The sequence below is a fragment of the Leptonychotes weddellii genome, chromosome 1 (assembly GCF_054177405.1).
Source record: "Leptonychotes weddellii isolate Sample4059 chromosome 1, ASM5417740v2, whole genome shotgun sequence".
Classification (NCBI taxonomy): Eukaryota; Metazoa; Chordata; class Mammalia; order Carnivora; family Phocidae; genus Leptonychotes; species Leptonychotes weddellii.
The window spans coordinates 33959789-34084247 of NC_138369.1; the positions used below are offsets into that span (position 1 = coordinate 33959789).

The 124459-nt window shown below is 41.6% G+C and overlaps 1 protein-coding gene across 4 annotated transcripts; it reads right to left on the reverse strand.

The window, feature by feature from the left end:
• Nucleotides 1-24886: 24886 nt before the first annotated feature.
• Nucleotides 24887-121421, reverse strand: SHQ1 (SHQ1, H/ACA ribonucleoprotein assembly factor). 4 transcript variants are annotated; one of them, XM_081820828.1, is made up of 10 exons: nucleotides 121335-121421; nucleotides 118231-118353; nucleotides 117334-117494; nucleotides 109129-109241; nucleotides 103286-103413; nucleotides 94077-94231; nucleotides 92230-92283; nucleotides 89625-89748; nucleotides 71621-71741; nucleotides 24887-25484 (listed from the first exon to the last, which is right to left on the reverse strand). In XM_081820828.1, exons 2-10 carry the CDS (start codon nucleotides 118292-118294, stop codon nucleotides 25433-25435), a joined length of 972 nt encoding a protein of 323 aa, XP_081676954.1. In that variant the 5' UTR covers nucleotides 118295-118353; nucleotides 121335-121421; the 3' UTR covers nucleotides 24887-25432. The 4 variants fall into 4 exon arrangements, with proteins under 4 accessions (XP_081676954.1, XP_081676936.1, XP_081676943.1 ...); XM_081820810.1 differs by lacking the exon at nucleotides 24887-25484 and adding an exon at nucleotides 29673-31073; XM_081820817.1 differs by lacking the exon at nucleotides 24887-25484 and adding an exon at nucleotides 53647-55909.
• Nucleotides 121422-124459: the final 3038 nt, after the last annotated feature.

Sequence of the window (124459 nt, forward strand, 5' to 3'; positions counted from 1 at the left end):
TCTTCCTCACGGGGAGCTACAAAGTTCCCATCCGCTGGACATTTCTATTTCTTGTTGTCACTGAATCACTTGGCATTGGCCCAGGGTTAAAAATCCCATCTCTGCCACTGGCGAGCTGTGGGAGCTTGAGCAGGTCACATCACCTCTTGTGCCTCGGTTTCTCATCTTGAAAGTGCCTGTCACCAGGGTAGATGAGCAGGGAGGGTCAGAGGCATGGTCCGCAAATGGCGGGTGTGCAGCAGGTGTCCAGGAAGTGAAAGCTCTTTAGGCCACACTCATCGGTCCGCCTGGTTGGCTGTTGTCGGCCTCCCAGGAATGCTGCCAACAGGCAGGACGGAGTTTCTGAGCCCATGGGGCCGGTGATAACTGAATTTCAAGGTAAACTTCTCCTGGTCATGACCTTGTCAGGCTGCATGCTGTCCTCTCCCGGGGACGACCTGACCTTGAGACACTCTCCTTTCTGGTGTCTGCACGCTGAAATACATCGCTGCTGGCTTGGTCTTAAAGGGTCCATAATGCTGAAGGCTAAAGGCGGGCCCTTGGTCCCTGATAAAATATCACTCTTTAGAACATTGACTTTGATCGCTCACTTCCCAGGCATTGGAGCACAATGTCGAGGGGCTCCAGAAGGCGTCCGGGTTCTGCTGCTGGACTCACGGCATCGCACACATTCATTTACATATCATTCCCACCCAGATATGTAAAGAGGGGAAGATACCGCCAAACATCAATCTTGGGAAATGAGACACAAATGAAGCTAATTCTGTCCACCCAGACCCACTCCCGCAGGGGGGCTAGAACAGCTGACAGAGCCTGTGTCTACCTTTTTTTGTATTTTTCATAAAGTAAACCCAACACTCGGCCCATGGGTCAATCTGAGAACACAGATAAGAGCGCAGCTTCAACCAGCAAGTTTTTACATGAATCCACAGAATATTCTTGTTGAGCATTCTGTCTGCAAGAAGGAAGACGGCATAGCCAGGCTTTGGAACTCAGTGGCACCCCTAGCTTGATTATATCCTAGCCAGGTGAGGACTTTCAGCAAGCTACTGAACTCCGAACCTTGGTTTTCTTACCTGTGAAATGGGCCAGCACTAATGCCTATCTCATCGATAAGGTAAGGGGAATAAGCAAGGGAATGTGAAATGCTGAACGCAGGGCTGCGCTTAGTTGCTAAAATGCACCCTGCCGGAGCTAAGCACTTTACATGGATTAAGTCACTTAATCCTCCCGATACCCTGTGTGTATGTACTACCATGGGCTTCATTTTGCCACTGAGAGAATGAAGGCAGCACAGAGAGGTGAGGCAAGTCACACAGCACGTCGATGGGCGAGCCAGGATTTGCGCCCCCGGGTCGGGTCTCAGTGTGTATCCGCCCAACCATAAAGGGAAGGTATTGTTTTCATAAATTGCCACAGATTTATTTATTTGTTCAGCAAATAGTAAAATAAGAAATAACTAAAAGTGTGCTGAATATTTTTGTAAAATTCAAGTCCTAGATGTGCTGTGGGCAGAACAAAGAGACCTGACGATGGCCCGAGGGGCAGGAAACACCTTTGTGGTTACAGAACTGGCGAAGCCGAGATGAGAATACAGAGAGTGAGCTAGGACGATGCTGCCACATTGATATCATTGGCATCCCCTGGAGGGCCTGCTGAACCCCATGCCATTGTGTGCGACTCAGTAGAGCTGGTCTGGGGTCCGTGCCTTTGCCTCTCTCCCTCTGCCCCCAACAAGCTCCCTGCTGGTCCGGGGAGCACGCTGTGAGAGGAGGAAGCAAAGAAGGGGAGGAGGGTGGAAATGGCTCGGGGAGAGGAGACTGCAAGGCCAGAGATCTCATCTCCTAAGTGACCCCGACGACGCCTGATAGTGTTCTCCCCATTCTGGCAAGCGAGAAAATCGGACTTAGAGCAATGAATTCACTTGTCACAAAACTTCACAGTGGGAGAGGCAGGATGCAGAGCCAGGTCCTGGAGGGACAGAGAGAGCCACCCCCAAGAATCCCCAGGGGCAGCCACGGCGAAGGAGGACTGTGGCACCCTGCTCAGCACCCGGGGCAGTCCACAGCACAAACAGCCTCACGCACACTTCCCAGGGCCCCTAGAGAGGCAGAGCTGAGGAGAACCCGCTCTGTCCATGTTGCCTCTCCTGCTTGCGGGTGCGGCTCCTGCCCAGGGCTCTCCCCCCCCCCACCCCCCGCAGGGGGTGGTGTTTGGAAGCAGGATGCTCTGACCCTTGGGACTCTTTTTCTGCCTCTCTCTGGCTCGTGAAGCCAAACAGCTCAGGTTTTTCAGAGCAGGACAGATCCATTAAGAGTGTTCCAGGAGGAACAAAAATCTGGGGAGAGGACAAGGGCACAGACCATATCCCCCTGTGATCCTTGCAGCCTTTTAATTCGAAGCTTCCAGAGAGGAGGCTGGTCTTGCTAAAATCATTACAATAATTCAAAAATTTCAATCTCCTTCAGTAAAAACAACACAAGGCGAAATATTCACCTTGTAATCAGACTACTAATGGGTGGTCCGGGGGTTCAAAGTCAATAACAGTAGTTACTGGACTGGACGGTGGGGGGCTTCCTAAATGCAGTGCCGAATATTTTTTCTTCATTATCTTGCATAATAACGCAGGGCTGCACTTAGTTGCTAAAATGCACCCCTGCATTCTCGGGGGTGGATGCTTCCTTATCCCCATTTTACAGAGGGAGAAACTGAGGCTCCGAGGGATGGGGTACCTTGTCTCAGACACAGTTCACAGTGGCAGAGCCAGGCTCTAGGTTCCCAAAGCTGCAGAATTTTCCCAAGTTGCCATCCTCCTGTATCACACACACCCTTCTTTCTTCTCTCCTCTCCTAGAGCTCAATGGTCAAAAGAGTGGGCACAGTGGAATGAGACCTGGGCTTGAACCCATGCTCCTTGGGCACATATTAGCTGTGTGACCTTGAACGTACACCGTTGAATCACGCAAAAAAGGGAATTTACAGGTGGTATAACTGAAGAACCCAGGGACAGACCAGCGTTCGATCTGGTCTGATCCAGGGGCTCAGATCTGTTTTCTCCCTCTCCAGCTCTACGGCTCTGCTTCCAGACTGTTGGGTCCATCCTAGATGCAGTTTCCCTTCATGGAGGCAATATGCCTGCCGAAGTTCCTACCCCACATCCTCCCAGGTTCCTGTGCATTAGGAAGGTGTCTCAGCCCTAGCAGTCCCAATAGAAGTTGTGTTATGTTTCCGTGGCTCTACTGGGGTGTCTGCTGAACCCTGAGCCAATCCCTGCGGCCAGAGGATCCTGATGAGCTGATTGGCTTCAGCCAAGTCATGAGCTTTAAGTCTCAGCTGGGGATAGAACCCCCTCCACAGCACATTTGCTGACAGTGGGGAAAGTGGTGGTTCTTCATGGAAATTAGGGAATAGTTAGCACAAGTCTGAATAGATTCCAGATATGCCTGATGAAAGAGCAACTGCTCCATGCCTCAATTTCTCCTTCTGTAAAATGGGAATTATTATAGTGCCTTAACTCAGGCTGTCATAACAGAAGACCACAGACTAGGTAGCTTAAACAACAGAAATTTATTTTCTCACAGTTCTGGAGGCTGGAAGTCCAAGATCAGGGTGTCTGTCAGCCTGGCTGGGTTCTGGTGAGAGCTCACTTCCTGGCTCAAAGATGGCTACCTTCTTGCTGTGTCCTCACGTGGCCTTTCCTATGGGCAGGCACGTGGAGTGAAAGATCTCATTTCTTCCTCTTCTTAGAAGGGCACTAATCTCACATGGACACCCCACTCTCATGACCTAATTGAATCCTAATTCCTTCCCACAGGCTCCATTTCCGAATACCAATGGAGGTTACATCAACATATGAATTTTGGGGGGGACACAATTCAGTCCATAGCTGTTAGCATCTACCCTATTCAGTTAATGTGAGAATTAAAAGATAATACTGTAAAGTTCTTATAATATTTGGCCCTTAGTAAGTACCAGTTAATAAATAGTAGCTTATAGGTTATACATTTATTTTTTTTATTTAAGTACAATGAAATTCACCTATTTTAAGTATAGCGCCTGATGAATTTTGGTAATTCTATGCATTGGTGTCACCCCCCCCCACACACACCACAATCAGGATAGAGAGAGCACCCTCACCACAGAAGCACCTTCAAGACCCTTTGTAGTTGGGCTGTTCCCACGACTCCCAGGCCCAGGCAACCACTAATCTGCTTCATGTCACTAAAGTTCTGCCTTTTTTAGAATTTCATACAAATGGAATCACAGAGTAGTTTGTCTTTTGTGTTTGACTTCTGGCACTTGGCATAAGGATTTTGAAATCCATTCATGTTGTTATTGTGTATTGATACTTTGTTCCTTTATGTTGACGAGTAATATTCTACTGCATGGGTAGACCACAGTTTGTTTAACCATTTGTAACTGATGGAACTGTTTCTAGTTTTTGGTTATTATGAACCAGCTGCTAAGAGTGATCGTGTACTGTTCTTTATGTGAACGTATGTCTTCTCTTTTTTTAAATTTTTTTTAAAGATTTTATTTATCTACTTATTTTAGAGAGAGATTGACAGCAAGCACGGGGAGGTGCAGAGGCAGAGGGAGAAAGAATCTCAAGCAGCTCCGTACTGAGCACAGAGCCCAACACGGGGCTCAATCGCACGACCCTGAGATCATGACCTGAGCCAAAACTGAGAGTCAGACACTCAACCGACCGAGCCACCGGGCGCCCCTGAACATGAGTCTTCTAGACTAAGGTTTATATGGCAGGTTCTCTGGTTTATCTCAGAGTGTTCTAAACATGTTTAAAAATTATTTGTACCAATACCTGCTACAACATAAAAACCACAAACTACATGATCCTAATTATGTGGAATGTTGAGAATAGACACATGTATAGAGACAGAAAGTCTATGAGTGCCTGCCTGGGACTGGAACACTGGGGGAAGATGAATGCCTGCTCATAGGTGCTGGGTTTCTTTTCATGGTGATGAAATGTCCTAAAACTGATGGTGGTGATGGATGCACAACTCTGAATATACCAAAAACCACTGAATTGCACACTTTAGTGGGTGAATTGTATGCTATGTGAATTCTATTTCAATAAAGCTGTTAAAAATTATTGGTTAAATGAACGAATGATTAAATAATTGGATGATTCCATGTATGAATGAATATTCTTGTTTCTGACTGTTTAATCACTCCAATATCCTTTGGTATTTATTTATAATTCAGCACACGTATTGGATATCTAGTAAGCACCAAATAGGGTGCTAGGGGCAGAGGGATCAAAGACAGACGAGACAGGGATCTAGCCTCTCAAAAATACACACTTGAGAGAGGGAAACGGACTATAATTGCCGCTGTGATTGCTAACCCTGACACAGCACTCACAACGCTATGTTCACTAATAGCTGAAGTCTATATTCTAGTTATAAATATATATCTTTCTTCATCTACTCTTCATAGCCACCTTGGAGGAAGGTACTAGCGTTATTTGCACTCTTCAGATGGAAACACTGATACAGAGAGGACCAGTCACTTGCCCAAGGTTACCCAGCTAGTAAATGGTGCAGCTGGAACTTGAAGCCCAGGAAGGCTGGCTCAGTGTTCATGGCCATGACCGCCGTCCTCCACTGCCCATTCAGGGAGACAGGGCTCCAATGGCAAGCATCCTAGCCATGGCACAGTGGGAGAGCCAAGGGCACTGTCCCGTCTCCCCTCGGGCTTGTGTTCTCAGCCCTGCCTCAGTCTTTACACTCTCTCCCTTCTGGCCAGCCTCTGGCCCTGATCATACCCTGCAGACCCCAAGAAAGGAGCCCCCCAGACCTACCTCTGGCATCAAGGCCTGCCTCATTACCTCTCTGTTTCTATTCCTCTCCCCCAGCAGAATGGAGAGCACCTGTTAGGGACTGAATTGTGTGCCCCACAACTTCATATGTTGAAGCCCTCACCTCCAAGGACACTGTGTTCAGAGATGGGGCCTTTAAAGAGCTAATTAAGGTTACATGGGGTCATCAGGGTGGGGTCCCGATCTAACAGGACTGGTGTCCTTACTAGAAGAGGAAGAGACACAGGAGTGTGGCGCACAGGGGAAAGGCCACATACGGACACAGCAGGAAGGCAGCCGTCTGCAAGCCAGGAGGAGAGGCCTCACCAGAAACCAATGCCGCAGACACCTTGATCTTGGACTTCCAGCCTCCAGAACTGAAAAATAAATTTCTGTTGTTTAAGTAACCCAGTCTGTGGTATTGTGTTATGGAAGCCCAAGTAGACTAATACCTCACTACATACCTGCTCCTCTCAGAATGGAAGCAGGCCTGGCCCTGGTGGGGATACACGGTGACTCTGGAGAGGAAAGGTCTGAAACACGGGCCATTCTTGCAAATCTCACCTGAGAGCAGACACCGGATCAGATCTCCTCAGACCAGCGCCATGCTGCCACCGGGCTCACGCATACCTGAGAGCTGACTGTAAAGTGGTCAATAAGCACCATCATTATCAAAAAGTAAATTACATAAGCTTTTCTTAAATACATTATGTTAAAAATAAAGGCAATAAATACTCAAAACCACCCCTGTCTAAGTATTTTACCATATGTATCTGCACAGTAGATAAACCACAGAATGGTGCACACCTGCACGTCTCGTCCCAGATCCCCATTCAGTGGCATCACATTGGTAGTGTAAGTTAGGTCAAGGCAGGTGTATTTACACCACAGACATTGGCAAACACTTTAATTCAGAGCTTGATCTATTGTTGCATTGATGGTCTAGACTTACGAAAGTGATTGAGAAAACGTCAACAATTAAGTGCATCGTATATATAGATGCTATGTTGTGAATAGCACAAAAATCAAGGGCAAGTTCTTGCAGTATTCAAACACTGCTATCCAGCTCAGCAAAGAAGTCACTCATGCCACTGATGAAAACAAATGTCTTCCCTGTTTTGCTTCCATCTTACTCTTTAACATAAGCAAAATTATCAACCAATATTCATGTTGGAGCTGCATCCGTTTGTCAGTCGCAACTGCTGGCTGGATACTGATATGGGCGTTGGGCAAACATCAACAAAAGCATTTTGTGAAAATCATTTGGCTATGTGGAATGTATAATATTGTCTGTTTAATTTATATTAAATTGTATAGTATGTTTCTACACTATAATTGCATAGAATATTATATTTATTTGTACTAAATGGCTTAGTATACATCACTAATATTAATAAAATGTATAATAAATAGGCAATATGTGTGAGTACATATATACATATCTATGTACTTTGGTGGGGGAGGAGAGGCATTTATTAGGCGTTAAACATTCAGTAGTACATTGTCGTATCAAATCCTCCCTGTTTGAGAAGACTGGGGCCCAAGGAGTGGAGCGTCTGCCCCACATCCCACACCAGGGCTCCCGAGACCCTACCCAGTACTGGTGAGTCCACCTCATCACAGCACCCCGTGCAGGTATGGAAGGGCAATCTAGGAGACAGGAGTAGTCCCTGGGATTCCATCATTTCTATTTGTTCCTGAAATCCTCTTGGTGCCATACAAAAAGCTAAGCCATAAATCCTAGGAGGTGCATAATTTCATTATTCTTATTATGCTTAATTAAAATAACGCTGAGCCTGGGTTAGTGATTAACTTTCTCTCTACCTCCCTCAGACTCCCATTAGGGTAATTTGTTTCTGAACCCTCTGAACAAACACAGAAAGATTTTGTTTTTTCCTCTGGCTATTTTGGTTATTCTTTATGATTTCTTTTTTTTTTTTTTAACCCCTCAAGGGCGACAAATTTATTTGTCAAACTTGTCCATCTTAGTCCTCGAGATGAGACCTACTTGAAAAAATGGAAAGGAAGGAAGGGCAGACAGACTTTAGTTCAAAAACAGTTCTGACACCATTTAGGAAATGAAGAGGCCAGGCACACGCTGGAAAAAAAAAATTCACATTACATATATCTGACAAAAATTAGCATATGAAAAGAATTATTTAATCTCGATAAGACAATCCAATTAAAAATGGGCAAAAGATTTGAACAAACATTTCACCAAAGAAGATGTACTATGGGCCAAAAGGCACATGATAAATGTTCAGTAACATTAGTCATTTGGAAAATGAAAAACCAAGCCACGGTGAGACAATGCTGGACACCCACTTCAATGCTTGAAGTTAAAGAGTTTAATTTCAAGGTAAAATGACCAGCCATACTAAATGTCAGTGAGGGTGAAGAAATCTCCCATACAGCTGGTGGGAATGCAAAGTGGTACAAACACTTTGGGAAACCATGTGGCCATTTCTCATCACGTTTGAAACAGAGAGCAAGCATACAATGCAGCAATTTCACTTCTAGGTGTGTACCCAAGAGAAATGAAGACATACGTCCACATGAAACTTGTACCTAAACGTTCACAGAAGCTTTATTTCTAAGAGCCAGAACAACCCACGTGTTCATCAACAAGCAAATGGATGAAGACATTGTGGTATAATCATTTAATCAAATACTACTCAGCACTAAGAAAAGGAATAAACTGGGCGCCTGGGTGGCTCAGTTGGTTAAGGGACTGCCTTCAGCTCGGGTCATGATCCTGGAGTCCCGCATCGGGCTCCCTGCTCGGCAGAGAGTCTGCTTCTCCCTCTGACCCTAACCCCTCTCATGTGCTCTCTCTCATTCTCTCTCTCTCAAATAAATAAATAAAATTTTAAAAAAAAGGAATAAACTGTCGATACACACAGCAACAGGGACGTATCTCTAATACTCAGCATAAAGAAGTACCTGTTGTATGATTCCATTTTATACCACATTCTAGAAAAAGCAAAAGGATAAGGACAGAAAACATCAGGGGCTCCCAGGGGCTGGAGGGAACGGACTAGAGAGCAGCACAAGATAGCGGTACCAGAGGATGGTAAGTTTGAGCATCTTGCTTGGGTGATGGGTACATGGGTGTATCCACTTGTCAACTGTATGTCAAATACGGGCGTATTTTGTTATATAAAATTTATCCCTCAACAAAATGGATTTTAAAAGTACTAGCTGGGTAACCTTGGGCAAGTTATTTTACTCTTCTGGGCCTCAGTTTCCTCATCTGTAAAATGGTGATAATGACAGTTGTTATAAGAATTAAAGAAAATACATGCAAACACTTAGAACATGGGTGTGCACAACAATATTGGCTTGCTTTCTTTGTTGGTTTTTGATTTTCATTAAACTATAAATGGCCATATAATAGGTATTCATTCATTCATCCATTCAATAAATATTTAATAAGTACCTACTACATTCTAGGTGTTGTTCTAAGCACTAGAAATATGCCAGTAAACAAAACAAAGATCCTTGCCTTCTTGATATTTAAATTCTATTAAGGGAAGACAAATAATAAATAATAAAGATAAAAAATGAATTATATATTAAGTTAGACGTTAATAAATGCTGTGGGAAAAAAAGAAAAAATAGAATAGGGTGATAGACAAGACTACTGAGTCAGGGCTCACACAGGTTGCAATATTTTTTTAAGATTTATTTATTTATTTGAGAGAAAGAGAGAGAGAGAGAAGGAAAGATAGAGCATGAGCAGGAGGGGCAGAGGGAGAGGAAGAGAGAATCTCAAGCACACTCCGTACTGAGCCCAGAGCCAGACACGGGGCTCGATCTCACGAACCCTGAGATCACAACCTGAGCCAAAATCAAGAGTCAGATGCTTAACCGGATGCACCACCCAGGCGCCCCGCAGGTTGCAATTTTAAGTAGTACAGCCAGAGGAGGTTTTACTGAGTAGATGATGTTTGAGCAAAAACTTGAGGGATACATACTTATAAGACAAAGGAAAAAAATACAAGCAGAGAGGCAGGGAAGGAGGAATCATAATTTCTCAATGTAATTATTTGTCAATTGCCTAAAGCTGATGAGCATTCATTCTACGGGGTAGGGTTGGCGGAGGGGGGTGGTCATGCTCTTTCTACTGTACAGTTTGATCACACTGGAGTATAAACACTGAGAAGGTAACAACGGAAGTGAAGAATGTTTACAAATCACAGGCAGGCCTGTTGACACATTGAATCCCAAACACCTAGATTCAAAAGTCACCTCAACCCCCTACCAGCTACGTGACCTCCGGCTGGGCATTCAACCTCTCACAGCGATAATGGTCCCCCAGGAGTGCAAGAAGGATTAAAGGAGATACCATAGGTAGGGTCCTAGCATCACTGCGGTGCCTTTCCTCCTGAGAGCCCCTCTGGATCTGTGTTGCTGCCCCACCTTGCACACACCCCGCCCCCCGTCTGACCACCAACGCTCCAGAAACAACAATTACTGTTCGGCTTTCTCCAGCACCAACACCACTTCCCCGACTTGCCAATTAGCATGTGTAATTTCAACACTTCTCCAACTAGATGATTTTAAATTCATATTCAATAATTTATGGAAATGAATGCTGGTATTTTTCCCCTTCCTTTTTTTTTTTTTTTAAAGCACTTTAAAGAGATGGCCCCATCTTCTGACACTTGACACAGTTGATGAGCAATCTGCCTGGTGGCAGAGTGGTTCCACATTTGCCAGCGCTCGGCCTCCTGGGGAGACCCAGGAGAAAAGAAAGCTTTCTAAAACATTTCAATTGTAAGTGGAGTTCATTAGTTTAGATCCCATTACAATAAATTATTATCCACAGCTTTAAATCTTAACAAAATGGACACCACAATGATTAGCGTCTTCTCTGTTTGTAGAGGGACCCTATAATAAACCTACACCAAACTAGTTATTTGTCCCAAAAGGGAAAGCACCCCCATCTGACAAAAAAAATAGGAGCCGGATCTCTTCATTTCTCAGATGAACATTAGCACTACGTCCACAGGTAATTGTGATCATGGCAGAAGCCGGCTTAAAATCCTCCAGTTTCTCATTACTCTTAGGAGAAAGTTCTGTCAAAGAATAATGTTCCAATGAGAAAAACCCAATTCTTTTTTTTTTTTTCCAGTTTTATTGAGAAGTAGTTGACATAGGACACTGTATTAGCTTAAGGTGTACAACATAATGACTGGGTATCTGTCTACGTTACAAAATCGTCACCATGGTAAGTTTACTTAACATCATCCAGAGCTTATGCATCTTATAACTGAGAGTTTGTGCCTTCTCATGACCTTCACCCATTTCACCACCCTCCATCTCCTGCCCTGGCAACCATCAGTCTGGTCACTGCTTCTGTAAGTTTGCTTCTTTTAGATTCCACATATAAGTGAGGTCATACAGTATTTGTCTTTCTCTGTCTGGATTGTTTCATTTAGTGTAATGCCCTCAAGGTCCATCCATGTTGTCACAGATGGGAGCATTTTCTTTTACATGGCTGTACCATATTCCATTGTGTGTGTGTATTACACACAATGTATATATACAATTGTGTGTGTGTGTGTGTGTGTGTGTATTCTCTTTATCTCTTTATCCATCTCTCTTTATATTCTCTTTATCCATCCATTGGTAAATGGACACTTAGGGTTCATGTCTCGGCTACCAGAAATAATGCTGCAATGAACATGGGGGTGCCTTCAAGAGAGTGATTTCAGAAAACCCAACTGTTACACTGACAAAGAATAAATATGTGCCAAACATTTATTTAACTCATTAATGAGAGAACAGGGGATATGGTAGAGTTGGTTCAAACAGCATTTGATGACGGGGGGTTACAGAAAAGGTATACAGAAGTAAGTTTTAATTTACTTGCTCATCTTTCAAGTTAGAAACAACACTGACTCAAGTCCTTCAGGGTGATGAAGTGATAACCGCTCGGCTTACCTTCTCCACCAGACAGAAACCACTGGATTCTCTGCAGAGCGACAGCCACCTACACACATACACGTCACCTCCCAGAGATCAGCCCAAATGGGTACACAGCAAAATCAGACAAAGACACGGTCCCATAGAGAATTAAGTCCTCCTTGGGTGGGCCTGGTAGATGATGCTCCAGCCTGACACTGAAAGAATCTATAGTCTTCCTTTTTGCTGTGTTTCTATGTTTTGGACAATTTTTCTTAGCAGTTCTAAGTCTTCAACATGGCAGATGAAGTTAGCTTCTTCCTCTTCCTCCAGCCGCATCTGGTAATGCTACCCTCCGGAGACCAGTTCCTTCCCATGGCTGGGCCACACAGCTGCTTCCTTTGATGGACTCACAAACCTCCCCTCTCCCACCTCTACTTACGGTCTCAGTTAAGTCATTTCCTCAGGGAATCGTCCTAACTCCCCTGGTCAGGTCGCCTGTAAACCCTCGAAGGCAACCTTCCATAGGCCTCCCTCTTGGCACTTTTAACAGCTTTGGTTAACCCCTTCATCATGTAGCTGGTGGTTGAAAGTCAGGCTCCCTGACTGGACTAGAAATCCCCTGAAGGTAAGGGTGGGTCTGCTTTACCCATCACTGGACACCTGGGGCAGAGCCTGACCCGGAGAGACTAAGGCAGAGGGTAAAGGGGGCGGGGGCACCCTTGGCTCCTAGGCCTATGGCTCTGCTCAGGACCCAGAGGCTCCACGCGTGGGGGTCTAATTGTGCCTAGTTCGGGCCCAAAGCCTGGCTGAGCCCCCGGTGTTCCAGAAAGTTCATGTGAGGGCAGGCTAACAGGTCACAGGCAGACATGGGACCTCTCGGCCAGGCTGCCTCCCAGGCAAATGGGAGGACTGTGACTCACCTCCGTGGGCCCATCTCTCGATCTGACCTGTGGGCTCTTGAGCGGAACCCAGGAAAGCAGTGTATTCTTCCCGGCACTAAGTCAGGGTGAAGCTCATTTGATTAGGCTATGACAGATTGCAACGAGACACCACAGGATGATTGAGGGCTTCCTCTAATCACACCAATTGATATAAATTACTACGTCGGCCGCCCCGAGCGGCATCTGTGGGATTTACACCTCATTAGACCGGCGGTGCCAAGGGAAGCAACAGGGTGAGCCCGGCCCTCCGTAGGAGCCATGTCTGTTCCAGGCCAACGTGGTAAACGGTGACTGGAGAGTAACATCAAAACCCCCCAGGCACCCCCTAGGTAGTGAACAACGAGCGGCAACAGAGCTGGAGGAGACAGAAACGGAAATAGTCACAGTTCTGTGTTGGGGGGTTTCTGATTTGAATCAACTCTTTACACTTCTGCCAGCCTCCAGTTTCTGTGCTTCCTGAGGTCACGCCGAAGCCCCGAGAACGAGCGGATCGCAGAACCAGGTGGCCTGGGGACAGTGCTGACAAGGACGCGAGGTCTGCAGAGGCAGCGGAGGCAAGAATTCAGCTTTGCTGGGGGCCGTGCCAAGCGTGGCTTGAACCTCCCAGCCTTTCCATTGGCCACCTCAGTAAATAAGCCAGGGAAGAGAGAGCACAGCTGTGTGACAGACACGGCTCTCAGATGAGCCCCCCCGCCCCCTAGCCGAGCCCCAGCCCCCCTGGCAAGCCTCCCTCCGGAGCCCGGAGACGTTCCGGGCGGCCACCTCCCGCTCCTGCCAGCCCTCCGGAGGTCCGTAGGATAAAAACAGGAAGGCGGGAAGCCAGGAAACCTGGATTTTCTTATGGGCTTCCAGAGGCGGAGGGGAGGCAGAGAAAGAGGCAGAAAACGAAGCCAGGCCACGGGAAGAGGCACACACAGCAGAGCCAGGAACAGATCCCAGACTTGATGATAAAGTCGGGAGGCTTTGTGTCATGATTATGTTTTAGCAGTGCTGGGTGTTTCGGGGTTTTTTTCTGGAAGCAATCCCAGTTTAGACTGCGGGAGGACACGGTCACAGGCGGATGCCTCAGTTGATGGATGGGGACTAGGTTACAGACACTGGCTCAGCGGATTAGATCCAGCAGGACAGAAGTCAGGCTCACCTAGAGGGTGCCTAGGGAGGACGCTATCCCCACCCTGCCCGGATGCCCTCTGCACACACCTGCCACCACGGCAGCTCATCAGAAACAACCGTGACCCTAAAGGAGGGCCCCCTGCCACCCAGGACACACAGCCCGCCTGCAGGGCCGGCGCAGGAGCCCCGGGAAGCAGGCCTCACGATAACCGATGGGGCACTGGGATGACTTCCGGCAATGTTCTCTACTGTTCCCCAACTGTACCTATAGTGACAACCGTCGTGGTGCGCACCTGAACGGTTGGCACCCCTTGCCTGTCTTCTTTACTCCCTCCCAGTGCTTCCTAGGATCACCTCCCAGGAGACTTGCTTGCATGCCAGCATCTCTCTCCAGGTCTGCCTCCAGGAAAACCCAAACCAAAGCAGTGCCTCTGTGAAACTTAGAAAGGGGCCCCCATCGGGTGGATGGGGTCTCAGGGGTGCAGGGCCCTTCTCTGGTCTGACGAAGTCCAACACCAGGGGACCGACAGGCAGGTGACCCGTGGGCTGGCTTTCAGCCCCCACCTGACCCCTCTGCTGTGCAGCTTCGCCCGACAAAGAAGCCATTGGCGCATCCACCATTTCTCTCTTCCGGGCTTCAGGAAGGAACAATTTACCTGGAACGGACAACTAATCTACTTTTGAGGCATACTGGAAATTCTACCAACATACTCTTGAGAGTCTGAACATCGCTAGGAATTCGGGGAGCAAGCACGGTGTGGAAGAAACAGAACAGGGCTTGGGTGTGAGTGCTCTGAGCTCAAATCCTGCCTCTGCCACTCTGGGTAGATCATTTCAACTCTCTGGAGTTTCCATTTCTGCGGCTGAAGAGAGCACATGATTGCTTGAGGCATAAGGTCAGGAAGCCAACAGCAAACACATGTGTGGTGTCTGGCAAGCTGTGTGACAGACACGGCTTTAAGACGAGCCCCCAGCCCCCCAGCTGAGCCCTAGAAAATGTCCTTTCAGACTCAGTCCTCCTCATCCCTCCTGTGCCCCCAGTAACATGCTGGACTCCCAAAGTGGTCAGGGCCTGACTGAGACTCATGGGCACGATTCTCTGGGGCCCCTGACATTCACAACCCGCTCAGCCCCACGCTAGTGTTGAATGCTCACTGCTGTTGAGAGCCAAGAGGTAATCATGTTAATGGAGAGGAGGCTACCGACAAGGTGATGATGACAAACCTAATATCCCTTCTGTCCTGACCTCCCCCCACTTCTGGTTGGGCATAGAAAACAGCTCCTTACTCTTCCTTCGCTGAGTAAAGTGATGCATGAACCAAGGCCAGGTGAGAGTCCTGAGCCTTCCCTCTTTATTTCTTCACTACTGTGCCCTGAGGCTAACATCCACAGGTGTCGCTGGACTTCTCAGCAGGGCCTAGTGGCTTTGGTTCTGCCCCAGGTCTTCCTCACCCACACGTGCTGATTTGCGGCAGACCTCCTTACCTAAGCACAGACCCTGCCAAGCTTATTTCTGCAATCAAGAGAAACAGCCAATAAGACCTGTGAGAAATAAGACTCTGGAAGCCTGGTGTCCTTGACAGCACCTCCTCCAGGCTCCCCATCCCCTCACCCCCACCCAGGCAAGGGTGTTTTATCCACTAGGACACACACACACACCACATGGTCACACAGTCCAGGCCTCATAAACATGTTAGAGACCAGGAAAGAATAAAAGGTATCAGCTTGAAATATTTAGAAAAATATGCAAAATCAAAATGAATAAGTGTTTAATTAAATGTCTACAAACATTAGGTCCACTTTGTTCACTGTCGAGTTTAGAATTCATAAAGATTTTATTACATCTGATAAGAATTTGTGATTTTTTTTTTGTTTTGTGTGAACTTCTAAGTATGCATGATGACTGCTTATAAAATGGAACCAATAATAAATTAAATGAGTTACTATTCATAGCCAAGTAAGTTCAAAAGCAAATTCTAAAAATTATTTTTTAAGAATATATAAATATATATATATATCCCTACATATGATATGGGTACATTGTGATATATAATAAATATAATATACAATATATATGTATATTATATACTATATATAAATATATATACACATATGATAATGACACACTATAATGTTTGATATGATATATACTGTAGTGTCAGGTTCTAAAACCAAGAGTAACTAGGGGCCTGGGTGGCTCAGTTGGTTAAGCAACTGCCTTTGGCTCGGGTCATGATCCTGGAGTCCTGGGATCGAGTCCCACGTTGGGCTCCCTGCTCAGCGGGGGGTCTGCTTCTCCCTCTGACCCTCTTCCCTCTCGTGCTGTCTCTCATTCTCTCTCTCTCAAATAAATAAACAAAATCTTTTAAAAAAATAAATAAATAAATAAATAAAACCAAGAGTAACTAGGGCCAATGAAGATCTTAAAATGATTTGCTACATGGCAATAGTCACAACTGTTATTAGTTCACGGGGAACTCTTTACTACGGTATACAGCCTCCAATGAGGACCCCATTTTTTTTTAACCCTGGATATGCAGATTTGAAAGTCAGTCGCTGGTCACTAAAGATGCACACAAATAATTCCTGGTTTATTATTTCAATGGAGGAAAAAGCCATTTTGCCCCTTAGAATTAAGGGATTTGATGACCACCAACCCATATGCCTTCCTCCAGCCTCTTGTCCTACAGATGAGCTGTCACCTATTTCCTCCAGAGATTTCAGGAAGCTGGCTGGGTTCGTTGGCAACTTCACCTCTTTTTAAAAATCTCTGCAAGCTTACTGTGTCCCCCCCTGGGGGAGCCCCTGGAATCTCCTCTGAGCAGCCAGCTCAGCCATCGTGGCCACCCCGTCCTCCAGCCTCGATTCCCTGAAGGTGAAGCCACCACCGCAAGGCCCATATTCTCCACAAAGCCACTTCCACCCCATCACGGGTCCTGCCAACCTCTTCAGAGCAGCAAAAGATGCGAGGGGCCATTAAACCAGGCCACTAACAGAGACTGAGCAGAGTGGCACCAGGGAAATCCCCTCACAGCGGGCATCTCTTCGACTTTGGTTTTCATGCCACTTCAAGGAGCAAATTGATTTCAAATGCACACTTTAGAGCCTCTTGCTCACCCCATCGTCTCTCCAATTAAGGCAAAAGCCTCAGGGCAGCTGAATCTTCATTATGAGGAACCCACCAGCAGGCCTGGGTTGGAGGTACCCTGGGCAACTTCTGAGCCCCGGGAGATGCCAGCAGCATGACTGGAGACAGATGGGTGCTGGGTTTGTCGATGAATAATTCACACCCTCTGAGAGCCCTGCTGATACTTGGCATCAAAGAAGGATTCTTTCCAAGCCTGGCCACTGTGCAGATGGATGGGGGCTCCCGGGCAGAGGCCAGGACAAGCTTGTGAGGGGGTGGTAGGGGGAGGGGGTGAGGAAGCTGCATCCACTGATTGCCCTTAGGACCCCCTTCCAGCATCATCAGCAACAAACAAGCTGCTTTCCCAGCCTGGATGGCAAGGAGTCCTTATCAACTCTGCAAGCCACTCAGCCTGGCTCCTGGAGGGCTGTTGAATGAGACAAGACTGGATCTGCCCACACCCCCCACCCCACCCCCCACTTCCTTGCAAAGCTCTGCTCCTGGATTCCCTCTACCTCCTGGTCCCAACCAGCCCTTAAGAAGTCACTGCCGGTCACATCTCATAGAATCACAGACTCGTAGAAATACAGAGCTCAATTCAAGAAGCATTGGATGCCTATGACACGCCTGGCACTGTTTGGTGCAGCAGATACAGTGTAAACAAAATAACAAAAAACCCCACATTCTGATGGAATTTACATTCTTTTGGACAGAATCACTGTGAATCAGTATGATCTAGTCTCCTCTGCTGAAAGAAAAAGAAAAAGGGATCGAGGTCCAACTGTGGGCCTAATGCTGTGCTAGGAGCTTTATATTTCTCATTTAATTCTTTCCCCCAACCACCTGGAAAGGTGAGATTATGATTTCCATTCTACAGAAGAAGAAACAGAGGCCCGAGTAAGTTTAGTAAGATGCCCACGGTGAGAGAGCTAGTAGGGGGATAAATCCTGATCTGTCTTCAAAGCAGGTGAAGTGTGTCCCCCAGGAAGCCTCCCCATTTCTCTAGTCCATACTGTCTCCCTTGAGTTGTGACACCAACATTTAAGAACTGTGTGTGCTTGAGCAAGGGACGCAGTTTTCCCATCTGTAAAATGGGATGGACAGCACCTATCCCCCTGGGTTGCAGGGAAGATGAGAGGTGGTTAGGCCTCTAGAGCCCTTTGCCCTGCGCACGATGCTGGTAAGTGTTCAGTAAATGTAAGCCATCCCTAGCAGTCGTAGCAGTATTTCAATATTTGATGTGAGCTATCCCATAGAAGGAGAAAATGAAAAATTCTATCTAGCAAATCAACCTTAATAAAAGAACAAAAGTCCCCTAAGTCAGAGAGGCTTACTACCAGCATAGAGAGTCAGGCCTATAGAAGAAAAACATGGCTACTGTGTTATGAATCCTGTAGATGTCCAACAAGCCACAACCTTCCGACTCTTCCTATCAGAGCTATAGTACATGACTAGGAGGAACTGTGAATTGTAAGGTGTGCATGTGATCCCCAGTCCTGTGCTGGCCATGGTGACTGCAGTGAGTCCTGCCCAGAATGGCTTTGGGTGACAGTGCCAGGCATGGACTTCCCAGCCTACAAGGGTGGCTCGGCTCAGATTCAGTAAGTGCCATGGGTTCCTTGCTAAAGTATGGGTGGTCGAGAGCCAGGGTTGCCCTATCACAGCCCCTAGTTTTCCTTAGCCAGGAAAAGACCACTTCTTTAGCACCTTGCAAATACCTTTTCCACCTTTTGTTGTGTATCAGCTTTTGTTGCCTAAGGACCCACGTTAAAACTGAAGTGTTTTAAAACCTCTATCATTTCTTGAGTTCACGATTCCTCAGGCTGGAAGTCTGGGCTGGGCTCAGCTGGGTGGTTCTTGGGCCAGCCTCATTCTTATGGCTACTGTCAGTTTCCAGAGCAGCTCGGGCTGGCTGGTCGATGGGGCCTCAGCTGGGACAGCTTGCCTGGGCTTTATGTATCATCATCCCACGGGTTACGTTGGGTTTGTTCCTATGATGGCAGAAGGGCTCCAAAAGCTGCAAAAGAGAGGACAAGCCCCACTGTGCCTGCATCACATGTGCAAACATCCCCAGGGGCCAAAGCAGCTTGTTCAACGTCCAGAGTCAGAGCATAAGGGCACTGAAAATTACATGACAAAGGGCCGAGGGGTTGCTAAGGGGCGGCATCCAACGTCCCAAGAGACCTGATAAACCCCTACATTGCTCAGGAAGTATTTGGATACAAGTAAAAGAATCCTACCCATGTCAGCTTAATTTAAAAAAAAAAAAAAAGGCAATTTACTGGCTTGGGTAATTGAATGATCCAGGAATGAACTAGCTTCAGGAACGGCTGGACGCTGAGTTTGAAAGGATGTCAGATCTGTCTCTCCATCTCTTTCTCTGTCTTTCCCATCTCCTTCCTTCTCTCCATCTCTGCTTTCTCGTATATGATATTCCTTTTCCAGGAAGGTTTTATCCACGTGATTACAAAGATACTCATCAACAGCTCAAAAATAGCTTTCTTCCTGTACACCGATTGAGAAGAAAAAGTATCATTTCTAATAGCTCTGGCCCAAGTTCTGAAGAGGAATTTCATTGGCTGGCCTTGGGACATCTGCCCATCCCTGAACTAATCACTGTGGCCAGAGAGAGGAACAGGATATTTTGATTGGCCAGACCTGGGCCATGGGTCCAACTCTACCGTGCGATTACACTGTAATTTCAGCCTTTCAGATAGGCAGCGAATAAGCAGCATTATTACAGAGGTCAGGAATGGTTTCCCTAAGAGGATGCCAGGCAGACAAAAAGGTGGCCCAGGTGATTAAGGAAAGATGCTTAGGATGACAAGGTTTTTAAAACGCTCAAAGGAAAAAAAAATAAAAATAAAAAATCAGGAGAAGGTCTCCCAAGATAAGAGGCAATAAGAGTGTATTCATGGTATATAGAAAGAGACCCGACAGTGGGAGAAGACTGTGTTCTATGGTTATATATGTTACATTTTCTGGGAAGGCATCTCTGGTAGGCTATTCACCTCTTGGTGGAAAATAATCCACTGAGACATGCTTGACCTGCCAGGTTATCCATCTCTTGAATATGAAATTTCTCAGGTGATTGGACGCTGGGTTGGCCTCCATCTTTACTGCGGGACCACAAAAAGGGCCACAGCTTTTGGAAAGAGAACCTTGAAGCGGAACTCTACCATTCCTAGTCCTAGGAATGTTCAGGTAAATGGAAGGCACTCCCCAGCCTGAGAAAACATTATGGCCCTGGCTGGCCCCTGTGACAGTTGCAGATGGATTTCCTTCAAAAGCCGGCTTTGTCCCCTTCCCGTAAGTTTTCCCTCTCCGCAGACTGCCATGCAGGAGCCTCATCCCTCTCATCCCACCTTCCTGCAAAACCTCCCCCAGGAGGGCTTGGAAAAGCCCAGATGCTGTAGGCCTGGAATCCAAGATGCTCCTGGAGAAGTATGCATATCCCATTTCTCCTAACCTGAGAGGTTGGCAAACTTGTTCTGATAAAAGGCAAATTGTAAAATATTTTAGCCTTTGTAGGCCAAGAGGACAACTCACAGCTATTATGTAGGTACTTACATAACAAGAGAGAGAACAAATTTCTACAAGTTCTTTTCAATTGCTTCAAATATATGTATTTTTTAAAAAAACATAGTCCATTTGCAGGCTGCACAAAAACAAGTAACAGGATGGACTTGGCCCTTGAGTGCTAGTTTGTCAACTCTGAAGGAGCCACAAGGCAAGTGGAATTCCTACTGGAAGGGAAGACAGGTACTGTAGGATCTAAATCACAGCCACTGAAAGCAAGAAGGAGGGAGGGATGGTGGGAGAGATGCTGTGAGGGTAGTGTCTGAAAGAGACTGAGGAAGTCTGGAGGGAGAACGGTGACTCTTTCGGGGCAGCGACCACGATAAAAGAGTGACAGAGAGCAAGAGAGTGAGGTTATGCAAGAAAGAACAGGAGAAGACTTTACAATATTTGCTCTGCTTTATGATAAAATTCACAAAGGACTGCAGTAAATATTCAATAGCTTTTCAGTTATTGTGGTACTGGGTTTTCTTCCCCTCCTTCTCTTTATGTGATCCACATTTGAGTTTGGGTCCACAACTTTAATGTGGCATTCTATAGGCTACTTCCCAATCCTGTAGGGCTAACCCTACCCCCCTGTCCCAGTCATCCCAAGTAATCTGGTTGCCATCACATTCTTCCACCTGGGATACACCCCACCCCAATTTCCCTCAACTCGACCAACCTCCTATTCATCCTTTCTTGGGAGATCTTTCATGACTCCTGGGGCCCCAGTGCCCTGAATGCCCACCCCGCAAAAGCCTGTGCGCCTCTCAGGTTCCTCGCTTTAAAATGGGACCACCCCTGCCTGTCCCTGTTGAAAGGGAGGCAAGGCAGAAGGAAGCACTTTGCAAACTGTAAAGGACTAGGCACATGGAAGCCGATGGTGGCATTTGGTTCCAAGGAGAGCCTATTTTTGGTCATCTTCTCTCTGCCATCCTCTGCAGGTGATACTTTCATGGACACTTAGAGCCAGATCCCGCACACACAGTGTTACTGGGAGGGGAATGATATGCTTGTGATTTGGGGATCTGCCTCGCCAAAGAACAATTCAGTCCCCTTGGGAGGAAGGTGGAGGACGGGAGCGTGCTGACTTCTCTCCTAGAGCCTCCCCCGTATTCCAGGTGATTGTTTTTACATATCAGGAAATTCTGAGCGTGCCAGTCTCAATTAAAGACGCAGGTGTCTCCCCTCCCCAGCAGCTTCCAGCCTGCCACCTCCTCGAGCTCGGCTCAGAACTCCATCTGAACCTGTCTCCTATAATTCTTAAATAAAACAGCCCCCTCAGTCGACAGTAATTAAACAGAGACTCCGCCGCGGCGAGCTTGGCATCCGCACCTGCCACCGAGATCCCCTTTCTCCAGGCACCTGCGCTCGGCGGCCATCCGGCCCCGCCCCGGCCCCGCCCCGCACGCGCGCACGCGCAGTCCGCCCGCGCCCGCCCGCCGCCTCCCGTGGGCGCCCGAGAACAGATGGAGCAATCATGCTCCTCATTCTGCCAGAAGGGCCCCGCTGCTCTGGGGGGAGTTCTGTGGTTGTAAGACACATAATTAGACACGTCAGTGGACAATGCGGCGGATTAGAGGGGGTGGGCTCGCATAACGGAGAACAGGCCTCCTCATTGATCTGCGGCGCGCCGAAACGCCCGGCGCTCCCACCCACGCCCGGCCCCGAGGGAGCAGGGACACCGCGATCGCCGCGGGGTGGGGGGGCCCGCCTGCTGCCGCCGCGCTCCGGCTCTACCGGCCCGCTCCGCTCGAGCAGCGTGGGCCGTTGCTCTTCCTTGTTAAACACCGCGCCCGGCTGATTTATGTGCAAAGGATGCCACTTCTGTGGACGTGTCACCTGTCAAGTGTCCAAGCACGACAAGGTGGCGGTGGATCCCGCAGTCTGCGCGGTCGAAAAGACAGTGATGGTTTCAGCCCATCCACCCACAGTCCCCACCCCTGCCCCCCAGGTGTGAATGCTTCAAGAAAAGCCCACTAGAGGGGACACACGCTGGAATTCACCCTCCCCCACCCCCAGAGGAGCCAGATGAACTTGAGCAACTCAGGCCACCTCAGTAGGCTCTACAAGGGGCAGCACCTAGTGTTGGGAAAGAGCTGGGGCTGCAAAGGGGAAGTTGGGGTTTGCACGCAAGGCTGCCCCTTGCTGCGTGGGTGACTGGCAAAGTTACTTGGCCTGGAACCTGGTCTCCTCTTCTGTTTCATGGGAATAATCACCCCACAGACACTTGTGGGGCAAAGTATGTCCGAGCTGAGCTTCTTTGTGAAAATCAGGCTCGTTCAGAGTAGTTGGGATAACTAGGGTGTCTCAGGTGGGTCCTGGGGGAAGCAAAAGCCAAGAAAGTATTATTAAGTGCAACCTCAGAGAAAGAGAAGAAAGGAGGAGAGGAGGGCCCAAGGCAGCGAGGAGGACTAGCACTTGTGGAGGGAGGAAGAGAAGGAGGGAGGGAAGGAGGGAAGGAGGGAGGGAAGGAAGGAAGGAAGGAAAGGAAGGAAGGAAGGAAGGAAGGAAGGAAGACGGCAGGGAGACCCCACACGGCCAGCCATGCAACCTTAGAAAGTCTGGAAGGACAACAGGGAGCCTAGAGCAAAGAGCTTATGGAAGGATCCCACGTTGGGCAGGAATGGCCCAGGTCTAGCACCTGGTTGTGCCCATCAGTGGCTAGGAGAACAGCCTGGAGAGAGTGTGGCCTTCAAGTGAACACCGCATCTCCTTCATGAAGCTGTCAGCTCACCTTGAAGAGAGAGCTAAGTAGGGCACTGCCACGGCTACCCCCAGCATCATGCGTGGCCACGTGACTGAGACAAAACCAACCAGTACATTCCATTTTATTGGCCAGCTGTGAATGCTTCTGAATTTACCTACACAGATCCAATCAGACTGAGTCTGAGGACACTTGCTGGAGACGCTGGGACACAGATAATCTCTTTTCTGACGGATGTTAACAAGAAAGGAGGTAGCTGCAGGGGCTGCTGGAAGCCACCTCGGGATATGGGAAGTGTCAAAATTGGGATGAAATCAACACTTGAGGATGGGAGAGCGGAGAAACAGGGCTTTGGTCCCATCATTGGGCAGCTGGGGTAAGCCTCTCCTAAAATCCATTCTGTGGCTGGACTTCTCAGTTCATGAGCTAATAAACCCTCATTATTGTTTGAAGCAGTTTGGTCAGTCTTCCTGTTATCTATAAGAAAGGCCTCCAATTTGATCAGCAATATGGGACACGGATGCCCTCTGAACTCCACGAGTAAGAACAATCATAGCGTCAAGTTGCAAGGAATTGAGATTCATGAAATGGTGATATGGGGACCCCAGGCTGCTCTGGGACCTCAGGGCAGATGTTTGAATCTTCATTTCAGAGAGGAATGTGACTTAACTCCATGTGTCTGCATCCTTGGGCGCCCAGCCACTCGCATTTCCTTGACCAGCTGGTGTCTTCATCCTCTCCTTGGTATTTCCTCTGCTACATAGATTCTTCTAGTTCATATTTCTTCTCCTTCCTGAGTTTGTAGGACTGACTCCAGCTCTGCTTTGTGACTTTTCTCAATGTATTTCTCACCCTCAGCAACCACTGCCAAGGGCCTATTATGCTCTGCACTTGCCAGTGCAGATTTCTGAGAACACAATTTGGATTATCCCAGCTCTTGCTTGTTTAGACACCAAAGAGATCCCGATTCCACTGCCTGCAGAGGAGGCTGTTTCTTTAAAACTTCTCAGATGGCCCAAGTATGCTGCCAGAAGCACAGAAGCACCCCTGGTTTAGTCAAGCTTTCCAGGCCAGGAGAAGCCCCAGCCTGCCCTTGGGGCAAGTTCACCCCTGAGGCAGGAGCAGAGCCTCCTCCAGTGGCGGGTCTGTGCCTAGAGAAGAACCGAATGCAGACACAGTCCCTGCTTGACATGCTTAAAACAAGAGGCCTCACATGGACTTTGGGCACAAGGCGGAGGCTCACCATGTGACGGCTCTTAGTAAAGTCTAGTCTCATCCCTAATTCAAAGGTGTACTGTCTTTAAAACACAGCAGCCGCTCCAGAGCTGAGGAAGAGCTCTGAGGAGGCACCTGGACAGGCCAGACGTCCGTGCTGGGCAAACACACTGCACGACGGGAAAATTCCGATGATTCCAACTCTGGTTCTCAAGGAAAAGAGTTTCTCTTGAAGCTAAATATGTTCAGTTTAGAGGACAGACTTCGATTATGAAATGTCCTTTTACTTTTTTGATGTTAACGTGCTTTTATGAAAGAACGGTTTCGGTGGCTGGGTGAGTATACCTATCCAGGTGACTCTTGAACAGCATGGGTTTGAAGTGGGCGTTTCCACTAATACATACAGATTTTTTTTTTCAATTAATACAGTACTGTGAATATACTTTCTCTTCCTTATGATTTTTAAATAAAAAGATTTTACTTAGACAAAGAGCACACGCACGCACATGGGAGCGGGGGGGAAGGGCAGAATGAGAGAGAGAACCTCAAGCAGACTCTGCACTGAGCACCGAGCTGGACCCTGAGATCATGATCTGAGCTGAGATCGAGTCGGATGCTTAACCGACTGAGCCACCTGGCACCCCTCTCTTCCTTATGATTTTAATAACATTTTCTCTAGCTTACTTTATCCTAAGAACACATTCTATAATACGTGTAACACACAAAATACGTGTTCACTGTTATTGTAAAGCTTCTGGTCAACAGTAGGCTAACAGTAAAGTTTTGGGGAGTAAAAAGTTGTATGTGGATTTTCAACCCCTAATCTCTGTGTCGTTCAAGGGTCAACTGTATATGCAAAATCAAGCGTTGGCGGCTTTATGTCGGCAGCCCTCTGCATTCCACGGTGGGTTTTTTTCCTAATTTTAATTTTACAGAATTCCAAACACAAGAATTCTGGAACCCGATGCTCTGTGGCGTAGGAGTTCAGAGGAGGGAAATAATTTCCAGCCAGGAAGAATGAAGGACGACCTTCTAGAGGAGGTGACATTTGAATGGGGCCGTGAAGGGTGGGTGAAATGTCCACCTATGCAAAAAGAGAAAGCAGTGCATGAGCGAACATGTCGAGGTGAGAGTTTAACACCAAGCAAAAATACCGTAAATATTTAACTATGTACTGTGGGAAAGGCGCCCTGAAAGGCACTGGATTGCCAGAGCGCTACTGCATTCGGGAGGGCGAGGGTTCTAGACTGGTGGTCAAACAAATTCTGTAAGCGGGGCTGTCGAGTCACTCTGCCATTCCTGCTGCTTTTCCCCCCGGACTGCTCACTCGAAGAGAGCCGTTGGGAAATGTCTCCCTGGGAAGGACGTGGACCACAGCATACCACTGCCATCACTTAGGGTCCAGGAGACAGAGCCTTGAGCACGCGGGCCTGGCTGGAGTGGGGCTGGCATGGCCAACTCACAGCCCGCAGCACCCCTGAGGCCAAAGGAGAGGACAGAGCAGAGCCTCCTAGCAAGATCCTTCCCGGAGGTAAATCCTTTCTGTTCGGGGGTTTTTTCCCCAAGGGCTCAGGCATCCAATTCCACATTCATCCTCTTCCTCTGGCTTATCTTTTCATGACTTTGGAGAGCAGTCTTCCTTATCTAGGAAAACAAATGGGCTCCACAGAGAGCTCAAAACAGCGAAGTCATTTATCTGTCTGACATGTTTCCCTGTTTGTTTTCTCCAGCCTTGAGACAAGAGTTGTGTCAACTGTGGATGGCTGTGCCCCAGTCACTTGAGAGGCATGAATCAATTTCCAGCTGCATTTATCACTTGCTGCCTTAAATCAAGTCTAATCAATGCTTCCTTCATTTGGTATGGATTGCAACTATATATAATGCGCTTGGAGAACGGCCGGGAAAGAGAGCAGATCACAAACAGGAATGCTGTCGGGGATTCAGACGGAATGATGTTAAGGAAACATTTGCAGTTTTTGACTCACTTTAATGGAGATGCCTGACCAAACAGATTTGTTTATGAAGTTTCACTTCAATCCATCTGACGTGCAGCATCATTACACGACCGATCAGTTGATTCGAGGGGACTTTTGCATATTCAAGTATTTTGTAATACGTTATGAAGATTCGGTATACTTTTGAGTAAGGTTTAATTCCTACATTGTCTTTAAAAACTCATTTCTATTTCCTTTTAGAGGTATCTTTGTCACCACTGACTACAGAGGGCAATTTCTAGTTATAATAAAAATCTCTTTGTAACAAAATAGATATCCAGGGGCCCCTCTGATAAAAACAATTTTTTATGAAGTCTTACAGCGGAGAAAACTTGACCCTCTCTCTCCTTCCTGAAGTTCTTCGTCATAGAATTTGATACCTACAACCAAAGTGGATTTTCCACCAGCAGGTGTGAAAACAGCCCCCCAGCTGTTCAACCAACTCAGAAAGTGGTAGGGAGCAGCCCTGTCTCATTTGTAAATTAATCTTGTGCCAGTGACAGATGATAGGGGCAGAGTTACTAGCACCTAAAACATCATGCCCACGGCAAGGCCCTGGATTATTCTTCAAGGATAATGGGAGAGGAGAGACAGAACGCAGAAAAACAGGTCAACGATAATGCAAACCCAGAAGATGAGGCCGTGCTGTGATTCATTGGCATAATTAATATTTCTCTCTCATCTGCTGAACTGTGTAGACTTTTACCACGGGCATGCATCTGGAGCGATTAACAAGGCTGACTCATTTTCACAGTGCCGGCCCCCCCAGTGACCTGTTGGCAGGTAGCTGAACAGAGCCCTGTTCAGCTCTGGGAAGTCAGAGAAGAGTAATAAACCCTCATACTGGTTTAATACTGTACAGTTCATCAAGAGTTTTGAACATACAGTCTCATCACCCTTTAAGATAAGCAGGAAAATAGCTCTATTCCCAGATACAAAAGGAAGGAGGTGGTTCGGAGGTGGGTGTACCCCCCTGTGGGCTGGCCATCCTTGAGCTCTAGCTCTGGAACTCACCTCTTCACCTCATCAACCCCAAAGTCTTAGTTGCTTCCACTGAGCTCCCACCAGTGGCTGAGGTCCTCTCCTGCTCTTTCCCCAACATATTTGTTTCTCCCATCACCCAGGGTTCTTGGGAAACTCATATGGTTACAGGAGATCCCTAGAGTTGCATGGCAGGTTGTCAAGTTAAAAAAAAAAAAAAATCAAATAAAAGGCAGCACCTTTGGACTTGTTTTGGGTTACAGAGGTGGTGTAGTGTTCTTAACTCATCTTAAACAAAGACAGGGTAATGTGATATCACAAAGCTTTAACCCTCTGTGAACATAGGTATAGGTAAAAGAAACATGGCAGACACAGAGTCGAAAATTAAGGCGCCCACTCGTATCCTCTTTGATACTCAGGAGAGTTGTTTAATGAGCTCCTCTGCTCTGAGGATGTCCGGGAAGGATGTTTGCTCATTCGTTGAGAAAGAAAGTAACAGGTTTTTCTACCCATGGCAAACTTCACAGAAGTAGATCCTGTGTAGATAACTAAGTAAGGACAGAGTTGGTAGAAGGAAGAATTTCCATGGCTTTAAAATTTTAGACAAAAGTGCCTCTGCTCAACTTGACGTTAGTAGAAGTGAACGAGGGGAGTAACAGTGCATTTTCAAACTGGCTTCAGGTAATGTGCCACCGAGAAGAAATGCATTTTCAATGGTCATAGGGATTTTGAAGCTCTCCAGGGAGCCCGAGGAAAGTCTTGAACACATTCCGACAAAGCTGCTAGAGTGTTTAGGAGTTAACATGCGTGTCAAATGGCACAGTCACCCCAACTATCCTGTTAATACAAACTGAAATTTATATTGGAAATACAAATACTCGCAACCTATATAAACCTAGAGTGAAAAGGAGCAGACCCTTTCTTGAAATAAAAATGCTACTGAGATTAATACAGATCAGATTTCATTTCATTTCCTCCCTAGAGCAAATTGATTTATTTCATTTGTTCATTCATTCAGCAAATATTTATGGAGCTCTGAGAATATGGGCACTGATGATTCAGTGGTAACCAGACACGACACAGAACCCGCTCCCTGGGAGCTTACACTCAAGTGGGAAAATTCACATTGAAAACATTAATGGAGACTTATACTTCCAATCAAGATGGAGTAATAAACACCAGATTTACTCTCCCACCCAACATAACCAAAAAAGAAAAACAGGAATAGTACATGTAACAATCGTTTTCAAGACACTGGATGTCAGGCAATGAGAGACAGTGATCCTGAGGGATGAGAAACCAACACAGTGAGCTGCGTTATCGAGCTGGCACTGTCCAGGCTGCACGAGCAGGGAACTCCAGTGGACTCCCGAGGTGAGGAGACAGAGCTGAGGACGAGCAGAGACCGAGGCAGCCGGCATTTGCAGGACAGAGGACCAGAGAAGAGAGAGCTGCAGAGAAGGACGGATATCTGGAGAGGGCCCCTCTAATACTCACAAGAGTACTTATTGCTGAGACCGTGTCATCCTGGGAAAGCACCGTCTGAAAGCATTAGAGGCAACAGTGCTCAGCATTCACCCAGGTGCCTATTTCCATCACCCAGACTGGAAAATCTGTAGTTCCAGGGGCATGGGAAAATCTTTCCTTCGTACCAGGCAACAGTTCATCCTAGACTGAACACTGTTCCAGACCTGCCTAACAAATTACACAAGCAAGACGTGCAAAGATCAAACTATTTTCGAGTAACTTAACTGCATCCCCAAACAAAGCTGAAGAAGATACGGCTACATATTCAGCAAGGTGAAATCTACAATGTGTGGCACCCAATTGAAGGTTACAAGGTGTGCAAAGATGACTCATAACGAGGATCTGTATCCAGAATTTATAAAGAACTCTCAAAAGTCAAAAATAAGAAAACAAGCAACCCAGCTTTAAAAAAAAAAAAAAGGGCAAGCGATTTGAACAGACACTTCACCAAAGATTTGTGGATGACAAATAAGCATCTGAAAAGAGGCTCACCATCAGAAGTCTTAAAAAAATGAAAATTAAAACCACTGTGAGATACCATCTCACTCCTATTAAAATGATAAAAATGGTAAAAACAGATCACACTCAGTGATGACAAGAATGTGCAGGACCTGGAAGTCTACTTTACCGGTGGAAACGTGAACTGGTACTGCCATGTTGGGACACAGTCCGTTAAACATACAACTACCATACGGGCTCAGCCATTCCACCACTGGATATTTACCAAAGAGAAATGCACGCATATGTCCGCACAAAGACTTGTACACAAATGTTCGTAACGGCTTTATTTGTAACAGCCAAAAGCTGGAAACAACCCAAATGTCCATCAGTAGGTGAATGGAAAAATCTATCCAATGAAATACTACTCAGATACAGGAAAAAACAAAAACGTTTTTAAAAAATGCCTCTTGAATACATGCTACGTCGACAAATCTAAAAATAATTATAGTGAGTGAAATAAGCCTAATTTTTACAAAGAGTACATATTACTATAATTCAATTTACATTAAATCCTAAGAGATGCAAACTAATGTTCAGTGTCAGAGCAAATCAGTGCTTGCTGGGGAATGGAGGGGTGGGTGGTACGAGGGGGTAAGGGAGAGGGGTAACAAAGGGGGACGAGGACACTTGGGAATGATGGGTAAGAAGAGAATCTTGGCTGCAGTGATGATTTCATTTCGTGCATATATATGTCAACACTAACCACAGTGTACATTTTAAATACGTGCAGTTTATTGTATGTCAAGTATCCCTTGGTGAGGCTACTAAAAATATTAATGGGGGCGCCTGGCTGGCTGATAGAGCTTGTGACTTTTGATCTCAGCGTTGTGAGTTCGAGCCCCATATTGGGTGTAGAGGTTACTTAAAAATAAAATCTTGAAGAAAACCATATGAATGGGCTCTACATTCTAGAGATTCTGGCCGAACTGTTAGTTCATCTTCAATATTAATTATACTTTGGCAAAAATACTTTAAAACTTTAAAGTTGTACCAAGGAAACCAACAGGTATCAATATCAGCTCGCTGAAAAACAGTGTTGTATACACTAAGAAAAAGGACAAAGTGAAAATGAAGAATTACCATTCAGTAAAGGAAACCAAATCTGACATTATATAATATCTCAATGGTGGGGAAAACCACTTGGAGTCAATCACTTGGTGTTTGCCAGTCACCTTCCAGCAGCCGAGTCCTTGAGTTCAGAAACTTGAACGGTCGAGTTCAGGTGCTCTCCAAGCTCCTCTATCAGCGGCCGGGACCCTCCAAGAGCCGGGGAGGAGGCAGGCGGCTTTCCAGGACTGCCATCTGAGGTCTCGGTGGCTGAGTTTCTGCACACCCCACCGTCGACAATAAGCAGGGCGCTGCCTCCCTCCAGGGAGGGGCCTCGCAAGGGATCTGCTGTCTCAGATTCACTCCCTGTGAGCTCCCCTTGTTCTGAGTCTGAGCCCTCAGTCTCAGAGGACGTGGTGCTGTCTGCTTCCTCGGAATCACTTGCCTCGGAACTGGAGGAAGGGGTCTGCCGCCTGGAAACGGAACGGGCTGCTTCTACTGCCGTTTCCTCCTCCTGCACAAGAAGAGCTGCGGCTTCCAGCGCTTCCAGGTCTAGTCCCAGCTGGGCCTTTGTCAGCGACACTTCCTTTAAGGCTTCTGCAAGAGCTGCCAACTTTTTGGACCTTGAAAGCCATTTGAAGAAGAAATATTAGGACTATTCATTAATTGGCCCAGGAACAACAAAATAAAGTTGGAGCCATACTTCATGTGACACACCAAGATAAATCCCAAAACAGATCAAAGAGATAAATGTAAAAAAAAAAAAAAAATGAAGCAAATAAAGTATTACAAGGAAATGGAGGAGATCCCCTTTATGCCTCTAGAATGAGGAAACCCTTTCTAATTATGACTTAAAATCCAGAAGCCACAGGGCACCGGGGTGGCTCAGTTGGTTAAGCGCCTGCCTTTGGCTCAGGTCATGATCCCAGAGTTCTGGGATCGAGCCCCGCATCGGGCTCCCTGCTCAGGGGGAGCCTGCTTCTCCCTCTCCTTCTGCCACTCCCTCTGCTTATGCTGTCTTTCTCTGTCAAATAAATAAATAAAATTAAAAAAAAAAAATCCAGAAGCCAAAAAAGAAAAGATTGACAAATACAATTAAAAAAAAACTTATTTAAGACAACAACAAAAACCAACAAAACAAATCATAAAGTCAAAAGACTAAAACAAAATTGAGAAAAATACTGGCAACTCAACTCATGTCAAAGAGCAAGGCCTAATCTCCCCAACAGAGTTCTTAAAAATGGATATAACAATTCATCAGAAAAATGGACAAAAGACATAAGGAGACAATTCCCACAAAAGGAAATATAAATTCCTCTTAAACATATGAAAAGATGTTCAACTCCAGTCAAATAAGAGAAGTACAAACTAAAGTCACTCTGAGATACATTTTTCATTTATCACAGTGGCAAAAATCCAAACATTAGATAACACGACTAGCAAGGCTGTGGGGGAAACGGCACCTCCCTACACTGCTGGTAAGAAATTAAACAGGTCTGACCCCCTGTGAAGGAGAAGCTGGCAATAACTTACAAAATTGAAAATGTACATCTCCTTGACCCAGCAATACCACATCTGGAAATTAAACACATATGCTACAGGACAGAGGCCCAAGGTTATTAGTCCATCATTGTTTTTAATACTCCAAAATGGGAAACAACCAAATGCCCCTGATTATGGGACTGGTTAAGTTACGGACACTCCATGCAAAGGAAGGGTCCATGGCTGCATAAGAACGAGTCTGTTCATGGGTTAACCCAGATAAACCGTTTCACAGCAACAACAAAAGGCGTGCCATATGTATATGCTACCTTTTATGTTAAAAAATGAGAAAGAAATATAAACACATCTATTTGCTTGTATACTTATCAATAAACCTGGAAAGCTATAGAAAATACTAGCTTACATGGGGGGGAAGAGTGGGGACTAGAAAGGTGGAGGAGGATGATGGTGAGAGGGAGGCTTTTCACTACAAATTATTTTTAAGCCTCTGTGAATGTTAATACCTATTCAAAAATTTTAAATATACAAAAAAAGAAAATGCAGTACTATAGAGAGCAGCATGAAGTGCTTTTTATTTTTATCAGAACACCATTTCATGTTATGTCAGAGGGTATTTTTCTAAATTTGTAATGTTACATTATACTAAACTTTTTAATTAACTTGGATGAATGAGTTGTTTTCCTTTTGTTATGAAAGAGGTAACGAAAAGTATACCATAGGTGTCCAAAAACCCTGTCTTTACTCTCCCCAAGAGGAAAATCGGAAGTGACAATGGAAATGGGTGGCAGTGAGTGGTCAGCATGCTGACATGGCTTCTATGTGTCTCTAAGTTCAAAGGTGAAATGAGCATACAGAACATTTAGTGGCTTTGAGGCACACTGGAGGAGGGTGAGTTCACAAGATAAGGTCACTTCTGAAAGAGTAGTCCATCCCATAGTATTGAGAAAGTGAAGCCTCGTTACATTGCAGCTGAAATAACTGGTGGGGCAATGGGAACGAGTGAACAAAGGTGGTATTTTTCACCTAAGTGCCTAGATGAGCCCTTTGGTCTCAGAATATGTGGCGTAATAATGACTTTGTGCAGGGAAGCTCCATTCCCCCGGGTTCTAGGGCAGGTGCAAGGTGCAGCGAGCGGGGGGAACGGCCACGGGCAACAGCCCTCACTGAGGGCAACTTTCTCATGTGCAAGGAAACCCCTGAGTGTCAGTGCTAGAATTCCCAGAGCTTAGAAAAAGGAAGGTGGATAGGGTAAAGAGAAAAACTAGGATAAGATCACCTTAAGTCAACTTATGATTCACCAAAGGGTTATAAACTCTGGATGCTCTCACCAGCTTGAGACACCTTGAGGAGCACAGTTATGGAGTAAGATGGTTACATCCATGTCCAAGGCAGGTGTCAATGGTGTCCACCCACCATATATTGTGAAACCTTGATGACCACTGGTAAAGAATCTGGTCTGAGTTAGTAGACAGTCTGAAACATCTCTGCCCTAAGGCCATGTCAGCCCAGGAGCTAGTTCACTGCCATCTTTTTCACTGAAGCAGGTCCTCTCGGGGTAGTAACCTGCAGCTTTAAGAGATAAAAAGCAAGGAATCTGGGAAATAAGACCATGCCTCTTACTAAATCATAATATTGGAAACAAAATTTTAAAATAAAAGCTCTTACTTCAGTGACCCTTACATCTCATTCTTATTAGCCACGACAAATACTTCTGACAATATATGAAAGATGATGTTCCACAAACAGTTGCTCCAAATGACAACCTCGTGGGTCAGTTTCATCTCTGTCCACATTACAGATGACACAACAGAAGCCTGGAGGGGTAAGAGAGCTGATGAAATCTACCCAGCTAACAAGGCACAGTCAAGACCGGAAACCCACGCCTTAGAGCTCTAGTGTGCTCACTCCTCCACCACAGAGCCTCCCACAAATATCCAGGCTCTGAAAAGTCTCCCATCCTAAGACCACATTCTTCACTTCTCCCCATTTGGAGCTCTATTCAACATCTTCCAAATGAGCAAGTCCTGACAGGCCCAGGCACAGAAGTCTGCAAACACTGATGGCTTTAGCTTAGCAAGCTTCAATGAAGTGCACATCTGAGCCTGAACAACAGAGGCTTAGAGCTGGAAGAAAACATCTGGATTATTTTTGTGGATACAGTGAAGAGAGTAGATGTGTCAACTCTCAAGCTGAAACTACCTGGATCTTTGTTATTGTCTACTATACTGTATCTGTCGTGTAGAACAGAATAAATCTGGATTTCAAAGCCTCTCACCTGTAATCCTGGCTCTTTTCAGACCCGGCATATCCCACATATGTGAGACTAAAAAGGATCTACTCTGACAGGCAGGGAAGTAGCCCAGATGAGCCATGTGACCCTAACAGGACTTGTGCCTGTTACCAGGTAATGTGAATTTTCATCCTTCATTTGTTTCTCACTTTAACTGCTGTATTACGTTTAAAGTGACCCATTTATATAAAATATGTAAAAAAAAAAAATCGAGGCACCTCGGTGGCACAGTCAGTTAAGCGTCCCACTTTTGTTTTCAACTCAGGTCATGATCTCAGTGTCATGAAATGGAGCCCCACGTTGGGCTCCACGCTCAGCATGGAGTCTGCTCGAGATACTCTCTCTCCCTCTGCCCCTCCCACTCATGCTCTTTCTCTTTCTGAAATAAATACATCTTTTTTAAAAAAATTATGTAAAAAAAGAATTCTATGTTCATTTATGATTCTTCACCATGCTGATTCATCTCCATTTCTTATTAATCCCACTTTTACTACTACATCAAGCTGGCTAGTTTCCTAAATTATTAAAGTTGTGATAGAAACCTTAAGTTTATGGAAGAAGCATTCTGAATTCTCCACTTAAAGAATGCTAGAATAAAAAGGAATTAAAAATTTCAAAACATCATTGATGTAGAATGTGACCTAATGGTCCAAGGAATGAAAGTTGGGTTTCTTTCTATTCAATTATTTCATGCAGATTACTTAGCAATCATTGTTTGCAAAAAAAAAAAAAAACTATTCATTTGGAGAAAAAAAATTAAGCCATGAAAGAGGAGCTTTTTGTTCTTTCAACCACTGGTACAATTAGAGTTGGTTCTAAGTCTGCCACTCCTTGTAAATTCTAGAACCTAACTCTGCAATGGCCCTTTCCATTTCAGAAAGCACCTCATTTAATGTAGTTAGTGGTTTTTCACTGTCACACTCAAAACAGACCAGCTAGTTCATGTCAAAGCTCCGTCGAGTGACATTATTAGTTAACCAGAATGCTTACAAAAACCAGGTACATGCAGATATAAAGTAATGAATACACTGAGTTACTAGTTGTACTTATGGTATATATTTTATATCTAAGTCATGAGCACCTACTTGTTAAGAATGTATTCAATCAGGAGTGAAGAGATTCATCCTTTAAAAAGAGACATGACAAGTGGATCACAGTAATGTCGTATTTTAAAAAGATACTCAAAACAGGTTTTCCTTAGAAAGTTTTTGGAAATGAAATCCTACCACGTAACTTTTAAAAAAGCTTTTATTCTGTTTGTATATGTGAAATAATAACCTATTTGGAGGATTTTTTAAAAATTAAAAACGGCTCTCTGACAAGTTCCAGTAAATACAACTACCAGGAAAGAGTAACAGTAACAGCTGGGAATATGTGCCTTTATCATAGCTAAGCTAACAGAAAATTTCCTCCATTATTTTATATTTTGGTGATTGAGTTAAAGGGTGAGGGACTGCATGGCCTATGAAAGAGCCAAAACCAAGTGCAAAAGGAGCCCTAAAATGTAGGAAAACCTGGGTATAAATAGAAAGCATACATCCTGTTTCTTGTCGTAGAGTTTTGTCTCCAACTATCAATCAACTTTTCACCACTTCCTGCAATAGCAGATCTACTATAAATCTCGTAGTAACTGACTAGGTTTCATTTCCTCTGCCAAAACCCACTAACCTGCCAGGCATGACACACTGACACTAGAGCCAGCGACTGATAATGTAAGACAGGGCTCCAGTCAGGCAATTCCACAAACATTTCACACCGGATGATGGAATACACTGACTTGGCCTTTTAATTTCAAAGGACACACACATACACACACCCCCAGTTCCGTCTGGGACAAACAGTACATCAGCTTTCTTTTAAAAGGGTATTGATGATAATGGCATATAATCATGTAACTCCTGTCTACTGGAAAGAACCAGTTTCAAACTTCAGAATCCCCTGCCCAAAACACATATATGGAGCCTGATGTAAAAGATAATGCATTGGTTTTAAGTAGAAGTTGCTAGGGACAGTCTTCTTTTGAAAGCTGCCATGAAACACAAGTACCGACTGATGCACAGATGAACAGAAAATTGTGTGCTGATACACTATACTAGTGAAACCTGCCTCCAGCTCAGTTATTAACAGAAACGATCCATTTCTTTAAACAAGAAGCTACTTATTTAATACAGAAAATACTGCAAGTTATTTAAGCCATACTGAGTCTGGGCCAGTGAAATCACTTTTCACCTTATTTCCAACTTGATGTAATACCTCTCTGGGCCTGGGCTCTGAAAATTAACATGTAGTCTATGGACCAGCAGAATAATTTTCTGAAAATTCCTTGTATTAGTTTCCTAGGGCATAACAAACTACCACAAACTGGTGGCTTAAAACAACAGAAATTTCTTTTCTTACAATTCTAGAGGCTAGAAGTCCCTTCTGAGGCTCCAAGGAAGAACCTCTCCCACGCTTCTTTGCTTCTCGTGTTGCTGGCAACCCCGGGTGTTCCTTGGCTTGTAGACCCATCACTCCAAATTCTTCCTCTGTCATCACACGGCACTCTTCCCGTGTGTCTGTTTCTTCACGTGCTATCTTCCCTCTGGAAGTGTCTCTGTGTCTCTTCTCCTCTCCTTACAAGGATACCAGTCATAGTGGATTAAGGGCCCACCTTACTCCAGCATGACCTCATCTTAACAATCAATTACAATCTGAAATAACCCTATTTCCAAATAAGGTCATATTCTCAGGTTCTGGGAATTTTGAGGGGATACTCCAACATACTACACCCCTTATAGCTGAAACAAATAGACAGTGGAGATGCTCATTAATGGAAGATAAATTAAGACCAAAAAAGGTAACTTAAGGTAAATCAACATAAAAGGTCAAAATTTAATAGTAAATAGTAACAAAAAAAGGTTGAGATTTCACCTTCAAAAAAATTACAAACTCACAAACAAGTTCATAAAATATTTAATGACTCAATTTGTAGGTTATAACTGCAACTAAGGTACCATTTCTCCAAATGAACAAAGAATGAACCAAATATTAATTGTTTTGTAACTGTTCTAACAAAATTACAATACAGCGCTGTATGACATTCATCACTTTAGGTCAGTCTTTTACAGCAAATCAAAGAACAAATAATCACCAAGGCAACAACAGTTTTCTCAAGTGTCTTCCAATCATGCGATACTCAAATGATTCCTTTGGCATTTAAAGACTTTCCACTGATGTCACTTATTGTAGAGTTTTCTTCTTCAACTATTAGCTAATCCTACGCTTCCAAGCCTCATTGTCAGTGGTTGTGTGTTTCCCTCAAGCACTTTCACTGCCCTTGTGAAGTCCTTGATCTTTTGCCCAATCTGCAATTTATTTGCACTGTACAGTATCAGCGATCAACAAGAAGTCAAACAACAAAAACACTGGCCAGATGGGTGGGTAGGATGCTAGGAAGGAAATGATATGCTAGAATGGGGACTAAATTTATTAAGTGGTTTGGTCACTGGTGAATATGTCTGTGTTTTGACTATCATCACTTCTCTTTGTAACTCTGTTAAGTACAGAAATTTGAATGAATATTCAGAAATAAGGACTCCCCCCCCCACCGCGGCATGACACACGTAAGTAGCTGCACTAGATACACAAACACGCACACATTTTTAGAGCAAAGTAAATGACTGCATATTAAAAAAAAAAAAATTGCTATGGTAATCCCACATACGTTAGAGCATGCCTCAGGTAGGTGAATGAAGGTTTACCCAAATCCAGAGAGGATTTTTACTATTACTATTTTTACTTCTTCACTGATTACCCGTCTAAGAAGTGGAAGGGTGAAGGTGATAAACAGATTTAGAAAGGCACAATGTTCATAAAGAACTGTTTGAAAGAAATGGACTCAATCCCTCCCTGAAATGGTTTTGCATTTATGCCAGACCGAATCAGATTAGCAGAGATGGAAATGTGAGTCCCATCAACTTGCCACCTTTCCCTCTACTCCCCCCGCCCCCAGCAGAACTGCTTTTGCTGAAATATGCTTCACTTTAATCCTCCAAACTGGTGTGCAGAGTTGATTTCAAAACCGGCCCCACAAAACTCTGGGCAGTGTGAAAACTGCAGGCCTCCCTTTCCATCCTGGCTTTTAGGAAAGTAAAATCTGTGACCCGCCTGGCATGATGGAATGTACCCAAAGCTCCGACTTGCCTCTCTTTTCATTTTGTTGCTTTTTTCCTTCTTTGACCCCACCTTTAATTAACACCATGTTGTTTTATGCATGCGCGCAAACACACACACACACACACACACACACACACACAGAAATGCTTCAAATAATTTCTGGTACAAGGCAAAGAATAAATATGTGATTTTAATGAAACCAAATAGCTGGTTAAGTAAAAAATACACAAAAATGAAAACAAAACAAACAACAACAAAAAAAAACCCACTTCTGTTGGATAGAAAAGGATATGTGGAAGTGAGGATTATGGGTCCAAGGCTGAGACAGATATATTCTTCTCTAAAATGATTCCGTGAAGCACATTTTGGGTATGTCAGATTTGAACAATTCTGACAATATTTCTACATTTCATCTATGTGAAAAGGGCACCCAGTGTTGTTTAGTAACAGAGGTGTAGTATTTTGACCTCTTAGCTGTTCAGATGAAATGGCTGTTCAGATTCCATTAAACTAAGTGGAGGTCAATCAACAAGATGGAGAAGGCATTACTATGAAGGTGGTGGAAGAAAGGTATTATGGGTGGAAATGTGCCCCCCACAAAGATATATTCAAAGTTAACCCCCAGAACCTGTCAACATGACCTTAATTAGAAATAGGATCTTTGCAGATATCATCAAATCAAGATGAGGTCATACTGGGTTTGGGCAGGCCTGCAATCCAATGACTCCAGGGGACAGGTGTCCTTACAATAGTACCGTATGAGGATACAGAGACAGAGAAGGCCATGTGATAATGGTGGCAGAGACAGGAGTGATGTATCTACAAGCCAGGGTATGTGAAGGATTGCTCACTACCACAAGAAGCTAGGAAAGAGGCATGGAACAGATACCCCCCTGAAGCCTCCAGAAGGAACCAACCCTGTGGAAGACACCTTGATCTTGGACTTCTGGCCTCCAGAATTTTGAGAGAATAGCTTTTTGTTGTTTTAAGCATCCGGTTTGTGGTCATTTGTTACAGTGGTCCTAGGACACTAATACAGAGGGGTATACAGGGATCGAGACCTTTAGAGCTGAACGGAAATCAGAAAGCATCACATACAACCTCTTGGTTTTACAGATGAAAAAAATGACACAAAAAATATCAGCAGCAAGGCACAGAACAGTTTCCTTCACCAATAAAATGCAGAGAATGGATCAGTTTGTTTCTAATTCCCCTCTGAATCTAAACACCATGGTTCTACATTTCTATGTTATGAGCATGATGTTTCCCTGTATAAAAACCTGCAATGGCTTCCCAAAACAGAATAAAATCCAAACTCCCCAGTGAGGACAAAGCCCCAGAGATCTGGCCCTTGGGTCCTGCCTGCCTCTCAGTGAGGTCACCCACCATTCGTGTCCAGGTCACTGTTCCACTGCCCTCTCTCCGTCCCAAGGACACACGAGTGCATTCGTGCCTCAAGGCCCTTGAACTTGTTGTACCCTCCTTCTGGAACATTCTTCCCCTAAGTCTTCCCATGAGGGGTCTTACTCATTCAGTACTCAGCTAAAATCCCACCTCAGTCTTAGAAAAGCAGTCTATGTAAAACAGTGCTCTGGAAGCGATTTCATGTCATGGAACACACAGAAGATGCCATTTGCCTGGCATGACACGGGGTCTGCATCCACCTGCCAGCCTGAATGCTGAGGGGCCAGTATCTTCGTTCCCCCAACACCCATTCATGATGCCATGGACCACCAGCTGGTACGCTCTGCCCTCTGCCCTCCAACTTCTTATGCCCAGACCTACTATTAGGAACTTGGTGAAACAGGGCAAGTTTTGAGGTCTACAGAAGTGGAGGTTCTGGCTGAATTTTTCAAAAATGTCCTTTTTGTCTCCACTTTCCCATCTTGAAAGCAGAATGAAAATGACTGCTTCCAAATTTCCTGGCATGCTCTGAGAAGGAAAGACCGGGTTAAGCGATTTAATGTGTTTATTTCTTTGTGTGCTTGTTCTAAATGCTAAAATTTTCCTTGGTTACAAAATATAAAGTTAGTGGGCTCTGCTGCTTTCACAATACTGAGACAGGAAAATACTTAAGTGCTGGTATGTTTACCACACACACAGGCTGAAGCATGCAGCTCTCCAAATTATGATAGGAGTCAAAAACTTTGAAAATTCAAAATATTTATCCACTCACTGGTATGATACACCGTGGAATGTCTTCTTAAACACACATCACCACGGCATGAAGCAGTTCATCCTGAACCATTCTGTGGGTTCTTAGTGACAATCCTGCTCTATAAAATTATTAATTGTCTGACGTATCACATAAGCACGGCCTCTTCCCATTCACTGGGAACCACGGTTTAACAGGCTCTCTGAAGGAAGTGTGGAACCTTTGCTTTCCTCGGGAGAAAACAGGAACAGCATGATAGGACACAGCTCCGGGACAGGCCGCGCCTCCCCAGGGCCAGGCACAGCACGAAGAGGCCAGCTCCGGGGCAGGCCTGCTGCACCCTCCTCTGCTCTTACGCTCCACGCTGTGCCCATTAGGACGGCTTACTGACAGAATAAGGGCAGCGACTGAACTTGCCTCCCTTCTGCAGGGAAGACAGAGCTGAAGCACTGAGCTCCTTCCTGAATGTAGACTCACTAGGTTTGTTCCTTGTTGGGCCTGGAAAGCTGTACCCTGCAGGGAAGGAGTCCCGCTGGCGTGTCTTAGCACTGGTCAGCAAAGGCAAGGAGGAAAGTGCTCAGAAATACACCACCTATAGTCTACTCGACACCCAACCTCCCCAATTCCCCTGCGTCACACTCCTTACACAACTACAGGACTAGCTGTGCACTTTCTTAATGTCCTCAGATCAATCTGCTAGATTTTTTTAAAGTTGCCCCAAAGAGACCTTTAAGATTAATGTTGAGTTAGAACACTCACAAAAATAACGTTGAAAGAGGGGCGCCTGAGTGGCGCAGTCATTTAAGCGTCTGACTCTTGGTTTCGGCTCAGGTCCTGATCTCAGGGTCGTGAGATCGAGCTCCAAGTCAGGCTCCACACTCAGTGTGGAGTCTGCTTAGGACTCTCTTCCTATCCGTCTGACCCTCCCCACCACTCTCTCCCCGCTCCCTCTCTCTAAAATAAATAAATCTTAAAAAAAAAAAAAAAAAGCTTTATGAAGGAATGAAGCCACACACAGAAGAGTATACACTGTATTATTTCACTTCCACCAAGTTCTAAAACAGGCAAAACCAACAGATGGTGACAGAAGTCAGGAGGATGGTGGTTACAGGGTAGGGGTCAGAGAATGACAGTGCACTAAGGGGCACCTGAGAGCCTCTCAAGCATGATTCTTGATTTGGGTGCTGGTTACACAGGTATTTTACCACAACAGAGTTCATTCTTTGTCTACTTATAATCTGTGTGTACTTTGACAAAAATTAGCTTAAAACAACAACCAACAAACATGTGTCCTGGAAAAGAAGTCACAGGCTTCTGACATCTGCTCTGGAAAAGTGGACGGAGCCTCCTCAAGAAGGAGTGTGTCCTAATGGGGGGGATGCGGGGGACAGGATCACGGAGCCGGCTCCCGTTTCCTCTGGGCAAACTGGCAGGACCTCTAATGCAACACTCCTCACTGTAAATGTTTTTTTAAAAGGCATGGTGCGTTCTAAAAATACAAAGAGAATCTCAAAGTATGCCTAGAGAAAGATCCATTAGTCATCTCTTTCAATGCGCGAACTATACACAGAAAGATGTTCTCTGCAGAAGTATATAGCTCACTCCTATGGAAGTTATCCCCCAGGTAGCAGTGAAAGCCAGTCTGTGGGGCATTTCAAATAACATTTTTAAAGGCATTTCCCCCCATCCCCCCTCCCCGGACATTTGATCTACAGACCAATCCTAGTACTTTCTGAAATACAAAATAATAATTTCTACTAATTTTCCTTCTACTACTCCTTCCAAAACCCTAAAACAGCTTCATACCTATCAAAAACCTGAAGATGAACCCCCCAAAAGTCTTTATACCGGTTGAATGAATATTTTACTCAAAGTGAGCAATTTTATCTAATTTGTGTAGTATAGAATAAAGCTAACTTTCTTAAAACAGGTAAGCTTTTTAAAAAATGAGCATAGAAGGTTTAGAAGACTTCATCTGTAACTGCAATCCCAATTAAAATTTACACAGCAACAAGAGAAAACTTCCCACCTGGGGTGGGGGGAAACAACAAGACCAAGTCTTTAGATGCTTCGTTTATTATTATTATGATTAGGAAACGGAACAGGTTTTTTGGCTGACCTCAGTCGCTTGCGGGTCTTCTGCCTCAATGCCGACATTTATTTTTTTTGCCAGGAGAGTATGTTTACCAACACATTTCTCTGTGAAATAATAGAACTGGACATCATGGTCAGATTTTTCAAATCATTTCTCAAAGTCAAGGGATTTCTTTTCCTAATAAACTCCGCCGATGTGTAGATTACATGCATGCATAGATTAACACTCAATGTAAATATTTCTTGTATTGATGATAAAGTCTTAAGAGGAATCAACTCCTCCGCTTTCATTCCATAAGCTTCCTCTTGACAAAAAGAACTATTTAGCACTCTTCAAACTAACCCTGGGGCTTTACTTTACATTACATGCTGTCCCCTCAGGAGTTATACCATCAGATTGTGGCACTTAATTCTCCTCTCATCAGCCAGAGACTAACCATTTATGCCTCTGGCTAATTTGCTTCTATATAAATGATCCATTTCCTCAAATAAAACTTCTACAGAAAATCCCTAAATTCTACCACAGGTCAACGATGCCATCCCTGAAACCGTTGGACCTGTATGAATTTTAAAACTTCCATTTGTTTGTTTTACACTTCAGAAAAGTAATTCTGGATCTACACTACTATGCCATATATGACCTAACACCCCCGGCAACAACCTGTAATCAAATACACTAATATTTTTCTGCAGCAAAATGTACTATTAGTCTCTCCAAGTGGACTAAATAAAGATCATAAATAGCCTCCTATCAGGTGAGTTCAGGTCAGTCAGGTTTTGCTGCCAATTGCCCTGAAAATAAATGTACTTTCAGAACTTTCTGGGTTTCAGAATTGTGCACAAGGGGTTGAGGACCAGAACCAGAAGCGAGGAGACTGAGCTGCAGTTTTTCAGCTCAACTGCCTGGGTCCAAGGTCAGTCTTTTGACAAATATTTACTGAGTGCCTGCTATCTGCCAGGTTTGGTGCATATAATGGTGAAGGTAAATGCAGTCTCTGATCTGAAGATCAGATCATCTCAGTCTGTGGAAGGCAAGAAACAAGCCATCACAGCATGAAGTGAAGCAAGTTTATGAGAATGATTAGCACAGGGTGCCCTGGGAATGTCCGGCTCAGGGGCTTTGAGAGTCTTAGCCACGGAGGAGACAGTCTCTTCCCACAAGAGAATTCTATGCAAAAACCGTTCTGTATTTTAAAATAGGGGCAAGAAGTCCACCAAAGTCCTAATTCTAAGCCCAGATTGATGACTTCAATGCTTTTCTTGAAATTTCAAATACTAAATTCTTTGAGGAAAGAAACATGTATTTCTTCTTGTCTGTCTCTTACTGTGCTGTTCCCTCTACCAATGTTTATAAAGTCTGTCTACAAGGTATAGTAGATTCTCACTATTCACGGATTCTCTACTTGCGAATTTGCCTACTCGCTAAAATTTATTTGTAACCTCAAAGTCAATACCCTCAAGCACTTTTATGCTCATTCACAGACATGGACAGAGAGGTGAATGTTTTAGTTGCCAAAGAGCACGTTCTCAGACTTCTTATTTCAGCTCTCAGACTGTGAAAAAACTTTCCTTTTCAAGGTCTAGTGAGTGCCACATTGTTTGCATTTTGGGCTTTTTGATGATAATTTCACTGTTTAAAATGGTCCCGAACTTACTGTCAAATTACTTTCTAGTATTCTGTTTTTTAAGATTTACTTATCTGAAAGAGCGAGGGAGAGACAGAGGGAGCAAGCATGGGTGGCGGGCAGAAGGAGAGGGAGTCTCAAGATGTGTGGCTCGATTTCATGACTCTGAGATCGGGACGTGAGCCAAAACCAAGAGTCGGATGCTCAACCAACTGAGCCACCTAGGCACTCCTTTAGTATTCTTAAGTGCCTGAAGGCTATAATGTTTCTTATGAAAGAAAGTATTTGTGTTAGATAAGCTTTGTTCAGGCTTGAGTTACCATGCTGTTGGCCATGAGGGTCACTGTTAATCAACAATATATAAGGTGCCTTTAAACAGAAACACAGATAGAACAAAGGTACATACTGTTTGATGAAAATGTTGTGACCAGAGACCCACAGGAACCTAACCCTGTATTTCCCCTAGGAGCAAAGGTTGAGTTTGCAAAATCAGAGTTTGTAGCAACTTTATAGAACATAACTACTGTGAATAATGAGAATCGACTATAATTCAGTACTAGCCATGAGACCACAGAGGAAGGACAGCCATTTCGGGGTGAAACGGTAAAGAGAAGGGGGCAAGAGCAGAGAAGGTTTCCTACAAAAAGGGTAGTGTACACACAAACATTCTTAAGGCCCGTGAGAGTAGTCCAAGTGAGAAAAGTGGGATGGTTCTGGTGACATGGGAACCAGAGAATCATAGTACAAGACCAACAGCACCATTAGGTCCATGGCTACATCCCTGAACCGCAGGACAGAAAGACAACATTCTACAAGGACTAAACACAACGGACTCTTGAACAACACCGACTTTGAACTGCGCTGGGCACCAAAATGCAGATTTTTCTCAATAAATACAATACAGTGCTGTGAGGGTATTTTATCATTTTCTTAGTAACATTTTCTTTTCTCTAGCTTACTTTATTGTAAGAATACAGTGTATAATACATATAACATACAAAATATGTTTAATTGACTGCTTATGTTAGGAATAAGGCTTCTGGTCAACAGTAGGCTATTTGTAATTAAGTTTTGGTAGAGTCAAAAGTTGTATGTAGATTTTTGACTACATGGAGATGGAGGCAAGGGGTGGGGAAGGGGAAGGTTCAGCAGCCCTACCCCCCACCCCCATGTTGTTCAAAAGCCAACTATACTCTATCTTGGAATGTGGCAGGAAAGAGAGATGCACGTAAGATCATCTATTTACAAGGGAGCTTGACTCTCAGACTCAGATTCTGAAATGTCCATGGTTCTGGATGCTTCTTTTAGCCCTCATTAAATCTTCCAGGACAGAGCTCAGTCAGTTAAGCGTCTGACTCTTGATTTCAGCTCAGGTCATGTACTCAGGGTCCTGGGACGGAGCCCCAAGTTGGGCTCCACACTCAGCAGGGAGTCTGCTTGAGGATTTCTCTCCTTCCCCCTCCGCCCCTCCCCTCACCTTTCTTCCTAAAATAGATAAATAAATCTTAAAAAACAAAATCTTCCAGGACAGTAGTTCTTATAAAGACATAGTGAGCCTTCAGAGAGAGTCAGGTGCTGTATCATAAAAACAGACTTCTCCTAATTCCTATCCAGGTCCGTGTGGGACCAGCTTGATCTGGGGTTTAGCACACACACACAACCCTACTGGGTGCAACCACAGCTCACATGTAAGGAATCAATGTAAAAGTCTGCTAAGACTTAGGGTATTCAACAACTGCCTTAAGAAGCCTTGGAATTGAAAGCCATTCCTGACAAGAGTGCTGACAAGTGTTCAACTACAGAAAATCAAAACTGGGAATGGCTGGTTTTCTTGATGCTTGCTTATGCTATTTCAACAACTACTTGAACTAAAGTGAAAAGTATCTATCAGAACATTCTGAAATGACGGTCCCTAGCCTGTTCAAGGGGAATTTAAAAATATTTTTAATAAAGGCAACTGATAACGATGACTAATACTTAGTTTCTCTCCTTAATAAAACCTTGCTACTTCAGGGGTAATCCCTGGACCAGCAGAGCAGTGGTATTCGGCACTTGTTACAACTGGAGGATCTCAGGCCCCACCACAGACTTCTTCATCAGAATCTGCATTTTAACAAGCTCCACAGGGGATTTGGATACACAAAAGTTTGATGAGCACTATTCCAGAGAGTTGTGACGGTGTCAAAGTGATAATTATTATCACCACTTTACACTTTCCCGTGTAAGAAAATTGCTGACTCAATCTGATCAAACACCTAAAAGGGATGGGAATAGTGTGAGATTGTCTTGTTCCTGGGTCAGTTCTAGAGGGCTAAGCATTTGCTATCACTTCACACATTCTACAAAGGGCAGCCTGACTATGAGCCAGCCCTCTGTCACTCAAAGCACAAATATAACCTCCAAACCGCACTCATTCACCAATGCTGGTGCCAGGTAAAACAGTGCAAGGAGCCCTACTCCAATGGTCCTTTTGGCTCAAGAGTCATCACCTTGGCCTCTCCTGATTGTAAGGCTCATTCTCAGAAACGTTTTCTTTCTCATTCTGCTCTTTTCATTCATTCATTCATTATTCACTGAAAGTACTAATGTGCCCAAGCACTGAACAAAACAGACAAGAATCCTTGTGCTCATGGAACTTATACTCTTTCATAGGAAAAGACAGACAATAAACACAAAGTAAGTAAAATACAGAATGTGCCAGAGAGTTTAAGTGCCATGGAAAAGGACAGCTAAAAAGGTGGCTCAGGAGTACTAGGGGCAGGGGATGTTCAATTTTTATGAGTGCTTCAGGAAGGCCTTACTGAAAGGTGACAAAAGGGACAGCCTGAACCATGGGACCTAGCTTTATTCTTGCTTTTTACCTATTTCATTTATTCTGGGCTTGAATCTCTAGTCTATTAAGCTCACTACAACACTACACATAGCCCCTGGCCCCTAGTCCTGAAAGCTACCTGGAATTGCCACGCGGCTATTTCTAATCTCCACATCATGTATGCATGCCTCAGCTACTCCTTCTCGTACCTTTTACCCACCTGAGCCTGAGACCCAACCTACGCTGTCCCAAGTTCAGGGGAAATTACAACAGTTCACCTTGTTTCTAAAAAAGAAGACCCATAGGTTTAGCACAAAAGAAGAAAAATTCTGGCTTAGCCATAATTTATAATACTGCATATTACAAATTTAAACTAGATGTAACTATCTGACAGCTCAAAAACCTATCATTCTACAGCTAACTTATCTCATCTAAGAAAATGTAAAAGATGCCACAGGAAGGCCTCCTGCTCAGCCACCAGGGCAACAAGGAATAGATTCCAGCATTTCAGCCCCTGCTACGTACGGGTGGCAGGGATGACGTTAAAGGCACAATTCTTTCTCCTTTAAGGACCAAGCAAGCCACTTTGTTGAAATCCCCATAATCTCAGATCGGAAGATATCTGAAAGATAACAGAGTCCAGGGCTGTCCAGGACAGCTTTACATTGTGACGGAAAAGCTCTCCATCTGTGCTTTCCAACACGGTAGCCACTAGCCCACACATGGCTACTGAGCATTTGAAATGTCGCCAGTGTGACTGAGAAACTGGACCTTAAATTTTATTTAATTTTAATTAATTAAATTAAAATAGCCTCATGTGGCTTACACAAAATTGGGCCACACAGATCTAATCTAAAGCCCTAATTTTCTTTGACAAAGATGAGGCCCACACATAGCTCAGGCCACAGGGCTAACCACAGCCTTGAGTACTAATATTCCACACTGGCACCAGGCTGGAGGGTTTCAAATGGCTTTCAGATGCAGGAGTCCGTCTGATCCTCTCCTCAGCCACATGAGCTAAACACGTCTGTATACTGTCCCTATTTTCACCGGCGCTCAAAAGCAAACATGTGCCTCATGACAGAGGGTTAACCCCAGGGAAGGCCAGAGCCTCTGCGGTGCAGACCCACTATGTCCTGGCTCACACTGAGGCAGTGATACCATCTGGGTAATTAGAGCTTATTTATGACATGAAACAAGATGCTAGAAGAGGACACTTGCCAGTAAAACCGCTGGAGAATCTTTCCTATGGTGTGGGATCCAATCCTTGTCAAGACAGTTATGCAAATTAGGTCTCCTGGGGTAGTTTTATCAGGCCGGGAACTGTAATTTGTTCCACATTTTAAGGTGGTAGCCAGGATTCTCAAAAATTAGGACTCAACTAGTTTGTTGGCCAGCTCTTTAAAATCCTATGTTCACTTTATCATCAAGACATATAAGCAAAAAGTCTTCTATAATTAGAACTGAAGAGTTGCCAGAGTCCCAATCAGACCCAAATTACTACCTAGAAAAATTACTGATTACTAAAAATAAGAATGAAAAAGTGGCTCAAAGATATTATTTGACTAAATATAGGGATACACAGTACAACTTAAACCTCCAGTTAGACGGTTGTTAGAACGAAACCTGTTGGCTGAACAGCGTTTCATGTTCCTACACGAACTGGTTGCAAAAGCCTAATTATGGTTTGATTCAAATGATGTTATCAAACGCTCCCTGCATGGGGCGAGATAGAAATGCTTCTCTCCTTCCATTCCTTCCCAGGGCATCTGCGCTGGTTTTTCTTGGAGCCACCCCACTCCACAGAGACAAATCCCGCCCCACCACAGCGGTTTACAGAAAAGTAGGGACTGCTGTCGGCAGGAGCCCCCGACACTGGGCTTTGATCCCAGCTGCAGGTCCCACCTGCTGAAAAAGGCAGTTCTTCATTCCCCTGCTCAAAAACACCAGAAATCAGCAGAGATAAGCTAACAGGGAAAACATTACACAAATCGCTGACCCTGCTGCAGGCAGCGAAGAGCTGCCTGGGCTTGGCTTTGATTTTTCCGGAGCTGGAGCCCGAGGGGAGAGGTAGTTTGACTTTCTTCTTTCCCAGCGCAAGGTGCATTCCCGTGGAGCCCCGAGGAATACCAAGTGCAGAAGAAAGGCAAGCAAATAAATAAACAAAACAAGAACACAGGCTAAATCACGGCGAGGGGTACTATGGGCGGCCAGGAAGAAAGATCATATCCCTGGTTAAAAGCAATTCGGTTTTACCGGTTTTTACAAAAAGCTCTGGCTGTGATCTCCGTCGTGCTGTGGTCCTGCCGAGTGAGGCGACAGACTACATGCCGCAAGCCTTCCTTACGCGTTCCTATTGTTCCCTGGGTGTCGGCAGAAGAAAACAACAGGGTAGCTGTCCACGTGCGGGAGAGGCGCTGACACAGAGCACCTCGTGACCAGCAGTTCTTTCCCGGACTCGAGCACAGACGACGCTCTTTTTCTAAGCCGCCTATTTGCTGCTTCATGGTCACCCACGGTTTGCCTTAAGAACGGGGCTCAAAATGAACCATACGGTCTGCTTCCTCCCGTTTCCTCCCCAGCATTCGAGAGGCTGCGGCAGCTTCCAGAACTGATCCCACTCTAACGTGGTCACTGCTGCCATCCAGGTGCCACAGTTATTGAGTGCCTGGCACTGGCTGCGCATTTCTCGAGCCCTCGCAGTAAAGCAGGGCACGAGCAAAGCAAGGCTCCCGCTTGCATGGAGCTTGCAATTTGGCAGGAGGCAAGCGCAAGGAACTTCTGATCCAGTATCAGACTCCTTGTCCGTTCAGCCGAGGTCACCAGCTCTGCGGCCTTCCTGAGCCACGCAGATGGAGTCTAGGGGGGAGGGCGGGGTTCTGTGTCACGGCAGAGAGCACTTGTCCCACATAATGGAGACAGCTGGCCTCAGCTCTAGCCAATTGTTACCATGTGGGGATGAGGGCCCAGCAACTGCCAGAACTTCCGGTATTTCCAGAGCAGCTGTAAATCCAGACTTTTACATCAAATCTTCCCATTTTTAAGTGCTGACAACCAATTCAAAGTTTTTAAAAACTCACTGAGAGCCACTGGCATGAACGTTCCCATTCTGCAGACTTATTCTCTAACGTATTCTGTATACCCCACCCGTACCTGCCACACCAGTGTGACCAGTTTCTCTCCGCTCCCACATCCAGCACACTACTGTGACTTTGGGGATCTGCCACCAGTTGGGCCCCTGCCTTGTACATCCCCTCCTTTCCCTCTGTGCCCCGCCATACTCCACCTGTCCATCCTTAGTTCCCAGCGCAATCCTCTACGTCCCGAGCCCTAGAGACCACACCAAGTGCCCCGTCCCCAAATCTCGATCTTTCTTCTGAGCACACCGCCAGCAGTGGAACTTCGTCAACAGCGTGTGCAGTGTTATGGGGGGTAGGGTGGTGTCACACGCTCCGGAAAATGACAGGGAACTGACTGACCACAGCAAGGTGGCTACGGGCCCAGGCTCTGAAGACAAACAGGCCCGGGTTATCTCAACTCTCTGAGCCTCAGTTTCCATGTAACCTGGGGCTATCATAAAATGGGGACATAACCCAAATTCACATAACCCGTGAAATGAAGAGAGATGAGGATTGTAAAGCACTCGGCACAATGCCTGACATGCAGCCAGCTACTATTATTACAGACTGATTGCCTAATTCAGCCCGTGTTATTGGTAAGCAAGCACTGCATCACCGGCACTTCGCTGTTTACAAAACCATCTACTGTGTTAACATGCTCTAATCACACTGCACGCGTCTCCTCATCTAACTCGCCCCATTCCATGAACAGCTGAAGCGGGTTTAATGAGTTGTCCAAGGTCATACAGACACAGCCAGCTGGCTCCCATACTCTTAACCCTGATACTCCATGGTCTCTCTACATTCCTAATGGCCAGGGACAACTTTGTGACCTCAACCTTCTCAAATTAAAGGCAGGATTTGGCTCTGTGGACTGTGGCTTAAGATGATCAGCGCCTGGCTTGGGCCAGACTGTATCTGAGAAGTTCCAAGGAGTTTGCTTCTCTGTCCGTCTGACCAAGGGCTGTCGGTCTGTTCAATAAACTGAGAATGAAGAGAAGAGAAAAATGCCCAGGAAGAACTGTAAAATGACAGCTGTTATTACGGAAGGCAAAACCTGGGACAGTGGTTACAAGAATAGAAAAGACAGTTTGCTGATCACAGAAAAAATAAGTGGTGACGGAATCAGAATGATGTTTCTAGCCTTCAGCATCCACAGAGAAGACAGAAAAGAGGCAACTATATCCTGCTTGACTTTCAAAAGGTGGAAAAGGAAAGTGATGAATCCAAAGACAGTGAACCCCAAATCCACGAATGGCAGGCAGTCAAGAGGTGACATGGTAGGCTCAGGAGCTGGCGTGGGTGCATGAGAACCGACACCATCCCCCCGACTGGCCTGAGCTGGAGAGTGGGCAGAGAAGGCGCCTGCATGTCAGGACTGCATATCACAATCTCCTGTGGCTTCTCTATGGGCAGAACACAGAACACGGGGCAGATGATTAAAAAGCTGACTGGATTTACATCTGACCTTACAGGGGAGATCAATTTCAAGCTGAAGGAAAGTAGCTGGTGGAAGAGCACACAAAGTTGTGATGACAGACTTCCTCGCTGAGCATTTCATTCACTGTCACAGGTGAAAGCAGAGAATGTTCGTTCTAATTCCTTAAGGGCAGAAGCCTTATCTAAGGCCTCTTCAATTCCCCAGGGCCTTGCCTTGTGTGTGGCACACAGTAAGTGCTCCGAAAAGGATTACTGAAGGGATTTCAAGAGTCAAGTTTACAAACAGCATTACAGCAGATGGCGGATTCCAGTTCCGAAAACACTGAACAGGTGGATAGAATAAACCAAATCCAAAAAGGTGCAAATGAACAAGGACAAATGCAAAGTTCTTCAACCACTACCACAGAAGCAGAATTACAGTTAAACAACATCTGTGGCTAAAATGTTAAGGGTTTTGGCTAATGACAAACTAAGAATAGTGTGTTGAGGTTTCCAGCGATGAGTAGATGCGCTCCCAGACTACAGGAACACAGTAATGTTCACAAAAAACCCCGAAAACAACAGCTCAAAGGCTCCTCTCTACTTTCTGGCCAAACCTGGAGTATTTTGTCTAGCTGGAAGGATACTTAAAAAGGACACTGACCTGGGACGCCTGGGTGGCTCAGTAAGTTAAGCATCTGCCTTCGGCTCAGGTCATGATCCCAGGATCCTGGGATCAAGGCCCACGTCGGGCTCCCTGCTCAGAGAGCCTGCTTCTCCCTCTGCCCCTCCCCCTGCTCACGCTCTCTCTCCCTCTTTCTCTCTCTCAAATAAATAAAATCTTTAAAAAAAAATAAAAATAAAAAAGGGGCACTGACCAAAAAAAGGGGGGGCGGCGAGGGCAATATTGAAAAGTAGAGTTTGCCTAAAAAGAGACCAGGAAGGCCGAAGATTTGAAAAGTTTGGACCTATACGAGCAAATGCAAGACAAAAAAGGTTGATCTGGAAGCCTTAGAAGGGATAGAGCAGTGATGCTCTAGATAGCTGAAGACACATTTAAAGAGAGAATGGGACTTATTCTATATGGGTTCAGAATTAAAACTAGTGGGAAGGAAGCCAATGCCAGTCCAACTTAAAGGAGAACTTTTAACCAAGCTAAGGTGCTTCAGAATAGAACAGGCTCCCTCACTCGTTAGTGGGTTTCTAGGCACTAGAGCTTTGTGTTGAGGCTAAGCAATCACACAGTGGCAACAGTGCAGGGGGAATCAATCCCCAAATAAAGCCTTGCAAATGAGAAGACTGTGCCGGGAATTTCAATTCTGTAAGTGACAGAATTAAAGATAATCATCACCAAGAAAAGTCTTCCAGTGGAGAGATGACTTTGCTGGGGTCAGAAGAAAAAGTTTCAGGCAAAATGTAATATTTCCAATAGAGAAAATGGAATACACAAAAGCAAGGAAAAGCTGAAGTTTATGGCAAACTTGGGAAATGATGAGTTTATCTGTTTGGCAGGAGAGAGACAGGGAGCCCAGTCAACAAAAGTAAGGAATGAAGCATAAAAGATGAGGAAGAGGATAGACAGCTGGGGCTCTGAACCCAGCTCAGGCACTCAGGCTTTTCTCCTGTTGGCAAGGGGAAATCAGCGAGAACTTCTGAGGACAGCCATGATCAAAACGGCATTTCAGAATGATCAGACTGGCATGACTGCAGGAAAAAACAAGAGGGGGAATGAGATTCTGGTGGCAAGGAGAACAGACAGAACACTCTGGCAACAATGAGAAAATACAGGCCTGAGTTAAAGGAAAGGAAGACCAAAAAGAGGAATTTAAATGAAAGACATTGTATAGGAAGAATTAAAAGGACTTCGTGACTGATTCAGTGTGGAGTGGGGAGTCAGACAGACACACTTGAATCAGGGAACCCAGACATGTCAACGTGCCTAACAAAAAGACCAAAACCCCCAAAACATCTGAAGTCACAACTGGTTCCCAAATTACTGATCCATCACAGCTTTACGTCAGATGTTCAGAGTATATTTTTCACCAACAAAAAACACAAGATTTCATAATTATCTCTGAATTTGAAACTAGTCACCAAAAGTTTATTGAAGCATGTCTAGAAAAATTAACTCCTCCAAGGACAGAAAGGAGATAGGCCAGGACAATACTAACCAAAACAAAGTTGGGATCTCCATATTAATATCAGACAAAATAAACAAAGGCAAAAAAACACACATTATTAGTGATAAAGAAGGCCACTACATAATAAACATTTCAATTCGCCAGGGAGATATAACAATTATAAACTAATAACAATGAATAATATGACTCAAAATATAAAGTAAAAACTATCAAGTCTACAGAAAGAAAATGACATGATCACCAATGCAGTAGGAGACTTTGACACAACTCTTCCAGTGCAAAAACTGATACATGAAACAGACAAAACAAATCAACAAGGATATAAAAAGTTTAAATAGCTCAACTGCCAAGTTTCATCCAATGGACAGAGAACACAGCCGCTAACAATTGGAGGATACACATTATTTTCAAGCTTTAAAATTTATGAAAATACGAGACATAAAATTAATCTCAACAAATTTCAAAAGAATGGTAAAATTCTCTAACAAATACAAGGACGTTAGAAATCAGTAACAAAGATATCACTATAGGGGCGCCTGGGTGGCTCAGTTCTTGGGCGTATGCCTTTGGCTAGGGTCATGATCCCAGGGTCTTGGGATCGAGGCCCACGTCGGGCTTCCTGCTCAGCGGGAAGCCTGCTTCTCCCTCTTCCATTCCCCCTGCTTGTGTTCTCTCTCTCACTGTCTCTCTCTCTGTCAAATAAATAAATAAAATCTTAAAAAAAAAAAGATATCACTATAAAAAACCCATACACATGGAAAGGAGAAACACACACTTCTCCACATTTCATGAGTAAAATCAGAAAATATCTGAAATGGAATAATAATGAAAATTCAGTTTATTTCAAAACTTGTGAGATGCACACAAAGTAGACACCTGTAGGAAAATGTATAGGCTTAAATGAAGGCTCAAAGTTAATGAATTAAGCATCCAGATAAGATGTCAGGGGGAAAAAAAAGCCTAATAAATGCCCCCAAAATAGAAGGAATGAAATGATAGATAAAAGTAAAAAGTAATGCAAAAGAAGACAAAACTAAAATATCAAAAGAGCGAATATTGGTTCTTTGATTCATCAAATACACTCTCTTTAATAAAGAGTGAAAAGACAAATATTACAATAAGACAATAAGACACAATACAATTATTACAATAAGACAATGTACAGACACTATAGAGAAAACAGGAGAGATAAAATAAGTCAGATAGTTTTCAAAATTTAGATGAATTGGACAAATTTCTAGAAAAACACAAACCTATTAAAACCAACTCAAGAAGAAACAGAGAACCAGAACAGTTCTAAAACAACTGGAAATTTTGATTGAATAGTTAGAAATCTTCTCAAAAAGAAAAAAGTCAAGATGGCTTTTTTGGTGAATTTTATTGAAGAATCAAGGAAGAGATCAATACAATTTATAGAAATTATTTCAGAGAACAAAAAAGGAAAGGAGAGTGCAAGAATGGAAAATTATGAGCCAGATTCTTTTCTCCTCCTTCCATCCTCTTCCTTACTCCCCCATCTCCCCTTCTCTCTCCATCCCTATGTTTCTTGGTGTGCACAATACACAAACATAGTCAGCAAATCAAATCCAGAATCATATTTAAATAATACATCACAATCAAGATGGGTTTATCTCAGGAATGCAAGGCCTAACTTAAGTTAGAAATTTTATAAATGCCATTCATTACATTAACAAATTAAAGAAGAAAAACCTTAAGATGCATCTCAAAAGAGGAGGGAAAATAAGCAATGAAATTCACTGACCATTTAGGATCAAAAACTCTTTGCAAACTAAGAATAATGGGAACTTTCCTTACCTTGATAAAGGCTATCTACAAAAGCCTGCAGCAAATATCAAAAGCATTTTCTTAAAGATAAAGAACAAGATAGGGAAGTACATTACCACCATTACCTATTCAGCATTGTGCTGGAGGGTGTGACCAATACCATAAAATGAAGAATAAAGAAAAAGAAAGAATATAAAGATTGGAAAAGAAGGGGCACCTGGGTGGCTCAGTGGGTTAGGGATCTACCTTCAGCTCAGGTCATGATCCCAGGGTCCTGGGATCCAATCCTGCATAGGGCTCCCTGCTCCAAGGGGAGTCTGCTTCTCCCTCTCTCTCTTTCTCATGAATAGATAAATAAAATCTTAAAAAAAGAAAGAAAAAAAAGATTAGAAAAGAGGAAACCAAACTGTCATGATTTGCACTGCTATTTCCTGTATAGAAAACTGGAGAGCACCTATACATAATAGTAAATAGCACAGTTTAGTGAGGTAGCAGGATACAGAAATCAATATAAAAATGTGAAATTAACATTTTTGTATGCCTTAAACAGTTTGAAAGTCATTTTAAAAAAATTATCATTTACATGGCAATAGAAAATCTAAAGCAATAATCCCAAAGATGTACAGAGATTTTAAGGAAAATATGATAAAATTTCACTGAAAGACACCAAAGACAACTTAAATACAGAGTCATACCATGTTATGGAAGGAGACTAAATGTTTTGGTCTCCCCAAACAGATTAATGGATTTCAAAGCAATTCCAATCAAAATGTTTTTCATGGAACTTGACAAGCTGATTCTAAGATATAAAGCCATAGTAATTAAGAATGTATGGTATCCGCATTTGACAGACAAGTCAAGCACTGGAACTGAATAGACAACCCAGAAACAGATCCACGTGTATATGTAAACTTGATGTATGGCAGAATGAGCGCTGCAGGATGCATGAAGCAAGGATGGACTATTTAATAAATGAAGCTGGAGTAAGGTGATCCATATGAGAAAAAATGAAACTGGATCCCCTGTCTCATAAAACACACCAAATCAGTTCCAGGTGGACTAAAGACTTAGATGCTAGATGCAAAAGAATAAAAATTTTAGAAGATACTGTATGAGAATATCTTTATGACATCCACATCATAAAGAGTTTCTTAAATGAGAAACAAAAAGCCTACCTCTAAAGGAATATGCTGATAAATTCTACAACATTAAAATTAAAAACTTCTGTTTATGAAGACACTACAAGGAACCTAAAAGATAAACTACAAACCAGGAGAAAATGTTTGCAACATATTTAACCAATAAAGGACTAGTATCCAGAATACCAGAAGAATCCTAAAAATCAAAAAGAAAAAGAGAGCACTAATGAGCAAGAGGCCATACCACAGACTGACGTCTCACAGAAGGAACATGAATGGCTCATAAACACATGAAAAGATGCTCAGCTTCATTAGTTATCAAAAAAATTGAAAATGGAAATGACAAAAGGAACTCTTTCAACACCCTTGCAGATGGTCAAATCTTAAAATGTGAACAAGTACTGGCATTAAGGTTGAACTAGGGAAGTTCTCATACACAGCTGGGTGGGTGAATAAATTGAAATAAATTGGTACCACCACTTTGGAAAACAGCTTGACATCACCCAGTCAAGTCTCACCTACAACCATCCCCTAAATGCTAGCAATTCCATTCCCAGGTATAGAGGTTACTAAAAAAGTGTACACAAGTACACCCCAAAGCATGCACAAAGATGCTCAGAGCAGGGTTTTCCTAACACCCCAAACCGGGAAGGACCCATTCACCAACAAACAATTTAGAGAACAGAAAAACAAACTGCAGTGTATCCAGACAATGAGAAAGTACACAGTAGGAAAAAAAATAAACTATACCACTGTACATCACCATGTAAAAATCTAAGAAAAAGAAAAAAACATTATGTCAAAAAGGCAAGTAACAGAAAAACACACACACAGTAGGATTCCATTTACATAGTTGAGAAGCAAGCAAAACTAAAACTAAACTGGGGTACATCCAGAGATGGTAAAACCTTAAGGAAAAGCAAGGTAATGATTAACACAAAATTCAGGGTGTGGTTACCAGAGGTGGGGGGGGGGAACATGATTGGGATTGGTCCCACAGGAAGCTCTGGGCAACTGGTCAGGTCATCTATTTCTTTTTTTTTTTTTTTTTTTAAAGATTTTATTTATTTATTTGACAGAGAGAGAGACAGCGAGAGCAGGAACCCAAGCAGGGGGAGTGGGAGAGCGAGAAGCAGGCTTCCTGCCGAGCAGGGAGCCTGATGTGGGACTCGATCCCAGGACCCTGGGATCATGACCTGAGCCGAAGGCAGACGCTTAACGACTGAGCCACCCAGGCGCCCCTCTTTTCTTTTTTTTTAAGCTTATTTATTTTAGGGGCACCTGGGTGGCTCAGTTGGTTAAGCGTCTTCCTTTAGCTCGGGTCATGATCCCAGGGTCTTGGGATCAAGCCCCACATCAGGCTCCCTGCTCATTGGAGAGTCTGCTTCTCCCTCGCTCTGCTTCTCCCCCTGCTTGTGCTCTCTCTGTGTCAAATAAATAAATAGACAGTTTTGTTTTTTTTTTTTTTTTTTTTTAGTAATCTCTACACTCAACATGGGACTCAAACTCACAACCTCGAGATCAAGAGTCGCATGCTCCTTTGACTGAGGCAACCAGGCACCCCTAGTAATCTATTTCTTAAGGTCACTGGTGAGTACATTCATGTTCAGTTTCTTATTCTTCTTTAGAGTGTACATATATACTTTATGTGTTCTTGTATTACTTTATATATCATTAGAAAATATTTTAAGAAAATAACTAAACTCTATAAACACACGAAAAGGCACACAAAAGGTAACCTTCGACAGATACCTGAGCCCAATAGTTCCTTTAAATAATAAAGGAAACAACAGAGACCAAGAAAAAAAAAAAAAAAACTAACCTTTATTCTGAATTAGTAACTAATGTACAGATCACCCACAAAGAGGCTAAGTTCTGTACCCAGAAGAATCTCTCTAAGGAAAGCCAAGAATTTTCTTGAGAATTACTTTATGCTAGTTAGGGCTCTTCATCCATTCAGCTGTGCAGGCCATAAACCCAGGCATCATGCTCCCCATTGTCCTCTCCATCTCTCCCCAGACCCATTCTAGTTCCTCATGTTACTTCCCTGGTCAGGCCACACTCAGGCCCATAAGCAATTCACACTACTACCCCAGGCATCCTCCCCCACCATCTGCCCCACATCCCTCTCTGGCTGCCCAATGCTCCAAAGATAGAAATTACATTTCCAAACACTACCTCGAAGGGACTTTATGGTCTGGGCTGTGACCTCCCCCACCCCACCTCCCACACATACACCCTTTGTTTTAGCCACCATCTTTTCTTTTGCAGCACTTTCCAAGGTTCTGATTTCACTTTTTGCACAGGTCATTATTTGATTAACAATTCTCTTCCCTTAGACCGTAAGTTCCTCAAGGGCAGGGGCCATGTCTGGTTTTTGCTTACCATCCTAGGCTCAGAATCTTGGCAGGGAATGTTGCACATAGTAGGACCTCATAACTATATGTTGAACGAATGGATGGAAGAACAGATACACAGGCCTAAAGCAGTCACAACTGCCCTAGCCAGTACTGTAGGATAACAGGATCCCAAAAGATGTTAAACAAAGTAGATTCATGGCCTCACCTCTCATTCCCAAGCCTCAAAGGGACAGCCCATCTTAGATTGATAGGGGATTCTTGAAAAAATATGACCTGTGGAACAATGTTACACTGTTCTACACAGAGGATGAGAAGCATTTGTTTAAAAATAAAAACAAATGTTCTCTTACAAACCTGGAGCAAGACTGTATCTTTCTGATAAAAGGTAAGACAAACCCAGTATTTATCTTCTGAACATTTTAGATTTGGAATTTCACCTGAATTCATGGATTATAATAAAGCTTCTGAAAGCTAAGTATGTGTAGTGCTGCTGTGTTCAGAATACAAGCTTTGCAACTTCTTCAGTTTTTAAAGCTTGGTTTTTGTAATTAATCCAGTATTTAATAGAGTGGAGAACCTTTGCCAATAGTTCTATTCAGATAGCTTTAGCTTACACAGCTCATAACTGAAATCCTTTTAACTGCTGTGTCCATTAAAACAAGAATATAGGACATATGCTGACAACTATAATTTTAAACATCAAGTTGAAAATGAAGGCAATTTCTCCCAATAAGAACAAAACCCTTGTTTTCCTGAAGCATTAGGATACTCTAAGGATAGAAATAAAATCTAATTTGGCTGGTGAGCTTACTTGGAATGGCACAAGGGTACTTAATACTACACGCGCAAAGGTGTTTTATTCTTTGCTCCAAAGAGTATCTCTGGGTTCTAGTACGGTATCAAAAAATGACATACCCAAAGAACAACTCTGGGTATTTATGTGGCCTGGGGTTATAGGCAAGAACGAGTCTGGAGAAAATAAGATGATCAGAGCAGACATCACTTTTCACACTGCACTCTTGTCTTTTAAAGCACACCACAGAATTTTAAATTTGTGATGCAACATATCCACCATAAGACTAACAAAAGTTTAACTAAACAAAGGGCAAATATGTTATAATAGAAGTGTATTCTATTGCTAGATGTGTTCTTATAAGACTAAGAACACATGCATAGTAGACTTCTAACAGTGGTCTTTTTTCTGCTGTGTAATTTCATATAAATAATAAAATGGCACAAGGAAACACTGAAACTCCACATTTGAAAATAACGTCAAATTACCACTTGAGTTAAATGCAAAGTTTATATATGAGAGATCTCAAACCAGCACTGATGGATTATCTAATTATTCTGTTTATTTCATTTCATTCAGGGCATGAGGGCTTTCTTTTATCATTCCTTTATTTAGTTGAGCCTTGCATGCAGACCACTGATGTATGTTTTAATGTGATTGCACCACTTCAGCATATACAGCTTTATATATATGCTGCTTTTTTCCATTTAGCTTTCCAGTTATGATTTTTCATGATAGTAGAACATCATTAACCCTCCTAGACAGTGGGCTCCTTGATGCAGAAATCTTGACCTTGATCTTACCTCCAGCACAGAGTACAATGCCGGCCACAGCCAGGTGCTCAATAAATTTTGGGTTCAATCGGACTCTAAACTCATTTAAAACAAATGAGCCACAGAGAAGAGAAATATTTATAATTATAAATAATTATATTAAATAACTGATAATTATAAATAAAGTATTGATAATTAATAAAGACGTATAAATACTTTAGATAGATGTAGTTTGATCTACAAAACTCTGTTTTCACAGGTGTATCTGCCCATGAAAAAAGGAATAAATCGAATGGCTATACCTGTTTCCTTCAGTCACATCACAGATCACTCAATATGTCTCCTGGTCATGTGCGTAATTTGGGGATGACAGTCTGGAGAACATCTTGGAACTGATGGTTGAAATACCTTCTTCCTTCTCAACCGGCTTACACACTGTCTCCAGACTTGTGGACAAGAGGTGGGTACAGATCCTGGGATGGTCAGTTCTTGAGCCTGACTCCTTGGGGAAGGTGTATGGCATTCCCAACACCACACTCTGGGCCAATACTGCACACCAACAAATAGTTGGCATGCAGGAGATCTAAACGTCCATCCACCTGCCCATCCAAACACCCACACATTCTCTCTTATAACCTCCAACTCACTTGGACTTCCATGTACATAAGTAAACAAGCATGAAGTTATAGGTTTCCTTCATCATTTATCCTCATACATAACATCTCTGTAAGTAAGAGCATATATCCTTGTTTTATGCTAGGATATGAAGAACAGAACACACACTGCAGGTCTTACAACAGGTTTAGTACTGTGTAAAGAGAAGGTAAAGCTGCTTCTTTTCATTGAAGCTTTTCACTGAATTAGAAAGGAAATTTTCAGTTCAATGACCATTTACTGAATGTCATTAATAAGCGGCCTACATTTGGCTAAGGTGCTGGGGTACCAAGTTGAATATGACCTTTGCCCTTTAGAACATTCACAGTCCATATTTCTCTGGGCCCTTTGTCCCTGAGTCAGTAATTAACCACCAAAGCACAAAATCATTCCTCATGGAATCATACATCTTGAGAATAAACCTCTATCACACCCCACTCCTAGACACATGATCGTCTGTTTCAAATTTCATTCTTTTTTTCCTCAAAATGGTAGCTGGGTTTTTGTTCTTCACTGTTTTAAATTAACACAAGAATCCCAAAAGCAAAGACTACATAAGGCCCAGTCGTTTTTGCTTAGGGAAATATGTGCTGCCATCCTGACAAAGGTTCTGCATTCAGAAGTTAGGCTTCCTTTTCTTCCCCAGGCAAACAGAACAGACAACTGAAGCAGGGAGTGAACACTTCACATCTGGCATAAACATCTCAAGCTCCAGCACCTGAGTTTCTATGTCTTCAACTCAGTTCAAGCAGATGGCACAGACCAACTCCCAATTGCCTAGGCAAGACAACCCTCCCCCGCCATCATTCAGAAGAAACGTATGTGCTTCTCTCTGGAAATAAGGATGGTCATTCCTCTAAACTTCGGATCAAGTATCCCATCACTAAAAAATGTTTGGTACCCATCAAACATGAGTTTTGCCAGCAATCCATATGTTAAATATTAATGACCTTAATTTCTTTCCTTTAAAATAAACAGATATGCCTATTACAGTCTTCCTCCACTACGAAAAGATGGTTCCCTGTGCTCCATGGGGTAACTGCATTTCACTTTGGAGGCCAATGCAATAAAAGATTTGGAGAATGAATGTATATATCGAAATCACAATTTTACAACATAACTCTCCAGGAAAAGGAGGTAAGACAAACATAAAATAAAAGCAGAAGGGACGCCTGAGTGGCTCAGTGGGTTAAGCGTCTGCATTTAGCTCAGGTCATGATCCTGGAGTCCCAGATCGAGCCCTGCATCAGGCTCCCTGCTCAGTGGAGAGCCTGCTTCTCCCTCTGCCCCTCACCCCACTTGTGCTCTCTCTCTCACTCTCACTCCTTCTCTCAAATAAATAAATCTTCTAAAACAATAAAACAGAAACAGAAAACATGATGTGCTTTATGACAGTACCAATTAATCATTAAGTTTAAGAAAAGCACAGAGCTTCTATAAGGAAAAGACAATGCAAATATTTAACAGCTAACATTTTCTTCAGTTTAAACCTTTCAAAAGGCCACACCAAGTAAAAACATTTAAAAATGAATCAGAAATTTGTTGATATCCACCCATTTAAAATACAGTCTGTCAAATTCTTTCAACATTCTGTTGATATCTATTTTTTAAAGATAAAAACCATTTCCTGGAAAGCTGTTTAAATTGAGAATAGTTAGCAAATAATCTGATAAAATTATCTAAAATAAGTATCATGTATCACTTAAAATCTGGAACCATACCTCAAGCAGGCCCATTCCCCACCCCAGTCCCGACAATATGCTCTGTAGCTCTATTTATTATTTTCCCAGCTTCTATTTATTCAGAAAAGTAGTCAGAGCAGGAAATGGGACAAGTCAAATGATCACAATCAATCTCATCACCTTCACAACATGCTGTGAGTGTAATTAATCCTCTATTTATTTAGGGGACTTCACACCCCTTACATTAAGGCAGCGACTCCCTGCTGGCTTCGGTGGAGATAATTATGTTATAACAAGGATTGGGTTTCAATCATAATAGGCAGAAGAAAAAGGAAATTGTACTTGAAGTTGACAGTTTTTTTAAAAAGCCTTCTTGTGACTCCATTCAAAGGACGCTCTTGACAAAGCTCTCCTTAAACAGAGCACTTTCCAAGTGCGATAACCACACGTACGCCACATTAATCAACGTAAGCCTCTTCTCTGAATGACACGTGAAGACAATCCAAGCACTGTGACAATTCTACATGAAGCAGAGAGTACTGGTTTACAAAACCAGACTAAATCAAGCCCACCCGAACTCACCTGATCCTGTGAGCATCCTCCAAACACCTCTGATGGGTGAACAGGCCTCAGAACAAGGAGGTGAAGGAAAATACCAATTTGCTCACATGGTAGCTAATTATACGCTGTAAAAAGCCCTGGCTCCAGCAAGCCAAAACCAAGGATTTGAGAAGTCTGGAGCCAAGTACCCAGGACCAAAAATGAGTAAGGACAGAGACAAACTTAATACCACCACCTAGTCACAGCTCTAAAATGCGCTTGACGCAGGCAAACCTCCTTGTACCAATAAATGCTGTGCGTTTTCCAGTTCGGGGCGTGCCTGTTTCACCTCTGAAACTCTCCATCTTTTTTTTACAACAACTCACAGCTACACTTTCTCCTCTAATCTCTACCTTAAGAAAATTAATGGGAAAAGATAAAGCCTTGCCAACTCTACATTTACACACCTCTATTTTTTTTATTAAAAGATCATAATGATGATGCCCACAGTACATGCGCAAGTAAAAATGATGTATGAGCTATGTTTCCAAATTTCTAAAAATTCTCAAATATGCCAAACCTTTAGTTTTCAAGGTCTGGATTCTTGATGATTCGAGTATCTGTATGTATTAAGCTCCTGAGGTAGCTTTAGCATTTCAGTAATATTTCACTACCTTTCGAAACCTTTTAAGCTCTTGGATAATCAAAACATGAGAGACACTGAACATTACTGATATGAGTTCCAGTTCTTAGTAAAAACAAAACAAAACATAGGAAAAGCCGTTAGGTAAAAATTAAGAAAACCCAAATAAACTAGGGACTTTCATTTCTAAGAATGTATCAATAATGGCTCATTAATGGTGACAAACACTGTAAGATGTTAATCACAGGAGAACTGCGTGTGGGTTATTTGGGAACTCTTTGCCATATTTATCATTTTTTAGAAATAATAAAACGATCCTAAAATAAAAAGTTTACCTTTAAAAAACAGTAGGAGAAAAATTACAAATTAGGAAAACATAATAAGCAAAAAAAACCCCAAAACAACAATAAAACCCCCCCACAAAACTTTTAACATTCAGATATGGAATTCTTTTGTTAGTTTTCTCAATACACATAGTTACAGGTAGCATTCATATCTTTACAGAGTTATTTTAGCCTGAAATCTGTAGGAACATTCATAATCCTATGATTTATTGGCATATTTCTTGTAAGAGAAGTCTAATGAAGAGCGACAGTCCCCAGTGGGCACCGCTGAACTACTGGTGATAAGGTAAAGAACCATTAAGTAAATCCTTTCTATATGAAACCCCACGGAAGGGATACAAGTGAATGAACACTGGCATGCACTAATCTTTTCTTATGGAGATAAAACCCACTGCCATCCAGGATGAATTTGTGGATTTAATTAAAAATAAACAGTAAAACCAAAGAGCAACTTGACATGCCAGAATAAGCATCTTACCAAGAATGATTTCAATTCAAGAGAGGTTTAACTTGCTTGAAATTATGCACAATTGTTCCTTGAAATTTCTATATGCTAATCATTAGCAACTAATGTAGCACTTGACATTTTACCATTTATTGCAGAAGTAACTTCCGATACAAAAGTAAAACCACACAGTGAGTGCCTGGTTATCATCTGGTATGCCTGAATTCCACAGAGCCATGAAATCAATTTTCTTACCTTTACTGTAAGTCTCAGTGACATGGGTGACGGTCAAGTGTCAGGGTTCTTCCTCAGCTATAGCTCAAAATAGCATCATGGACTTACAGCGGTGTCCTCTTAAGGTGTCTGCATGCCCTACATGCCCCCTTCTCGAAGAATGCCACTCATTCGTGACAGAGTGGGCCCTGGCACCATGTGTGTACCACCTCAGAGAGCATCCCCATCCCTTTCCTACTGTGACCAAGGCAACTGGACCAGGAAAAGACACGGACCCATGGCCGGGCCAATCACATTCTTCCTTCCTGGGAATTGCAAGCAAGGGGACTTCGTAGTTTCTTCTCCTGAAATCAGATACATGTGAACTCAGCTGCGGGACAGCCATTCCCTACGTGCATCAAGAGAGAAGGGTGGCAGGAACTTGCATGAAGGAGCAACACAAGAGACCACATGTTACCAGACAATAAGCTGACTGCCGCACTTCTTCAGGACTTGAGCTCATGAGGCCCAGCTGCACTCCCTGCACCTGGCTTCCAGAAGATAACCTGTGGGCTCCTAACTAAACTCCTGTTTTTTACTATAAAAGTCTGAGTGCATTTGTCTTGTGTAACCAAATGGAGAAATAAGGATTTCAAATGCAGTCCTCTTACCAAAACACCACGACCCCAAGCTAACTGTGTACTCCCTCATTCATAATAAAGGGACATGACAAGGATAGATAAAACTGATCTAAATGCAAAAAAGCCTCATATCCGTTCTCCCCCTTCCAACACACCATGTCTACAACCAGGAAATCTGTTCATCATGATGCTTCCTGATCATTATGATTATTATGATATTCATATGTGTAACAGTACTATGCAACCAGATGCCATTGTTTATGTTTTGCTATTAATTTATGTCCCTTCTTTGTCCAAACTCTCTTCCATACATCTTTTCCAGCTGTGATCCAAATGTTCTTGACGACTTCTTTATGGATATTCCTTAGAGACCTCAAATCGACATTTCTAAAACTCATCTTCCCTCTCTCTGTCTTCTCTTCCTACCTACACCCTCTCTCCACTCTTGTTTAATTTCAGCAAGTACACCTCCAAATGGCCCCATTAACTGGCCAAGTAAAATGTGGATCTCCTCTTTGACACTTCCCCTTCTCACTCTCCCCAACATCCCGTCATTACTAAGTTCTGGTTCATCCACCTCTCAAATCTGACCACCGTCTCCTTCCCTGCTCACTCCCCTGGCTCAGTCTACGCCTTCTGCCCACATCACCTGCAAGCTAGTGAGGCTTTCAGTGTTAAGTCTGAGCTCCACCCCACTCAATTTATTCCCTGTAAGGGGACCTGATGGCTCTTCGCAGAATCTGAATCTCATCACATCACTCACCCAGATACTGCATGGCTTAACCTCTTCAGTTGCTCCATACTCTCCCAGGACAAAGTGCAAGCATCTTTAAGTGGCCAAGGCTCCACATGAACACCTTGGCCTCATTTCTTTCTTCCATGCCTATACCTATGAACCATCCATCCTGAGCTTTTGAGCACTTTAAAAGAACTCTTTAAAAGAACCTACTGTGAAATACTCTTCGCCCCTGCTTCCTCATCTGCATCTGATCTACTCTTACTCATCTTTCGATTCTCAGCTTCAAACTATTCCTTCCAGAAGCTGTTTCCTCTACCCCAAGGCTAGACAATGTGGCTTCCTAAGTGCTTCCACAGCATCCATGCTTCCCCTACTGTAACCGCTCGTAGGCTACAGCACTGAGCTCCCCTCCCATCTGTACTCCCCACCACGAGAGCAGCTGTAACATGGCGTGTCTCTCGTCCACCCGAGCATTCCCATCACCAACCTCAGTACCTAGCATATATAGTGGGGCTCCATAATCAGCAGTTGAAAAAATAAGTAATTCTCCTTTTACACTCAATGCTGATGTTCTACCTTGGGATCTGAGTTACCCCCACCCCCATGACTTTTGGCAGATAAATCAAGAACAAGAGAGGGCCCAATCGAAGAGATTTATGCTATTTCCAGGAGCATAACCCTATCCCCTACAAAAGCACATACACAGAGGAAGCAATGGAAACAGTATAAAGCAATGATGAGGTCCTAAGTTTTCTAGAACTTTAAGATTACAGTGCTGAAATGGCTTTATGTTCACTCACAACTGAGGAAACTAAGGTGCAGGATTTATCAAATGAGACAGAATTATTCAGTGATAGAATGATTTCCCTCCACAGACTTTGCACCTTTGAGTCCAAAGGACCACCAGTAAGATTTGGTGGAGCAAAGTATGCTAAAAAGCAGTGAAAATAATAAATGCACCAAATGTATTTGTCAGGGTAAACTATCAGTTCAATGTAAAATGGCTCAGCACATCAAAGACATTTTTGTTCTTTTCCCCATAACCAACTACCTTAAAAAAACTATATTAGAGAGAAAAGGTGTGATTTAACACCCTCATGACTAGCTCAAACTTAGACTAAAGACAGCCAGGATTTTAGATTTTAATTTCATTTTTTTAAAAAGAACAAACAACCAAAATTTTTCCCATGTAGCTAAAACAAAATAATACCCAATTTGATCTCTCATGTTTCAATATACACCATGCATTAAAACCGTAAGGTATCAAATTTTCTTCAGTGGGCATATACTTCTTTTATAATGAGAAAAAAATTAGTTATTTTTTAAAAAAAATACCATGCTATAGATATTATGTTATAAAGGAAAATGATTTATAGGATACTATTATAAGTATAAGACAAGTTACAAAATGATAAGTGCAGTATTATTTTCACTGGTTTAAAAAATGCACTGGAAAATAAGTAGAGAAAATATTAAAATACTAATGCTGGCTGCATTAGATAAAGTGATGAAGTGACCTGCTGAAGTCTTAAAGGCCAATGAGGGAAAACTGGAACATATTTTACAGCTCATGCTTTTCTCTCCCCACTTACATAAAAGGGTGTGAACTTTCAGAGGGTTAGAACTATCCCTGCTACTGATAAATGCAGCTCACCAGGAAAATCAGGGAAGGGCAAAATCTACTGAATGTAGCTGAAAATGTCAATTAAAATAAGAGGAAAAAAAAAAGTAAGAGCCAATGCATAGTTTTTAAAGTTTATGCTTTTTTTCTTTTTTTAATGATGAAAAATGCTCTTTTAATTGGCTCTACAAGGTACCTTTCAATTTAATGAAAACTGTGCTCCTAAGGGACTGTGATGGGCCCCAGACAGGTGCTCATTCACAGGGACTTTAAAATTTTAGAGCGGGAAAGAGATAAGCACTTAAATTACGACAAAATGAGGCAGGTATGAGATGTGCCCATACGTTCTTAAACCAAGTGCTATGAGAGCATCCAGGAGGAAGACAAGTGAGTCATTAATTCCTCCTTCTATAGAAAAAGCTCCCTAAAGGGATGGCTTTTTTCTTCTGTTTTTTTGGTGTTTTTTCCCACATGCCATGGGTAAAGAAAACTGGTTGTCTAGGTGGCCTATCTGGGAAAACATAAAATCCAGACCCAGAAAACCCTGAGACTACCAGACACCTATCTCTTAGAGGCTGCATGACCTCAAGCAAATCACTTCCTCATGCTGCTACCCAGGGAGCATCTGCAGCCGTGACCACTACACTCGAAATTTCCAGGGAAGCTTGCGGTGAAGGGTGACAGGGAGCGTTCCTTTTTCTTTTTTTTTTTAATTTTTTTTTTATTATGTTAGTCACCATACAGGACATCATTAGTTTTTGATGTAGTGTTCCATGATTCATTGTTTGCGTATAATACCCAGTGCTCCATGCAATACGTGCCCTCCTTAATACCCATCACCGGGCTCCAGAAAAATAATTTGCCATCTGTCACTCAGAATAAGAACACAGGACCTTCCGTTTTGAAAATCTGTGAGTATACTCTATGAGACACAGATATCACAAGGAAAAATAACTACACAGTATAGAGCACAACTTAGGATTTAACTGTTGACCGAACTCCATTAATTCAATGTAAGAATGACTTTGCTACCCACATTCCAGCAAGTTTTTGCCAAAGTGAATGTCTGACTGTAAAAATGAAATGCTGTTCTTTGTGCTCATTATAATTTAGCACTTATCTGCTATTTTAAATACAATTTCAGTCTTTATTATTATAATCAAAAACATCAAATAGGGATTAAGGAAAATACAGAACTTTTAAAATATAAAAATAAGGAGCTAGATTTCACTGGTAAACTAACTATATGGGAAAGAAAGAAACCAGAAGGTGAAAGGTGAGGAAGAAATTCGTTATGAAAATCATGAACATTCACTGCAGTATAATTATTTTAGAGCCAAGACAGTTCACAGTAAAAATGATATTGGAAAGCTCAATTTTGCTGTGTTTGAAAAATTAAGGATTAAATTAGAAAATTTAATAAAAATCAGGTAAATGAACAAATGTGTTATTTCAAGGGAGAAAAAAATAGGCTCAACTAGAGTTAAAATATAAGATACAAAGTGAGGGGCGCCTGGGTGGCTCAGTCATTCAGTGTCTGCCTTCGGCTCAGGTCATGATCCCAGGGTCCTGGGATCGAGCCCCGCATCGGGCTCCCTGCTCCGCAGGAAGCCTGCTTCTCCCTCTCCCGCTCCCCCAGCTTGTGTTCCCTCTCTCGCTGTCTCTCTCTCTGGCAAATGAATAAATAAAATCTCCAAAGTAATCTGAAGAGTTCCTGCTGGTTTCCCTGCTCCTGTCTCGCTTCCCAATACATTGTATCTCTTTGAAAAAATTACTGTTATCTTAACAATTATTAGGGACCTAAGAATTTCATCTCATTTCCTGCAACTTAAAACCAAGGGAAAAGGATTTTTTTTTAAGCGCAAGGAGGTGTGCTAATCCCCACACGGACATGAGGGCACACACCCTTCCACTTTAATGAAACATGATCTCCTCTCTAGTTAATAAGGAATGCCACAGAGAAAAGAGGCGCTCATAGAAATGGGATCCTCACACAAACCTCCATGCTCATTACATGTTTATAAAATCCTCACCCTGAAGGGAACAGGAAAAACCTAAACCCACACAAATAGACTATTTCAATTTAATTTTATTATGAAAACAACAGGAAGTGGCAGCAGGGTACTTGATAAGCTCAATTAGCAGGAGGATGAAATGAAGTGATGACATGCCATGACGACCTCAGGGGTTAAAGATGCAATCTTCCATCTGGCGAAACCGAGATTTCCACCACAAACACTGCCGCCACCTGCTGATTGGTAGTAGGCCTTATGAGAGCAGACCATCCGTTTCTCCTTACAACACACAGAGCCTCGAGTTTTGTCTTAGTTCACTCTGCATGTAATTGCTTCCCCATGAACAGAGGCCAAAAATAAATTCTATATAGTGGCTCACTCAGAACAGGCACTAAAGGTAAACTAAGGCACTCACTGACCAATCACAGTGGTGGGACAACTATCATGATTGTTTTTCTTCTAAGTCAAGAACGATACTGCGGGGGGTGCCTGGGTGGCTCAGTCGTTAAGTGTCTGCCTTCGGCTCAGGTCATGATCCCAGAGTCCTGGGATGGAGCCCCACATCGGGCTCCCTGCTCCACGGGAGGCCTGCTTCTCCCTCTCCCACCCACCCTGCTTGTGTTCCCTCTCTAGCTGTCTCTCTCTCTCTCAAATAAATAAATAAAATCTTAAAAAAAAAAAAAAAAAGAATGATACTGGGCCATCATTTTCCAGAGCACCTAAGAAGCCCTCCCATCAAGAGCTCTATTTGTGTGCTCTCAATTAATCGTCTTCTGCTACTGAAATGGATAATTTGGGTATAGCTGTTGAACCTCTTCACAAAATGAAAGTTCACTGCCTTTTTAAACTTCATAGGGTTACCCGAGGGAGGCAATGGTAAACACTTTGGGCAAATCTTATATATACCACGTTGGTGAGTGTTTGGTCCCTTAGATGCATGTGTTAGTTACCAAGAATCATGTTATGAAGCTTTGAAGGTTGTCTTTTTTATACTCTGAAGAATGGATTCTGTAAGAAGTGGTTAGCCAATGGGATGATAGCTGATTAGGTCTGTGCCCCATGATGTTTACACAGGTGTCCAACATGGCACACACACACACTCACTCACTTACACCCCCCAATGTAAGTAATCTGCAGACACAAGTTTGGATACTCAAGGATGGAACTTTGAGATTTTATATCGGACAGTCAATAACATAGCAATGAATACTCACAACTGTCTGTCTGCACGCCTATTTGCTAGACTAGAACCATGCTTCCCAGCAAAATGAACTTTTCACCATCTGCACCTCCTCCCGAAGCAAATTTGCCAAGCTCCCCATGTTGATCTTCTTTAAAGCGTTTGATAGCTAGATGCGGTTTCTTTTTCATTACAACTTACCTCCCAGGCTATTTCATTTGCTTCCTCCTAGGTCAGGAGGCATTCCAGAAATGGGAGCATGTAAAATTCATAAGTAACTCAAAACTTACTTGGCTTTCTGAATCCACACACAGTAGTCTGAGATGTAGAGATCATTCAGAATATAAGCGGGGTCATTTTCCTGAAAAATTTTGTGAACATCCAGTAGACACTTTAAAACTGCACTTTTACCTAAAGAAAATTTTTTTAAAAATCAAATCATTCTTAAGAAAAACACATCTGTTTATCTTAAACTGAGAAATTCAGATACTGCGAGGTAATATATTTATAGCAGTTCAGAACCTTAACCATGTTTTTAGAATATTTTTAACATTCCTTTATTGCATGAAGTCTTATCAGTACTATAAAGCCCAAAGCTCTTTATTTCATTAAGAATTATGAGTAAACCTTATGCTCTATTTCTATATCTGATTAATTGCGGTTACTATAAAAACACTATGAAACACAACCAAGTACATTAAGCAAAAAAGAGGAAAGTTTTCCTCACTAAATGAATATTTAAATGCCCCACAGAATTATAAAATATTCTTCTAGTTCAAGCTTTCAAAACACCATGAAAAAATTATATTGTTTTTTAAACTTTTTTATTCTTTATGCCAACATTTTTTGTTAAGGAATTATCTGGTACTAACTTAAGTTCTTGCACCTTAAAGAACTGAAGAAAACACAGAATGAAAACTAAAATATCACAGCACTCATTCAAAAATAAGCTGACAAAATCACTTGGAAAAAAGCCATCAAGTACTAAAGTCTTGTTCAATCTAATTACTTCCGCCTGGTTGTTAAATGAACCTAATTTTAATCCCAACGAAAGCCTACAAAAGGAACCTTTGACAACTCAACAACAATTCCCTAGGTGTCCCGAACTTTATGACATTCCCTGAAATGTATTGACTAGAAGGCAAATTACTAAATCTATAGTAGCACCACTTCCTTTGATCAGTAAAACACAGCATTTTCAGGTTAACAGTTTCATTCTTATCTTCCCAGTCCCAAAACATAAAAATACTGTATATCAATTCCTGAAGATATTGGATGTGCTTTTATCGACATTTCCCTCTTGACTTTTAGACAGGATAAAAGAATCATGAGCTAGCTAATGACATCTCAAGGTGCCAAAATTGTTGCCACTAAAATTTTAACACAATTAACACTAGAAAATATATTTCAAAAGAGCAGGGACTTCTGTGTTAGTGATTTTTTTTTTTTTAAGATTTTATTTTTACAGAAGATTTATCTGAGAGAGAGAGCACAGAGGAAGAATGAGAGGGAGAAGCAGACTCCCCGCCGAGCAGACAGCCTGACACTGGACTTGATCCCAGGAGCCTGGGATCATGACCTGAGCCAAAGGCAGACGCTTAACTGACTGAGCCATGCAGGTGCCCCATGTTTTATTTAGTGATTAATCCCCACTACCTAGAACAGAACCTTGTAGCATCAGATTTTCAATTTCAATATTTTAAGAATGAATGAATGACACAGTGATCGCGTGCCTTACACCCTCGCAATTCCTCTCATCCCAGGGCCTCATACTGCAGCCCTGAGGATTCTTCCTGGAAACGCCCCTCGCAGCTGCCCTTTCCCCACCACTCCTGGTGCAACTATTCTCACCTGTACTCTCACCGTCTCCCACCTGGATTATAAAATCTTCCTCCTCCCTCGCATTGCAGACTCTCTCCTAGTCCTCTGACACACTTCTCCATGTACTTCTTTCCTCATCCCCGCCCCTGCACATGCTTTCAAGGTCCTCTGCTCAAATGGCTCCCACACCCAGACTGCCTTTTTTCTCCACTCCACTTAATGGCATCTTAGCCTGCCTTCACGGCCTAGCCTAAGACTTCACCCTTCAGGAAGCCTGAGCTCACCTCCTAGTCTTCGGAGCTCTTTACTGAACGCTGCAAAGGAACGTGGAAAGGAAACAGTTGATCGTCCCCAGAACCTTCCCTGCTCATTTCACAGAAGCAGAACCTGAGGTTCAAGATCGTAAGATACTCACAGGATCCAAATTCTGAACCGACTGGCTTGTGGCTAGCCACTGTACTACATTACCCACACGGTCTTGGCCCATTCTGTCGCCAACACATTTTATTATTCTGGAGTTAGAAATTAAGTTCAAAGCAGGGGCCAAGCCTTTTTCAAAAGTTTTAACTATGTGGCTTCCTCACATGCAGATGGGAAGAATGCCAATAAAAACCCCATTGCTCAATTGGTTAAGAGAAACAAATACTTAGAAGGCCTAAAACTACATTTGGTTAAGTCAAGACCAGAACTGTGACTATCAGAGTGGCCCGGGTTAACTATATCAAATGACTAGTGTGGACCCCCCACGGCAAGCCTATTTTCATTACAAAGTATGTAATGTTGAAGGCAGAGTTTGATGACAGGAGGCAGGAAATACAATCAAAACTCACAGAAGTGATGAAACCAAGTTAGCCATGTTATCTCAAGAGAAAAAAATCAACAGAGAACTAACTAATGTGTACGAATTTCTTGAACAGTTTTAATCGCCACAGAGAAGAAAATGTCAGGGCAAGCATATGCCAATTTTTTACTTTCTCTCTCTCCCTCTCTCTTTTTTGGAGGGGAAGGGTCCAGGGAGAAGGAGTTTACTTTTATAACTACCAACTTAAAGTTTTAAAAGTTAACCATAGGTCTTTACAAAACAAACAACAACAACAAAAAAAACAAGCAAAAGGAAAAAAACACAAACAAAAAACTATTTACTTGAAACTTACACAAGCCCCTCTATAGTGTGACACCCCAGAATCCTGCCCCACGAGATCCCATACCTTACTAATATAAGCCGGTTAATAGAAAATGCAGGATTTGGAGCAAGACCTCACAGCAAATAAGTGAGTGAAGAAAAAGGGGCAATATGCTGGCTTGAAGGATGGTGGGAAAAGGAGACTTTAAATGGGGTGGGTTCAGGGAACGACAGGAAAAGATCATTTGGTTGGAGCAGGTGGTTCAAGCAGGGAAATGGGGAGGAGTAAGCAGGTGAGTTGGGAGGGAGTCAGAGTGTGTCACGGGCTCGGGAGACAGGTGTAAGAAGGATGAGGTATGAAGGCCTAAAAGCAGCTGTGGACAGCAGGGATAAGAGGCCCAACTCCAGGGATATTTATTAAGAAGGGTATGGAAGTAAGGTCACATGTTTAATGGAAATCCAAGGCAATCATTACCCTAATGAAATTATATAGCTTCATTTAGCAGACATGCCTCAAGTAAGGTTGTCCCCTTGCTAAGGACCACAGGCAAATTCACATCTTCACTACCACCAAAGAATAATAAGATAAGAAATGTCAAAAATAATTTTTTTTAATTTAAAGAAAAGTTACATTGTATTTGTACATTTTGACTATTTTTTTTAAAAAAGACAAATATACATAGGAAAAAAACCTTAAGTGTATTTACACCCAAAGGGTATCAACGTGTCTCTCTGCATGCACTGAAAAAGTATCTAAGTGCCTGACATGTGTCCAGCACTGTTTTACATGCAGGACTACAGTGGCTTACTCTTCTTTGTACTTGCCCCTCTTTTCAAGCTTTCCCCACAATAAACATTTATTTGTTTAACAAAAAGTTAGACACACTCAGCTACACAGCCAACCTCTGAAATATCGGCAAAGAATGCTAAAAAATTTTAATTCATATTTAAATTTTCTGTAAATTGTAATTTTGAACTGAGAAGCAATATTTAGATCAGGTAATTTTAGAAAATCACATGCAAGGCAGTTTTGAAAGGGAAAGTTGCGCACTCTTGGAAAGCTGTGTTTTCACCGTATGTCTCATTCAAACTATTTTCACAGTATGCTCTGTGACAAAAAAGGTAAAAGATAACTCAGCCACTGGCAGTTGACAATCTAGAACAATGTAAGTACATTTAAATCACCCTTTCCCCAGCAATGTGGACTGTTACCCCAAGGTCATACTTGGGTCTCTTTTGTTCCCACTACATCACCATAGACGATTATAGCCGCACAGCGAAGAGACTTGTGCAGCACGCAGGTTTTTTTTACTCCCTTTGTACTGACTGCTCTCTCTCAGGTTGTTAACCACTTCTCTAACAGCTATCAGCAAAGAAAAAAAAAAAACTGGCCTTGCTCCAAGCTGTCACGCGGCCAGTGGCCAGAAGCCTTCAGGGACTCAAAGCACCTGGCTCCTGGGGGGCTTTATCCAGTTGTGGGCTCGGCACATAGCAGATAGGTATAAACTGCTCAGGCGTAAATCTGAGGACATTTTTCCTGCTCAAAGGCACTGGAGGAAAGTAACCGTTTTCAGCCAGTTCGTCGCCTGGTCCAAAGCAGGAAAAGACAAGGAGCCTTGCACAGTAACCACAGTAACTGTTTTCACTACAGCAATGCACCAACAGACCTCTCCAAGATGTTAAGTCTCCAGAGTTAGGGATTCTCCAGATTGACACGCTCTTTACTTAAGCCAACCGTAACCATGGAAGAAAGGCTTCTGGGACCCAGATCTCTTGTTCACTCATGAAGGCAGTTTAAAATTAGTATCCTGGTATTATAAATGACAAGTGCCATGAATGTTTTACCTCAGGGAAAATGACTGTACAGTAACAACACAGAGAAACATAATGACAACATAAAGAAAAATATGCATGCCAGTAACAAGCAGGTGGGCAGTAAACAGTACTTAACACATTCTCTGGCTACCCCCTTCACCAGCTTTTCTTTAAAAAGAAGGCAAACTGGGGCACCCGAGTGGCTCACTTGGTTAACCATCTGACTTTTGATCTCAGCTCAGGTCTTGATCTCAGGGTTGTGAGTTCAAGCCCCACATTTGGTGCCACGCTGGGCGTGGAGACCACTTAAAAAAAGAGAGAGAGAAGGTAAACTAAGAGCAGTGTTTTCCTGTTCTGTACAGATGTGGCATTTCAGGCTAACAGATCTCAAAACAGAGACAAGACTGAGCTTTTTTTAAATCAGAATCCACTGGCTATTTGAAATTTTCCTGTAGCAGATCAGGTTTGGCAATAATGTCTGACAGACCCGCTCATGGTTGGAAGCACTTAAGAAATGGCTCCCATCACTAAGAGATGATCAGAATAGTGGATTTTTTTTTTTTTTTTGGGCTGGCTTTTAGCCAGCGAAAGAAAAATAATATAAATTGCTAACTCTACATAATAAAAGCTGAATTTCTTTTCAACTCCTGATACATTATAGCTGCTATGTGGCTGTGGTTTTCTGGGTATCTAGTTCTACCCTTTAAAGTTTTGAGCTATGTAAGACAAGGAGCCAAAAAGAGTAAAGGAAAAAAAAGTGGTTATTTAGAATACCCGAAGGAAAGCACTGCTTGGTCTTTATTCATAAAAATCAACTAAAAATAAAAGCCAACACTGCTATCGTTTTAAGATGATAAGATATCATTAGATTCCTGGGATTTTGATGAGACCACATTATCAGAAGGGATAACTTAGGAATTACTTCCAACATTAATTTTCATAGATTATTAACCATAAAAACACATGATAGGGTAATTGTGTCAAATTAACCAAAATTAAGAGAATCAAAGTGTGGTAATTTGCTTCAATGCCAGGCCCTGTTAGGAAGTAGCTTAAAGTCAAGTTCCTAACAATTAACACAAACATACATTAAATTCAGTTTTATGAATGCTTCTCAAACCATTTCACTGTTTTATCCTAAAATTCCTCATATGGTTATTTAGGCTCTTACATTTCAGAGTTGTAATAAGAAACACACAGGAAGCAATAAGAGTTACTATGTTGAGCACAAATTTATGATCCCGTATCGATTTTTAAAACATTTTTAGTTATTAGAAATACATATATTATTATTATAGCCACAAACAAAAGTAACACAAAGCAAACATATACTTTGTAGATGTTCCCTTTGCCTGGAATGCATAACTCCCAAGTCCAAACCTAATTCACCATCAAGTCTCAAATCAGGCAGTACTGCTCCTAGAAATGGGGTCCCAACTCTCCCTCCAGCTGATCTGGGCTCTTTCATAATGCCTGGCACACCCGTCTAATATGGGAGTTAGGAGCTACCCACTTGCTCTGCACCGAGTACTTTACACACATTAAATCATTTAACCCCACCAATTAGGTACTTCCTTGCTCATTTCATAAATGAGAAAGGAGACTCAAGGATATGGAGTTGGCTAAGATTACAGTTATGAAGCAACAGTCAGGGCTTGAAAGTAAGTCCATCTGCCTCCCAGCCACTACGCAATAAATACTGTGTCAATATTTATCACCTGGACAGGAAAAGAACACGGCGGCTCTTCACCTTTCTTCCCTCATCTAGAACAATGTCTAACAAACTGTAGGATCCTGTTCAATAAGGCTGGTTGTTAATATAGTCTGGAGTACATAAAGCCTAAGTTCAGAAACCCTTGGTCAAACTGCTCAGTTAGTGTCTAGTTATAATACCTGTGTGATCTATAGATTAACTTTGTGCCATGACAAATGTGGAATATCCAATTTGTTCGTGCCTTCCCTTATTATGTCTATTCCCTGACATGAAAGAATGTAACTATGCCAACTTTCTTACATCACTACACCATCAAAAGTTCAAATAATGGATTTAACCCAAGGCTGCCTTTTGCCTTTTCTGCTCTAACAATTCCTGCAAGGTTTGCTGATTTAGAAGGACAGCCTTGACATTAACTCCATTTGCCTTAAAGTCACCTGTCAAAGTGGTAGTTGTTTCAGTCTAGAAGCATCCAAATTCAAAACAGAACATAAAAAAAAAAAAAAACAACCCACCTATATAGTAAGGACAAAGGTAGAAGGTTAAGAAGCTGAAGATTCAAGGAAAAAGGCTCTGGAAACAATTGCAATCTAAACCTAGATTAAAAAAAAGAAAAAAACAAGGGGCACCTGGGTGACTCAGTCGGTTAAGCACCCAACTCTTGATCTCAGGTCAGGTCTTGATCTGAAGGTTGTAAATTCAAGCCCCGAATTGGGCTCTATGCTGGGTATGGAGCCTACTTTTAAAAATAATAAATAAATAAATAAATAAATAAATAAATAAATAAATAAATAAATAAATAAATATTTAAAACAGTGTTTATAATTTTGTAATTCTGCAGGTAAAATTTTACTTTAACTGTTCCTCCTTATGAATACAGAATGTATCTCAATACCTGGTAGCTCAACTTCAAATCAATTCATCTTGATGTTGTTTTAATTAAAACTATGAGACTGTTTTTCAATAGATATTACTTAATATTCACAGTTCTGACTCTTTCTTTGGATTTAGTTTAGGTTCAAACTGGGAAAACTAAAATTGTACATGAAGTCACATAGAAGAAATATATAGGAAGAAAGACAACTGGATCCCTCAAATGGCTCATAAAAGGAAAAAACCAACCCAGTCCTACCAGCCTCATGAGCCCCTTCTGGCGCTTTGATACACTGATGAGTATGTCAAGGGAGAAAGAACTAGCCCTTTTAAAACCCTCCCTGTATTACAGTGAGTGTATGTTCACTGCTAAATGATGTGCACATTGATAAAACAGAGTTACGCTTCTTTACATTTTAATCAATGTACAGTAAATATAATTTAGTAAAAATGACTAGGCATCCGTATCTACACGGAAGTTTATTGCGCATTAAAACGTTACATGAGAATTCTGATTATGAAATTAAGATTTTAGAATTCTGGTCCCAAATTAGAAAAGGCTAAAGAAAGATCATTAAAAAGCCACATATACATAATTTTTGTGCAGTTCTAGCTAATGTCTCTGCAATGTAAAAATGTTAACAATTATAACTGTTCTGTGTGGAACAGTTACGCAGCCCATGGTCGGTCACGGGGGTCGATCATGGGGGTTGTGGGTCCCCTTGCTCCTGGTGTTTGATCCTTAATCTGAATCTGTTTCCACATGTCAACAGAGGGCGGACTTCTTAAGAACTGCTATGGGAAGGAAATGAGACAATGACCATGCATACACATTACAGATGACAAGGGAAGAAGGACAACAGGTCAGATGGGATTGAGGGCCCCACCTGCTTCTCCCTCGCTACCTGAGAAGCATCTGCCCCCATATTCCTTCCTCTTCCACGCCACCGCAGGCACTCCAGTTCAGACCCTATTACCTGCGCCTAAACTACCTGGCTTCAGGTAAGAATTGTGGTCTCCTCTCTTGTCTGTACACTAATCTCACCCCCTTCGATGACTGGATCCTCGGTGTTACTGCTGGATGAATCCGACTTTGTGAGCCTGTCACAGACCAACACCACACTCTGCAGTGGTACCTCAGTGAGTAAGGCCCAGTCTCTTCAGCAAGGCACTGCAGACTACCCACAATCCTGGCCCAACACACCATTCACACCTCTTCCCCACAATTCCCCTTCACAACCCAAGCCTCCAGACAAACTAGAGTACTGGCCATTTCTTGGACCTAACTCTTATTTTCCTCTACCTGCTTTTCCTTACCTTCTACTTTCTCAGGGAATACCTTCCTTCATTTCTTTTGTAAATTCCACACATTCTTTAAGTAATAACTACCACTAAGCCTCCCTCATTAGACCTATGCTGTTTGCTTCTTCCTTATCAAGCCCTCACTTCTACTCAAAAGCCCCCTACTGGGGTCACAGGTCCTGGAATCCTGTGACTCATCCCCTCCATCCCGACCAGGTTCTGGCTGACAAAGCAACACAAAGTAAGTGGAAAGAAAAGTAAGGGTTCTACCTTTTGTTTTTTGCTTTTTAAGGTTTCTGGGCATAGTTACTTAGGTATTGCAAGCTATGTCCTACCTCCTTCTGCAATCTACTCCTGAAGCACACAAGGCTGAGATCAACCTGAAACTGGGACTGAAAGAGCAGGGGTTTGGTGCAAGCCCTCAATGCAGCTGGAAACTGGCAGGGGCAAGAGGGTGTGAGAAAAACAGGTCAGCACTAGGAATGCTTGGAGTCGGAATGAAAAACCTAGGGCCCACACAGGTGGACCTGGGCATTCAGCCATGCAATGGCTCTGAGCATATTATTTAGAACTCTACTTCATCATTAATACTTTCACTTTTGAAAATTTTTATCTTAAAGATCATTGCTTTCTAATTCTTTTTAAGTCCCCCAAACTGGCAATGTTGCAGATCCACATGGCAACAACAGGCTACAAATGGGGCGTGGCCTCATTACTCCCGACTGTCTTAAACCCTGCCATGTCACTCACTCACCCGTCTGGACAAGCAGGCATCTCAATTCACTTCCCCTAATGTTGTGAGGGACCTACTCTTATGGGAACTAGCTAGATCAGCTACATCTCACCCTATGGGCAGGAGACAAAAAGCTGAAATGATCCCCTTCAACATTAACCAGTATTTGGGACGGAAGGCAGCCAAAGACCTCTGCTCACTCGTGAAAGTCTCCCTTTCAACCTTCTAGATACGTATATCTGGAGCAAGGGTAGGATCATTTTTTCTGTAAAGACCCAGAGAGTAAATATTTAGGCTCTGCAGGCCACATAATGTTTCAACTGCTCAACTCTGCCATCATATCCCAAAAGTAGCCATAAACAATATGTAAGTGAACTAGCATGAATGTATTCCAATAAAACTTTATTTATGGGCATTAAAATTTGAATTTCATATAATTTACATTATGTCATCAAACACTATTTTGATTTTTCTGTTCAACATTTAAAGATATAAAAAGCATTTTTGGCTCATAGGTCATACAAGATGCATTTGGATTTGGCCTTTGAGTCCAGTTATTTTCCTAAGGGACTTTCTCCTTTGTATCTGGTAAATACTCATATTTTGTATCTTTCCTTTGTCTTACCATTACTGTTACATAATAAACTCCTTAAAAGCTAAGGCCAACTCATATATATATTCCTATAACTCTTTGCTGATTCTGTTATGATGCCTTGCACAGAGAAGGAATTTGATTTATATATGTTGTATAAATGTCTCCATTTTTCAGTATTAATTCCTATTTAAAGGAACTCGAAATTGCAAGAATATAATTCTTCCATGTTTTCCAGTAACATGTGGAGTACTATTTAATGAACTTCACCTAGGCCTGTTGCTATTACTCTGCAACAGGAAAGTGATTCATTAGGGTCAAATAAAATTTTTCCTCTTTGTTCTTCCAAATTTGTCTTAAATATATACAATTTTCTGCCTTTATCCTCTTAAAAAAAAGTAAACTTAAAGTTACTTCCTTAAAAATTCAGATCAATAAAAATCTCAAAACTGACTTTAGATTTATTAAACGAGGCATGAACTATAGAAAAAATTTTTAAGCCATAATATCAAACCACATAACTAACCTGGTTTTCCACATTGCTCAGCTCCAAAACTGCAGAAATGAACAAAACTTATCTTAAATAGTATTGGAAATATAATGCAGATTTCAATTATTTATTGATTTCAATACAGTATTCAATAGTATTGAATAGTATTCAAATAGTATTGGATATATAATGCAGATTTCAATAATTATTTAAGAGATCAGCTGATTTTGAGCTATACCCACCAGTAAGCATTACTATGTAACTCAAATTTCCAAAGCACACTAACACAATATTTCAAGTGATTTTTTTGGTAGCAGAATAACCATAAGCTCTTAATCATCTGTGGCAATTAAAAGGCAATTTATTATTTGTAAACCATACAGGAAATGCTGCCCCCTGCAGAGCATTTTAAAAGAACAAAGAATGTTTTATATAAATGTAACCCAGAAATTATCATGAGAGCAACTTTTTAAAATTCTAGTGATCCACAGGATTATTAGAGGAAAAAGGAATTCTATGGAGATGACTGGAATTTTATTTTCCTCGCCTTAATGTTTATGCTCATATACAATATCCTTCTATACAGCAGTGTATGTATAAATCTACAAAGGCTCCAATGACGAATAATATAGATAAATAGGAAGAATGTGCCAATTTAAGAGACTGTAAGACACAGATTTTGGCTCTGAGGAAGAGAAGGGAGTAGAAGGAATTTGCTTCGCCACATGGCAGGACAATCCAGGGAGAGAGGCCAAGGACCGGCTCAGTCGTGACCACACAGCAGAGCCCTGTCCTCCTCTTACTCATTTCAGCTGCAGCGCACATGCTCTGGGGCTCAGAAGCCCTCCTTTCCTGGATTAGTCAGTATGTAAGTGATTAGCAGAAACAGGCACAAATGGCACTTCAATATTTTATTTGAATTCCATGCTATTTAAATTTCCTGAAAGCACTAGGATTGCTCCATTCTTAGAAACATTTTAATTGCAATGGGGAATTGACGAGGAAATAAAAGCTCAAGAACAATTCAGGAGAGGAAGAGAACAGAGAGTAAGAATTTCCTCCTGGATAGGGAGCAGGGAATTAAGCGATAATAATAAAGAAGGAGAGAAACCAATTCTGGTGAACCAGTTAACTCACACAGGAAAGGGAACTAGATATAGAGGCTGTAGGGCAAGTCTCAGGATCAGTCTATCAACTCGAAATTGTCACTAATGAAACCACACTAGTCTAGGAACTTCTTCACACTGTTCACTCATAGAATTTAGAATACTTCCCCCCACCCTTCTGTGCCTAAATACCACTCATCCTTCAAGTCCCAATTCAAATCTCATGCCTTAAATGAAGCTTTCTTTGATTCCTACTGAAACAGCACCTCTCCTTTTTTGAACTATTTTGTCCACATTTCATGTACTGTACTTACCACCGTCTACTGTGTTTTGTTTTTGACGGACATCTTAGCTCCCCTAGGAGCACATACACTCCCCAAATACGGTACACAAGCCTAATGGATCTTTCCGCAGCTCTCTGTATTTACAGGATACTCTGCACATAATAAATCGCGTTTTAGTGGGTACTGACAAAATACCGTTGAATGGATAAATACATGAACTCATCAACCAATTAACAAGTACTTTAGAATGACAGGAAACTAGAATAGGAACTGAGAATCAAAAGTCAAATAAGGTAGAGGCTCCCCTCTGTAGAAGGTTACATGTTTTAAATGACAACTTAAAGGCTAGTCCATTACCCTGACTTTATATTTTCATCCAATATATTTCTCCTCTGAACTTATTACAAATGCAGTTTTTAAAAAACCTAACAGTTGTATAATTCCACGCCCTGCACGAGAAATTTAAGCTCCCTGAGTGTGTGAGTCGCACTTCCCCTGTTCACAAGTATACCTCCAGACCCAGCTCAGCACCTTGACACAGTAACTGCTCAACATTAGTGAATAACTTGCAAAATAATTTTACATAATGTATTTAAGGAGTAAAAATTAGAAGGTCTAACAGTTCTTTAAAATGTCCGTAACAGGGAACTCATAAAAATTAAACACAGATGGGGCACCTGGGTGGCTCAGTCAGTTGAGCATCTGTCTCTTGATTTCAGCTCAGGTTAGGATCTCAGAATGTGAGACTGAACCTTGGATTGGACTCTGTGCTGGGCATGGAGCCTGCTTGCGATTCTCTCCCCCACCACCCCCCCTCAACCCTCTCTGGTGCAGGAGATCACACACTCTCTCTCTCTCAAAAATAAATAAATAAATAAACAAACAAACAGATAAATATCAACACTGGAAAATCCTAGTGATTTCATCTTTTGGTTTTCAAATTGGGGGTAATTTCTACAAGTCAATACAAAGAACTTGCTAAACTGACTTTGGGCTAAACAGAATTCAAATGCTAAAAACCAATTCATCTCCAAGGTTGCAAGAGAACTCAGAATTCACATAATACACCTGCCATACCCCTATTTCTTGGACATTCTTCTTAAAGAAAAAGAGCAGCCCCAAGCCTTGTGCTATGGCTCTTCTTGTCTTCCACACTGATTGTGCTATTATATCTATCTATAGAAGAGCCAAGGCAGTCCTTTCTGAAAAATTGATTATTAAGCCCAATAATGACTAATATGTTAGGACTATTAATTATATGAAGCAAAACCAGCTTTTAGTTGGTAACAAGAACTAATCTCGTGAAGGCTATTCCTTGGGTTACAGCCTGCCATGTAACTACTAGTCATCAGACCTCAAACGTTTGTACAAAGGTAGGTTTCTGGGGCGCCTGGGTGGCTCAGTTGGTTAAGCGACTGCCTTCGGCTCAGGTCGTGATCCTGGAGTCCCGGGATCGAGTCCCGCATCGGGCTCCCTGCTCGGTGGGGAGCCTGCTTCTCCCTCTGACCCTCCCCCCTCTCATGTGCTCTCTCATTCTCTCTCTCTCAAATAAATAAATAAAATCTTTAAAAAAAAACAAAGGTAGGTTTCTGTTGGACTTAAAAACAAAACAGAACCCAGAGCGCCTGGCTGGCTTAGTCAGTAGAGCATGCAACTCTTGATCTCAGGGGTTTGAAATCGAACCCCATGTTGGGTGGAGAGATTGCTTAAAAATAAAATCTTTGAAAAATAAAACAAAACAAAAAATACACAACCAAAAAAACTAATTTCAAACATATGTTTTCATTAGCCAAAAAAATTTATACAACTGTCTGAACAAGAATTATGTTTTCCACAAAATGGTGAATAAACTTAAATTTAAAACATTGAATTATAGTGGTTAAGAGCCCACACTTAAAAAACCAAAAAACTTTTTATGAAGGAAAATCATGCACAAAAAGAGACCACAGGATGGTGAAGTGCCACATATGCATCACCCAACTTCAAGCAGGTACCAACGTGTGGTCAACCTCGTTTCATCTGCACCTGGCCCACTTTCCCCCAAACCTCTGTGGATTATTCCAAAATAAACCCCAGGCTTCACATAATTTCATTTATAACCATTTCAACACTTCAAAAGGCACAGACTTTGAGTCAGATAGACCTGGTGTCAAATCCAGGCTCTACCAACTAATGGCTTTGTGAGCCTGGGCAAGTGACTGAACTTCTCTGAGCCTGTCTTCTACCTGCAAAATGGGGATAGTAATCCTGACTTCGCAGGAGTACAGTACAGATGAAATGAAATAAGCTATCTGAAGAATGGAGCCTAGCGCTGGCCCGCAGGAAACAGTAGATATGGTAGCTGCGGTTATTATGACTGTACTAGCAAAGTAAGACAGGACTCTTTCTGCCTCATTTCCAAGGAGCCCCACAAAGGACAAAGCAAAGAGCAAGTATATGCATATTTTAAAAAGAGATGCTAACCTCTCTATGCTAAACTTACAGAGACTAACAAAAAAACTGATGATTTATGACCCTCTCAGCCCAACACTGACCTCTAGGAGTTTAAGGAAAAGAGGTCCAGAAGAGCTCTTTGGATAAAACTGTAGTGCTATGGGGTTTCAAGCACCCTCCACGGGGAAGGGGGGGACGGGACGGGACTATTTTCCTGTCACCCTAAACCAAGAGAAAGGGAGTTTTAAGAGGGGCCCCTAGAGAGTGTGAGTGACCACCCCTAGAAATTGTAGGGGACAGAGACTGGTGTCTGACCCACACCTGATAAAAGCCCCGCATGGAGAAGCAGGAAGGGGCAGCCTGGGGTGGCTGTGTGGAAGGCCTGCCCCGGACGCAAGCAGTACTTCCTGCAACGGCAAAGAGGAGCCCCCTCTCACCAGGGCTGGCTTCCCAACCTAAGGCAGGCCTGAGATGGGGAAGGGAAGATTTACTTTTTTAATCAAGTTCAAAGGGGACATTTTAAGTACTTAAAAGAGACTCTTGTAACTTAAAGTGATATAAAAATTTATAGAATATCTATATATAAGATAGGTGTGTACGTGATATGATATTTATAGAATATATATTTCATCCAGAAACAATAAAAGAACAGACAGAATGAGTTCAAAGAACTGAGAGAAAAAAACTAAGTTTCCCATGATGTTCAGCACCTTCAATATAATAGTTACATTATATGTTCAAAAGCTGAGCAACAGCAGAGTGAGGAATGCCATCATAAAGATTAATGAAATGCAGATATTAGTACAAATAATAAACTGTACGAAGTGTATATCAAATATTAAACTATGTCACTTCTAAACAGAATAAAATTTCAAGGCATATAAGAAAAGCTGCTCTTTTCATCTCTTTTTTCATTTATAACCACAGCTAAGCGATGCTTCCATCAAGGATTCTACCCACTTCTTCCCAAAAGAATGGAACAGGGGGGAAGAAGTGAAAGGTGCTCAAGACATAGGACAGAAACAAAAAGTGGAGAGATGATCATGTGGCCCAAGGTTACCGATCCAGGGACAGAAACTCCATGCACAAGGTACTGTGTTAAGCACTAGAATAGTACTTAAAGGGGCAAAGCAGGTTTTCTGCCCTTAAAGGAATTTGGATTAGATACGTAGCAACAGCAAGAAATGAACGTACACAGTCTTTAGGGGGTGGGAGAAGAAACACAACACTGAGACTAGCCCAAGGCCCAGTAAAGAATTCTTGTGAAGGCTACTGTGAAGTCAGGAAAAGCTAATTCATGGTTGTTTTAAAAATTCAAATCTTAAAATAAAATAAAAACTTACATCTTAGTCAACCCACTATAATGAGATATTCTATAGATTCTGAAGCCTTGCTACGCTGGTTTTGAAAGCTCATTCCAGTTAAGATCAATATTTCTTAAGGGGGAGAGTTATTCGTTACTTTCAAAAAATGGAAACACTAAACTGACCTTTCTAATAAAAAGTGTGATCGCTGTGATTGCATCTTGAATTATAAGCAGGCACAAATTCATTCTTGGAAAATAGTAAATGCCACAGAAGAGCTACCCCTGCGTCAGTTACAGAGTATCCAAACAAATGAGATTCTTCAATGGCAATAATGACATCCTTGTGCCATCCACGTGTACAAACATAGGTTACAACCCTCTTCCCCACAGCTTATGGCGTGTATTCTAGACAACCCAGCTCTGTTTCAGCACTAACCATGACCTAAATTAGCCACAGAAGATGCTGTGTACAGTTAACAGAGGCTTCAGATTCATTTTCAGCAGACACACATCCAGTGTGTTACCTAAGGTTTGCTGGGGCTCTCAAGACACAACTGATAAGACTATTTCTTGTCAGATTGATAATGATGAAAAGTTAAGTCTCAATGTCAGTTCTCACCTACAAAAACTGTTTGAGTAATTGATTACCATGTAAGTCAACACAATCAAATTTATTTCTGGTTATGCAATCACAGAACTGATTACTTTTCAAATAAAAATGCAGAGAACCAGATTACTTCCCAGAGTAAAAAGTAGCAACTGTGTGAGTGTGTGTGCACGCACACATACACAAACACACACACACACACACACACACACAGACACGGCGGTTTTGCCAGTTTTCCATCTGGAAACCATGATGTAACAGGATAATCGCAAACTCATTCTCAATGCTTAAATCTGTGAATAATGCGCAGATCATCTAACGTGACTTAAGTAAGAAATTATGACGGCATGTAACTCAAGTTCAACAACCAGTCATTTATAGTAGGTTGATTTTTCAAGGTAATCTTTTGGGATTCAAGAAATATCTTAGAAGGCAAGGAAGAAATAACATGAGAAAAAAACAAAGCAGTTTCTTTCCCACCAAAAAGTTAAGAAAGATCGATTTTTCAAAGGTAGTAGCTCTACAATCTTATGAACAACAATCCTTCAAAATAAAATACAGCTACCCTAATCCAAGTGGATTGATAAAAAGGTATCTTTCATTTAACTATAATTCATTTTTAGAATTAGAATTATTATCTACCTTAAAAGAATCTACTTCAAACTCTACTTTTTCCCCCCAGGATAAGAAGGCAACGGGTTGGGCGCCTGGGTGGCTCCGTTGGTTAAGTGACTGCCTTCGGCTCAGGTCATGATCCTGAAGTCCCGGGATCGTGTCCCACATCGGGCTCCCTGCTCAGCAGGGGGTCTGCTTCTCCCTCTGCCCTCTTCCCTCTCGTGCTCTCTGTCTCTCATTCTCTCTCTCTCAAATAACTAAATAAAATCTTTAAAAAAAAAAAAAAGGCAACGGGTTACACAGAAGTCAAAGAAAAACATAGGTGTACACCTCTAGGAGGGACAAAACATTAGAGATGGGATTCTTCCTTTTAAGCCAATGATGTTACCTGGGTGGTAAAGGGAAGAGCTTCCTTACTTTCCCCTTCTTATCCTAAAGTCTGGAAACTAAGCCCCAGAAGTACCTTTATCTAAGGACAAAGGAATGACGAGACTCCCAGGAAAGAATATAAGAATGACCATAAAGGATGGAAAGCTACTTCTAAATAAATGTGCCAGAACTACGATGCTATTACCTTCAAAGTCATTACCTTGGAAATTATATACTTAATCCAATGACGCTGTGACAGTCACTCTGGAATTTGGTTCAGAGCTCAGAATGTTCCACATCCTTAAAACTAGTTAATCTTTGTCTTTTCAGTTTAGATTTGGCAATAGTCAAAAGTCCTCAGAGTAGCTGTGCTTTTCTTTGGAAAGTCTTTCCTGACCTCCCAAGTCCAGGTTCTGTGCCCCCTACCCATGGATCACTTCGTCCCCTGGCAGAGCACCTTTCACTCTACAATGGAATTGCTTACTTGTCAACAGTCCCCCGGGAAAACAGTAAACTGCACAGAAACAGGGAATATATCTTATTATTTATTATTACACCCACAATCCTAGCATAGTGCCCAGAAAACTGCAGGCCTCCAATACTGAATGATGCGATCCACTATCATACAAAATGGTTTGGAATACAGTGTCTATCTTCTCTACTGATCCTTCCAGCATCTCTCTGGAAAGAGTACCACACCTCACTGTGTGACTACCTACAGAGAAGAACTATTACTTTATATACCTGGGGAGAGAAGTGATTGCATTTGATGATTTTCATTACTCATTTATGCACAGAAAAGCAAAAATCACGACATCCTCACAGACTAGTAACTTTTCCACTCTCAAATCTGCAAGCACTAAAAATCTTTAAAAAAAAAAAAAAAAGGGGCGCCTGGGTGGCTCAGTTGGTTAAGCGACTGCCTTCGGCTCAGGTCATGATCCTGGAGTCCCGGGATCGAGTCCCACATCGGGCTCCCTGCTCGGCAGGGAGTCTGCTTCTCCCTCTGACCCTCTCATGCTCTATCTCATTCTCTGTCTCAAATAAATAAATAAAATCTTTAAAAAAAAAAAAAAAAAAAAAAAAATCTGCAAGCACAAGAATATCTTACCTAGTTGCAATATCTTTATAGTGTCTCTGTAGGCTTTCATCACCAACTTGAAGTGGCGATAAAGTGGGTAGCACAAAACTCGTCTTCCAAAAGACACCAGGATTTCATGAACATTAGTCCAAGTCTGTGAAGTAGAGTTTAAATAAGTAATCATTTCCATATTACATAAGCAAAAGGACACAACAAAATATGAAACTACTCTCAATTAACAACTCTAAGCTTGGATCATCATGAAGCCACGCAAGAAATACAAAACCATGAAATGAGATTCTTTTTATATACCTTACAATAAAATACTTAATTGACGTCTTTGTCATTTCTCATACTTTATCAAGATATCACAAATGCTCCTTAAAAATCACATATGCAGCAGGAAAGTTTTAAAAAGTCTTTTAAGAACTACAAATATGAATCTAAAACACATGGCACTAACAAAATGCAGATGCACATAAAAGACATTGTTAAATGATATATGTTTCATGTTTTTGTCCTTTAGGACCATTCAAGATAGTGTAGATGAAAGATGTGGAACTTGTCAGTGAAGTGTGTTCACAGTCTCCCTCTTCTTCTTCTTTTTTTAGTCCTTTGGGCGTGAGTAATACATGGTAAATACATGGTATTTACTTCAGTAATTTGCTTTCACTTACCAAAGAGAAAAGTGATTTCTTGAAAAAAAAGTGTTTTATCTTGAAAAGTATCAAACAGAAACCATCAGCAATTCAAAACTTACACCGCTAGACAAAGGCAGTTTTGCGCAAAATTGTTCTTTAATTGGATTTTGGTTAAAACTGTATTAAAAATGTAACCCATATATAAAACTTAAAATATAACAAGTAAAACTAAGGGAGCAGAATAATTTCCATGTGTATTAATCCTTAATGAATGAGAGATCTGATTAAGAATATTGAGTATCTGACAAAGAACAGCTTCTATCTAAAAATAGAATTATAAACTTTCTAAAACCTCTACCAAAAACTAAATACTTTTAAAAGTTTCACATAGCTCTTAACATCTCTGGCGATTCTAAAGTTATCTCAAAAACAATAAAAATTTCAAATTAAAATCATAAATAGGTGAACTTATTCATGTAGATTTTAATAACTTGAACTATGAAATTATTTAGTCACCAACTACTTTGTTTTCAACCTAAGTAACCAATGCAATCATTACAAAAACCAGTTTCTCCATTATATGCTGATCATGGCAATAAGGAGAACCCAAGTGAAGTCTAGAGAGCAGTGATCCTCCATCTTTAATATGCATATGAATCCCTGGAGACCTTGCTACAGTTTCTGCTTCAGTGGGTCTGGACTGAGATTCTGTCTTTCTAACAAGCTCCCAGCCCAGGATGCTGGTTCACGGAACATTCTTTGGAGTAGCAAAATTCTCTGACAAAGCTGAATGTCTCAATTCCTGTTCACATCTATTGTTTGAACAAAGTGATGCCATGAAACAACTCTGATTTAAAACTTAACCTTACTGTATTTAGGATTTAAACTGGGAAAAAAACCCAAAAACCTAGTTGACTAAATTAATGATACAATTATCAGCTATTTAAATTGACACTTTTTTTTTAATGCTAGCTTTTCATTCTTTCTCTCTCTTTTTTTTTTTAAAGATTTTATTTATTTATTTGACAGAGAGACACAGCGAGAGAGGGAACACAAGCAGGGGGAGTGGGAGTGGGAGAAGCAGGCTTCCCGATGAGCAGGGAGCCCGATGTGGGGCTCGATCCCAGGACCCTGGGATCATGACCCGAGCCAAAGACAGATGCTTAACAACTGAGCCACCCAGGCGCGCCCCCCCCCCCTTTTTAAGGTAATCTCTACATCCACCATGGAGCTTGAAGAGATGACCGCAAGATCAGGAGTCATATGCCCCACCAAATGAGCCAGCCAGATGCCCCTAAAATGACACATTCTTCAAGTTTCTAATTACTGTTGTGATGTTCAACAATTTGTTCAGAGCTAGTATATTTTAAAATAGCATCCTTTGATAAGACTTACACAACTATTTTCTATGAAACAGATATAAAAACAATGATTACTATACTAGAAGGGTTATCAGCTCTGACCATACTAATTGTAGGACCTAAGATAAGTTATTTAAACTATATAATCTGAGTTTCCTCATCTGTAAAATAGCAATAATACTTCTCTCACAGACTTACTGGAAGGAACAGGGGAGGTAATATATATAAAAGGCTTAACACGGTTCTTGATGGTCAGGAAATGGCAGCTAGCAGAATTATCACCTAGGTTTGCTGCCCAACTTTGAGCTCTGAGCCCCAATATATGCCAACTTACAAACAGGCTCTAACTCCACCCTACCTGCTCCCCCAACAGACCATGTGTGGTTCTTCCTCCAAAGTGTGTTCTCCTTCTCCCAAATTCCACAACACCCTACCTAGCTTCATTCGTATACTATGATTAGCAGAAGAGTTACAAATGCAATCAAAATTTTATTAAAAAGATGGAAAAAACACTTGTATAAAAAAGTTTCCACTTTTAAAAAGTCAAGTAATTACTTGAATTACCCAAAATGAATGGCAACAGAAACATCACTTTTTAAACAAAACCTAAAAAACTGGAACTGAAAATCATACCTCAAACCAGCACAGTGTGGGACTCAGTTTTCTAATATTCCATGCAGATTCGACCTTTATTTGTTTTGGAGAAAAGAGTATTGTCATTTTAGAGGTAAAGTCATTCCAAAATAAAGCAAATATACCCATTTATTCAACTAGTATCTCAGTAGCATTGACATATAGAACTAAGAAGCATCATGACTGAGGAAAAATAATTGCTTTGCAGAAGCTATCAAAGGCAAGTTTCTGCCTACTTTCCTTGGGATTTCACAAAGTAAAGCTCTTCCACTGATAAGGGTAGCAGAACATAAGAGCAAATAAGCAGGGGCTTTGAAACTAAAAATTAAAGCAAAGCGATGCTTCCTCAATTTCTGTCCCTTCTCAACTAAGTTACTTCCCAAACATTCTGTGAATAATCTGCCAAAGGACTCAAAGATAATGTTGAAGTGCTGACTGGGGCACTTAAAAAGCTGCTCAAGAATTTGGCCTTTCAGAAAATGCTTGTGAGAGAATAAGTACATTCTAGAGGTCTTGAAGTTGCAAGACTTCATGATGTCAAATATGCGAAGAATCAAAAATGGTAAATTTTATCGAGCATAACTAAACACCCTCACTCATATCCTTAAGCAATAATGTGAAGTACTTTCTTTGTCAAAGAAAATATTTTCTCCAATTATGGTATCCTTAAAAGATGAGTGGAAACAAAAACCATCTCCAGCTATATTATACCCCTGATACACTCGTTAATATTCATTTTAGAGTCAAATGCAAATCTCAAGAGTCACCTTTGAAATTTTCAGAATCATAAAACAGAAAATTTGGCACATACCAAATAATAATCCTAATACTATGCTAATGCTACGATGTTGAGAAAAGCAGATTAAATAATATACATCACGACCCAATTTAAATACACATACACACAAGTACACAATGAAAGACTGGAAGAGATGTATCTCCTCATAACACTAGCTATTTCTGATTGGCTGAGATTACAGGAAGTTTTAATTATTTTCTTCATATGTGTATTTTTCCTTTTATACTGATATGAATTATCTGTGCAATTTATAAAAAAGGAAAGCATATACTCAGCTGGAAAATAACCCTTGAGCAAGTACAATTATAAACAGCTGCAGGGGCACATTAACTGGAAAGACTTTTTTTGGCTTTGCAGCCTTTTTTAAATATACGATCACTGATATAGGTAAGAAAGAAGCTTAGCTCTTCATTTACAAAATCAAATGTGGGCTAAGAAGAGATACAACAAATTTTGTATTATTAAAAAAAGATCATTTAAGAAATAATGTACTTTATAAAAGGCTTTACTTTTACAGGATTTCTTTCAATAGCAAAAAAAGATATGACTCAAGTTTTTAAAAATGTGATTTACATATAATTTTTTCAGAAGCATACCTACTGTGTAAATTAAGGGAGACCTACGGATAAATGCTCAGATTCCCTTTCTCTGTAAAAAGCTTGCATCTGCTAATGGACAGCTTGGACAGAGGATATAAATGGGAATGGTAAAGTTTACCTCTTGTCAATGTCAAGTGGAAACAGCTCTCTTCTTTGGCCAACTCATCTCCTAAAGAGATGAGAGCTCAGGATAACCTTTCTCTACCCTCAGCTTTATTGCCTCGCTCTGCTACTTGGTAGACACTGACGCCCAGAGAGAAGAAAAAAAATCAAGCAAGCATTATGCGTTCACGTTGGTACTCCCCACCGACACACATGTGCAGCTCTGCCAGGAGCACCCCCTGAATAACTAATCACAACAGCTCTTACTCTCGACAGGAGGAGTGATGCCTTACAGTTTATTTAGTCTGGTCACTTATGCCAACATGCAGAGACATACAGGCACTTACATTCTTCTCTCCTTCAGTGACACGAGTTTCATAGCAATACGCCAGAAGGATATCAATCAAACTGTAGTACACTTGGCGATGAGCTCTCTTGTCCAGTAGGTAAGATTTATTGACAAATTTTCGTAGCTGGTATTTCTCTTCTTCAGAAAAAGACACTACGGAAAAAAATGCATTTAAAAATTAAACGTTCCATTCAGTTTTGTAAAACCCCCAGTGTGGAGGATTTGTCAAAATTAGAACTTCGATTATAGAAACTGAAATAGGAGTTATTTAATTCTGAATATAGAAAGAACTTTTAAACTAGACTTCACAGTTTTACTAAGGGCTGTGCATCTGCTCAAACCCTAGTAGAGCTAAATAAAGGAGAAATGTCTAAACAATATCTCTTATTTCCAAGATGCCCCTTTTTTGCTACACTGTCCTGTATTCAAGGCATCTAAATGCTGGAGCTACTAACTTTAAAATAAAGATAAGACAGTTCAAGAACAGAAAACATAACAGCCAAGTAAAGCACTCTGTAGATATTCATTATCCACTTTGAAAGTTCTACACAAAGAAATAAGAATATTCCCATATAATAGTCAACGTAAGGGCAAAGTATACTGATATTCTTTATACACAGAAACAAAGTGTTACATCACACATATTTAACTTGAGGGAAGAGGATGGTTCCTTTCAACAGTGTGTCTTTTCTTCTTTGGCTTGTCACCGTTTCTCCATCTTCATTGACAGCCTTCCCCACATTAAAAATCTAGTATATATCATTTCATATTTCTATTATCATATAATGTTATACAGACACACAAACATATACAAGGGAATTTAGACCTCACCCACCCCAACCCCTGCCAAGGAATTAGATCATTTTTCTCCATCTCGCCTACCTTACTCAGGATCTCTGGCAAATCTCTCCAAGTCAATTGGTACTTAGCTAATTTTTGTAAAGGAGTAGAATATTCCATGGTGTAGTATGCTCTATCCAACCACTCCCCCTACTGATGGGCATCCACTATGCTTCCAGTTTTCTGCACTGTTAATAACGCTGCATAAATGTCCTTACCCCATGTCCTTGGATACTGAAGCTTTATTTCTATAAAATAGATTCCCAAGAGTAGATTCACTGGGTTAAAAAGTGCATCTGTTTTAAAAAAAATACTTCATTTAGAGGGTACAACTCTCCTTCTTTTTAACAGTCATGGACACAAGTGCTCTTTCCTACACACATCCCTCACACCCAGCTATAAATTTAAGAGCTTCTCCTACTTGTTTCCAGTTTAACAGATAGGAAGTGACTGTGGTAGAAAGAATTCTAAGATGAGACCCACTGAATCACATCATTTGAATGTGGGCAGAACCTGTGACTTGCTTCTATCCAAAAGAATATGGTAATGGTGATGGGACAGTCACTACCATGATTATGTCCCAGTAAGATTAGACTGGACCCAGAGACTCATCGCTGGTTTTAAAGAAATATGATGCCATGTTGTAAGAGGGCTGTGTGGCAGCAAGCTGTGGGGGGCTCTGAGATCAGACAGTGGCCCCCGGCTGACAGTCAGCAAGGACATGGGGACCTCAGTTCAACAGCCGCAGGAATTGAATTCTGCCAGCTATCATGTGAGCCTGGAAAAAGACTGTGAGCTCCAGAAAAGAACTTAGCTACCAAAACATACTAAAAAAGAAAAGAGAAGAATAGCCAAATTTATCTACAGCCAGATAAGATCCTGAGCAAAGACCCAGCTAAGTAAGCCCGAGTCCTGAGCCATGGAAACTGAGTCAAATTAGAACAGTTTCTAATTTGTGGTAATTTGTTATACAGCAAGAGAAATCTAATACAATGACAGATCACTGTTACTGCAGCTAGTATTTTTCTAAATGCTAAACTTTGAGCATTACTTTATAGGTTTGTTGGCAACCTGTGAATGAACCATTTAAATGTGTTTTGCCCATTTTTTTCTATTGGATGGCTTGTCTTGTCCAATTTTTAAGAACTCACAGTTATAGAAAGACACCTTGTCATATCTCCAAATCTACAACATCCCCATTGACTTTGTCTGTGGGATCTTTTGCCAATGAATTATTTATTTTTTGTGTAGCCAAATATGTGCATCTTTTTTAAAAAACAGATTATGAATTTACAGCCTTTGATAAGATTTCCTCAACCCCTTAATTGTACACGAAGCCTCTCAGCTTTTCTTTTTGTGTGTGGTTTTTTTTTTATTTACTTGAGAGAGAGACAAAGAGAAAGAGTGGGCACATGCACAAGAGCAGGGAGAGTGGCAAAGGGCGAGAGAAAAGCAGACTCCCCTCTGAGCAAGGAGTCTGATGTGGGCTCGATCCCAGGACCGAGATCATGACCTGAGCTGAAGACAGACACTTAACCGACTGAGCCACCCAGGTGCCCCTCTCATTTAAGATTTACGGTTTCCTTTTTAAAATATAAGTCTTTAATCCATCTGAAAGTTACTTTTTCATGTTTTAAGATTTCGGCTAATTCCAGATGAATAGTTAATTGTGCCACCACAGTCTGGTCAGTAATCCATCTTTTCTCACTGTACTGAACCACCAACTTTATGAAATAGATGTGCTGCTTTTCTTGCTAAAAATTACTTCCAAGCATTTTCAGCTTTTGTGACTTGTAAATACATTTTTCCCCATTTCCAGTAAGTTACCGAGAGGAGAGAGAAAATCTATTTCTTTTCACATACCATCCTGACCAATGTTTGGCTACCCAGACCAAAAAATTAAAGTACTGAACAAACGCTAATGATAAAAAAAAAAAAAAAAAGTTATGTCTACACTGGTAAGGTAAGCAAGTGTAAGACTGAAGTTCCTTCTAAGTTTCCTTTGATGTCTACAATACAGGCAAGCCAACAAGTATCTATTTTCTCACATTAAAACGAACATTATCGGTTACCATACATACGAAGTAAAATACATCTTGTCTTAAAGCAAGATTTACAGAAAGAGTTAACAGATAAGTACATACATGTACTCAGTTCCTAGCTAGTATAAGTAAAACATGGCCTACTACTTGTCTTCGAGTGACTTCTACAGAAACTCAACCATCCGGTATTTTTAAGTTACTTCCAAATAAAAATTTTATTAATCTCTTATTTTGAAAAGTAATCCTTAATTTTCCTTCCATGCCCTATCAGACAATCACCTTCAAATTCACTTAAAAAGTTTTTAAGCCTGATAAAGAGGAGCATCCAGCTTCCAGTTCCAGGGCTTCCTATCAACCTAATCCCAAAATAACTTTAAAAGGCTCTTTCTCCAGGGTTTAGAATTGCCCATTATATTTAGGTAAGGACAGGCTAAACTGCTAACCAAAAAGAACCCAAAATACAGTGACTTATATAAGATAGATATTTCTCTCCCACGTTATTCTGAGTGAATGATCCAGGACTGGTGAAGCATCAGTATCCCATCATATGACTTCCATCTATGCATCTAAGAAAGCTGCTCCAGGTTTTTACCATTTTCTAAGCAATGGGAAAGCAGAGTAAGATGGCAATCACCTTCTTTCTAAAGACCTGATCCAGCGCACATAGCACTTCCACTCATTTCCCATCACCCAGGACTTAGTCACATGACTACACCCAGTGGCAAAGAAGGAAAAGAAAAGGTAGTCTCTAGGGCAGTCACTACCTGAGCACTCCTATGCCCAGCTCCAACTCAAGAAGCCTCTCAGGGGAGGAGGACTAACCAAAGACACCTGGCTGGCTGTGATACTAACTTTTAGGAGTCCAAAAATTATTAAATCGCCTTTTTTTTTTTTTTTTAATTTTAAGTAGGCACCACGCCCAACGTGGGGCTCAAACTCATGACCCTGGGATCAAGAATCACACACTCTACCAATGGAGCCAACCAGGCGCCCCTAAATTGCCTTTTTAATATTCCCAGATCACCCTCTCGATAGCTAGCTACCCCATCCCTTTCTATCTCTGCTCAACAAAAACTGCCCTTCTGCTCCTCACAACTGGGTAAAAGCCAGAAGAGACAGAATATGATTACTGACACATGCTGGCCCCTTCTCACAGAGTTCCCTAACCCACTTCAGTCCTCTCTTAGGAGCCTTCCCCTTAACATGGCTTCTTTTTGTTTAAAGGCTTCCTTCCAGCAGTTTTACAGTCTATCCTCTGGGGGAAAGAATCTTAAATACAGTTATTGGAAATTACTAGAAGCAATACTCCTTTAACTCATTAAAATTTACTTAATGCAAAAATACAGGTCTTGAAATATATATATGTAATCATTTTTTCAATGATGTTAGAAATCTTATGATTAAAAAGTTTAAGAAGATAAAGGAAATAAATTTGCAAAAGTGTTGCTTACATAAATGACAAATAACTATGAGAATGCATTTACGTAATTTGCTGGCCATAAAGAAATGTGTATGTACTTTTTTTTTTTTTTTTTTGAGAGGGAGAAAGCGGGGAGGGGGAGAGGGAGAAAGCGGGGAGGAGGAGAGGGAGAGAGAGAATTTCAGGCAGGCTCCATGCCCAGCACAGAGTCCGATGCTGGGCTCCATCTCAGGACCGTGAGATCATGACCTGAGCCGAAATCAAGAGTTAGGACACAACCGACTGAGCCACCCAGATGTCCCAGAAATGTGGATACTTTCAAACTTAATGCAGGTAGGTGTCCGGTAAAGCCTTTTTTAAAGACTGATATTTGCAAACAAAATTAATTAAGACAGATAAAATAGGTATTGAATGTCCCATTAAAGGGCTCATATGAAGATCCTTTAATTTAAATAGAAGCTCTCCGTTCAATTAAAGCAATCTGATGTAAGGAAAATTTAAGAAGGCACATACTCACTGCCGAAGAAAGAACACCTAACAAAGTATTTTAAGTCCCCTAGTATTTCATAAGGTTTGAGACAATATTCCCCAAGGTGTCGTTTTTGAGATGTTCATTTCTTTAGCTAATAAGAAAGTGCCAGGTGTTCATGATGATATTATCACACTTGAGAAAAGCCTTTATCCTAGTTGACTAATAAGGACTTCTGCTTCCAGATAATTCTAAATCAGAAGGTAAGCATGCCCAGAACCACTTAATAACACATTAACTCATCTAAATGTTCACTCCTTCATTCTTAAGTAATCACATCTGTATATATGCTGAATAATTTGTAAAGGCTGACCTGGGAACTACAGGTTCTCATGTTCCATCACCCACAAGTAAGGGCTTTCCCATATTACAGGTCACCGTCGGGGACTGTATCTGTAAGAAAAGCCTACTGGAATGTCCTCTTCTGAATTCTTGGAGCTAGGTGCCCCTAGCCTTTCCTTAAAACATACCACCTTTCTCTGAGTGTTTTCAAGTCCCATTTTGGCCTAAAAAGTTCATTGATAAATACACAGATATAAATTCTGAAATTCAAGCAAAGAAACCAGAGATGATAAATAACAATATCAAGAAAATAGGAAATCACTAGAGAAACCAAAAGTCTGAGCTCCCCAAGGCCTTTTTTTATTGGAGCTGTAAATCGTATCAGCCAAAGGGGAACTTGGGGAGGTTTGCACACAATCAGGTCTAACCAAGCAGCAGCAATGGGAAGAAGTACAGATGCAGTGCCAACAATAGTTGGATGATTGCCACCATGAGTAACATTTGTCAAGCATTTGTATGACTTCGCTACACTACAAAGCAGCTCTGCTATATAGTTCACAACATTTCGGTTAATTATACTTCTATAAATAATCTACAGTCAAACAAAGGCAGCTGAAAGCTCAATTCATTTGGGGAAGAAACTGGTGCCCAAGCATGATGCAAATGGCCCAGGACCACCTCCCAACATTAAAAACCCCAATCAATATGTCTGACGACTGCAAAGGGGCTCCCATCAAAATGGGAAGTGACCTTCTTACTTCACTTAGAACATTTTCTAGTTTTGTTACTTTTAAATCATTCCTTCTCTCTTAATCCCCCTCCCAAATATCTCTGTCTTCCATGGGTCAACAATTAAACAATCTCTGATCTGGCTCCTCTCAGAGGAATGCTAATCTGTCGATTGTATTGTATACTTTCTGGAAACCGATCAAGGGAACCAGAAGAAAATGTGTTGCATTCAAACCTTTTGCCTAAATGGGTAGCCCTGCAGGGCTACAACTTTCAAAGCTGACACTGACAGCTCTACCAACACTGACGGCCTCACGGGTGCCAAACAGGATGTCCCTGCTAGGAAGTTCACGGACTAAAAATGTTATGTGGTGTCACAGCAAGCAACCCTGTGCCAAGATTCTTGGGCTGAGATTAACCGCTGAAAGACAACATGGGAAATGTGGTAAGTCCGTCCTCATGAAACCAGAGCTCACGGGGAGCACAGCGTTTTAACACTTCCATTTACAAGCCTTCGGGGGAGGAAGACTGGGATCATTACTGAAGATGTTAATAGAAGTCTCCATGTTATAACTCAGGGCTACAATGAAAATGACAGGAATCACAACCGAGGCAGAGACAGGGAGCGAAGTTCACCATCGAAGCCTTATCTGGAATTCGAAACAATCTAGCTTACTATTTTATGACGAGGATGAATCAAAGGGAAGCCCTCACCTGCCCTGTTCTATCTGCCTGGCAACGGCTGATGAGGGAGCACAAAAGGGAAACATCCAAACGGCGTGACACAGAAAGGAAGGAGACCTGGGAGGCACAGAACAAAGAGGAAGTGGAGGGGAAAATCCAACAGTAGCATGCTCCCTGAGTAGGCTGAGGACTTCAAGGTTTATTTCTTCGCTGATTCCCTTTCTCCCATATTGTAATCTGGTTTGACACACTTCAACTTATTTTCCCAATTCTAGGTGTCTCAAATACTTGAATGGGGTAGGGCGGGGGGAAGGAAGAAAAATCTCATTAACAAAAAACCTTCCCCTCAAAGTTTTATAAATGTACAACAATCTTGATTTCACAGAGAAGCCATTCAATTCCTGGCTCTCCTGCCAATGATTTTACTCTACAATAATAATCTTTAACATTTCCAATATGCTAGGGATTTTAAGTACATCATCTCATTCAATCATCAAGACAACTCTATGAGGTAGGCAGCAACCCAGCAAAGATGCAAGATCACACAACTAGCCTGTGGTGGAGCAAGGCATTAACGCCTGAGCCCCATCTTTAGCTTCTATCCCATCCTTAACCCTATACTTGGCACATGTGGAAAAGGTACTCTCTGTACAACAACACAGAGCTTGAGTTCTTCTACTTTACATCACATGTCCTTGGTATTTTAAAAGGTGACTTTTAAAATGAATCACCATACTAGCTTAGTAGACTGACTGTTCCTTAAGCACCAGTTGGGGTACATGCCTTGGGTTGGATGTAGATGAAGGGATAGAAGGGGCAGTGGTTAAAGCAATGACCTGGCTTAATCTTCTGTTAAAATTATACACAGAGAACTAACCTAACTCAAAGGCTGGCTCTCACAGGAAACAGGACCTAGAACAAGCTACAATTGATCAAAGAAGAGCAAGTTAGAATTTAAATCAAAGGGAATGCCTTTTCTTGATTTTTAGGGCAACTAGCTCACCCTTGTGGACAGAAAACTGCACAACCACCAATTTCCACCCACACCGCCTCATTAAAATACTGCACTGAAATTGGGGAAACTGATTCAGACCACTAGATAACCTTGATGATTTCAGAGTGAGCAAGCTTTCCAAACAGATCTACATTGCATAGATAATTACCTATCTAAATTGTGTTAGCAATCCTCTACCTGAAAATTTGTCAATATAATGTGGGAAGTCTCTGAAAGAGTCTTAAACTCAAATCAAATATAAAACCAAGGATTTGTTGAAAACAATGTAACAAGAGTCATTATTTATAAATGAGTTTCTCTTCTGCAGTAGAGTCAATTATAAAAGATTAAAGTAGCAATTTTTCAATCTGGGAGAAATCACCTAAACTCTTAACAAAACTGAACTACAGAAGTACTGACAGCAGTATTTATTTATTCTATAAATATTTACTGAGTACTTATAACAGGCACTATGCTAGACAATGGAAACACAGCAAATGACAGACTACTGCATTACTACACAAAGAATCAAAATACTGTTCTGCAACAGACCTGTAGCTACTTTAGACTGAGTGGCCAAAGAAGGCCATTGCAGAAGTCTGTAAACAATGCAAAGATCCATCGGTAGTAAAGAGCCCAAATGTGCACTTGTATATACAACAGTATACTAGGTAGGCACTGAAGCTCAGGTAGAGCCCTAAGTACCAATATGGAAGATGTACAACATAGACTACAAACTGGAGAAAGCAAGGAAGAACAGAATGTGTAGGAGTCTGTGTGTATAAATTTCTTACAGCAAATATTCAGATGTGGGTAAATGCACTGCAAACACCCCAAAATTGTTAACAGTGATTACTTTCAGGAAGAGGAATTTGGAGTGAGGAGATTCTATATTCCACTTCATGTATGTATATGTATGTGTACTCCTTTCATTTAAACACTGAAATTTCATTTTTAATACAGAAAGAAAAGCCAAATCAGTAATGACAGGACACATGGGCCTTCTATTCTTGATCTATCCAAAACTTAAAATTCTAACATACAGAATTAATATTCTGAAAAAATTGGGAAGGACATATCAAATTCATTCAACAAAGGGAATGAAAACTAGATCTTTTCCACCATTACTAATACTCAGATGTCCGTACCAGAGAGGAATGTTCAGATCTTTTTTAAGATTTATTTATTTATTTGAGAGTGTGTGTGTGCACACATGCCCAAGCATGCAAGTGGGAGGAGGGGCAGAGGGAGAGAATCCCCAAGCAGACTCCCTACTGAACACGGGGCCAGAAGAGGAAGCTCTATCCTACGACCCATGAGATCATGACCTGAGCCTACGCGAAGAGTCAGATGCTCAACCAACTGAGCCACCCAGGTGCCCCTAAATGTTCAGATCTTTCAAGCAGATTACTTAACTACTACAAATGTCCTGTGTGTTCATGTCCCTATATTTACTTAAAAAATAAAAATTTTAAAAAAGACCCCAATGACTCAAAAGTAAAGCATACTTCAAAAGACTGTTCCAAGACAAGTCTAATCACTGAGTGGCATTTTCCAGTCGGGGATAAAGACTACATTTCCAAAATTAACAAACCAAAATAGTATCTTCCCTCTATGAGGCAATTAGAATCGTATGCTTATAACAGGGAAGATGGTCAACAAATGAACCTAATTTTGAGTTTCTTACCTAATGCAGCATGATTTTCTTGTTCCTGACTCTTTCCCAAAGAGGCCATCATTTCTGAATATATATCAATCCACCAAGGATTATACTTCAAAACCTGTTCAACAGCCTCGTCTTCAAAAAAGTCAGCTCTGGAAAGAAAACAGTGAATGAGCATGTTACATAGAACTGGGCTAGTTTTGGTTTTTTAAAATTTTATCTTAACTCATCACATTTGTACTAGAAATACAGATTATTAACTCAAAGTACAGATCAAGGAAACGAGCACTGTATTTACTTTTTTGTGGTTACTAATCACCATAAAGTGAAAACTACGCATCTGACTAAAGGGATAGTTTCTGCTCTCTTCAGAAACAAGGTACAGAAAAGACCAGTCCTCCCCTGAAAGCTCATCCCATGTACGGCAGTGGCATGGGGTAAAGCAAATCTGAACACACAATGGACTGAAGCATGGAACCTGGGCTAGGTTTGTAAGTACCACCTATTCCGGTAAGGTTACAATAAAGGAAAGAAACTTAACTCCACCAAGCAAAGAAAAGTAAACATATCAACAGAAAACACAGGATACTGCATACCCACAAAAAGGCTACACATAAACACACATACACATTTTTTAGCATGTGCCTTCATACTTTCTACCAAGATGCAATTTCTTTCATAGCTCTGCTAACTTTAATAGTTCCTTTGCTTAAAACTATTGAAAAAGAAAAAAGCAACCTTTGTAAAGAACAGAAAATTAATTTTCCTGCACTTTATTTTCTCAGGTTTTTTTTTAAAACATTTTATTTATCTGAGAGCGAGCAAGAGAGAAAGCACGAGCGGGGGGGGGGCAGAGGGAGAAGCAGACATCCCCCCCCTGAGCAGGGAGCCCAACACAGGGCTCGATCCTGCACTTTATTTTCTCAGGGTTTTTTAAAACATTTTATTTATTTGAGAGAGAGAGACAGCGAGCAAGAGAGTACGAGCAGGGGGCGGGGGGGGGGAGAGGGGCAGAGGGAGAAGCAGACTCCCCCCTGAGCAGGGAGCCCGACACAGGGCTCGATCCTGCACTTTATTTCCTCAGGTTTTTTTTAAACATTTTATTTATTTGAGAGAGAGAGAGAGAGCATGAGCGGAGGGAGGTGGGGAGAGGGGCACAGGGAGAAGCAGACTCCCCTCTGAGCAGGGAGCCCGAGATAGGGCTCGATCCCAGGATGCTGGGATCATGACCTGAGTCAAAGGCAGACGCTTAACCGACTGAGCCACCCAGGTGCCCCTACTTACTTAGTTTTAACTTGAAAAATAACTATTACATTCAAATTATACTCCTGGAGGATATTCATTCAGAAATTACAACCCTGCATTCAAAGTTGAAAACTCTGTATTCATAGGAAGAGAGTGACAAAAACTCTGGGTGAAAAATTCATTTATATTTCAGTTAATTAGAAACTCAAGGAATTGGCTGATTTCATAAATTGATTTTCTAGCTGAAAGTTTTATGATCTGAAATATTTTTTCCTTCAACTGAGATAGTGAAATCTTTCTAAAAAGAAGTATCACAGGTAACTCACAGAATTCTCCATATGTGCCAAGCACTGCACTGAATGGTTTTCACCCATTATTTCCTTGAATCCTCACACCACCCCCAGGGGTAGGGGGAACTATTAATACTCCCATTTTACATCAGTAGAAACTCAGGGTCAGAAAATTTGTATAACATGGCCAAAGTCAAAGAACTGGTAAGAAGTATGGCCAGGATCTGGACCCAATTAAGTCTTACTCCAGAATCCAAGCTATTAACCAATATAAACATTCCATTTTTATGCCTGAGGAAATAAAAGTACATATTGGACAAAACTGAATAGCAATGATCTTGAAATAGTAATTCTCAATATCAATTTTGTCACGTGCATGAGAGAGATTTCAAAAAGATAAGTAATAGGAGTAAATGGATAAAATGCTAACTAAGTCAACAAAAAGCACTATACTCTTCGCCCCGCTCCAACTCCATTTTGGGCAGTGGGATTACACGGCTGACAAGACAGAGGCGGTCATGGTCCGTACGGAACTTACAGCGCCATGGGAGAGTCCAACAATCACAATGCAAGTGCTATGTAATTGCTATGACCTAACAGTACAAGCATCTATGGCAAAGTGAAACTGGGACAGCAGGGAAGGTGCCTGGAGAAAAGACTATCTAAGCCAATAGCCGATGATAATTAACAGTTAACTGGACTAAGAAGGGTGGGAGAGAGCATTCTGAGCTGAAAGAACAGTTAGCAAAGGCGAGGAAACAAGAAGTCGCAATTAAGGGGGAAAAAAAAAAAGCTGAGAACAGCTGAAAATATTATGTTGTAGTGACAACAACATTGTAAGCCATGTCAAAAAATCCTAGTGGATTTTTATCCCTAAAAACAACTGAACACTTAAAATCTTTTACATACGGGTCTGAAATTGGTGTGTCTTGGAATACCAGTGTCACTGCAGTCAGGAAATGGTCTAAAGGAACAAGCCTCAAGGCACAGGAATCATGGAGGCCTAGAAGAGGGTAGCAGCCATGGACATAGAGTGAAGTGGATGGATCTGACCTACAGCTAGAAGCTAGAATCCTTAGGATGCAGCGGTAAAGGGAGGACCAGAAAGAGACTGAGTAAAGCAAACAGTAAAGAGATAAATGGAAATTTTAATCACTTCAGGATAGATTAGAAGTGTTGGGGTAAGAAAGAAGTCAAAGATAAATCCCAGGTTTCTACTCTGGGTGACTGGCATGAAAAATGGTACACTCTGCCAAAGAGAAAATTCAGAAAAGACTTTGCAGGTAAAAACGATGAGCTCGATTTTGGACATGTTGCGATAGAGGAGTCGGTGAATACCCTGTCGCTCTCCAAACCCTTAACAATGTGGCTTTTCTTCAGAGCACTTCTCACAATCACAATATTGTCTGTTTCCCCACTAGAACAGGAGCCCCATGAGTGAAGGGACCTTGTCATATTCACTCTAATCCTCAGTGTCTGTGACACTACCTGGCATGCAGTTCATCCAAACAAGTATTTGTTGAACAAGCAAGGGCACATGTGAAAGAATGAATAGATGAAATTTTAATGCTTTTTCCTAAGCTTGCCATTTTGAATAAAGAGCCATGTCGGGAGCAGGTGACCCTCTTCCCCTACTTATAGTCTTCAGGCTCCTCAATCAATCCAAAAGCCTAATCAGTATACCAAACTAACAAATGTACAGTTACTGAAAAGTTCAAACAGCACCCCAAATGCTACTGATCATTTTTGTACCTTCTTATCTCACAGTATTTAGAGTGTTGACTAAATTCTTCTATTTTTCTCCCAAAGAAGGAAACAGGCAGATTTTATGAACTGGTTAAGGCAAAGGATATGCCAACAATTAAAAAACAATTTACCTGGGGAAGGAAAAAAAAACCACACTCTCGGCAAGAGAAATATGAAAACTCTGCTATGATAAGCAAAACAGGAAGGCCTATTAAACAATGTTTCAGGATGCCTTCGACAAACTGTAGTGTAAAAATAATAATATCCAAGAGGAGTTAGTTACAAATAGAGAAAAAAAGATAATCAAAAACAATACGTGTTTATGGATTATCTGTTATATGCCCAGTATTCTGCTGGGCTGCAAAACACACAGTGGGGAAAAACATCACACGATGGCATCTAGAATTTACAACAAAAGATTTAAAAAATAGTAAATTATCCTAAGTCATTTATATGTGCCTTTGAAATGTATGAATTTTTCTGTATGATGAATTAACCTCACTGTGTTCTGCCTTGGATGGATTTAAAATTGGTTTTCTCCAAGATCCCAAAAAACATGACACTATAAGGAAACATCATGACCAGTAGGGATTAAATCAAACAACTTGAAAGTGTCATATAGTACACACTAGCATATGTTATGCATTAATCGTGTTCATTACATTTTTGTACATAAATGTATAATATAATACATGCAATGCATTGCCTGCAAGGTAGGTAAAAAGTGAAGTAAACTTTTCTTCCACTGTATTAACCAATAAGAACAATTAAGCACTGAGCCAAAAAAAATTTAAATGAATATTTAAAAGAATTTTACTTACACTTCATTTATTATTAGCACATTTGGGTGAGTCAGTCAGCCAATATAAATGAGTAAGAAATAACACAAAAATGACAATTAGCCCAAGTCCCACTGCTACTGGAAAAGTCACAAAGAACCTTTACCTCATGGCTTCCACTCTCCGACCTGCCCATGACTAAATTTAAACCACTCCTTGAGAAATGGAAAGAACAGTTCATGCATACTATGAAAGAAAATGAGCTTCTGGATAAAGAAACACAGAAGATGGAGAAAAATAAGGACTGCATATAATATCGCACTGCTAAGTATAAATTCCAATTTCCTAATTCTCTCAGGCCATAGTTATTCTTCCAGTTTGAGAAGAGAAAAGATAGGCAGTTCTTCTAATTAAGCTCCCTCCCACTTGAAATTTTAGTCTTGTAAAGCTCATTCTGTTTTCATGCTGGCCCGAGAAATTTGCTGACAATGAAATTTCCCACTTTAAATATTCGGCATGATTTTAAATAGGTTTCTTCAAATTACTCTTCAATGGACCTTTAAAACCACAATTGGAGAGATAAAGGTAATTAGAAATGGCAATGTAAATGGAGCTGAATCTCTCAGATGTCCTCCAAAATATAACATACCCTGCTCTTACCCAGTTCCCCCCAGGACGTTGAATGGTTCGACCATTTATCACTACACATCACTCAATCCATTTGCACATCACAAGATATATTTCTGCCATTCCAATTAGTCTCCCACTGTGTCACAGGAGATAGAATGTTAATCACAAGAGCAACAGCAGTTAAACTGAAATAGTGTACATGAAAAGGAAATACAAAATAACAAATGGAAGGACTCTTTTCAAGTCCCAACCGAGCCACTTAGTAGTGGTATGACCTTGGGCAAGTCCCTTAACCTTCTTCCCCCAAATGTTGTGAACTGATTTAAATAATCACTTGAGAGCACTTGGTAAGCTGAAAGCACTATATAAAATAAGGGACTATGATGATTATATGCACATATAACAGTTTAGAAATTGTTGGCCCAGAGCTTGGGAAGAATAATAATTGAGGCCTATAACAACATACAACTCACATCCTAAGACAGTCTAGCATCCACAGAGGCCAGGTGACAATCCCTTACTTAGAAGAAGTGTTACTATCATGGCCAATGAGAGACATCACAATGTCTCAAGTGATTATTTACCTCTCCATTAACTAGATAAGTCTGTTAGGCAAATACAAGCCTGATAGAGATGCATTATGTCGAAAGACACAATTAAAGCAAATGGGAAATACAGCAAAACTTTAAAATTAGAATTTATTTATACCCTACCACAATGAATAATTATTTGTTAATTAGACTCAGATCTTCAATTACAGGTGCTCGCAGATCAAGTGTTGGGAAAACCCTGGATCAGCCAAGAAATGCAGTACATGTAGATTCAAATTCTTAAAGAAATTGAAACATCTTTTCATTTACATATACTGTTAATTACAACAAAAAGTCTACTGAAAAGAACTAAAAATATTCTCATGAATGTGGTGTTCTACTTTTAAGCCTGGCAAAGAAGTACATTAAGAGTTCTCCGTTGCCAGAATGACCTACTGAGAAGCACATCTTACAAAGATCACAGAGGCATAAGTTTGTAGGTTAATTCAAATGTCAGTTAAGGTTCTGAGCCCTCACTAATTTCTGGAATCCTAAAACCACATGCCTAGCATACTTAAAAAGACATCCAAAAATTTTCAAATCAATGTCAAGTCAATTATTTAATCCTCAAAAAACTCAATACTCACAGATAATGATCAGGATCAAATTTGGCCAGCTCAGCAGCCAGGCGTTTCTGCCTTCGTTCAGCTGCAGGAGTGAAATCTGGATCCTTAATATCAATAACATCACTCAATTCATCCTAAGAACACCCAGGAAAAAAAGAATAATTGATATCTCCCATTTCATCACTGAAAAATCTAATTTTACACAAAAGGCCAAAACAAAGGAACCATCTGATCATACTACCTGTGACATTTCGATTCAAATCCAGCAAATGTTTGTTAAACACCTATTGCTTGCCAGGCCCTGCTGGAAGCTTTCACATACATTATCTCATTTAATCCTTACAATAAAGTGATATTAGAACTATAAAAGTTCATCATAAAAGAAAACACAATAAACCCCGTGCAAGCAAGCAGGAACATTGAATTCATCTCTTCCCCATTTACTCATAGGAATTTGCAAGGTATTAACAGCATATTTAAATAATTTCTAGACAGTAAGATGGAGGTGCTCCTGCCACTTCAGCAAACAGAAATGTAGGTAACTTTTACGTGCCTGTAAATCTCTGCTTGACCAGAAATGTACTACATCCAGTCAGCCAATCTCCAGAGGCCAAGCTCACCTTGGGCGCTATACTTTCTTCCTTGTTCTCTCTCCCCCAAGACAAGGTGGATGATCTGGCCAATCAGATATTTCCTATCTTTCTCTCCCTTCTTCTTTATTCTTTATCCTATAAAAGCTTTCTGCCTTTGGTCCCATTTTGTAATTCTCTGAATGGAGACTGTTCACTTCCTGAAGTGTTAAATAAAAGTCTGTATCACTGAAAATTGTCTTCTTTTTCTTTTTTTTAAGATTTTATTTATTCATTTGAGAGAGAGACAGAGCACAAGCAGGGGCGAGAGGCAGAGAGAGAAGCAGACTCCCTGCTGAGCAGGGAGGCCAACATGGGGCTCGATCCCAAGACCTGGAGACCATGACCTGAGCTGAAGGCAGTCACTTAACCATCTGAGCCACCCAGGCACCCTGAAAATTGTCTTCTTTTAACAGGCAAAATGGTTTGAGTATCAGTGGTTTGAACATCTACACATAAAGTTTCCTTTTGTTTCTTCCTAAGGTCTAACTCAGCTGGTCTCAATAAGGATTACCAAATAAAACTTATATACAAAATTGTGTGCATTCTACTTTATAAGCAGATTTAAGATTTTTAAGGGCAATTTTAATGTATACGACTTTCCATTTCCAAATTTAAAAATCCTAAGTAATAGTCAACTTTACTATAAAAATCTTCACCTGGATGTACACAAACAGATTGTAGCATGTGTCCTAGGCCAACTCCTACAGAAAACAGGTAGAGTAGGAAAACTGTCTGGGATACCATACAGCTTTTTTCTTTTGGTTGGAATTATGAAGCCAAGAAACCTCACACAATGCATAATATTCCTGAAGCTACACCTTTTTTTTTACTTCAACCTCCCCATTCCAGTTACTGACCACAATTGAGAAGTATGGAATTAGAACCTTTCAACAGTATTAACTAAATTTCTTTAACTAAAAGAAATCATGGGAAATAACTTGACAGAGTGAAGTCAAACTGAAAACAAGATTTGTAAATGGAACAGACAGGTTAGTGCCTAATAATTGGGCTTAGAGTTGAGAGCTCTAAGGTAAACTCCCTATAAGGAAATGAGCTAAACTGAAGGAGCCAAGGACACTAGGATACACACTCCCCTGCTTCCCGCAACACACACACAATCAAAATTTGTGCCTTAAGGGAAAAAAAAAAAAAAAACTCTCTTGTTCTACCACAATCCATTTAGCTCAAGTAGTATCAACGTTTAATCTAAGTATATTCTAATACTGCGAAAGGGTCCACAGAACTTTGCAGAAGTCACATCCAGAACATGTTAATACTTCTAACTACAAACATTCGAGGCAGAAACCTGATTACTGGTGGTCCCCAAATAAAATTTTACATTCCAAAAGTTCCTTTACAATCACTTTTGGGAAATTAAGAACGTATTTTCCTATAGAAATACTATTATAAATAGTAGTTACATGCTCATGGTAACCCACAAGTTTATTCAATTCATAATAAACTTTAAATAGAGTACTCTTAATACAAAGAGTTTAACAACCCCGCAGCAATGTTTCCGTGGGAAAATGCTTTCAGAGCTCCACTTTAATCCATCAGAAACATCTCTTCCCCAAGCAGGACAACCTGGACCCTTCCTCTCCTCCTTACTCTCGCCCGCCTGAAATTCCCTCCTCCAGGCACATAGCTGTGTGCTGACGTAGGCTCTTGGGGAAGAAGTCGAGTTGTACTGTATGCACAGGACTCACCTCAGCTAGATGACTACTACAGTCGTTTCCTGCCCACGGACCCCAAGTCCTTCTCCCCAGCACCCCTGAGTCACCCACTTCCTTTCCTCCTTGCCCCAAGGAGTTCTCTGCATGTACATATGTGTTGTACACACACACACACACACACACACACATTTCTGAAAGCAGCCTGATGCAGCAGAGAAACTGTGACTGTGCAGTCAGACAAAGACTGCTCCAGTCTAACTGCGCAGCCTCCCTGAACCTCAGCTTCCTTTCTGTGAACGTGTTTGGTCACACCTCCATCATGGGGCTGGGTAATACTCTCCTCTTGCTGTTGTAACAAGTTACTACAAATTTAGTGGCTTAACACAACACAAACGTATCCTCTTCTAATTCTGGTGCTCCGAGGTCCAGAGCCAGTGTCACTAGGCTAAAATGAGGGGAAGGCAGGGCTGGTTCCTTCTCAAGGTTCTAGGAAAGAATCCCTTGCTTTGCTTCTTCCATCTTGGAGGGTGGCTGCCTCATTCCTTGGCTGGTAGCCCCCCATGACAATGCCGTTCCTCCCTCGGCTTCCATCATCACACGGCCTTCTCTTTTTCCACTCTGACTCTCTTACCTCCTCCTTATAAGGACCCTGTGATTGGACAGGACCCACCAGGATCATGCTGGATCATCTTCCCATCACAAGATCCTTAAGTTAATCACACGTGCAAAGTCCCTTCTGCCACGTAACGTGACATGTTCCCATGCTCCAGGGACTGGCACACAGACATCTTGGGGAATGGGGTGGAAAGGAGCAAATTCATTCTGTCTACCACAGGCTGTGATGAGGATTAAATGAAATAATATATGAGTAAGGCATCAAGTACAGGGCTTGATACATTCAATAAAGTTAGCTGCTGTTCCCTGTTACTCCCTGGCTGCCTTCCTACTGAGAAGACCTATCCTCCCTCCCCTGCCATTTCCTTACTTGGCCACAGCAATAAAAAGAAAAAAATACAGATTAAAATGTGCTGCTTCATTATTTCACCCGGACCAGCTATAAGGTCACAAGTGGGATATAATCTGGGAGTTTCTATAGGTATCTCTACATTTCAAAGGATAAATGGACTAAAAGAACCACAGGCATTTCAAAATACTAACTGCACTGAGAAAAAACCCAGACTTTTTCCACAGCTCACAGCTCTGCACAATCCGGCCCCTGTCTTGCACTTCACCTTCACCTCCTACCTTCCCGTTCTGGCTCGAATCCCCCAAGCCACACAGCAGACTTCCTTCCATTTCTAGAACTCTGAGTCTTTGCATTTACAGTACACTTCTCAACCATTCAACACTCTGCAAATGTCACCTCCTCCAAGGGGCCTTCTCTGGGCATCCTCACCAAAGTAATACCGCCTTCCCCCGGCTCTCATGTCATCCTATCCTTTCCTTCACTTTTCACTATCTGAAATTATCTTATTTACTGTTTACATGGTTACTGTCTATCCCCCCCCACTAGAAGATTTCAGGAGGATAGGAGTCTGGTCAATCTTCTCCTCACTGTATCCCCAGCACTGTTCCTGGCCTTCAGTATTAAATCATTCATTCAGCAAATACTGTCCAAGGGCCTGCTCAGGGTACTAGAGATCCAGAAATAAACACAAAGACAAGGTTCCAGCTCTCAGGGGAATGGGAATTAGACAGTAAAAATGCAGCTATCCTTCCTCTCTCCCTCCTCTTCCCTCTTGCTTCCAGATTCAGGGCCTCCACATGTAGCTACGTAGCCTGTACCCCAACGAACATTAATGTCCACAGCAGTACAAGCCCTGCCAGACTCATCCTACGCACAGTCATACACAGTGGCCCTGTTCCAACTGGACCCTCGAGAGGCACTGGAACAAACTACAAAGCAAAGTTAGCCTGGGGTAGAGAAATCTGTCTACGGCATCCATCAACCAAAGGTAGAAAGATAAGAGGTTGGGAAATGTTCTGATTCTCTCTCTTTTCTAAAGCACTGCTATGGCCCCTGTTACAAGAGCCCTTTAAAGAGGGGTATTGCCAAGAAAAGGTCGTGTAGGATTTAAATCAGGCTTATGTTAAGTTTTGGCACAGCTGGGGCAGAGATTCTCCAGAGAGAAAATGAAGAGCTGTGAGCACATCTGGCCAGTAGATCTCCTGAAAACAAGATCTTGGGGCCCTGGGGGAAAGAAAGGGCCAACAAGCCAGCATCCTGTGGCTGCCAGCAGCAGTGGTCCCAGGAGCTTGCTGGGCTGGCGCCCGGAGACTCTAGGATTGTTGCTCCTGGCAGCCACCACTGCCCTAAAGCTTGCTGTGAAGGCCTGACTCTGAGCAGCCAGGGCAGTCTTCCAAAGGCGCCTGGCGGCTGGCAGCAATTTCAGAAAGGAAAGGAAAAAGGGCAGCAGGAGGCAGGAGATACGTTAAAAAGAATTTGTTTCAGTGAGAGAGAGAAAAAAAAAAAACACTTTAATTTTCTTTTCATTACCAGTATGAAATACAGAAGTTTCCAAGCAAATGTAAATGGGAGGAGAAAAAAAATATGAAAGACTAAACCTCCCCATAAAGGGTTAAATTATTCAATTAAGAGAAGATACCTGGGTCTCGGAATTATGGAGGTTTCCCTTTCTTTATTCATCCATAATGAAAAAATTGAATGAATAAATTCATTCATCCATAATGAATTTATACGGCTTTTATCATCAGAGAAAATAAAGCTATTTTTTCACATAAGGGGGGGAAAACAGGCTGTAAAAAAAAATGAGCAAAATATGAGCCATCAACAAAACTTCATGGATATTTTCTCACCCAAAAGCAGAACGAGAGAAACTCTAAACTTGTGAGAAAAGAGTACTTGAGAAAATGGTGACGTTTCTTAAATACGTCATTTGAAAATAGAAGAGATGTTCTCAAATTTCTTAGTGCAGCAATCGTTTCAGTTTCTTCCAGTAGCTCCACTAGCAGAAAGAGAGTCATACCACTCAGTTTTTAACCACATGAGCACTCAGTTTTTAACCACACGGTCTGACTGTCACAAATAGAGCGGTCATAAATGCAGAAGAATTCTGTGAGGAATACCAAGTATATGAGATTTTTGTGCCACTATCTCATAAAACACATCTAACTGAATACCCCAGAGAAGGTGCACTCTGGTTCACATGATTTTTGAAACGTCTCGTATTTCCTAATGTCACGGGGGGAGTGAGGGAGAGCCTGGATGGCTCAGTCTGTTAAGCGGCCAGCTCTGATTTCGGCTCCTGGTCTCCTGCCCCGCCCCATGTCCAGCTCTGTGCTCAACGGGAAGTCTGCTTGAGATTCTTTCTCTCCCTGTACCTCTGCCCCTGCCCCCCTCCCCCGCACATGCACACACGCACTCTCTCTCACTCTCTCTCAAAAATAAAAATAAATCTTTCCTAATATCAGGAATGACACCATAGTCTTCTAATTTTATTCATGTAAGAAAATAGACTATTCTTTAAAGCCTACAGGTGTCTACCGGCTTGTCCACTGGTAAAAGGTACATAAATAACAGCAACAATACCAGGATGGAAGAGTCACGTGGAGCCCAGCACAGTGCCTGGCACAGGGATGTAGTCAGTAGCTGTTAGCTGACAATGCATGGACACTGGAGGTCCACATCTCTTACCCAGATCCCCTGGAGAGGGGTGAACTTCAGGATTCAGACTCAGGATTCAGACTCAGGATTCAGGATTCAAACTCAGAGTTTCAAAGAATAACATGGGATACATACATTCCACATTTTATTTAACCCCCTCTAAATCTGGGGCAGCCCCCCATATTCAAATACATTACTACTTCTATGGCAAAATTTGTGAATGTGCACACCAAGTGGATTTAAAAAACTACTGAAAGATACTGGTTCTGATCAGGTTTTGCCACCAAACTGAATACAAAAGTTTATTTCCAGAACTTTCCGTGATCCCAATCCTACAGACATGGGCTATGCACCTGTACTAGCAGCAGCATTACTAGTTACATCATCCCTCAGAGTGTTCTCACACACGCAGATCTCTTTTTTTCTATGTTGAGGAAAATACGCTTTCAAACTGCTTAGAATAGCAATGTTATTTCAATTAAATTCTGAACAGTTTAAAGATTTTAGATAATCAAGTTAAATGCTGGGGAATAATAAACATCAAATTCAGTGGTTCACTTCTGAGGGGGAAACAATGACACAATCAGGGGCTCCAACTATGGAGATGTTTTACTTTTTAAGCTGGGTGATAAGTCTCTAGAGATTTGGTGCCTTGGTTAAGACATTCAGAAAGACAAAGAGTATTTCAAAATAATTTTTTTTAAATAAACCTAAATTACTTATTGAACATCTTCAACAGATATAAGAACTTGTGACTTAAAGGACTTGGCCTAGGCTCCCATTCTGGCATTCCGGCAGCTTCTCATCAAACCGGCAGAAATCCCTTGAAAGATCTTTCCTCAATGGCAGTGGCAAGAATTCAAGTTCCCTGGCCTCAGAAATGACATTCCATCTGAATGTACAATCTGTACTTAGCCTGCATGACTTGAATTATCATTAATTTAGAGCTTCAGACAGGTAAGCCCACAACTGACTGACCACAGAGTGGCTCTCGGCTAACCAACTGAGGTCCATTCACTGTAGTTTCTGCTGTAGACAAAACTGACTCTATTCTTACTACCTCAGAGATGACCAGCAAATGCGATTAGGAAGAAAGAATACGGAGAGACCGTAATTCAGTAGAAAAGCAAAAAAAAAAAGGTTCTGAAGGGAATATCTAATTGGCATTATTTGCTCAAGTAAATCCCAATTTTGTTCTCTTTAAGGAGTCTCAAGCGCATTTATATTTTTCAAGGGCAGAAGTCTTTCTAGCATCCTATTCTTTTTTTTTCAGTTTTCACAATGTAGTATCTCCTTAAGTTTTCTCAATGGCCTTACAAAGTAGGTGGGCAAATTTACCCCTATTTGACAAAGAGGAAACAAAACTTGTTTGTAGTCAAATAATTGTCCTGTCATCCCAAATCTAAACAACAGTAGAAGTGGGACTAAAACATAGGTAAACCGTTCCTTAGTAAATTCAAATATGTCTTACAATAAGCCACACTCTAGACAGATTTAACATCTCCCCAGGCAGGGATAAAGTAAAAAAAAAAAAAAAAAAAAGCTGTTTGTTGTGGTTTCTTTCACTTAGAAGCAAACAAAAAAACCCAAGTTAATGGTTCACACTTTCATTATATAACATTCTAAGGATGCATTTTCTATAACATAGGGACAAAACAGTTCAAAATCTCTTCTCTCCCTTTCATTCTCCCCACATAGCCTAAAATAAAGTAGAATTTCCTATGTGTTTTGAGGAAGAGAGAGTGATGTCATTCCTTTTTAGCCTAACTGACAAATGATCGGGTTTTAACAAGAGATTACATTCAACCCCCATCAAGAGTAAATAGACAAAAGTGCCTACTGTAAACCAAGAACTAAACAATTTGATCAAAAGACACAAATTCACCCTCACCAGGAACATGCTATCTCATTTATATTTATAAAACAGGAGCGACATCATGTAATAATTTTCATTTTTTAGAAGTATAAAACAAAGATTTCCAGGAAGTATGAGGAGAGAGGAGTTCCATTTTGTATTTTGGAAACTTCATGTCTAGAATACTGAATGAAGTGGAGAAAAAAGAAAGTAACAGGACATCTGACATCTGTAAGCGCAGTATGACCGGGCAGAACAGCCTAAGCAATGGAAAGGAACAAACATCTGTGTCACCACTGCATACAAGAAGCTGTGATTTGTGCTCTAAATACGTCACTTCCTACACTCATCATAAAAAACCTCCAAATAGGAACAGAAATGAAATTAAAATGTCCAAATGGTAAAACCCTATGCACCAGGGTGTTTTAGAAAGACAAATACCTGTAACCGCTGAAACACTCCGGATCGCAAGTTTCCAAAGCCATAGTGGTACTGAGGATTCAGAGCACCTTCAGATGCCTCTTCATAGGGGGACTGTTCAATTTCCCAGTCGAATTCTCCATCCTCATCTTCTAGTCCTCCCTCAGAAACCTCAGATGCACCTGAATGTGTTAAATATTAATTTGTTCAAGTACTGGATTCCCTAGATACAATTTGGGAAAAAAAAGTACAGAGAAAAAATGCCTGCCCACGTGTACCAAAAGGGATATGTAAGAATATGCGGAGCCCCACTATTTTTAATGGCCAAAAAAAAATAGAACCCAAAGGCCCATCGATAGTAAGATGCAAAAATGACAAATGCAATGAAAGCAAATAAACCTCAGCTATAGATGGATAAATCTCATAAAAATATGAAGTGAAAGAAGCCAGACAAAAAAGAACACATACCATCTGAATTACAGACACAATTTAAAAGTAGGCAAAACCAAAGGTAGTGGCAACCTTGAGAAGAGGGAGGGAGAAGTGACTAGGAGGAGGCTCAGGGTAGGATTCAAGGGTATTGGAAATGTTCCATCTCTTGACCTAGGTGGTGTTCATTTTATGTAACTCACTGAATTATAAACTTCTGATCTAAGCTCGAGAGGCCATGATTTTGCAAAACACTGAGATGCTGTTTTGATTGGTCCAAAAACATGACTGACATACTGGTTCAGTAAAGTTCTTTTTGTCTTTAAATTATATGTCACCAAATAAGCTATTTTGGCATTTTCATGTGATGTCCTTGTCACTGAAGATTTTCCTCCAATTTCCTATCTGCTATGTCCCTTTTCCCTAGGAACACACAGCATTCCAAATACTCTATTTATCTCTATTTCTTCTTAACTGCAATAAACATACCTATTTCTTCCACAAGTGCTTTTGCAGTCCTGGATTTTCTTGGTGCCAGAAGAGCAGTTAACATGTTCAGCCCCTCAAAATGCTGGCCAGGAGTTTCTTTGGGCAATCGAATGGTAAAAATTCCTTAAAGATAAATTTATTTTATACTTAGCTCTATTAAAAAATTCAAAGACTTCACAAATATATCTAAGAAATATGTATCTTAGTAAATTATAATTCTATTTCATAAGGCTCCAAAATTATGCCCTTATGAATAAAAACCAGGATAGTAAAAGGCTCAAATAGGGTTTTTCAGAATCACTGATTCAGCTGTCACCTCTATAAGAAATTAATCTGCTAAAGCTACAGAATGCTTTAGTCTTACACAGTATCCATTTAACCTACTGATAATATTAAAAGTCCATGTCAAAACCTCTAAAACTCAATGGACTGAGCAGGTAGTAGCTTAGAATTAGCCCATAGCCACTTACAAGATTTACTTCTGGACTAGAAGGGAAAAAAATCAGGATATCTAATCCAATGAATACCAGCAGTTTCAAAAACACACAAATTCTTAAAGCAATTATAGCTTAATTAAGTTCTCTGAGATCTCCAGAGACATACCCCCAAAGTCTAAGGTATACTCAAATTCTACCTATGTACTTCTTTTCTTTCCCTGATTGGGCTTATCAACTTCATCCAGACTCCCCCCATGAACTTCCATTATTTACTACTCTGAATTTTAAAACATTTTACCCTTTTCATTGTACTTAACCACACTCCCAATACAGTTGACCCTTGAACAACATGGGACTTAGGGCCTGTCCCCTGTACAGTCAAAAATCTGTATATAACCTGACTCCCCAAAAAGTTAACATCTAATAGCCTACTGTTAACTGGAAGCCTTATCAATAACACAGTTAACACATATTTTGTATGCTATATGTATTACATACTATGCTGTTATTATAATACAGAAAAAAGATGAGATACCACCTCACACCTGTCAAATGGCTAAAATTAACCACTCAGGAAACGGCAGATGTTGGCGAGGATGCGGAGATAGCGGAACCCTCTTACCCTGTTATGAGGAATGCAAGCTGATACAGCCACTCTGGAAAACAGTATGGAGGTTCCTCAAAAAGTTAAAAATAGGGGTGCCTGGGTGGCTCAGTTGTTAGGCGTCTGCCTTTGGCTCAGGTCATGATCCCAGGGTCCTGGGATCGAGCCCCGCATCGGGCTCCCTGCTCCGCGGGAGGCCTGCTTCTCCCTCTCCCACTCCCCCTGCTTGTGTTCCCTCTCTCGCTGTGTCTCTCTCTGTCAAATAAATAAAATCTTAAAAAAAAAAAAAAAAAGTTAAAAATAGAGCTACCCTATGACCCAGCAACTGCACTACTAGGTATTTACCCAAAAGATACAAATGTAGTGATTCGAAGGGGCACCTGCATGCCAATGTTTATAGCAGCAATGTCCACAACAGCCAAACTATGGAAAAAAGCCCACATGTCCATCAACAGATGAATGGTTAAAGAAGATGTGGTATATATATGCAATGGAATATTACTCAGACATCAAAAAAATGAAATCTTCTATTTGCAACGACCTGGATGGAACTAGAGGGTATTATGCTAAGTGAGATAAGTCAATCAGAGAAAGACAATGATCATATGGTTTCACTCATATGTGGAATTTAAGAAACAAAACAGAGAAGCATAGGGGAAGGGAGGAAAAAATAAGATAAAAACAGAGAGGGAGACAAACCATAAGAGACTCTTAACCATAGGAAACAAACTGAGGGTTGCTGGAGGGGAGGTGGGTGATGGGATAGGGTAACTGGATGATCGGCATTAAGGAGGGCACGTGATGTAATGAGCACTGGATGTTATATGCAACTGACAAATCACTAACTCTACATCTGAAACTAATGATACACTAATATGTTAATTAATTGAATTTAAATAAAATAAAATTTAAAAATAATAAAGAAAAGATAATGCTATTAAGAAAATCCTAAGAGAAAATACATTTACAGTATGGTACTATATTTATTGAAAAAAATCTGCATATAAGCGGACCTGCATAGTTCAAACCCATGTTATTTAGGGGTCAAGTGTAAATACAACCTTCCTAAACCCCTGGGTACTTTTAAAATTTAATAAATTTGTTTCAATATGCAACTTACCTGCAATTAAAAGCAGATTTACTACCTAGAAAGGCAGTTTCATTATATTTCACTATCACATTAATCACTGTGTTATGGGTTATAACTTTGTCATTTAACTCTTTCATGCCATCCTTCCTCCCTTACCCTAGTTTACTGACGTCAATAAATATTCACTTGATTAATTACTCAAGAGTATACGAGGTGTTCTTATTCCAGATCCATGGATAAAGGAAAATCCAGTGACTTCTCCAAAAGCAAAACAAATGATTTCAAGGCTAGCTGAAATGAAGAGCTTATCAATCATGAAAAGAAAACTCAGTTGGCCTTTAAATGCCACCTTTGGACAGTTTCTCTCCCACATACATGTTATTAGATTTTAAGTTTGAAAAGCACACAAGAAAAATTCCATTCAGAGCTTAAAAATCACCCACATCTTTTGTAATCAATCACCTCACATAATCTGACTTTTAAATGCTTACTAAAAGTAGTGGAATGGAGCGCCTGGGTGGCTCAGTCTGTTAAACCTCTGCATTCAGCTCAGGTCATGATCTCAGGGTCCTGGGATCAAGCCCCACATCCAGCTCCTTGCTCAGTGGGGAGCCTGCTTCTCCCTGTGCCCCTCCTCCTGCTTGTGCTCTCTCTCTCTCTGACAAATAAACATATAAAATACTTAAATAAAATAAAATAAAATAGGGGAAGTAGAAAATAAACTTAAGAAACAGAGTATTTAAGTAACTTTTAAAAATACTGTGAAGTACTTTAAAGGACTGAGAAAATTGTACCTGTTAAGAAATCCATGAATAATAGGCACTGGGTTTGTTAAGAAACAATAAAGTGTGACCAGGACAGACTGTATGTGCAAAACATCTAAAGGTCGCCATCATATCTTGAAGGATTATGACATAGTTATTCTAACATGAAGAATCCAAAGAAAAAACTAACAAAATTCCAAAAGCAATACCTTTATCTGTATCATAAGATCCTTGTTCACTTCCATTTTCCACAACTCTTCCAGGAAGGGTTAATCTGCAGATTTAAATTAAGATTTCATTCAGTCCTTAAAGCACAAAGTATAAGTGACCATCAGTGATAGTATACATTAACCACTGAAATCTATCAACCATTTTAGAAGGCAATTCTCCTCAGCATTTCTTTAACATTTTACAAACTAAATAACTTACATCTCTTCCCTAGCTGAGAAACAAGAAATCACAGATGACTCATCGTTCTGTTTGAAACTCCCTAGTCACCAATAAAAGCAATACTGAAAAAAAAGTGATACTTAAGAAAAAGCCACAATAAATATTAGTTATCACTATTGTTACAGTACTTTCATCTTCCTAATGAATAGAGACTTATTAACATAAATGTGCCTGACACAGCAGGGGCTCTAAGAAGGTGTGCTAATTGGCTCCTCCCCAGCCCATAAAAAGAATTTTAAAAATGGAAAACAATAAAGAACAACAAGGCCAACTGTTTATTTTGGGCAAACTACTACTTAAAAAAAAAAAAAAAGCAAAAGTGTTTTTCTCAAGTCTCATTATTACTATACAGAGATTTCCCCTTCTTTCATACTAAAGGAACTGACTTCCCTGTTTCCAGTTTTACTTTGGTTCAGTCAGTCTTCCACTGAGGGCCCAAAAGAATTTTTCTAAAAAAGAAACCAGACCATCACTTTTCTTTTGAAAAAACTTCTATGGCTGCCTGACACCAAGTATATAAACTCATTGGTACCACCTATCAGACCAGCTCCCATTCCATTCCAAACTTAAAATGTGAGGCTCCTTTCCTCCTATAACCCCCTCCCTTCTGCTTCCTATTCTATCATCATCATCACCACCATCACCATCAAAACTTGGCAGGTCCCAAAGACCCAGGGCTTCACAACCTAGGTACCTTTGATCTTAAAGCTTCCTGCATTTCCAAACCAAAATCCCTCTAAGCCCAACAGAAGGAGTCAGTTTAATGCATAAAGTTGTTTAATGATGACAAACACTAACTTTACTATCAGAATCTGAATTGAGTCCCAGCTCTGCCATTTACCACCTCTGCAACTTTCTTTGTACAAGTTAATCAGCTTCAAAGCTCCTATTCCTCATTTGTAAAAAGGGAAAAGTAACAGACTCTACCCCAGGGTTACTGTGAGAAGGAAAGGATAATGCAAAGGGCTCAGTGGCTGGTGAAGTAGGTAAGTCCCAAAGATGTAAGCTATTAATACCAACTTTCTTTTCCTAAACTCTTTGTAAGTATAGAGATAAATTCTTACGCATAAGAGTGAAATCCTATTTGTTCACAGATCTGCCACCCAATTCCTCAAGGAGATGAGCGAGGTTTTATTCGCCTCTGGTATACTGTAGTGAACTGTATTTTCAAAGATGGCCTGTCTCACATCACTCCTCCCAACTGTGGGGTCTATGTCCTCTCCCCTTAAAACTGAGTGAGCTTGCAAGTGTCCATCAATAAATGAATGGATAAAGAAGATGTGGTGTGTATATATACAGTGGAATATTACTCAGCCATAGAAAAGAATGAAATCTTGCCACATGCAACAACATGGATGGATCTAGAGTATTATGCTAAGTGAAGTCAGAGAAAGACAAATAGCATATTTCACTCATATGTGGAATTTAAGAAACAAAACAAAGAGGGGGGAAAAGAGACAAATCAAAGAACAGACTTTTTTTTAAGATTTATTTATTTGAGAGAGAGAGCACAAGCGAGAGAGCAAGGGCAAGGTGGGGCAGAGGGAGACGGAGACAAGCGGACTCCCCAAAGAGCAGGGAGCCAGACTCAGGGCTTGATCCCAGAACCCTGAGAGCATGACCTGAGCCCAAATCAAGAGCCGGCCGACCAACGGACTGAGCCACCCAGGCACCCCTAAAGAAAAGACTCTTAACTACAGAGAACAAACTGATGGTTACCAGAGGGGAGGTGGGTGGGGGATGGATGACATAGGTGATGGGGATTAAAGAGTACATTTATCATGATGAGCACTAAGTAATGTACAGAATTGGTGAATCACATATACTGTAAACCTGAAATTAATATAACACTATATATTAAACATACTGGAATTAAAATAAAAATTAATTACTTTTTAAAAAAAATTGAGTGGCCTTGTGGAACTGTTTTAACCAATACAATAAAGTAGAAGTGACCGTATGATTTCTGAGGTTAGGTCATAAAAGGTGATATGAACCTGCCTTTCCCCCTGGAATACCTGGCTTTGAAACCTTCAGCTCCACCTGGGATTCCCAAAGGAATCACAACTAAAACATGCAAAGACACCACATAGGGAGGTCCTTAGAGTACACGAAAAGAGATGCCCTCCCCCTGCCACTCCACCATCTGATGGCCTGTCTCACATCACTCCTCCCAGCCACCATATGACTACAAATGATTTAAAGATCTCAAGTCAGAACAGACCAGCCCAGCCCAGCCCTTACCAAATTCCCGACACACAACCAGGACGAGGGAGTTAAATAATTGTTGTTTTATAATATTAAGTTCAATTGGTTATGCAGCAACAGATAACTGGAAAAGTAGGCCCTTCTAATAAATATCTACTGTTTATTGAACAATTGATTGCCTGGGCAATCACCAGGCATGGTAATAAAAACTATGCATGTATTATCTCAATCCTCACATCAACTCTTTAGGATCCCTAATATCAGTCCCATTTTACAAATTAGGAAACTGAGACTGAATAACTTGCCCTAAGTCCCAGAACTATTAAGTGTGCTGAGACCCAGGTGTGCCCAACTACCAAGCCCCTGTTACCCATGGATGAGTCCATGTGAAGAATACTCTTTAAATTGTTCCACACATAACCTCTTATTTGGTCTTCATCAAAACTCCCCAAATTAAGCAAAGTGGTTTTTACTTTGAAATTTCTGTTATTGTATTTTTTATTTTACATTCCTATCTCATTTAAGATCTTTTCTCTGAAATAGAGCTACCCTATGACCCAGCAATTGCACTACTGGGTATTTACCCTAAAGACACAGATGTAGTGAAAAGAAGGGCCATATGCACCCCAATGTTCATAGCGGCAATGTCCGCAATAGCCAAACTGTGGAAAGAGCC

Excerpts from the sequence above, each read along its gene's own strand:
- SHQ1 (XM_081820810.1), bottom strand. The coding sequence starts at position 118,294 with ATGTTAACTGCTCTTCTGGCACCAAGAAAATCCAGGACTGCAAAAGCA. Across the intron at positions 94,232-103,285 it reads AGAAAATCATGCTGCATTAG|TGTCTTTTTCTGAAGAAGAG; the intron begins GTAAGAAACTCA and ends TTTTTTCCGTAG. Across the intron at positions 89,749-92,229 it reads CCACACTGTGCTGGTTTGAG|ACTTGGACTAATGTTCATGA; the intron begins GTATGATTTTCA and ends TCTACTTCACAG.